At 41.7% G+C, this 144179-nt stretch overlaps 2 protein-coding genes and 1 pseudogene across 3 annotated transcripts; 1 reads left to right on the forward strand and 2 right to left on the reverse strand.

Moving 5' to 3' along the window:
• Window positions 1–4412: 4412 nt before the first annotated feature.
• DDO (D-aspartate oxidase) lies at window positions 4413–23671 on the reverse strand. The gene is made up of 5 exons (XM_081294734.1): window positions 23574–23671; window positions 21553–21728; window positions 17634–17742; window positions 14079–14255; window positions 4413–5836 (listed from the first exon to the last, which is right to left on the reverse strand). The coding sequence occupies exons 2-5, from the start codon at window positions 21722–21724 to the stop codon at window positions 5269–5271; spliced, it is 1026 nt and encodes a 341-aa protein (XP_081150860.1). The 5' UTR covers window positions 21725–21728; window positions 23574–23671; the 3' UTR covers window positions 4413–5268.
• An 8417-nt stretch (window positions 23672–32088) lies between these two features.
• Window positions 32089–33918, forward strand: LOC308649464 (LIM domain-binding protein 1-like; annotated as a pseudogene). Its single transcript has 2 exons — window positions 32089–32109; window positions 32758–33918. The product of its transcript is annotated as an LIM domain-binding protein 1-like (transcript).
• Window positions 33919–35712: 1794 nt separating this feature from the next.
• Window positions 35713–91138, reverse strand: SLC22A16 (solute carrier family 22 member 16; the record flags this gene model as incomplete). Its single annotated transcript, XM_081295009.1, has 8 exons — window positions 35713–35967; window positions 42155–42245; window positions 46155–46273; window positions 49088–49215; window positions 53902–54199; window positions 67936–68053; window positions 84739–85218; window positions 91086–91138. 8 exons carry the CDS (start codon window positions 91136–91138, stop codon window positions 35815–35817), a joined length of 1440 nt encoding a protein of 479 aa, XP_081151135.1. The 3' UTR covers window positions 35713–35814.
• Between the last annotated feature and the right edge of the window lie 53041 nt (window positions 91139–144179).

The following is a 144179-nucleotide window of genomic DNA, read 5'->3' on the forward strand; positions in this document are numbered from 1 at the left end:
TATCTCAATCAGCTTTTCTCAAGTGAATTATATCCTAAGGAAACAGATTTCAAATGTGTCTGCATTCCTCACACCCTCAGGAAGAAAGATGAGAGGAATCAAGAAAAAAAAAATCATCAGGGCTCTGCTCATTTCAAATATTTGACAAGTCGTGAGAGTTCTGGAACTACAACTTCCAGCAGATGTGGGTCCCACTGTCCTTTTCTTCCCTCTCTGTAAAAGTTCTTCGTTGATGGAGAAAAATTGGTTCAAATATCAGTTGATTTGAATGCTTCTATTGCATTTCGAGGAAGAATATGTGTCATTTTAAAAAGTAGCTTTTCTTCTGAATGACCATGTCCAACTGTGCTGTGGCCTTTCTGTTCAGCTTCTTTTCTTCCCAAGGGGGGGGGAATCCTAAAAATCTGTGCATAGCCTTTGTCTGCTGAAGAAGCACCATGCTGGCAATGACAGTGCCTCAAAGCAGACCCTTCCCTCGCGTCACAAGCACAGCAGGAGCAAACTTAACCACAGAGACCACACACTTGAAAGCGGGGGCTTAAGAAGGAGATCAGTTGTTTTCCATGTTCAGAAAAAAATAAAAGATGTTCTGAAATAGAAAATAAGAAAGAAAAATTTTAAAGCACCCCATTCTTGGGCAGTAGCATAGATCACCAAGGAAGACCTTGAGTTAAGTAAACATGGAATCTTTGTGGAAAACTAGGTGTGATGGCTAATTTTATGTATCAACTTGACTGGGCTAAGGGGTGCCCAGATAGCTTCTGACATGTTATTTCTGGGTGTGTTTGTGGGGATGTCTCTAAAAGAGATAAGTACACTGGGTACAGAAGATTGTCCTCATCAATGTGGGGGACAACAGCTAATCTATGAAGGCCTGAATGGAACAAAAAGGTGAGGGAGGGCAGATTTGCTCTCTGCTTGACCTGGGGTATCTATTGCCTCTCTCCCCAGACATCAGCATCCTTGACCTTTGCACTCACACTGGAACTTACTCCCCTGGCTCTTGGGCCTGCAGGGTTGGACTAGAGGCATACCCTGGCTCTCCTCAACCTCCATCTTGTAGTTGGTAGATCACCGACTCCTCGCCTCCAACATCATGTAAGCCAACACTCACAATAAATCTTGTTTTATATGTATATATATATATATATATATATATATATATATATATATATATATACCTCCTATATCCTATTAGTTTTGTTTCTCTGGAGAACCATGACTAAAACACGAGCCAAATTAGAAAAGCAAAGCCTATTTGTTTAGAACCCGATATAGCAGGGCCATTAGCCACATTGCTTGCATTTGGGAGCAACTTGAAGACAGGCAGAGGAGTGGGACAGTTTTGTAGGAGTGAAGAGAGATGGCTTCTAAGATGTTCTGATGGGAAATTTCTGGCATGGGGAAGCTGTAGGCAGGGCATTCCAGCAAGAGGTGCATATTTTGCTATCTCTGGTTGGTCCTATGTGGACAAAAGTTAGGGAAGTTATTGGATATTAATCATGTTCTGGCCATTTGGTGCCAATCATTACATAAGTTATTGTTTAGCTTTCTGAATTGTTGCTAGAGACAGCAATTCAGCTTCCTACAAGTCTGACTTCCTGTATTGTTTACTGTAGGTAAGGGGATGGGTTTCCTGGGCAGTATGCTGCAAGCTGTGGTTAGATCTCTATTTTTATACATAGGGTAGCGTTTTCTGTTTGTATAATCAGTCTCTCACCTTTCAGACAGACAGACAGACAGCTGTCTCTGGGCAGCTGATCTATAGCCATCAAGGTGATCCCCACCATTTCTAGAGAGCCACTTTAGGAGACAGCTAATTCCTTTTCACCACCTTGCCTGAGTGTCAAAGGACGCACCTGCTTAAGCAAGAACATCTCTCTTAGCTCAATGTGCCCAGATGGCGAGGAAGGAAGGAGAGTGGAGCAATGGAGCTCTGTGAGAAGGGGGGAAAGCGGTGCTCAGTGGTTCTCAGCCAGGCTGTCAGAGCCCCGTGGACAGCTCTGAACAAATACAGAAGCTGCAGCTCCCCCCAACACACAACAAGATGCTGATTTAATAAAGCAGGGTTGGGCGTCGGCGTCCCTTCAAACTTCCCAGGTGATTCTAAGGTGCATCCCAAATTGACAGCTAATGATCAAAATGAATAACCTTTGAGAGACACTTGGAGCAAATGTTTAGCAATTAGTGAGAATGAAAGCAGGGCATGCAGCCAGGAAGCCTCCCATCTTTCAGCCTTGTGATGTTGAGCTTTAGGAATATGAAATGCAGACTGAAGCTAACCAGAGGAGCCAACAGGCAAAGGTCACAGCTTGTGTCCCTGCCTTCACCCAAGGAGAATGCTGCAGCATTGAAACCTCCAGCAGGAGGAACAAATGAGCAGTTCTAAAACTGCTATGCATCAGCTGAGATGCTACCTCTTCTGAGCAGTGGCCTTTATTTTTATTTTTAAGCATTAATAAAAAAAACCTCCTTTAAGATGCCAATTTACTATAACATTATTTTTCACTTATCATACATGATATGTACACGTTTTCAATCTATGAAAACTCAGAGATTTCCCACAGAGTTTAAATAGAATAATCTAATTTTGACTGTATAAACTCTAAAACATCAAAAAATTGCACATACACTCCCCACACTTTGTATCTATTTTTTATTTCTAGTTGTTTATAAAATTTCCTATGTACCAGTTTATCTGAACTTAATGCAACACCACCCCCTGGTGGACATCTATAGAAAAGTTCTCATATTTGATTGGAAAATTTTAAAAAAGATTACTGACAACAGAATGCGTTTCAATTCATATTACACATATAGAGCACTGTTTTTCATATCTCTGGTTGTACACAAAATAGAGTCACATCCTTCGTGTCTCCTTACATGTACTTAGGGTAATGATGACCATCACATTCCACCATCTTTCCTCCCCCATACCCCCTCTCTTCCCCTCCCTCCCCTTTTCCCCTTTGCCCTATCTAGAGTTCATTTAATTCTCCCACCCATCCCCCCAGAATATTATGAATCAGCATCCTTAAATCAGAGAAAGCATTCGACATTTTTTTGTTTGTTTGTTTTTGGTATTGGTTAATTTCACTTAGCATCATATTCTCCAACTTCATCCATTTACCTGCAAATGCCATGATTTTATTCTCTTTTAATGCTGAATAATATTCCATTGTGTGTATATATACCACATTTTCTTTATCCATTCATCTACTAAAGGGCATACATGTTGGTTCCACAGTTTAGCTATTGTGAATTGTACTGCTATAAATATTGATGTGGCTGTGTCCCTATAGTATGCTGTTTTTAAGTCCTTTGGGTATAGACCAAGGAGAGGGATAGCTGGGTCAAATGGTGGTTCCATTCCCAGATTTCCAAGAAATCTCCATACCGCTTTCCATATTGGCCGCACCAATTTGCAGCAATGTATGAGTATGCCTTTTCCCCACATCCTGGCCACCACTTATTGTTGTTTGTCTTCATAATAGCTACCATTCTGACTGGAATGAGATGAAATCATAGAGTAGTTTTGATTTGCATTTCTCTAATAGCTAGAGATGTTGAACATTTTTTCATATATTTGGTGATTGATTGTATATCACCTCCTGAGAAGTGCCTGTACAGTTCCTTGGCCCATTTATTGATAGGGTTATTTGTTATTTTGCTATAGATGTTGAACATTCCTCCAATCACACCCTCCCAGACTACATTACCACCCAGTTAATCCCTATGAGTGAGTTAATCCACCAAGTAGGTTATAGCTTTCATATTCTAATCATTTCACTTCTGAATATTCTTCATTATCTCACACATGAACTTTTGGGGAATAACTCATAAATATAATACAAGGTATCCAAATGGGAAATGAAAGAGTTAAATTATCCCTGCTTATCCATGGCCTATTATATGCAGAAAACGCAAAACAACTTACCAAAAATGGTTAAAACTAATAAATGAATTTATTAATCTATAGGATACAAAATCAACTTACAAAAACTTAGTACAATTTCTATATGCCACTAATGACCTTGCTGAAAATAAAATTAAGAAAAAAATAGGTTATTGAATACATGGGCACCTCTGCGCCTCCAGCAAAATGTTCTTTTCAAACAAAGTCAGATGCAAAAGCTCAATGAGCAAAGAAAGTCAAATCGGAAAAATGCTTGGAGCTTTCTCTTTTCCACATTTTCATGGCCAACTCCATGTCTCCCCCAGGATATCTAAAATAGAATTTATTATCACTTAATATAAGACATTGCCCCCAAAGTTAAAAGAAAATTTATTTCTTCTTCTTAATCTTCCTCACCTTGATGACTAGCACCTTCTTTTCCATCCACGAAAGCCAAAAACCCTCCTGAAGATTCATAATACACACAGACACATTAAAGGATCTGAATATACCTGAGTCCAAAAGCCAGGTTAAATTTATTTAACTCAGAAATTCCAAAACTCATTTTATGACACATATTCCCCTCTTCCTCCTTACCTTTTAAAGACTGAAAAATACTTTTTGGCTATATTTCATTCAGAATGATTAGTTTATCTCAATTAGCAAATTAGCTCTTTGGATGCATATATCATTCAATATTCAAAAATGCTGAGGCAAAGTGAACCATTCAGGCTGGCTGCCAATCATGTGTGGTAATGAAGCACACAACCCTTGGGTGATGGGCCCCAGGCAGCTACAGAATTGATGCCACATCCATGGGCAACCGCATCTGTCTTCCACCACCATTACCAGCAGAGGGGAAGGAAAGGTTGCCAAGTCCTAACAGAAACCATGCTTTGTCTTCAGTAAAATGTACCAAGTCTGCAGCGGATGATCACCATGTCATTTTATTTAGAGGAATTATAATGTTCACTTGGCTATAACCTTGGAGGATCGTGAGCAGCTCTGCAATCGACAAGGACTTTTTTCCATACATTATCTCCTCTTGTGGATTTATGAGCCAAAAGATATCAAAATACCTGCAACTTCTGGCTTTCCTATAAATTAGTATAGATCCTTGAATATTAGATCCCAAAATGATCTTAGCCTACAAAACAAGTATTTTTTTTTAAACTGAAATAGTTCTGTGCCCTATGTTGTTAGCACTAGACTTCCTAAGTGTATGGATACATGCTGCATCTTTTCTAATTTTGAAAACAAAGACTGTCTAATTAAGCTTTCATGAAATGGAAAAGTTATTTGAACCTGTTCTGGAACTTAAATTGTGCTTTGATCAATAGCCTCTGGGGTTATTTGCTGTCTTTTCATGTCATCTATAGCTTTGATGTAGGAGACGGGGTCCTGTGGGCCTGGACACACTCGCTGACCAGTCTGGCAGCCTCCATAGCAGAACCCCAGTGCACTGAGATGCCCCCACTCCCGTGGCCATAGTGGTGGACCACAGGCAACCTCTGTCCCCCGTGGGCTAGGAGCTCTTTCTGCAGCCGCACGCCTGGCCTGACGGGCCTCAAGCCCACCTTCTCCTTTGTGATACAGGCTCTGTGGAGGGAGGGCTCCAGCACACAACACCGGGAGAAAATATCTCTGCTAATCTGTGCATCTGGGGACAAATTCCAGTCTCCTTTCTGCCTAGTTCCACCCAGGGTTACATGGGAGGCACCAGGGTAAATATATGTCAGCCCACTCCCATCTCGGATAAAATGCTTCACCCAGGGGGCCTGAACTTGGAGCACTTGGCCCCTTACAGGGGAAATCATTGGGTCTCCTGCAAGCTGTCGGCTTCCCAGGCCTGTGCAGTTGACCACGATGTCAAAGGACGGCTGAAGCTCCCACAGGTTTTCCAGGCGTCTGGTGAGTAGCAGGCCTCTGCTTTCTTTTATCCTAGAGAGAAGAGACCATGGAGTGAGCCTCAGCAGCCCCCTGCTCAGTCACTTCCAGGAAGTGGACAGAGACACAGGAACAAAAGAGATGTGGTGATCTGATGGACAAACACAACAACTTCAAATTTTAGCCATCCACAGCGAGATGCATTACATCTTGGAAACCAGGGATTCCCAAGGTTGATTTTAAGTGAAAACCTATCTCAAAGAATGCACCACAGGGTTGGAGATGTAGTTTAGTTGGTAGAGTGCTTGCCTAGCATACACAAGGCCCTGGGTTCAATCCCCAGCACCCTACACACACACACACACAAAAGCACAACAAAGGAAATGATGTGCCTTGCCATTTTTATATTTTGTAGAGTTCCTATGTCATTCCAGATGCAAAATAAATACCAAGCTGATCTGGTATTTTACATACCCATTTGTTGTTTATACCATTCATTTAACACCTAAATTTACTGTCTTTTTATTATTATTATTAGTTGTTCAAAACATTACATATTTCTTGACATATCATATTTCATACATTTGATTCAAGTGGGTTATGAACTCCCATTTTTACCCCATATACAGATTGCAGAATCACATCGGTTACACATCCACTGATTTACATATTGCCATACTAGTGTCTGTTGTATTCTGCTGCCCTTCCTATCCTCTACTATCCCCCTCCCCTCCCCTCCTCTCCCCTTCCCTCTCATCTTCTCTCTCTACCCCATCTACTGTAATCCATTTCTCCCCCTTGTTTTTTTTACCCTTTCCTCTCACTTCCTCTTATATGTAATTTTGTATAACAATGAGGGTTTCCTTCCATTTCCATGCAATTTCCCTTCTCTCTCCCTTTCCCTCCCACCTCTGGTCCCTGTTTAATGTTAATCTTCTCATGCTCTTCCTCCCTGCTCTGTTCTTAGTTGCTCTCCTTATATCAAAGAAGACATTTGGCATTTGTTTTTTAGGGATTGGCTAGCTTCACTTAGCATAATCTGCTCTAATACCTAAATTTACTATCTTAAACATTATATCTCATATTGTTAACCCTTGCATGCCCATTGGTATCAGTCTGTCCTCCTTCATTACATGGTTGGTCCTGGGGTCACATATACTCTCTCCTCCCCACTTTTATGTCTACAGGGATGTCAGCACAAAAGGAACACAAAATATTTGCAGCTGATGGACTTAATTACAATTGTGGTCAGTAATTTTTTTTTGAGCAATCATATCAATAATGAAAAGAAATGGTTTATCTAGGTTCTAATGATAATTTTTAAATTGTGGTAACATACATAGAACATAAAAAATTGACCATTTTTAAGTGATGATTCAGTGGCATTAAGCACATGCACCTTGCTGTGCTCCTACCACCACCATCCATAACAGAACTCTGTTCACTCTGCAGAATGGAATCTTTGTAGTCATTAAGCAATAACTTCCTATAATCTTGTCATCTTAATCTTAATCCCTCATAATCCTATAATCTTATTCATAGGTCACTTGTAGAATATAGAAGACTTAATATAAAAGACACAGCAGTTCTGTTCAACAGATTCAGGTTGAATATCTAGAAGCGAGGCAATGCTAAGAGGGACAAAAAGTGGGTGAGGCACGGTGTCCTTCCTCAAGGGCTGACAGTGTAAATAACTGGCAGAAGAAAGTTCTAAACACACACACACACACACACACACACACACACACACACACACACCTCCCCATTGGTTCTCTTTCACTGGAGAATCCTAACAAATACAAGGTAATAGGGTATCGTAAAGGCATCCTCTCTCTACAACTGCTACAATTCCAGCACATTCCAGGGAGAATCTGGAAAGAGATACCACCAGCAATGAAGGGCCAGTGCTTATTCTCTCCTCCTGCTCCTGAGAGAGCAGAAGTGGCCATGCCGGCATTTCTGCCTTCAAAGTCAGATAAACAGGTTTCATGAGATGGAAAGCATAAGACAGAGACTTCCGGAGCACAAAGAAGACGTGGGTGAAACCATGGTGAATCATGGCATCGTTTGGCCCCTGGTTTTAACTGAGCCAAAAGGGACTCTTTAAAAGTGATTCTAGTGTTTTGTCCCCACCTCCTGGTTGGAAAGTTCAGCTGAAAATTGTACCAAGAACTGTAGAAAATTGGCCCTCTGACACTGGTTCCCATTTCCAGAAAATGCGGCAAATTGATGAGGGTGGCACATTGCTGCACAAGTGCCCCACAGACCCTGACCCCAACAGCTCAGCTTCCTAATCTGTAAAAACAGCATCTTATGCAGTGGGTTCCAACTTATCTGCAGAGACCCGTCTCCACCCCCTCAGTCCCCACACTCCCTCCCTCACGGAGACCACAGAAGTGTCTCCACGGAGTCATTTGAAGATCATTCGAAAACTCTGGATTAGATTTGTTTATTATTCAACAAATATTTGCAGAGCACTCTGCTAGGCAGGTAGGACAAAAGGCTACCTCTTGCTCTAAGATGATGTGACCCCGTAGTGCACTTCCCATTCAACACAAGTAGTCATCTCCAGCACCAGTGCCCCCAAAAGGCAGAATTTAATTAACTTCTAGTCACTGGCATTTTTACCCTATGCATCCTCATTTGTTATTCTGAAAAATCGGTGACACAGTATGTCCTTGACCTGAGAAAGCCACCTGAGAAAGCTAAAGGAAAGAATCTGGCCAAAACCCACACTTCACAGCCACAGAGAACGAATAAAACCTTTGGTGTGACTAAAGTGGTTAAAAGTGAGAGAATGAGTCCAGGGCTTTGTTTTTAATTTTTTTTTTTTTTTTTTTTAGTTTTTAGTTTAGTTTTGTATTGTTTTAGTAAAAAAAAAAAAAGAGGAAAAAAAATCTCATAGATAAAAAGTATTTAATGCAGAAGATTTTATGGGCACAAGTTTTCAGTTATCTCAGTGGAACAGTTTGGGGGCTTCAACTGTTTTTTAAGTGTTTAATGAGAGGTGAGTATTTTCAAAGGTGAAGTCACTCTGTAAAGCTTTTCACCTCTAACGCTAGGATAGAAAGAAAAGTAAACTGGGATTTTTGTGACGATACTGAACAACACATTGCCATGTGTTTATAAGTCTTTATAAAGCAGATACCAAGAAAAATCTTTAAGGAAGAGTGTGGAGGAGCTCTACCCTTTAGCTTATCAAATTCTCTAAGCTGTAATCCTTCCTCCATAATGTGGGAATAATAATACTTCAGAGGCTCATTGTGAAAATTAAATGAGACACCATCTGGTGAAGGTCTGACACAATGCTCAACACATTGCAGTTGTTCAATAAACCATTTTTATAAGAAAAATAAAGGGCTTAGGGCTTTGTTTTGCCACTGTAAAATATAGGACCTGCTGTGCCATCTTTGAGGATATTGGCCCTTCGCAACTATACAGCATTTAGGTTTAATTATGGCATCACATAAAAAAAAGTTTTATCATTATTTGAATGTTATCTGAATCATCATCTGATCACTTTTTAAATGTTATCTTAGTTTTGCTCTTATTTTAATAGATTATAGGTTCCATGTGTTAATGTTTGGACACGATGTGCTCCAGTCACCCTGGTTAGAATTCAGAATTATTAGCCCAATTTAGGGAAATAAGAGACCTTGTCAGTCTTGAGACCGAAGCAAATTTCTTAAGGTCACTGGATTTGTTTCCTTAGCGATAAACTAGGGGTAAGAATACATTGTTCACAGAGTTGTTATGTTATATAAGAATTCAACAAATGCAAATGTCTTTCTCTTCTGTTTCAATAGTCCCCTGCAGGAAGCTGCTGATGAAAGACCAGTCCCTAACTGGAGATTCCCTGTATGGTCAGATGGATGGGCTATTGGAAGGCCCTGTCAAGCTTTATGTGCGGAGTCCCCTCCTTGTATCTCAGGAAACCTCCTGAATATGCGCAGAGACTGGTCATCTTTACACGGTTGCAATGTGACCACTCAGCAATGACCAGTCATAATTACACATCCCACCAGTACATAGGAGGAAACTATCCTTGAAGCTCAATGCTAACTTTGCTGACCAAGAATCTAAAAAGGTGACTTTCATGACCAGGTGAGGTAGCTATTTGATATGACATGGTTGGGGGTATAAGAAACTAGGTGACTTTCCTCTTGAGGTGTCCTGCAACTAAGCAAGATCTTATCCTAGAGAAAGAAGGAATACTATTGTCCCAACCTCCCACAAGGATATAGGAGCTCAGCTTGTTAAATAGCCCCAACCCAATGTCCTCTGGTCTTTATCCTCAAACATAAAAGTGCCCGTTTTTGCCAAGCCTAACAGTCAGCCTCCGGCTACATAGCATCAGCCTGATCATGATATGGGAGGTGACAGGCAAGGACTCTTCCCTTCACACTCTGAAAGTTTCAGAAAAGCGGGACACTGTGTTGGGTGTGGCTGACCACGATGGGTTTGCTCAGTACTTCTACCTCCCTCCCTCCACCTCCCACCTCCATCCTCTCTGTACTCTTGGAACTAGAGGCAATCCCCACCTCCCACCTTCCATTCCTTGTTCTGATGACAAGGGAACCTGGGGGCGGGGCACTAAGCAGGAGGTGGGGCTCTGCTGTAGAAGCAACCTTGAGGACAGTGGGGACCAGGAGTCACAGCCTAGGCAGAACTAAACCAGCAGAGACAACACAGTGACCTGGAATGCACAGGCTAGGACCCACTGGCTGAAACTTAGAACCCAATTGTTTTGTAACTAAATGAATAGAAAGTGGACAAAAATTGGTTTTGTCACTTAAAATTTCTGAATGGCTTCTAATTTGGCCAAAGGTAGATATTTTAACTCTACTTTGAGACAGACTGCACCCAATTTTGAGAATATTATCCACATAGGCCTCAGGCTTATGCAAATATAAAGTGAAAACTCCCTCCTTTGGATCTAAGCCCAAGCTGGGGAGAGAAGGTTGCTCCTCTGGAGACCAGAGGCTTGGGAAACTCTGCCATGTGGCTCAGCCCAGGAGGAAGGAAGGTGGCATCATGCCCTTCCCCCGCTGGCCTCCCAGGCTGGCTCACATCCTCCCTTAGAGGTTGAGGGCTCCAGAGATTAGAGAACTGGTGAGGCCCCAGCAGGGCTGCTTGGAGCCAGGGCTTCAGAGCTGGAGAGGGACCTTCCTCTCCAATAGCACGTGAAGCCAGCTCCACTCTGACCCCAGGAAGGACTAGCCCCTACCAAGGTGTCTCTAGATCCTCAAGTTAGTTGAAATGAGAAAAAGAGCAAGGTTTCAAGTCACTGTGTGAAGATGGGTTGCAGGGGGGAGGTGAGAACCACTGAGGGACTTGGAAGCCACTGCTGAAGACACAGAAAGATGCCAAGATGGCTGGCACCAGGATCAAGGACCTAGATGGAGGATGGGAAGGGAAGGGCTGACTGTGAATCAGTGACATGTGACAACTGTATTAAATGTAGCCAGGTGGCATGCATTGGACATGTATAATTAGATGTAGTGAATTTTTAAAATTACACCCTGCTTTCCACCTAAAGAATAACACCATATGAATAGTGATCAGATGATTAAAAATGTTAAGTCTAAGTCTATTAGTCCAAAATCAAGAAAACAAGATCTCAGTTTGCGAACAATACTATGCATATAGACTTACAGAAGAAACAGACCCTGTTTCTTTAAGGCAACACTTAATGTAGCTATGTTCAACATAACTTACGATAGTTAGAGTTTTAAAATGTATTTTAATTTCCCAGTGCAACTCAATGTGCATGGTGTCATTTTGACCTGACCAGCTTACCTCATCTAATGACCATAGTCCTCACTGGTCCTCTGCTATGACTTCTCCAACAAAATAAATCGTATTTAATTTCACACTTCTCTGAATACACATCCTGGCCTTGTCAACTCTGTACTCATATCAAACACTTCGAAATCCCATTCAGGCACAGAACAGCCTCTAGCGCCTTCAAGGAAGGGAACATGACTGAGACCAGGGCTTTTACAGCCAGGTTGGTCCTGGAGGGGAGTGGCCATGCACCCCCTGGTCCATCTAGCTGGTGAGGCTGTGGGAACAAATTCACCTCTGCAGCTGCATAGGTTGGGTTAGCTACCTAAGCCCTAGTGGAAGGCCCAAGGGTTACTGCACCTCACACAGCCTCCATCCATTCCCTAGGAACCTCATGGCCATCATGAGAAAAAAAAATAAGCATTGTCCTTTTTCCACCTTCTTGCATAATGCCCTCTCACCCCAGCCTTAGCTAATCAGGGACTGCTCCCATTCCACCCTGTGTCTGGGGCCTTTTGCCTCCAATTCCACTCAGGGATAGTGGGGGAGAGGGGGCAGAGGAGACGGGGAGAAGAGGAAGGAAATCCCTAGGGTGAAAAATGCATAGGGGCGCTGGAATAGTCTGTGCTCTGACCACCTAGTTTATATTGAGCAGGAGGAATGCAGGTGATACGCACTGAAAGAGACTTTCACAAGTCAGATGTATAATGCCGGCACAACCTATCTCAGTGCTGATGTACAGTACAGGTACATACTTCTATAAGCTGTGGAGGAAGTCACAGGAATCAGGGTGGGTGGGAGAGCACAGGGCACAGAAGAAAAAGATGGGAGACAGAGCATCCTCCCAGAGAGAGGCCTTATCAGAGAGTAGGAGGGAGGTGTGGGGGAGTTCAGCCTGGTCAGTACTGTGGTCAGCACAGGCCTTGGGAGGCAGCCTGCCAAGTGGCAAGCTCCCAGGAAAGGGCCACCCTGACTTCTGATTGTCATCAAAGGCAGGATGACTCTGGTCCTTGCAGGATAATTGATTTAGGTCGGCTGCCTAGTGGAAGATACTGCTGCTATGATTCATTTCCTGGACAGAGCAAGTAAAAAACAGCAGAATTCAATGCCACTGTCCAAAGATATAAAATATGACCTGCATGGGTGACTAAACCTCTGAGGATATTTTGTTTGTTGGTTTGTTCTGGAAATTAAAGGCCCTTGTTTGAGCAGCCGATGATCTCTTCTGTTCTTTGAAAAACACTCAAGATCTAAGTAGTAATAAAATAATATACGTTTCCTGGGAGCAGATGTAATTTCAGGAGGAAGGTGCTGAGGTAGAAACCATTGCTGTAGGGCTTGCCAAGTGAAATGCTCATTTTTGAGTCAGAACACTGAAAGCTAAACACTTACATTGTGTGGAAGAGGCGTAGGAGGCAACAAAATACACTCTGAGTGTGAAGAACAGGCAGGGATTGTGTGGCTGCCCATCTGAGTCTGCCTCCGGGAGGCATGTGGGTGGCAGCCCACAGAGTGAGCCCCAGGCACCCACCCCTCACCACCACCTGCCCTGCCTCCCCAGGCTAAAATCCTCACCATAAAATGCTTATCTTGGCCTGAGAGTCCCTTCCCTGCAAAGGCTCCCCTGGGAGCAAATGGGACATGTGGCCTTCTTCCTCCACCATGTTGGCCATCTGGCCAAATGCCAGGCATGTACACATTCCAAAATCCAGAAAAAAAAAATCCAAAATTCAAAATGCTTCTGGTCCCCAAAATTTCAGATAAGGGATATTCAACCTGTACACAGACTTGGGAACCAAAAGAACCTATTTTTCACAGCAATTAATGTGTCTGTAATGTTCAAAATGAATGAAAAAAGAGATTTATTATGTATTTTTTTTAAAAATACATTCTTGATGTATTTTCTAACAAGAAGTCCTGAAAACCAGGCCAAAATGCAAGTTCAAGGTATTAAGGGCTGAACTTAGTCAGTAAGCAATTACATAATTGGATAAACCCTCAATTTTAGAGTTTTTACTCATAACAAAAGAAAATAATGAAGCCTATTTTTTTTACTGCAAATGAGAAAAATTCAAAAATAAGTTCTAATAAACATAAGATATTCTCATCCAAAAAACTAAAGTAAATCATATTCCTTTATAACTGAAAATTAGTCTCCAAATTTCTCCATTTTACAGCACAGGAAACTAAGATACTACTTCAGTAAAGTGGTTTTACCTGGGAGTCAGAAGGACAGGGGACAAATTGGGCATGAGCATCACAGTGCATGCTGTAACCCCATAAAACACATTAATTACTGTGTGCATGGTGTGAACTTGGTCCTTGTGACTGAAACACAGTCTTCAGACTGTTTTACAAAGCTCCAGACATTGGTGAGTGGCAAGACACAATGTAAAAGAGTCGGAGAGGGCCCAGAGAATTTCCAATGTGTGTTTGCTGGATAGCTATGAATTTACTTATGGCTGTGACAGAGGAAGGAAGCAATCTTACAAGAGCCATTTCAACCCACCTTTTCTCCAACCAGGAGAGGTAAGCAGAGGTTTCACATTTCAGGGTTGTAAAAGCCTGACCAAACACATGTTGAGGGAATTTCTTCAGCTCGGCCTCTGTCATCTTTCGAAATCCCAGAACCACATCAGCCCAGAATGGCACTTCTTCCGCAGGAATGCTCCGAAATATCTGCCAACTCAAACACAGTAGACAGAAATTTTTCCTGAAATTCTGCAAAATAATTTATTTCCAGTAAACTCTATGTGACATTCTCTAAAGCACTTAAACCACTTTCTTTCCGTAAACACAAAGAGAAAAGATCTATTCTCTTGGGTTCAGATAACTAAGTAACTAAATTTCAAATGGTCATGGTTGGAAGAATAAAACATTTGAGAAGTAACCTTCTGGGCCAAGAGTTTAACTTAGTGGCAGAGGTCCTGGGTTCAATCCCTAGCACCACAAATAAATCAACGATAAAAAAAAAAAAAATGTCTTTTGAAGACTGAATTTAATTCACTTTTTCTAAAATGCTTTTAAGCCCAGATTTTCTGTCTTCTTATGACCATGATTTTTTGAAGAAAGGTTTTTCTGTTGTGCACAATGCTTTACATAAATATAGTAAGCAAAATGTCAAAAGTTTCAAGGCTAGCTGTGGTTTTGAAAAAAATATCTGAATTGCAATAATTTGCACCCCTGCTTCTGGCACACTATGAGTGCAAATTGTGAGTTAAGTTTTAGGCCATCAAGTTTAGCTCTAGGACTAGAGAGAAATCCAGGTCCTGATTAGGAGTCCTGGTAGGTCACAGAGTGGTTGGGGCTGATAAGCCTGGAATGATATTTGTTGCTAACAAGAAGCTTGAAATAGTGCTACCAATAGCTGTTGCATATACGTTTACATTTATAAATATCGGGTTGTTTCCATCAGTAAATACAACCATCATTGCTCTAAAATACCAAAGAAATATAAACTTAGAGCTGTTGATGTGGTCCTTTTCCTGTGTCATTCTGTATGCTCCCTCTGGACTGGAAAGAGTCCACAGCTCCACTACCATCTGCAGACCAAACACTCAGAGGGCTATACCTCTAATCTTGCTGTCTCTCCCCTGAGCTCCCAAAACACATAGAGACCCATGTTCGTGTTGCTTACTCCTCATTATGTTAATCTACTAGATCGATATCTCTCTCTCTCTCTCTCTCTCTCTCTCTCTCTCTCTCTCTCTCACACACACACACACACACACTCTCTCTCTCTCTCTCTCTCTCTCTCTCTCTTTCCCCATTGTTTCCCAACTCAGAAAATGGCACCTATCTACACAGACATTTATGACATTTATGCCAGAAACCCAGAATCATCCTTGATTTCCTTTCTCCCCTCACCCACCACATGCCATCAAGATCTCACCATATCTCCCAAATTATTCCTAAAATCCATATACTCTCTGTCCCTGTTATCAAACTTAATCTATCCAACCATCATCTATCTTCCCACAAATCCATTATCCATTCTACAGATAAAATACTTTTTTTGGCACCAGGAATTGAACCAGGAGCACTTAACCACTGAGCCACATCCCATCCCACATCCCCACATCCCCACATCCCCAGCTCTTTTTTTTTTTTTTTTTTTTAGACAGGATCTCACTAAGTTTCTTAGGGCCTCACTAAGTTGTTGAGGCTGGCTGGCTTTGAACTTGCCATCATCCTGCCCCAGCCTCCTGAGCCACTGGTATTACAGGCCTGTACCACCATGCCTGGCCAGATGAAATACTTTGAAATGCAAATATGATCGGTTTCTTCAATGTGTAAAATCCCTCAGTGACTCCCCATGGCCCTGGACTTTCTTCAATCCCTCCAACAAACCAGAATTGCCCAGGATTCAGGTCTGTGTGCTGTTCCCTCTACCTGGAATATTCTCTGTCTCCCATCTTGTCTCTGCCTCATTCACCTCTAAATATCACCAGACTAACTTAACACTCATCCTGAGGGCCTCAGACAGAACACTTTCTTTTTGCATTGTTTCTTATACTTTCCCAGAGACTTGTACTCTTACCTTGCCCACTCAGGCCTCATTTGTAACTCATTATATTTAGTATATTCCCTGCTGACCATAAGGGCAGAACTGTATCTGTCTTCCTTAAAAATCTACTTCACACCTATTTATTATGCATCTATGATATGCCAAGAAGAGTTACCAAATTGTTCATTACTATGTCCCCGATTCCTAGGAAAGCACTTGGTGATTGCTGAATAAGTCATTTTGAAGGAAAGCATAAAGCTATATACTTATACCAAAGATGCACAGGACATTTGTAAAGTCTTACCCTTGAAAGGACATAAGAATTGTGGGCGTGGCTGTTTCCAAAAAGTACTGAGAGCCAGAGGTCGTAAATTGGGCTGGTTCATATTAGTTTTGGACAAAAATAAAGTAAGACCATAACTCATGAGGCTAATTGTTCTATGCAGTTCATTGACTGGTCCTGGAGATGGAGAAGAAACAATCCATAGCTTGATAGAGAAGCGAAAGCTGCTATTTTGGGTAGGGGCTTTTGGAAAATTAGTAATGTCGACATCATCCTAGGGTTTCTATGGTGAGAGAAGGCAAGAAGAAGAAAAGGATAGAAATCATCCAGATAGAGGAGTCTACACAGGAGAAAATGTCAGCAAGAAACCTGACATAAGAGAGATGGGCAATTTTTTTCAACAGTCATAATGGTACAAAGATGCAAAGGTTTTGAGAATTAGTAAAAGGTCTTAGCCCTTCTGTAGGCTAGGCTGTAGGGCATGAACTGTGTCTGTCCCACAGGACAACACAGACAACATGTCTTCTGTCACACAATGACATCAAGACAAAATAAAAGGGAGAGAATGCTTTGTGACCTTCATTTAGGAGGATATTGAAAGTCATTGTCATATTTACAATGCTTAGTTTGTGTTAGAAATGTTAAATAGGATTCATTTTTAAACTTTCATTTAAGTATGCATGCCTCCTAAAATCAGATATTCAAAATCAAATAAAGGTGTGCTGACTATTTCAGAAATGCTTTTTTCTTCTCCCAAATAGTACTTGGAATTTCAGTGACTGCAAAACTTGCTCCTTTGGAACATCTCATTCTCCAAGGACACCAAGTAAATAAGATGTCCCTCTATATTTTGCTTCTACACACAGTGTCACACTTGTTGGCTTTCCAGCAGCCATACCATCCCCACATAACCCAAATTTGGGGTTACCTGCTATGTAGACTTTCTTGTTTGTTTCTGGTTTGGGGGGCTTGGTTGTTTGGTGTGGGGAGGGTATATTTCCAAACCACTGCATATTCTCTGAGAAAACTCAAAAAAGCTTTTGTAATGAGAAACTGTTAATAGTCAGTTATGGTTAAAAAAAATCTAATACTATAACTTGTCTTTCTCGCATTTCTTTGAGTGAAGACTAGAATGTTCTTTCTAAATCCTCCCACTCTTTCTAAATCCTCAGCGCTCTGCTCACAGCAAAGATTCGATAAATATTTTATGTTGAACTCTAGTATCTGCCCAGATTATTCTCATTTCTAAAATAACTTCACATTCTTTCTCTTACCCTGACACCAGATGAACACCAGCATCTGCAGCTTCCGCAGAACAGGCAATTGCGTACAGGTGATCAAAGGTGTCTTGAAACCACCGCTTCAGTGTATGGATGGGTGTGTCTGTAGCCATGGAGAAAAGCAATGAGGAACAGAAAAGAAAATGATGATAGCAGCATTGTTCTGATAAGCTCCTTTCTAGAAACTGGGGGAGGGGAAACAGGGAGCCAGGAAGGAGCATTAGTTAAAGTTCCCCATGGTGTTGGAGGATGTGTCAGTGACCAGAGCTTTGGATGCTGACACATGCTATCCAAACCTGCTCACAGAATGATTAATCATCAGAGGAGGAACAAGCCAATCGGCCAAAGCTCAGACATGAGAGCGAGCTGGAATATACCTTGGGCACAAGGTATATTTCCAAGGTCATTGAAGTGTCCATAGCCAGACTGAGCTGAAATGAGTTAATAGCTGAGGAATCCAGCTGGCCAAAGAGTGGAGACAATAGGAGAAAAGACTGAGGCTCTCCTTCCTGGAGGCTAAAAATAAGATGGATAACTGGGCATGTCTGGGGGGCCCAGGTCAACCAGGACAGAAAACGGACTACATGACAATGGGAAGTCCCAAAGGCCTGCCTCATGGAGGTGAACTCCACAGGCCAGATTTCTCTGCCAGTTAACATCCACACCATGGAGTCATGGACCAGCTCAGGTTAGCATTCCCAAGGTCAGCAGGGTGTGGGGGACCACACCATCCCCCAGGCATCCCTGCTAGAGCACAGGAGGTTGCATCTGGGTCCAGCTTCTGGAACAGTGCCAGGCCTATCATAAAAGAAACAAGAGGCATGGTTGAGGCCAACAAAGACTGTGTCCAGTGTAGGTACAGAGAGCCAGCACAATCCAAAGGACAGAAACCTTAACTGTGGTGGAGTGTCAGGACATTTGATTCCTGTGGAAGGGTCATGAGGGAATGTTCAGGATCAGGCCAGAGACCAGGGAACAGTAATTGCAAGGGGCCACTACCAATAGCCACAGAGGACATGTGGAAACTGAGGCAAACAGAATATTGGGTGGGCTCTGCTTAAAGAAGGATCCCTGGAAATCACAGAATAGATGGAAAGGCCCTTGGAGACATCATGCTTCTCAGTAAAAGGTCACGGAGAGCAAATCAGCCACAGGATTTTTAAATAATTCACTTGTTATAGAGCCAATAGATATTTCTTTAATAGTAGATCTACACTGTCTTCATTAAACATGTGCCTATGCCAACTCAACACTGTATTCTAAGATTGTAGGCGAGGGTTGCTGATTTAAAAATAGCAAAGGGGGCTGGGACTGTGGTTCAGTGGTACAGCACTCGCCTAGCATATGTAAGGCACTGAGTTCGAGCCTCAGCACCACATAAAGATAAACAAATAAAGGTATTGTCCATCTACAACTAAAAAATAAATATATTAAAAAAAATAAAAATAGCAAAGAAATAAATGATAAGCTGCAGAGAGAGCTATGGGGGACCTTGTTATGGTTTGGATCTTAAATGTCCCCCAGAGGCTCATTTGTGAAAGTCTTTGTGGGTGATTGGATCACGGGAGTCCTGACCTCATGAACGGATTAATCCATTTATGGATTCATAGGGTTTGGTGGGAGAGGCTTTGTTATAAAAGCAAGTTCTCTCTTCTTTCTGCCCTCCATGAGGTGAGCAGCTCTATCATGTGGCTCCCTGCCAAGATACTTTTTGCTTTGTCACAGGCCCAGAGTGATGGGGCCAAGCAACTGAAACCATGACCTAAAATAAAACTTTCCACATTTAAGTTGATTATGTCAGATATTTTTGTCACAGTGATGGAAATCTTACTAACACTGACCTCCGTTGAAGTATCCCCAATGATCTATGTCAATATAGAGGGCTTCTGTTGAAATGAATCTCCCATTCCCATCCCAAACCTTAAAAAACAAAATAGCGACTGAGATTCACATACTGCAGAAGTTATCCCAAAAGAACAGATAATTCCAAATGAACAGGAGTAAAGCAAATCTGATAATCTGACTCAAATTCAAGTGCTAGTAAAACAAAACTGTAGCTGGAATGGCAGGAATAACAGCAAATGCTGATAGAATCCTGACTGTGGGCCAGACTCTCTTCTGAATACTTTACCTACACACTCACTCATTTCTCATAATAACACTACAGGATAGGTATGGTCCCCATATGGTATTGACATTTACTACTAGGGCTGATGTGAATCATGGGAAGAATCCCAAAGATAAGATCAAAGTTTTTATGTAGCAACACTAGAGAGAGACCCGAGTGCAGATACCCAGACACCCAGCCATGTTATAATAGAAATAAAAAATTCAATAGTAAGGCAAAATTGAGAAAATCTTCTAGAAAATGAGTAAAATAAAAAAAAAGGAACATAGAAACAGGGATGGGGGGAATAAAAGATCTGGAGACCAAGAGCAAGAGGCTCCCTAATAGCAATTCCAAAAAGAGAGGTAAAGTCATCAAAGGGAAGGAAACTAACAACTGAGTAACTCAAAATGTGGACTGAAAAATATGAGCTTCAGGATTAAAAGGACAGGAAGACTTTCATATTCCAAATTGCTGGGTTTTATAATTGTTATGGCTTATGTGTGAGGTGTCCCCCAAACGCTCATGTATAAGACAATGCAAGAAAGTTTAGAGGAGAAATGATTGGGTTTTACTACCCTTAATTAATCAAATGATGGGATTGAGTGATAATTGAAGGCAGGTGGGGTGTGGATAGAGGAGGTGGGACTTTGGGGGCATGGCTTTCAGGTATATATTTGTATTTGGCAAGTGGAGATAATCTCTCTCTCTCTCTCTCTCTCTCTCCCTCCCTCCCCTCCTCCCCGTCTCCCTCTCTTCCTCCCCCTCTCCCTCTCTCTCTCCCTCCTGATCATCATGTGAGCTGCTTCCCTCTGCCCCCTTCTTCCTCCATGTTGCTCTGCCTCACATGGAGACCCAAGGAGCAGAGCCTGCTCTCCTGGGACTGAGCTTGAAACTGTGAGCCCTCAAATGAACTTTTCCTCCTCTACAACTGTTCTTGTCAGGCCTTTGAGTCACAGCCGCAAAAAATCTGACTGAAATAGAAATCAATCTTATATAAACTATTTGACTACTTAAACTATGGGTATGGATAACTTTGATAAAAAATATAAAAGGGAAAAAGAGAAGTGAGGAAAAGGAAACTGAGTATGAACCTCATTAGCTGCAAAGGAATTTGGGTTTCTAATGATCATTCCCCACTCCCATTTCACATGAAGAAAACAAAATGGAAAGGAAACATGGACATGTGCAAAAATTAGTGCATCTTCAAGCCTAAATCCATATTGACTGGTTGCTTTTATACTGGCTTAGAAGGTGGGAGAATTTGAGTCCTGTTACTAGTAGAGTCTGAAATGATGGCTATTACTGGTATCAGTGTCAAGACTTAGAGTCATCAATTATGCAGTTTTTAGTGCTGCTCATTTACTTTTGCTCTCCATCTTCTGGGAACCTTGTAGAATTCCATCTCCTGGTCTCCTGCAGAGGGGTGAGGGCATGTGAATAGCTCTGCCAATGAGCTGCCATCAGAACTGAAAGTCACTTCCTGGCTAGTGTTTGATCACAGAGGTAAGACCCTCTGGAGCTCTCTTGCCCCCAAGTCCTAGGACAATCAGAGTGATGCCTAGGTTATCGGTTTAGGTCCCTGGGATAAACTGAACCCTTATTCAGGCTCAATGGCTGTTCAGTGTGAGCTGCTGATATTCAGAGATTGTTTGGTTCTGCCCATAACTGAGCCCTTCTCAACAGATGAACATATAGGACATTAAAATTGCACGTGACGCTGACACACACAGCTAGCCTTCTTGGTGGACAGAATTCCATTAACCTCCTTCATATCTGAAAGAGGAGCTCAAGTCCCTCTCTCACCTGGATAAATATGAGGAATAAGCATCCCGGCCGCCACATCACTGGTGGTATCTGGAGTAAATTTGTCTGAGATGATGGTGATGGAGCATCCAGGAACCAGTTTGGAAATGCATACGGCAGTGGAAAGCCCTATCACACCTGCTCCAACGACTGCAATCCGTACTGTGTCCATGGGCCTGTGAGGAGGGAAATGTGGGCTGCACACCTATTTGGTAGATTATTCTCTCTAGATGAAGTTTGATCCTAGGTTCTTTCCCTAGTTCAGTAGTCTCTCAGAATAAGACCAATAAACACAATAAATTGTGTTTCTTGTGGGATAAAGTGAAAATACTTGTAAACTCTCTTTCTATTAAATAATAGGTTCTGGACAACAAGGTCTCCTTGGGCATTCAGATACTAGTGTAAAATCAGCCTGGGCTAGCCTTTAGCACACACCAACAGTAAATTAGGCTGTGTCTTGGGGGAAATTTCTGCTCATTCTGCCCTTTTGTGAACCATGGTCCCCTATGGGGAAGACCAGGAAAGGTTGGTGAGGTCGGCGAGGCAAGAAAAGCAACAGGGCTTCAGTCTTTGTTCCTGAATCCAATCTCATCCCCAGGAGCAGTCATGAAAGGGCAAGACTCCAAAGCAATTTAGAACTTAACTTCTGTTCTTTGCAGATATGTTTTGAACAAAAACAACATTGCAGGGAGTTTGAGCACTGAGCTCATTACTTCCTCTCCCATCTTCATTTCTCCTAGAAGCCCACTCTCCCTTGCTCTTCACTGCCAGTGTCCTGCCTACTCCCTACTCCAGCTTGGCCCTCGCCCCTGGGCCTGAACCACCTCCTTGGACAACATGCTTTCAAGATAAGGGAACCTGGGTTCCTGTCTGGACTTGGTCCTGTGCTGGTCCTAGAACCTGGGTAGTGGCCTGTGGCCTCAACTCCCTTATCTATAAAATAGATCAAATTCTCATTGGTTCCCTCAGGTGTTGAATAAGAGAGGCCCACCAAGGCTGTCTTCCAAAGGGGCTTTTGGGAGGATGCGCATGGAAACACAGGAGGCCCACATCCCACAGCCTGAGCTGGGCATCCTGAAGCTGGAGCTAAGAGTGGCTGAGGGTCCAGCGCCTTCTCACCCCTGGCTCTGGGCAGCAGGATCCCATAGCACCATGCTCCCCTATCAGCCTCCCTGCCCACCTTGGCTTCCCTGTTCTTCTAGCCACATCTGCTTCTGCTGTCTAACTCTCTATGTCAGGCTCAAGTTCAAACTCCAGAAAGAGAAAAAAACAATTGTTCCAGTTGATCATTGCCACCCCTGTTGGCAACGTTCTGGCACCAAGCAAGCTGATCAGGCTAAATCAGGCTAAATTTTCCCTTGACATAATCACTTTTCTCGTCCAAAGAGAAATGGCCAGGGTATCCGTCACATGGCACAAACCATGGCTACCTCAGATAGAGGTTCACCTTTGCTCAGGAGGAACTGTGGGCAGAGCAATCTTTGTGGGACCCTGCTGTCAGTGGTCTCGCTGAATTTCCTGGCTCTGAAGGTTTTTCACACTATGACCCTTTAAAGACCTCCAGTGAGGTTAATTTAAAGTCAGTGAGGTTAATTGTGTGTCTACATATGTCCAAGGTCATCAGTCAACTTCATGTGTGGGCTGTCCAAGAAGGAGCAGTACTGCTAGGAACGACAGAGGCAGTGCAGTAGGAAAGGCTGAGGAATGTAGCCCTGTGCACGTCGCCCGGCCTAGAGAAAGAAGGCAGTCGCCAATGCCCTTACTAGCTTTGCTATTTCACACTGGCACCTCCTATCCAGCAACTTTCTCAAAATAGCTCCAACAAATTAAGAGGGAAAAGTCATCAGTGGCTAAGGATAACCAGCTGTCAGAGGGAAGAGGAATGAGCTAGCAAGATAGAACATGTCCTGGTATAGTCACCTTTCAATCCCTGTCCCCTGACCCCCGCTAAGACGCAGCCCCAAATTCCCAGGGTGTGGACAGAACCCACCCCTGAGCCAGAAGCAGGAAGATTCAAGTACCTGTCTCTGAAAAGCAGCCTTTCAGCCCACTGAAGGCTTTGACACCAAAACTTGTTTTCCAGTGACTGCTTGGTCTAGTGCCCTGAGACACTGAGGGAAAGCAAAACTGCTTCTCATTGGGGAATTATTAAGGACATTCCTTCTAATCTTACTTGCCATTGGTCCATGTAACTGTGTGTCACTGATTCCCCACCCAGGAGAAATGAGCAGGTGACCTCATCTTGCAAGCTCTGCAGAGCTGGGTCTCTGCCGAGACCCCAGGGGGATGGTGTGCCCTCAGCCGCCCTCCCTGTTTGGTTCACAAGCTCTCTGTCTCACTGCCAGCCTGAGATTTTGCCAAATGACTGATGTGTGCGGTAAATAACGGTGGTTGTGCAGCCTTCAGCAAGTTCCAGCCAGAAGCAAACACCCGTTATCTCACTGGGCTGCCCAAGGGGTGCCTGGCTCTGCTAGTCAGCCGTGGAGGGTGATGGGAGAAGGGGGTGAGGGGAGTACAACTTTAGTGTGATCACTAAGATGCCAGACAACCCGGTGGCAGCTAGAAAACTGATTCCAAAAAGCATATTGGACAGAACTCAAATATTTAAAGAAGGGAGCCAGTGTACACTGTGTGCTAGGCACTGGGAACTCTGCATTCAGGTTTATTTCCAGGGAGGCAATTTGATGAATCAAAAATTGGATAATAATGTTTTAACTAATATAGAATATTAAGTATTAGCCTTACACTAGACAATACATAAAATAACTTCCTGTGCAGTAGGAACTATTATTACTCTCCCCACTCCACAGACAAGTATATTGAGGGTCCAAGACAAAAAGAAAGGGCCCAGGGTCTCTTAGGTAGTAAATTCCATTCCAAGTATCAGATTCCAAGGTCCAAGCTCTTCATCAGTGCATGCACTTTGGTGTCAGGAATCCTGTCTGTCTTACCTTAAATGAGCCACCTAATTTAAGAATTTGTTTTCCCCTCTGATAATTGGAATTGAACTAAGATTTCCCTTGCAAGAGCATCTGATGAGTTAAGCTATGTAAAATTCTTTATAAGATGGTCTTAAAGATAGAGGGGGAAAACAGTTTATCTTCTTTCACTCTCAATACTTTCACACAGTCACTCAATACAGAACATTGCTGTGATCAGATGTGTGGGGTGGTTTCTCCACACACCACGCAATCAATTCTGCAGATTCTCCAGCAGACACCAGCTGGGTTGTTCCCTAATTCAATTCAATTCAATTTGGATACTTTCTACCTGGAGATAGCCTCAGATTTCACAGGTTGAGGGTTCAGTCCCCAGGACAAGCCCCCCATCACACACACACACACACACACACACACACGCACACATACACACACACGCACACACACACACACACGCACACACACACACACACACACACACACACTTCAGATGCCAATTGCAAATTTCAAGGGTTGCCCTATGACCCTCTGACCATTTATTAGGGTTCCCACAATGCCCTCCTCAAGTTCAAATAATTTGTTCCAGATGTTCAAAGACTCAGGGAAGCACTATTTGTGTTGACTAGTTCATTACAAAGGATGCAGATGAACAGCCAGGTGGTAGAGATACATGGGGAAAGGTTCACAGAGTCTCTTGGCCTTTCTAAGCACAGCATCCTCCAGGAACCCATGTGTTCAGCTATCTAGAAACTTCACCACACTGTCCTTTTGGGGTCTTATGAAGGCTTCTTTACTTAGGCATGGTTGATCACCATTCATGGATAACCATTGGCTATCAGCCCAACCTTTGGCCCCTCTCCCCTCTGTGGAGGTTGAGGGTTGGGGCTTAAAGGGTAGACTCCTAACATGTGTTGGTCTTTTCTGTAACCAGCCCCCAACCTAAAGCTACCTAGGCACCTTTGTCCACCTATCAGCTCATTAGCATACAAAAGACACTCTTATCACTGCAGGGATTGCAAGGGTTTTAGGATCTGTATGTCTAGGACAAAGACCAAATATATATTTCACAATATCACAGGCAGTGTCCTTATTCTATTGAGCACTACTACAAAATCAATCACGAAAATATACAGAGCAGTCCCTCGGCCCAAGGCACACTTCAAGAGCTGTTAGAGATTTAGGGTTTTCTAAGATGGTATTTTCTCCCTCCAGTACAAGGCAGAGCGAGACAGCCCTCTAATTAATAGCTGAGCTGTGCTCTCACAAGGGACAGGAGCCATCCAGGGGGGAGGATGGGAAGTTGGAAGGTCCCAAAGAACTAGTGGCTTGGAGGGACAAAAAAGAGGAGGGAGAAAGATCTCCTGTTACATCTGAGGGTATTCATTCAGCAAAGAATTGAAGAACAGGACACAGAGATAGCAAGCAAAATATAGATTTATTGCAAAGGCAACAGAGATACAGAGAGAGGCTTCTAAGAGAAGGGGCCCCAAAGCTGGGAATCCAATGGGGAGATTTTGGCGTGTTCTTTTTATGGTCTCTGGAATGTCTTCCTCTCCTTATCTCTTCCCCTGTCCACACACTCCTCACTATTCTTGATTGGTGCCCGCTCTGTCCACACAGTTTTTAGTTTTTCTATTGGATCCCCCACTTAGGAACGTGAGTACGGAAGTGTCTGTCTGATTGGGCCTCCCATGTGGGTCCAAGAGCACTTTCATCAAGTAGGAAGTTGACCTCATAAGAAGACCCTCTCTATGCTTCTTTGTTCTGGCCTTGCCCCTGACCCCCTCAATGGGCATCCTGCCCTGGTTGCCTAAGCTGCCTCACTCCAGAGGGGGGATAGTGTGAAGAAATCCACAGGCCAGAAGAACAAAGTAAGCTGAGGAAAGGGTGGGAGGCACCCAGGGAGGTGTGTGCAGGGGCAGTGTGTGGAAGTGCGGGCACTCTGGCTAGGATGGAGGACTGCATTTGGAAAGGAGTGGGAGCCATGGACGATAACTAGAGGGTCCCGCCTTCCTCCTGCAGGTCAGTGCTCTACTTTCCTCTTAAAAGCAAGAAAAGGAGGAACCATTTAGTTAGAAATGAAAACCAGAAAGAAAGTGGTATAAGACTAATGGGTCTTCTATTTTTGTTCATCACTACAGAGCAGTAGCAATGTAACTCGAATGGCAGGTCATTCAGTAAACTAATGGGGGAACCAACTTAAGTATCATTGAGGATAAGAGCTATAAAAGGGACTTTAGAGGCTATACAGAGGGATCTATTTTTTTTTTTTAATAAGTGAGTGGCTGAGATCCAAAGAGTTGAAATATTCTGCTTGAAACTGCAGGGGAGCTCAGCTTTGTATTTTTCTCCAACACTTTTTCAGAAGATTTTTGACCTTGGCCTGCAGAGACCCCCAAAGCCTCACCCCTGCAGTGTAGGTAGGGCCTCCCACCTGCCCAACCTCTTCTCTGCTCCCAGGAGTGTTAATGTGGTGTGTAGACCTTCCCAATATGTCCATTGCCAGTGAATGAAAGGTCTCCAACCAATGGGACTTGTACTCTTCAGAAAGCTATTGAAGAAGCAAGGTTCAGGGACCTTGCCTCAGAAATAGGTTGGAGAGGAGTTTGGGAAGAGGCAGGAAAGGAGTGAGCTGAGGACATCTCACACGGATATGTTGTATAGTAGCCCTTATTCCAGACTCAGAAGTAAAGGGCAGAGCCTATCATTGAACTCTTTCCTCCTTGTGAACTAAGACTTTCAGGACTTACTTATTGGGACATCCATGAAAACCTCTAGGATTGGTACCTGTCAGGGTGGGTGAGCTCAGAGAGAGGAGGAAATGAGTGTTAACAACTAATTGACTCAGATACCTAGACATTCCCTGTAAATTAGTGTTGCATTGTGGATTTGGGAGATAAAAATAACAGCCATTACTTGATTACTGGCAAATTCAAATAAGACAACAAACACCCACAATTCCCAGACACTCCACTGAGGGAAGTTTGCAAAGACTTTGGCTTCCATTTGTAATCTTATATAATAAAATATATCTCTTTGCCATATACAAGAATTTATTAAGTATACCTTGACATACATCATTTTACAGAATGAACCTTTTGCCTTTAGTATGCTCTTTGATAGGAACAACAACAACAACAACAAAAAAAAAAACAGGTAACCCTCTCCAAACTCATCATTGAATTGAACGTAATCTAAGCATATATTGAATATGAACAGTATGCCTTTTTAACAGTTATTCAGGGAAGCAAAGTCAGCATTTGTGAGATATGACATTTATACAGTTTCAAAAGCCCTCTTTAAAAATATATACATATTTAGAATCAAGAAAAGGAAAAAATGCCTAAAGCCACTTGGATGCCATCTGAGAGGTGGGGAAATGTGATAGAAAAAAAAGAGATGGGCAAAGACAGTGGTCTTAGCTGATTACAATGAAAATGTCTTACTTTTGTAAAATTTTATAAAAACTTATGCCCAAATGAACCCACTACTAAGGTCCCTTATAAGAACTGAAGTTAATGCTTCATTAGCCTCATGGTTAGTCTTCCCTGCAGCTTTCATGGGCCCAAAGTAACCATCAGTGCATATATAAATTGCAAAGTCCACAAAGGAGGAATCAATGTACATAAAGGGCAAAGTCAACGCAGGAGAGTGACTGTATGATGGAACTCTGAGCAGAGTAGGCTCCAAATGCTCATTGGCCAAGATCAAGACTAGACAGAGGACACCTATCATACTCTCACTGATAAGGTGGTGGAATAGTGTACAGAGTTTGGAGAATATCTGCTCTGTGCAGAGGCATGTAGTGATGTAGATATGTTATTTCATGTAATCTTCACATAAAAGACATTTTATTAGGATCCTGAATTTTCAAATAAAAAGACTAGAGGTAAAGAGAGGTTGATTTACTTTTGTAGAGGATTAAAAGGAGACTTTTAAAATCCCAGGCCTTCACTGCTTCACATACTTCACTGCTTGTCAAGGTCAAGTTAGTTAACCTCAGTTAAATAGGTCTGAGTAACAAGGTCGTCAACCTGAAGTTTGTCTACTTTTTGTGGTCTAGTCTCTGAAATTTCCAATGCTGGAGCAAAGTACTCCTTGAAATATTTACAGAGACACACCTGATGTGCTATGGCTAAGTTCCAACTATTACAGATTATAGCATCACTATTTTCCAAGTATAAAGTCAAAAGGCTGCACAATCTAAGAAATGCTCTAGCAGAAAATTATGTTTGGCTTCTGCATAATTAATATTTGCTCACTGTTAAAATGAAAAGACATTAAAGAAAAAAATATTTTTCAATTAAAAACACTTTATCAAGTTGCTAGATATAAGATTAACATACAAAAGTGAAGCAAACTTCTTTATGTTAACCATATGTATTTAGAAAATGTTGTTATTAAAAGTTTGGCACCTGTTGAGGAAGTTTATACCTAGGAATAAATCCAACCAAAAATATGCCTGACCTTTGTGGAAACATATTAAAACATATTATTATTATGTTTTATATAATCATTAAAACATATTAAAATACACAATAATCAAGCTATGGAACCAATGTAGGTGTCCTTCAACAGATGAATGGATTAAGAAAATATCATATATACTACTCAGCCATAAAGAAGAATGAAATTATGGCATTTGCCAGTCAATGGATGGAACTGGAGACTATCATGATAAGCCAATCCCAAAAAAACAAAGGGTGAATATTCTGATATGTGGATACTAACTCACAACAAGGGAGGGTGGGGAGGGGAAGAATAGAAGTCCACTGGATTAGACAAAAGGGAACCAAGGGAAGGGAATGGGGAGGGGAATAGGAAGGACAATAGAATGAATCGGACATAACTTTCCTATCCTTGTATTTGATTGAGTACACCACCAGGGTGATGCCACATCATGTACAATCACAAGAATAGGATCCTGATTAGAATAAATTATACTCCATGTATGTATAATATGGCAAAACATTCTACTGTCATGCATATCTAAAGACAACAAATAAAAAATATATTAAAGATGACCCAAGTGAACAAAGATAAACCATAATCGTAGATGGAAGAGTCAATAGCAGAATAAAGGGTAAATTTTCCCTAAGATAATCAAAAAAACTCAATTCGGGCTGAAAGCATGACTTGATGAGTTTCAGTAGTCACCCATCAGTGGGTGAGTGGGCTCAGGGGTTTCTAGTCAGCAGCAGAAATGTGGTTTCAACATGGGCAGTAGAAGCAAAAAGTGCAAGCTTGAGGACTCCCAGTCCAGCTGTGGTAGCAGCTTCCTGAACTCTGGGCAACTTCTCCTGTTCATTTTGTGCCCCCAATCCTCTCTATACTTTTGTACCTGACTCCTATATAAACTTCCTCTATACCTGAAATATTCAGATGATTGCTATTTTTCTGACTGAACAATGACTGATAAGTGGATGATAAGGTCTGTATGTTTACTTCCCCCTCAAAAATACGTGTTAAAGCCTTACCCCCCCCCAACCATATGATGGTATTTGGAGGTGGGGCCTTTCAGAGATAACTGGGGTTAGATGAAATGATGAGAGATCTCAGCGGGGCTGGGATTATGGCTCAGCAGTAGAGCGCTCGCCTCACACTTGTGAGACCCTAGGTTCGATCCTCAGCACCACATAAAAATAAATAAACTAAATAAAGATATTGTGCCCATCTATAACTAAAAAAAATATTTAAAAAAGAATGGGGTGTCATGATGGGATGAGTGTCCTTATAAAAAAGAAACACCAAAGAACTTGCACTTGCTCTTTCTTCTCCCCCCCTCCCCACCCCCCTCCCATGCACACAAAGAAGGGTCCATGTGAATGCACAGGGAGGTGGCAGCCACCTATAAAAAAAGAGAAGGGGTCTCATGAGGAAACCCACCTTACCATACCTTGACCTTGGACTTCTATACCCTCCACAACAGAAATAAATGTCTGTTTTTAAACTATTTATGATATTCTGTATGGCAGAATAAGACAATGCACAGCAAAATGTAAAGAAATGCCCCCAAATCCATATGTTAAAATTCCAATTCTTTGAATGGAGATGAGATCTTTAAAGAGGTGATTAAAGTAAAAATGTAGCCATTAAGGTGAGACCATTATCCAATAAGACTGGTGTCCTTGTTAGAAGAGGGAGAGACTCTGGGGATGTGCATGCATTGAAGGCCAGTCATGAGAAGAGGCAGCAATAGGGTGGCCACCTACAACCAAAGAGAGGCCTCAGAGGAATCCAACCCTGCAGGCACCTTGACCTTGGACTTTTATTCTCTCCATCCTTTAAAACTGTGTGGAAATAAATTTCTGTTTAAGCCACCCAGGCTGTGGTATTTTTACTGTGAGAGCACTGGAAAACAAATGGAAAAAAAAAAAGAAAAAAAACAGGTTCAAGAAAATAACAATTATTTGAGGAAAACAATTAAATGACATTAAAAAAATAGGCTGAGAAAGAAGGAAAAAAAGAAAATGAGACAAAAATAAGAGAAGAGAGAGGCTAGAGAAATGTTGTCCTACTCTCTTCTCACATCCTCTTTTTTTGGTTTGTTTTGTTTTACAAAAAGAGAAAAGGTCTTTTGTTGTTGCTGTTTTTTATTATTTTGAGATGGAGAGACCAAGTAAAGAACTAGAGCAATTACCCAGGGAATGGAATTAATATAAACAGTCTAAATAATTCAGATCAAATGCCTCCTTTATTTCTCTTAGCAATGCTTTTTAAATTCACAACATCTATATAATTGCCCTCTTATACTTGCCTCTGCACATAATCCCTATACTTCATCAGCACAAGACACAAGATAATATCCAAGAGCAAAATTTCAAGAGCAAAGGAGAAAAAAAAAAAAACATGAACTTAAAACAATAGTAAGGAAAAACCCAATGCCTACAGGAAACTTGTAAATCTGAAACACATGCTTCTAATAGACACAATTTGCAGTTGAAATAACTGAGATATTAAACTGTTTTTGAGAGACTGTGGTTTTTAAGTGAAGTTGGGAAAACAAAATTATTTTAAAAAGACAAAAATCCTTACTACACATTTGAGATCGGCAACAATTTGAGATCCAGACAGAATTTCAAGTCAGTTTCCAAGATGATCTGCTAACTGGGAAAGTTTACAATGCACTAAAATCCCTCAGCTTCTCTGTCTGAAGGAGGCTTATAGATAGAATTGAGTAAATTTGGAAAAAATAAGGTCAGACTAAAAAACTAACCCCTGGCCCCTGGCAGGTGTGTGTCCATTAACTGAGCCAAAGACTAGCACACTGGTCTGCACTTCTCACCTCTTGGCTCAGGGGGCTGGAAAGCAAGACATCTTTTTCATAGCTCTAGTTTTTTAGGGTTAATCATGAAGATAAACATCTTTTGACAGGGCTTTTCTAAATAGGACTTGTTGAGAGTCATCTGTGGGCTGTGTGTGAACTGTGTTGCGCATCTTAGCGTAGTAAGGGGATACCTCTGGCACTGGGAACGGCTGGTGGCATCCCTACAGGAATAGACTGCCTGAACTTCCCTCTCAGCTCTGCCAAAGATCCCCCACAGATGGGTGGCCTGCTGTAGCTGCAGAGCACCTGAGATGGGTGTGACCTGTCAAGATGCCAATTAACCTGTTGACAGTAAGACATCAGGAAGCAAGACTCCACCCTTGAAACTTTATCCCTGCCTTTGATGTACCCCTTTAAATAAACCACTGGAGCCATCTTTCCTTTGACTAGTTCCAGCTCTTGTGTGGACTGGATGTATCCGGTCTCCACTTTCATAAATATATTTCTGACTCTTTGTCTTTTGTTCTTCACTAAATTATCTTAGACTTTAAGTTCTCAGGTAGCTTAAACCGCCCTCTGCAGGAAGAAGAACCCCCCAGTGAGATGCTGGCCATGGTTAGCATGCTGGCCATGAGATGCTTGTGTTTAGGGTTATGGACCTCAAAAGAGGGAAAAGATTATTATCAGAAATAGAAACTTCAAAGGGCTTTGGAAAAAGAAACACTCTCCCAAGTCCCCTTCCCAAATGACAGTCCCTGGGAAGATGGGGAGGAGGGGGGCACTAGTGCCAATGGGAATATGAATATGTGGTATCTTTCCGGCTTGCATGGGTGCATGGCATGGGGGGTGAGGGTTCTCATGACACAGAAAAACAAATATGGGAAAATATTTGCAGCAATAAGAAAGCAGTTTTAGGAGGACACACACCGGGCACGCACACACGCAGAGGCAGCTCGCCTTCCTGCCTGGCTTCCTTCGGGTCTGCTCTGCGCCTGACAGGGCAGAGGCCAGGCAGGGCCGGCTGCGAGGGCAGTGGAGGCCGTGAGCGATGGCCAGCCTGTCCCTGCGAGGGGCGGGTACCGTGACTCAGCTGGGCCCCCAGCGCCCGGCGATGTGAAGAGTCAGTGGGCTGTGGCGGTTCTGGTTGCTCCCTTTCATCCCGGTCGGTGCCGGGTCTGGATGTGGGTCCAGCTCCCACAGACCCACCTACGTACCTGCAGCCTGGGATCGGGAGGCACGCACCATCTGGTAACCAAACTGACTACAGAATATTCGAGCTTCACCAACAGCTTCAGATCTGGACAGAGGAGTGTGATGCTCGTCCCGCCCTCTGGTGGGATGCTTTCTCAACCGAGTTCTTTGAGGATGGTGCCATGTTGACCATCACTTTCTGCCTGGAGGGTGGACCAAAGAGATACAGTGGGTGTGGAGGGCCGGTGGTACCTGGAATTCATGTTTGATGACATGACGCGGATAAAGACATGGCACTTCAACATCTGGCAGCACCGAGAGCTCATCCCCCGAAACATCCTTGCCATGCATGCCCAGGACCCCAAAGGTTGGATCAGCTCTCTAAAAATATCACCCGGCATAGGATGTGTGACACTTGAGCTCATGCAGGAGCTCAGGTCGTGCCACAAGATCTACAGCCTCAGCTCCCGACACTGCCTCAAGACCTGCAGTGGCAGAAGTGGCAGCGCTTGGTAGCACCCCCGCGGGGCCTGCACGGCAGCAGCCAGCAAACGGGCGGAAACGGAAGATGTCAGGGGACAGCACCCTGAGTTCGGGTGGGGGTGGCAACACCAACAGCAGCAACAGTGAGAAGAGCCCAGCCAGCAACTTCGCCCTCTCCAGCCAGGATGTGATGGTGATGGGGGAACCCACTCTGATGGGCAGGGAGTTCGGGGACAAGGACTCAATACCCAGCTGGAGAACACCTAGTGTGACGCGGCCAACGGCAAAAAAAAAAAAAAAAAAAAAAAAGCACCTGACGAGGACAGCTTTAACAACCCTCCTGCCCTGGGCACCAACAGCCCTTGGAACAGCAAGCCTTCCTCCAGCCAAGAAAGCAAATGGAGAACCCTGCACACAGGTTTCCCAGTAAAGGCCCTGCCAGGGCCACTCAGCGCTCTGCCTACCTGCCTGCCCCGCCCCTTGTAGCCCCAGGGAGCAGAAGGCAGAAGAGACTGAGCATCTAAAATGGGCAGCCTTCATCCACCCACTTCATGGAGGAACTGAACTTGCTGGGAGAAGGTGCCAGGATGTGTCCCCCAGTGGCCCTGGGCTGGGCATGGCTCCTGAAGAGCTTCTTGGGGGAAGGGGTTACTCATGTGAATGCCTATTGTGGACCCTGGACCTCTGAGAACTGACTTGACCATCCCCCCCAGGGCATTTGCCTCCATCTTCACCCCCCAATTCTGGGTTCCCCATTCTCCTAGCTTATCTCCTTTAAGCCTGGGGTTGTCCTATCCATACCCCTTAAGGGTTAAGGTCATGGGGCTTGGTTGAACGCCCTTCCCCTAAGTGGCTGGTATTAGAAGGGCAAAGCTCTGGGCTTCTTGTCCTTTCTGCCACTTATCCCAGCTCCAAGGTTTTTAAAACATAATATTATTAAAAATGCAAGTTTTTTTTTTTTAAATCACCCATGTTCTCCCTCTTCCCCTTATTAAAGTCCAGTGACCTCCCTCCTATTGGTAGATGGGAGAGCCTAGGGCCTCAGTGGGGGTGAGAGTAGGGGTGGAGGTAAGCATACCACTTTTCTACAGAGCTTCAGACCAAGGAGACACTTTGCCATCTCTCTTCCCTCTTCCTCTGGGTGACTGGAGTTGGGGAGGGCACGCCATGGGTGGGAGTGGGGTATATAGCCACATATTTTGTGACAACACCCTCTGTTGTCTCTGTGTCCCCATCCTCCAGGACTCTAGCCTGCCCTACGGTGATGGTGACTACCTCTATCCCGCCCCATCCTCATCCCATGGTGGGTATGTTCTTTACCAGTCCTTCACTAAAGCAGCTGATTTTGATGGAGGGAGGGGAAGCTCCCTCTCTCAGGGAGTATGAGGCTCTTTGTCACTTTTTTTTTTTTTTTTTTTTTTGGTTTCTGTTGGGCAGGCATGGGATGGGAGAGGGGCTCATCCACTCTCTACCAGAACCCTCTTCTCTTCCCATGATCCCTCAGACTGCATATCTCATCCTAGCCTCCCCTCAGAGGGGAAGGAGCCATTAAGACTCTCCCAGCTCTAGGCCCACCAAGGAGAAATAGGCCTCTGTCCACCAGCTGGGGTAGAGGGCCTTCATCTCCCAACACCTCCTCCTCCTCCTCTTTCCTCATAGAAGGGAAGAGAGGGCAGCCAGGATCCTCAGCTCCAATTCACACTTGGACATGTGGAGGATTAGGGCAAGGGTCCCATGAGGCTAGACCCAGCTCCTGGCTTTGCTGCCTTTTCCTGTGGCCAGTCCCAGGAAGTTTCAGGGCCACCTCTCCCCTCACTCTTCCCTCTGGATTAGGGAGTTTTCATGCCCTGTTTCTCCACTCCAACTGCCACTTCGGGGAGGGTGCTGTCGGGAGCTGAGGGAAGGGGTGAGGAAGGTGGATGTCCCACCCCAACTGTAATGCCTTTTGAGGGGTTGCCATTTGAGTCATGTATGGTATCAATCAATAAACTGACTTTTTTGGTTTGAGAAAAAAAAAGAAAGCAGTTTTTATCTGGGCTCAGTGGTGATGCCTGTAATCCTAGCAACCAGGGAGGCCAAGACAAGAGGATCATAGGTTCAAGGCTAGCCTCTGTAACTTAGCAAGGCACTTGGCAACTCAGTGAGACCCTGTCTCAGAATCTCCATTACCAAAAAAGAAAGAAAGAAAACAGTTTTTAAAAATGAGAATTCTCATCTTGGTTTTTATTCCATTTACTTTTACAAAACAATTGTTTAAATCTTTCTTACAAAATTTTTAGAAAGACACATAAATAGCATGCAGGAGACGAGAATAACCGTCCTATAATACAAAGGCATTCACATAAAAAATGTGTCAGGTGCTACATAGCACAGAGGGCACATTTATTCAGCAGCAGCAGCAGAACCCTCAAGGTCAATTGCTTCCTTTTTTTCCAGCTCTTTTCCTTTAGTTTTGTGATATGATTTCTCTTTTGCCTCCAGTTGTTCAAATTCCTCCCAAGTAGTTGCCAATGGCTTCCCAGTGGTTTCTGGAAGCTGTATGGATAGTAGTACACTCAGAAGGGCCAAAATCGCAAGGGATAACTTCGGAATTAAAAATAATTATATTAAGTGACATGCCAAGAAAGAAATATGCCCTTCACAATTTTAAAAAATACAAGCAATAATAAATGTTGGCGAAGATGTGGGGAAAAGGTACACTCATATATTGCTGGTGAGACTGCAAATTGGTGCAACCACTATGGAAAGCAGTATAGCGATTCCTCAGAAAACTTGGAATTGAACCACCATCTGACCCAGCTATCCCACTCCTCAGTTTAAACCAAAAGGACTTAAAATCAGCCTACTGCAGTGATGCAGCCACATCAATGTTTATAGCAGCTCAATTTACAATAGCTAAACTATGGAACCCAACCAGATGCCCTTCAACAGATGAATAAACTGTGATCTATATACACAATGGAATATTACTCAGTCTTAAAGGAATGAAATTATGGCATTTGCAAGTAAATGGGTGAAGTGGAGAGTTCTCATGCTAAGTGAAATAAGCCAATCCCCCAAATACCAAAGGCTGAATGTTTTCTCTGATATGCATATGCTAATTCACAATAAGGGCCATGGCTAGGGAAGAACAGAGTTACTTTGGATTAGGCAGGGGGGAGTGAAGAGAGGGGAGAGGATATGGGGATAGTAGAATGAATCAAATGTTACCCTATGTGTATATGTGATAACATGACCAGTGTGATTCTACATCGTGTACAACTAGGAGAGTGAGAAGTTGTAATCCATTTATGTATGATATGTCAACATGCATTCTATTTTCATGTATAATAAATTAGAACAAATTTTAAAAAACAATAAATGTGCCCTTTAGAGAATAATAATTTCTGAAACTTTTCAAAGGGCAACAGAATTGAATTTCACAGAAAAGATATTCTTATTCCCTGGCAAGACCTTGGGTTACTTGTGCTAGACTGGGAGTTCTTCAACTCATCAACTAGGTTTAATTTAGTCACTCATTCATGAACAACTGCAGGCCAACTACTCAACAAATGCCAGCTACTCTTATATTATTGTAGGCACTCTTACAGTGGGGAGACCTGCACCATTTTTCTAGAATCTTCAGAACTGACCCCTGAGCTGGAACTTGGCAATCGGGAATTGTCTTAGTCAACTGTATCCCTGCCCCAATAAATTATATACTACCAGCATTCAGTAAATGATGGAGAACAAATGAATAAACAAATAAGTAAATGTAAGTTTCAGTGAATCAGAACCTACAGAATTTATGGAGAAACAAAACAAAAGTAATAGAAACTAAAGCTACTTGGCACAGGGGTAGGAAGTATTGGGGGTGTTCATTTGATTTCCTATAAGAGTTCAGTATGATTTCTTTGTAGATTTTTGACACATAAAAGGCAGGCTTTCAGCCTATGTCAAGGCTGAAATTCAAATCACATTGAAAATTAAAGTCTGCCTAACTATTCTGTCAACCATTATGAAGATGTTGGGGGGGGGTTAAGAACTAAACTTGCATATGTAGCCGTATAAAATATGGTTCTTCCTTACACAATTTAAACTCCTTTAGAAAAAAGAAAAATTTGCTGTAAAGACCCCATAAAAATAAATTATGGCATGGATTTTCTGATAAATCTACATATGTGGTATTTTTAGAGTTCTGGGAATGAAAATCATAAGATACATAGTGCAACTGTGAAGCAGTGCAAGACCTCATCCATACAGATGAGACCTGGGAAGGCAGTTTCTTATTTTATTTTGCAGAACATTGATGGCCTAATTCTTAGAAATACATGAGAAAGCTTCACCTAGGAGCAAGAGCAGAATTTAAAGTGACATTCCAAAAGATTCTTAAAAGCTTTTGCTGGTGTCTCAAGACATAGGAGGTATATTCATTGATCTAGAATTGTCTTACAACAGGGTCTGAAAAACACTGTGAGTATGTCTAAATGCAAAATGGAGTCAAATGGAAGATTCAAGATGGAACTGAATTTTTCTCCTTGGCTTGGTAGCCAAGCAGTATACAAGCCTAAGACTCCCCAGCTCCTACTTAATCCTGCTATCCTGGCTAGCTCCCCAAACCCCAAACCAAATATCCCAACAGGCCGCACCCTCCCCCACCTCTCAGCCCTCCTAGCCAGGCTGATCCCTTCATTTGGCCAGACCCCAAGGCCTCTCACCCACTCCTCAGAGCTCTCCCTGCCTCCTTCCACCAAAGGTCTCCCTCCTTCTCACAGACTCTTGAACTTTTCCTTTCTGATGGCTACTTCCCTTCAATAAAAACAAAAGTTCTTGGGCTGGGGGTGTGGCTTAGTGGTAGAATGCGTGCCTAGCATGTGTGAGGCCCAGAGTTTTATCCTTAGCACCACATAAAAATAAATAAATAAAGGTATTGCGTCCAACTATAACTTAAAAAAATAAATATTAAAAAAAAAAAAGGTCTTGAGCTCAGATAATCTCCAGAACCATTCTGCCTGGGTTGCTACCTGGTGACCTCAGGCAAGTTACTTAACATCTCAACTCAGTGGAAATTGCTGGCACCTGCCTCAAAGGACTATTGAGAAGCTGAAATTAAATAATAGTTTTAAGCTTAGAACAGTGCCTACCCTATGATAAGTAACCAATAAACACTAGCTATCATTATTGCTAACTTGCCTTAAAAAGCAAGATACTTTTAATATTCTATCATTACTGCTGTGATGTTTGATTTTTTTAAAACATGATGCTTGAATCTCCCTACCCACCTGTCCCCAACTTTCCCTGGATCCCCATTTTCAAATCTCTCTGGCTGCCCTTCTTCAGCTTGACCCCCCTCTCTTACCTCTGCAGAAACTGCTCTCCTAGGCATAGATCTCCAGTCAAGGGACAGTTTCCTGTCCTGCTCTTTCCTGGCCACTGTCCTCTCCTGACTCTTTCACCTCCTCTTCTCCCTGAGGGTCCTGGTCATCCATCTCCCTGGCTGCTCCTAAGTCTCTGCAAAGACCCCTCCTCCCTCCACCACACCTTAGTGCCATTGCTCTAGGGTTCTGTTCCTCAGTCTCCCAGATCTGCACCTCCTGGCCCCGCTGCACTCTGAGTCCAGACCTGGGGGAGTACTACCTCCTCTATCCATCCTACCTGTCCAGTGGCCACCTCCCACTCATCCCTCACCACCCCGATGCCAACCTTCCTTTCCTCCAACCTGTTCTTCCTCCTAGGATCCCCTTTGCCCCCCAGAATGACTCTCCCCTCTGTGCCACACCTAACAGGTCAACCAGGGCCTGTGAATATGACTTCCCCATTCTATCCTCTCCAACCCACCTGTATCTTGTTCTATCCTGACCTCCTCAGATCCTTGCCCATCTCTCCAGACTCCCCACAAGGAATGTCAGCCATACTGCCAACAAGCCCTAGCTAGACATGTTCTCTCCCCCTTGGAGCCTTTGCTTTTCTGCCTGAAGTTCCTTGCCTTCTTCCTGGAGTTCTCTTCTCTCCTTCCCCACTCAGCTCTTACTGGTCCCCAGATACAGAGGAAGGACTCCCTCCTCCAGAAAGCTGCCCTCTGAACCTAGTCTGGGTGAGTAGCCCTCTCCTGGGTCTCATAACCCCAGTCCTATCCAGGGCTTGTGATGTTTGCTCCTCTGGCTGCCCCTCCAGAATGAGTCGTCTCTCAGGACGGAAGCTGTTCCTTTCATCTGGGTTTCCTTAGCACTAGCAAGGGGATTAGTTCAAAATCAACACTCAAAAATCTTTGCAGGGATGGGGATATAGCTCAATGGTACAGCACTTGCCTAGCATGCTGGAGGCCCCAGGTTCCATCTCCAGCACTTTAAAATATGTTTTTAAAAATCTTTGCCAAATGAGTTCATGAACACAGAAAAATGAATTCTTGTCTACCTTTTTTTTTCATTTAGATTATAAAAATGGTTGATAATGAAAGCATCAGAACAAGTGATTTTCATGGGCTTCTTTTCAAAAAAGAAGATAGAAAATTCTAGAATATGTTTCCATCCCTCAAAATGAAAACACTGGTTCCTTGGGTACTATGGCATTCACATACAAACTATATGGGAAAATTAATCTTTGCTTATTTATTTTTCTTTATTAAAAACGACAAGGAACATCTGTTGCATCCAAAGGAAGTACATTCACAGACTATTTCTGCAAATATACGCAAGACCCTGGGGCTAGAGGTTGTCCTGGAGACGGGGCCTGGACCACTGTGGGCAGAGAGGAGGAGCTGACTGCTCTGCATTCCCTACAGCACTGTCCAGCTTCTTTATCTGCTTAATCTGGTGTAAAAGGAGCTCTGTCATCTTTAAGTTGCAAGATCTTGGGCTAATAATTACTTTCTGTACATCTGTCTCCTCATCCGTAAGTTGGGGAAGCAATAGTGTCTGCATTACATGAAAACTAATTTCTGCAAAGCACTTAAAATAGAGCCTATTGAAGTATCTGTTAAATAAAACAAATGATCTCTTTTCACTCCATAGAGCTTAGTGGGCCCTTACAGATACCCTTTAAAACATGTTTTGTTTTGTTTTTAAATTTGGCTTTGCACAAGGCCCTGCGTTTGATCCCCAGCACCACAAAAAAGAAAAAAAAATGATTTTAGTCAATTTATAGCAGTTTGCTTTTTATGGGTACATCTGTTTTCTTTTAGTGAGTGTCAGTTTCTTGTTTTAAAGAACATCCGTCCATTTGTAGCCTTTTTTAATTTTTTATGAGAAACACAAAGTTCTAGAGCACAAGAAAGATGCTTCTAGAAAACCCCATGCCCTAAAAAGGGTGATAGACTTGCCCCAAATACTTGCTGTATAGACCAGACAGCCCATATTACTCCCTCACCCCCACTCCCTGCCCCCTTACCCCAACACACACCTTTTTAAAACAAGCCTTAGAAAGTCTGATTGGAGAAAAATATTGCATGGCTTTCTTTTTCTCCAGTCTGCTCCAGCCTACTTCTAATAAATAAAATAAATCAACTGGTTTAGTAGCAGCCAGGGTATATACTCCATAGTATTTTCTGCACACTGTGCCCAATTCGATATCATTGCCATTGTCATGATGGACACCAGCTCTGGCCAAAACGGCAAATAGTAGTCTATTCCGAACATCCTCAAAGGCTGGGCAGTTACTAGCAAGGATGACCAATTTCATTTTGCCTCATCTGATTTTCTGCAGAGTCTATTTTGAACACTAACATGTACTTTCTTCCTTTCATAACAAGTTAGAGCCTAGAGTATACTGACTGACAACTTCTCCATCTTTTTGGTGACCACAACCCTCTTCCTGTCTCAGGCACAGGATGGCCTCCAATCAGGAGCTGCTGCCAAGATGGCTAGAGAGCGAGACAAGCTACACAGACCAATAATGTTCTCAACTTGAGTCAGCCTGTGAAAGAGACTGGGGCCCTAATGCCACAAAGAAGTAGACTTTGTTAAGCACCTGCTACTGGCCACTCTGCTAGGACAGTGATTTCCAAGAGCAATTTGCATGCCACTCATGTGGAACAAGACCACTCAAGCCAGGACCAAATGCTTTGTTTCCTTCTCTGTGAGGTTATGATAGTGTATTTTACAAAAATATATAACTAGCATGACACTCACAAATTCACTGATGCTATTGTTTAGGACAAAGCAAATTTCAAAAGACCAACCTGACTGATTTAAGATACTAAGGAAACAAGAGTGTGAATGCCACACAAAATGAGGGCATGTCCTACTCCACAGCAGCTCCACAGAGGAGACAAAGAAACATGCAAATAATAAAGCCAGATTGTGTTGTCCCTTGAAAGAGATGCATGCTGCACAGACGCGCAGGGGAATGAAGAGGCTGGGTCATGGGATCCGAGGGGACTTCTTAGAAGGAGGACAGTAGGAAGATAAGGGGCAGTTTGGCCAGGGAGGTGGGAGAAATGAGAATTGTCTTTGGGAGCAGCTATTTAGGCAGAGGCATGGAAGGGGTGTGCTAAGGGTGGGAGAGGCCCCTTTCTGGCAGCTAGGATCAAAATGAACTCAGCAGTGATGGAAGGCAAGGGGCGAGGGGGGGGATAAAACAGTTGCCTTCGCCCCACCTGCTGACTGGTGAGCGCCTTTTTTTTCTCTAACCCCCCTCTATTAAATGGCAAATTGGCCTCCAACAAATAAATATAGAGAAGGCAGTTGGCTACCCTGCCTCTCTGATAGCCCAGTAAGTTCTATGAACTGATGAAGACCTGTGGTACGACGATCCAAGTTTTGGCGATTTCCTTGGTGAGCGGAGACACGATGCTTACCAGGCGGCCCGCCATGCTGCTACTGCCCACCGCCGTCGACCTGGAAACACCAAGAGGGTAAGACAGCAGCAAGAACAGGAGCCTGCAGAGGGTGATTGGAGCTACTCTCTAGCGCCCCCTTTCTGCCCTCCCAGAACGAGGACGAATGATCAAATTTAATGGCAGAACTAATGTTAATTTTTCAAGAATCGCCCATGATTTATATCTACAGCGTGTGGAACAGTGGTGTATACAAGCATGCAGAGATAATTCCAGACAAAAAGGTGTGTGTGGGGGGGTGTAAACCATTTTTCTTTCAGTAGGTAGGTGAAGCCAAGTGCCTCCTGATCCAACTTAACATTGAGGATAAGCTGAGTCTCCCAGACCAGGAATTTCTTTAGGGTTGGGAGTGGGATGTTGAAAGAACAAAATATTTGCACATTTGTGCACTATGTCAATTTTTTAAAAGTCAGCCAATGTCTTCATGTATTTTTCTTTAAAGGTTATTGAAGACTACTTCAAGTATGCTTGTTAGTAAGGGAAGACTGCTATTTGTATGCAACTCTGTAAATGGGGCTTCATTTTTTTTCTGGGTCAAATACATTTATAGGAAACTGATAAAATGTATGACATTCTTTTGAGAAAGAAGTTACATGTTGTAAAGTTTTCTATGCAATGTCACTATGTTGTCCAGGAAAACCATAGACTTTGTTAAATATTTGTATGTTGGATTTTTTGAAGACATATATCTGTGATTATAAATCAAGAACCAAACACCAAACAAACAAAAATGTCCTTAAAATTCCATCATATCCATAATTACAATGCACATTGACATTGTTTGGTTGGGTTGCCACCTTTTTGCATACAACATACATTGATGGATTCAGCATCTATGTGTTAAATCTAATATGTCCCAGGCATTGAGAAACCTGCAGCTTCTCCAGACTGAGCACAAATCCACCTAAGAGCCCAGCAGGGTCCCACCAGCTATGGTAAAGCTATTTGTCCTGATTTACAGGATGTTTCTTGCCTGGGTATTAACAAGGGATCCCAGAGCCACAGCCTGAATTAGCCAATACACAACTTCCCACACTGTCGTGCTAATCTAGTCTCCCCTGTTGTCACACTTTAAGTGCTGTCTGCTAGTGTACATTTACACAAGGCTGCCACTTTCACAGTATGAGTCCAAAAACCCCTCATCCAAAATACCTCTTCTACTTCTAAAGTTCTACTCCTAGTAACTCATCTCTTGCTGGTGTTAAGCACTGACTCCATGAAAATATGTGTGTATTTCACTGAATGACAGAAAGGGCCAAAACATGTGGATCTGAATTCTGATCTGACACTGACTAACCACGTGCCTTTGGCCAAGACCCTAATTCTATCAGAGACTCAGATAACAATCTGCAATAATCTCAACAGAACTGTTTTGGTGATTAAGGAAGATATATTTATTATTAGACTACTGACCTTTCTAAGGACTCTGGGTGACCAGGAGGAGAAATAGGGAAAAGAGAAAAATCCACTTGTACCCTCAGACAATTGGGCTGACAATGACATGGGCAGATATCATCAGTTCTGCTATTTTATATTCCTGGGTACACACTAATCTGGAACATTTTTCTTAGATTTCTTCTGTCTTCATCCATATATCTATCCATCCATCTATCTATCCATCTATCTATCTACCTCCCTCCCTGCCTATCTTACCTGTCTATACAGGCAGCTAGCCATCTATCTATCTATAGTCCACACAAAAGTATTTACCCATCCTTGAGGCACAGGGCTACTCTGCCCAGGCAGGTGTGGGGGCATGGCTAATTCCTAGAAAAAGTCTTAAGCTTTCACTTGACTAATGGATTTTCCCAGCCCTATATCCATCCTGTTTATAGAGACAAGAAGAAACAACTATGGGCTGGTATTACATGGACTTATCTCTACAGAAAGTTATTTGCCTTTCACATCTGTAATAGATAACAAATAACAGACTCCTTAAATGGTGTACACCACTAGATGAGCAATTAGGTATTTAAAAACCAGCTCTTGCTGGGTGAGGTGGCACACACCTGTATTCCCAGCAACTCAGGGGGCTGAGGCAGGAGGATCATGAGTTCAAAGTCAGCCTCAGCAATGGCAAGGTGCTAAGCAACTCAGTGAGATCCTGTCTCTAAAAAAAAAAAAAAATACAAAATAGGACTAGGGATTTGGCTCCATGGTTGAGTGCCCCAAAGTTCAATCCCCAGTACAAAAAAAAAAAAAAAACAGCTCTTGTGCAAAAAGCTTGATACCAGGTTCCTATTTATTTGTTGCCATCAAGTTTGGCTCTTTCATAGGCTAAGAAATTATTCAGCCTCACTAACTAAAAATTTTTCTCCTTAGAGAATAAGAACTGCTATTGGATTAAGTAGGTAGTAGGAAAGGACAACTTGGAGGATTTGGGGAAGGAGGCTGTCAAGAGGAAACTATTATAGAACTTCACAGAGGGAAATCTGGGACACAAAACATTTGTGGCACTAGTGTGACACTAATCACTATTTAAACTTTAAAATATAAGGTCATTTTGTAAACAAAGAGCTAAAAAGTTGGACATAACACAGGAAAAAGAACCCCTATTATTCATGGGGTCACAGCAGTGCATCTTGTACTGAGTGCTTGATCTCCCTGGTTCCAGCAATATTGTCCACACATGAGGAGCTGCAGAGAGAAATGCAGTTTCAAAGGATGCTCTTCTGGGCCTGGAAGTTCTGCTGCGGTGAGAAGGAGAAAGGGAAACTCCAGATCTCCTAACAGAGTTTCCAAAATACTTCTGTCCTCTTCACCACATAAAGGATTTTCAAGTGAAATGTGTTTGAAAAGGCTTTTAAAAAGCTTGAAGCTCCCAGATCAGTGAGATTCACATTAGACATTCCCAAAGATGGCAGGTGACAACTCAGAATCACATGTTACAAATCCTGACTCTCGTTCTTAGAGTGACCCACCAGGTCTGTCGGGGGAAGGAAGACTATTATTATGTACCATATGCCTCAGGGATTCTGAGGAGCTTCTAGCTCTGGGACCTCTGGATGAGGTGAGCTTCTCAGGGAATTAATGACTACAGATGTTATGGGCTTAATTGTGTGCCCTCAAAATGTGGGTGTTGAAGTCCCTACCCCCAATATCTTAAAATGGAACAGCATTTGAAGATATAGTCTTTAAAGAGGTCATTTAGTTAAAATGAGGCTATTAATGAAAGACCCTAATCCAATAGGACTTGTGTCCTCATCAGGAGGAACACCAGGGATGCACACAGACCTAAAAGGGCACAGCCTGAAGACTCCATCTGCAAGCCAAAGAGAGAGGCCTCCTGAGAAACCAAACCTATTGACCCTTTGATTTGGGACTTCTAGCCTCCAAAACTGTGAGTTCCCGTCCCCGCCCCCCACCAGAGGCACTCTACCACTGAGTTACATGCCCACCCCTTTTTGTTTTTCAGTTTGAGATAGAGTCCCACCAAGTTGCTTAGGGCCTCACTAAATTGCTGAGGCTGTAGTTCCAAGCCACTGGGATTACAGATGTGCACCAACTCAGCTGGCAAAATTTCTGTTGTTTAAGCCACCCAATCTGTGCTCTTTTATAACAGCAGCCCTAGGAAATGCATATAGGTGACATCAGAGCATTAAAAGACACCTTCTGAGAAAATTAGCCTTGAATCATACAAAAAGCCAGTGGAAGTCTATTGTATTTGAGATTTTAAATGGTGTTAGGATAATAGGGTGTTATTTCAAAATCATTTCTTTAATATCCTTGCTAAGGAGATAGAAAGAAAGCCTCAGACTCAGAATCAGCATCATTAGTCCATTTTCCCATATCTCCAAGATCCAGATAACTTCTATGGGAAGAAAGTATTTGTATTTAGAGGTCAAATATAATATACTGACATGAAAGTGACAATAACAAGAAAACAGCAGGAAAAAATATTAACCCTTACCTTATAAAGGTTGGATACAGCTCTGCTGTATAAATGTAAATGAGGTCAAAAGCTGACCCTATTGCAAGTTTCCCGATAATAACTATCACTAATTTCCAGATAGTGGCATCCTGGCTTTTCTGGGGAAGGGGGTGGGAGGAAAACAGTAAAATAGACCATATAAGTAATATTTTTAAAGGAAAATATAAAGTCATTAAAGTTGTTATTTAAAACTTTCTAATTCCTTCAGTATTTTTCAGAACAATGAAGACTTTTATTTCTATGTTCGAGCTTAGTTTGCAAACTACTCATGGTCTACAGAAGCTTTCCATCTTCATGAAATTTAAGGGGAAATTTTCTTGTATCTCCCACCCACCCAAAGGGTTTGAACTGTGGAATAAGAAAAGCCCACTGGGGAGAGGACTTTGGGAAGAGACTTTCACCAGGAATTGATCCGCTCCTTCTGGAATAGACCCAGCAAGTGTGAAACAAGGAGCCATAAAACAAATGTGCCCGTGATGGCAGTAATCCCTGACTTGTAAATTATATTCAGAAAATAATTTGAAAGTCATAACTAACAATAGAGTGTTTGTTTGTTTGTTTTGTTGTTGGTGGTGTTTTTTCTGCAGATACTTTCCTCAACCTCAAAACCTCACAGTTTCTCCAATTCAGTTTCTGCTCTCTCTCACTTCCAGCAGTGACAAATAAAGAACTTCCATATTCTGAAATTTTCTCTCTCCTCCCACATCTGCCAGCTGGATGCACAAACCCTGACCTTGGGGTTCATGGGTTAAGAAGATAGTGTTCGGTCAGCCTGCAGCCCTGGGTAACTCCACCGGGCCAGACACCCCCTCACCACCCTCACTGCAGCCAACCAGCTCCACCCACAAGAACATTCTATGAGCAAGAAATAAATGTCTGTTAAGTTACTAAGACATTGGGGTGCCTCTACTAAGCCCATCCCCTTATTTCCTACTGCAGACAATATTTGTTGCATGAATTAGTGTGTGCTTGTTGCTGTTGTTTTGTTGAGCTGTTTGTTGTTTGCAGTACTGAGGATCAAAGCTAGGGCCTCATACATGGTAGGCAAGTGCTTTATCACTGAGCTACACCCCCAGTACCAATTACTGTGATTTTAAAAAAACAACACAAATTTGTATATTGTTGACATTATCATTAGAGAAGAGAGACTTTTGGCTGTAAGTTAGTGCTCTATTTTTAGAATAGAATGGAATAGAATAGAAGTCTCTATCAGCCATTCTCCTGTCTTCCCCATTACTGTGAAATGTGAAGGTTCTGGGGTTCCCCTAAATCTCAAAGACAGCTGACGTTGAGTCAATTAATATAACTGCAAACTACCTGTCTGTCTTGTTTTTTAACTGTGATTTTGTTTATCTGTATTTCTTATTGGTGCATTATAGTTGTACATAATGGTGAAATTCACTGTTGTATATTCATACACACACACAACATGACAATTTTTTTTCCAGAAGAGAGAAAGTACTTCCGGTGTTCCAGGTGGTGTAGTTTGCCAAAATGTAGGGACAGAAAAGTCGCTTCAGTATTCATATTCACTACAATGTTCTAAGAAACTGCATTAATGGCCAACATCTTCCCAAGTGTTTCCCCTTTCTCTCTCCCCTTTCCCCTACTCTACTCCTCTCCCTTCATAAGACACCCCCCCACACACACCCCTTTCTTTTGTAAACTAATAAAGGAATGGATGCAGTCCTTTCAAATTGGCCGAGTATGTCAAATTGACAGAGTCCGAGTCCTGAGTAGTTTTATACATACTAGTTTTATATGGATCACCTGGAAATTTCAGTGACATAACACATTTGGTTCACCAACCCTTGATACTTAAGTGAAGTGTGACTGTAAAATAACGCCACTTATGAGCATAAATTAAATTTTGAACAATCTGCAAAACTTAAAATGTTTTGCTCTAAACATTGATCCACTGTTGCTTAATAACTATACAGTCCCTGGAGAAAATCACATAGGATATTTTAAAGTATAAACTATATTTTTCAAATTGAAAATTAAAACACAGCCTCTGCTAACATTTTTTTCTCCGGAAGAGAGAAAGTACTTCCGTTGTTCTGGGTGGTATAGTTTGCCAAAATGTAGGAATGGAAAAGTCTCTTCAGTATTCACTATAATGTTTCTAAGAAACTGCATTTAAAAAAAGCCCCTTGGGGGATTTATGTATACTAGGTCCAGAAACTAATAATCAACAGTAAGGAAAAGCAAGTATCTAAGTTGAAACAAACTGAATATTTGACTCATGACTTCAGATGCCCCATGGCTCCCTCCCTCATCCATATTCTGATGCTGTCTCCTTCTCTGAGAGGCGCATCATCTTTGACCACACAAAATGAAACAGTACACAAGCAAAGCCCACTCTTTCTAGTTCATACCCTCCACCCACATACCAAAGTCATCTCCCTTCCTTATCCTGCTTTGTTTTTCTTCCTTACGCTTATAGAAACTTGATGCTCGGTGTGTCTTCAACACCTGGCACATAACAGATGTGGATATATCCTTGTTGAATGAATCCATGAATGAGTGAATGTTCAGTAAGACGATAATCACTGGAAGGTGTGACCAATTTCCCTCACACAAGATTACTGTGTTTACAAAATACAACAAGACCATTTTTAGGAAGTAGAATTATGGTCTCTGTCTCTTCTCTCTCTCTCTCTCTCTCTCTCTCTCTCTCTCTCTCTCTCTCTCTCTTACACTTTTTTCTTAACTTTTCTACAAAGAAGATGCATTGCTTACACAATAGAGAAATGATTTTTTTAAGAAAACATGTTTTAAAATATTACCTATGTACTTTATCCATACATCCTAATTGGTCTTCATACTTACTGTAAGTGGCATAAAGTCTTCCTGTCAAACTGTTATGGTATAACTAGCTATTCCCTAAATACAACATAAAAGTAACTCACCTGGGGGATCACCATCAACGTACCGCAGATCAGCACAGTGCAGAGAAGGGAACAGATTAGAACTTTTCTTCTCCCCACTCTGTCTAGCACAACGGACAAAAAGGAGCTGGCAGCAATTTCCAATGAACCTGTCAGTGAGTAAAGGGGCCCTCCATGAGGCTTGTGCCTAATTGCACAGGCACCCTACTTTTAAACCCAAATCCAAAAGGAATGATCATCTCTCTCCATGCTTCTAGGGGCTGTAAAATGCTGTCTAAAGACTGCCCGAGAGGCAGTGAGCCCTACCATTTTTTTTACTGGAGTGAGGACAAACCTTTCCTGTGAAATACACTACAGTTTACATAATGGGCCCTTGCACCTGTCTTAGGAGCAGCTCTCCCCAGACAGGCCTCGAGAATGCATAAATAAGGAAACTAAGAGAGAACATTATTTATGATCTTTGATTTCTTATGCTTGGTAGAACTAGGGGAAATTTGGGTATCCAAAACTTTGAACTTAGAAACTGGTCAAGACCCATAAAAATGGAGACCACAGTTAAGGTGGACAAGGCCAACCATCCATGACCAAGTCACCAAAGCTTAAGCCATCCTGATCTCCCTGGTCTATCTCCAATCATAAATGAAACATAAGAGGACAGCTTTACTTAAATTCTTGTTAGCATGATTCAGTAAAATTAAACCAATCAGCTAAAGACAAATCAGACTTAAATAGCTCTGCTTGCCCTAAAGAGAAGGTTGGTATTTAATAGCCAATCACAAAAAAAGGTTGAGATGCTTCCTCTTTTATGCTTTACAAATGATGCTGCAAGGTGAGTTTCTGACCACTTGTTCTGAGGTCTCCCAGTTCATGAACTGTCCTTTTATATGCCCAATAAGCTGTAATTTTTTTTAAAAATTTGATATCATTTCATTTTTGACAAAACTGAAATGTAGAAAAATAGAAAAACGTAGAAATGTAGAAAAATGTAGAAATGTAGAAAACTAATGTAGAAAGTTCCATATCAGTTAGGCACATTAACTAGTGATAACTACTTAATAGACTGTAGGACTAAAGTAAAACATTTTGTTATGAGCCAGGCTATATGGGCAATGACCAAACAGACTCCATTTTACCCTGAGACTCCATATCATGTAAGAAATGCTTCTCCCATGAGAAAGCCCCACTCTGTATGCATTAATAGTTACCTAGCAGAACATACTTGGCAACACAAAATAGCAATTCTTACACAATGTAAAATTGTTCTCTCTTTGGTTCCCATTTTTCTTGGGCAATGTACCCTGGAAGAGATTGATTGTTTAGATGTTACTAACCATTCTCTAACTTGCACTCAACTAGAGTCATTTTGACCCACCCCTCAAGCTTGCTTGCTGATATGCCAACCTGGAAAGTTCCATGGGAAATACCAATGTACACATCACATTGTCTTGCTAACTGCCCAGTTCAGCTTCTGTACCTGCTTGCTTGCAGCTACGTCAACTCAGATGTGGTTTTTTCCTTTAAATAACCTAAAATGTTAAAGCTCAAGGCTGTTCCTTGCAGAAACAGTTATGGGTCCTGTGGGGAGAAGTTGCCGGCCAGCTGGCTAAATACAGACTCTTCAATTTGGACAAAACTGGGACTTGGTATCTTTTCTGATCAACCTGACCCATAACAATTTTTAAATCTAATTCAGATCCCCTAGAACAGGGACTTTGTCTTGAACCTCTTTTTAGCTCCTCCAAAAGAAGAAAAAAAGGAGCTGAATTCATAAATCTGTAAATTCACTAACATAAAAACCCTTCCCTTGTAGAATCAAAGTTTGACTCTTAGATCTAGAACAAAAAGATCTTATAGCTATCAACCAGAACCAAATAGGGGACAAGCTGGAAGATCTTCCAGCAGCACTGAGCAAAACCAGCAATCTCCTTTGGGAAATTTTCACTATTTTCAATATTTCACTATTTTCCAATGCAGATATTGGCCGTCATTCACAGTTCTGTAATGTTATAAGCTCAAGAGAGACAGGTCTCTCTATATATCACAGCTTCTGGAACAGATCATAGGAGGGTAGACATATTTTTCTGAGTAAACAACTCAATAAAAATAGCTTAGGAAAAGGCAAGAATTAACACTAGGAACCCCATTTGAAAGAAGGTTTCTCCTGCTCTTGATTAACAGAAAAACTAACTCTGGAGGAAATACCTCCCTATTATAGGTCCTGCTGCCATGTCTACACTTGCAGTCCAAGACAGAATGTACATCCATTACTCTATTCAAAGAGTTTATCAAGCATTTTTCAAGATTAAATAATATAGTTGCTTCAAAAGAACTTTCTCAATACAACTAAGAATAAATGATTCAAGCCACATGAGTAATGACAGCTTGGAGTCTGGAAGTGAGGTCTTTGGATGTCCAAGTGCAGTTCCCTCCATGTCTGGCTCCAGGCTTTTCCTCAAACAGGACTGTGTACAGGGCCATCAATCAACTTCCTAGAGTCTTGCAAATCCGGGCCACAATTTGAGACATTTAAAGTGTACAACACTGGTTTTCTTGATTTGGTGTTTCTATACTAACCGATACTACATCCGTATTTAGCTTGAATATACCTGGATATAAATGGTGCAAACAAGGAGGCCCAACTCTTCTGGAATTGGGACAGTGTGCCATTACTTCCTTCATTTTACGATATATCATGTGTAACTTAGGCCCCATTCTACTGCCCTTATCACCACACAATCCCAAAAATGTCTTGAAGCTACTGATCACCTGCAAATGGCAGAATAGCCACAGCTGAAATTTCCACCAGTCCCAATCTATCTCAGAAGATGGAAACTTGTTCAAAAAAATTCACAGCAGAGAAATATTAACTATAAGAACCTGTTAGCAAGAGTACTAACACAGAGGGTAATGATATGAAAAACTGAAAGCAGTAGATAATGTAAAAGATGTAGATTTTGTCTTTGGAAACATTTCTACACTTATGAGATCCTCCAGTTAGTTGGTGGTTAAATTTTGTTTTGTTTTGTTTTAAGACAGGGTCTCACTACGTTGTCCAGGACGGTCTAAAACTTGTGAACCAAATGGTCCTCAGCCTCCCAAGGAGCTGGAACTACAGGCATGTACCACAGTGCACACCCAGATCAGTTTCTTGAGAATTTAAATTTCCAAGAAATTAAATCTCCAAGCTATAGCTTCAAGGTTAAATGTCCCCCAAAGGCTTGATCCCCCGTTGCTGCATGGTGCTGGAATCTTTAGAAGGTAGGGCCTCCTAGGAGAAAGTTAGGTGTGTTAGGGGTGTGCCCTTGAAGAAGACTGTGGGTTTCCAGCCCCTTGACTCTCTCTTATTTGCTTCCTGGCCATGAAGTAAGTGGTTTTGTTCTTCTCCACCCTCCCACCATGCTATGCTTTGTCATAGGCCCAAAGCAATGAAGCCAACAGATCAAGGACTAAAACCTCAAAACAGTGAACCAGAATAAATATTTTCTCTTTATAAGTTGATTATTTCAAGTATTTTGTTATAGTGATAGAAAGCTGACTTACACGCCATCAAAATGTACCACAAAGATCTAGACCTCCGGCTTTCCTAAGCTTCCCCATACACACTCCATTCCACTTGCTTCTCCTACCATTTGCTGCTCTATTCTAGGAAATCTGCATCATTTCTCAAACTGATACATGAAAGATGTTTGAAGTTAAGATGGGCTCTTTCTATATGTTATTTTACTCCCGAAAAGAGGTTTTTTTTTTTTATTAAAACAACTTTTCCCATTATTCTTCCTGAGCTATAATAAATAAAAACAGACATGTCATCTGAACACTTTGATAAGAAGGGATGATGTCTATGTACAAAATATAAAAGCAAGATTTTTGAGCATAATATGAAATACAGGCAGCCTACACAAAATTTACCAGGAGTTCAGAAAGGTGGACAAATGCAGATTTCTAACACTTCTTTTAGGTTTAGTTCACATTGGTTCACACGGTAAGTTATAGTTTAAGCTATCTAAAGCCACTTTAACCTGCTCCGAAAGTTAAAGAAGTGTGTCAGCATAAATTATAATTGCTTGTATTGAAGCTATTTTACCACTCAAAATTTTTAAATTAAGGACATTTGAAGGTAAAAAGATTGCAGACCTCCAAAACATATTAAATTGTAAAAGAAAAGCAACTTACAAAGAACAATATGTAGTGAATGATTTCATTCATGCTAAAATATAGAACAATTAATATGCACAAATATATGAAAATGCATCGAAAGAGAGTTGAAAGGGTATAAGCCAAACATTCTAGAAGTTATCCCTGGGAAGGATTCTAGGGTAGGAAGGAAGCAAGGAGAGAAGAGATAAGGGAAGAAACTAATTCTTCTAACTCTTGGCCTTTTCCTCAAAATGATGTGTGTGTGTGTGTGTGTGTGTGTGTGTGTGTGAGAGAGAGAGAGAGAGAGAGAGAGAGAGAGAGAGAGAGAGAGAGAGAGATACTAAAAGATATCATAATAATATATCTAGCAATATTGTTCCTGGTATAAAAAGACAATAAAAACACACTAAAAAACTTGGCAGAAATTTCACTTTACTGCCACATTTAAATATATCTTAATTACTTACCCACTAGGATGAGCCGTAAGTATTCATCATTTATTACATTAAATCTATCCATGTTGAAAAAGGAGAATCCCAAAGAACATGTAAGCCAAATGATCCAAAGCATAAATATCCTTGATGCAATATTCCAGTCAAGAAACAGCTCTGTTACGTTGTGATTATTAGCTACAGAAGTATCATTGACAGGACCATTTTGATCCAGTGAAAAAAGTTCTGACAGGTCACAGGGCGTACCATGATTACCCTCAGCTATAATGTCAACTAGAACTTGTGCTTCTTTGTATTTTCCTTTTGAGACAAGCCAAAAAGGTGTCTCTGGGAGCATCCAACAGCAAAGGATAAAGGGGACAGTCACAGTGGAAAGAATCATTTGGTAAATCCACATGGTTTTGACTATTTGGCTCATCAAAGCCACTGCTATTATCCCAATTGCAAAGAAGGTATGTAAATGGATGGACATACACGTTCGAAACTTCATACCAATGAATTCCATGATATAGGTGAACACTACCACATGATAGCCACTTGCAGCCTGAAAGACAAAGAACGGGGGGGTTCCATAGTTAAGGTCACATTTCCATCCACTGAGAGGTCCCATCTCTATGCAAATCACGTTTAGGTAAGAAAGAAAATGCCATTGGCTTTCTGTAAACCATTTCACATTTGTAAAATGGCATTCAATCTGATCATATTTCTTCTTTAAATGGCTCCTTTTATCTTTCCCCACCCTTCCTACCCCAAATGGCACACTTCAGACAGTATTCATGATATCACTGCCAACACTGCTTCTTGTTTCATTTAAATAGTCCATTATAATGTTCCTTCGAGATGCGTGGATCTGTTTATTTAATATCACTAAACAGTACATTTTAAATGGTTAAGATGGTAAATTTTATGTTATGTGTATTTTACCTCAACAACAACAACAAAAAAAAAAACAAGGGGGAAATTTGTAGTTTAAAAATATGCTTATTGGGTTGGGGCTATAGCTGGGTGGTAGAGTGCTTGCCTAGCACGTGAGAGGCACTGGGTTCGATCCTTGGTACCACATAAAAAAAATAAATGAATAAAATAAAGGCATTGTGTCCATTTACAACTAAAATTATTTTTTAAAAAATGCCTATCATGCCAGATGCATGCCTATAATCCCAGCACCTTGGGAAGCTGAGACAGGAGGATCACAGGTTCAAAGCCAGCCTCAGCAATTTAGCAAGATTTTTGTCTCAAAATAAAATATTTTTAAAAGTGGGGGGGGTGCTGTGGTTGTGGCTTAGTGGTAGAGTGCTTATCTAGCTTATGCAAGGCACTGGGTTTAATCCTCAGCACCACATAAAAATGAATAAATAAAATAAAGGTATAAAAATGTTGTATCTGGTTTTTTTTTTAAAGGAGGGGGAGCTGGGGATGTGGTTCAGTAGTTAAGTGCCCCTGAGTTCAATCCTAGATAGATAGATAGATAGATAGATAGATAGATAGATAGATAGATCTTTAGTACAATTTCAATTATAATAACCATATCTGATCCCTCTTGGGATAAACAAAGAACAAATCAAAAATAGGTATTTGGGGGAAGGCAAGGTTAAAGGGATTGAAATTTTTCCTACAAAATCATTTCACATTTGACTTTCACTGCACAAATCACAGGGTTTTTTTGTTTTGTTTTGTCTTCTGTTTTTTGCAAAATTATCCTAGAGTACCATTGATGTGCCCAAAGACCTCCTTTAATCCTCTGATACTTGAATCACACTTTTTTGAAGACTCATTATGTCATTATCTTCACAAGTATTTACTTTTGAAGAGAAACCATGTTAACTCGTCTCTCTCTGCCAGATCCAGAATTGTTCAAGGTTTGGGCGTAGGTTCAGGCAGTTTTGCCATTGTGTAAGGATGGCCTTAGGCCTTAGCCTAAGCAACTCCAGTTTTAAAACTCCACTGTGAAACCTGCAGTCGCACCAGGCATAGCATACGGAGAGCTCCAATATGATCATCAGGCATAGCCCTGACATAATCAGATCACTTCTCCCCACCCTGACAAGCTCAGAGTGAAGTCTCTGTCAAGTTGCCCTCCTCAGATAAGGGAAAGAGGCCAGAAAATCAGGGTGGGGACCACCAGACCAGATGCTTTAACCCCAGGGCAAATGATGTCACTGAGAAATCCAGTTGCAGCTGATAGGGATTGAAAGAGTGGTCAGAAGCCTCAAAATTTAGTATAAATGATGGAGCAGATGAACAGACATTCAGCCAGTCGACACTCATGCGCTCATGCCGGAGAGCCTGATGAGGACTTGGACTAACATCCCAACTCTTCTAAACATTTGCCTGATCCTCTGCATCTTCCTCACAGCTCTCAAACTCTACAGCTACATCTTGGCCCTGATGAGAACTGCAACTTCTCCCTATGACCCTCTCTTCAACCGGCCGTCAGCTCCACCCCAGGAGAAGCCTACCTTGGTCCCTGATCTGACCACTGAGGTCTGTGTGAGTGTGCATCTGCCAGACTTAGAGCCTAAGGCTTGAGACTTTAGACCTTGCACTTGAGCTTAGCATGCAGAGGGAATATATGAGCCTGTCATGTTTAAGATTGTTTACAGTGTTTAGAATTAATCTAGAAGTGTTTGCTGTGGCTTGAGTGTGTCTATTGCAGTGCTTAGCATTAAAATACTATTTTCTTGATTAAGAACATATAGAGTGAAATTGTATTGAGTGATTTGGGTGAATAAAAGGTAGAAGCCCGTAGACATTCTTTATTTCTCCCCCTCGACTGCATAAGTCGCACTTTTGCCCATCGTGACACATTGCTTCTGAAGACTTTTTCTTACGCATGCCTAGTTAGAGCTGCGTGTTCACCTGAGCTCAGTCCCACAGGGAAGTTCCTATGATGACAGAGAACTGAATTACTAGGAGGCAGGCACGTTCTTCCTGGGAACTACTATATCAATGGCCAGTTGAATACTTTCAGGACAACTTTAATTTCCCCACACAACCTTGTAATGACAAGACTCAGAGAATAAACCTTGATCATCAGGCCCCCTGTATCCAAGAACCTAGAAGTTGCTTGGTAAGTGTTTGCTGCTGTAACAGCAAACAAAGGTTGTGATCGCTGCAAATACTACAAATCACCCAGCTAAATTAAGCTGTGACATCAGTCTCCATCGGGTTTTTCAATAATAACTATTTCTCAGGAGTCTATTCCTACTTCCTTCCTGGTTGCTTCTGTCACTGGATTCACATGATCCACACACAAGTGTCTAAATAATTTCAAGGTACTCCTTGAATCCATTCGTACCATCACCTCCACCGACAACACTATTCCTCACATTTACTCTGACTCTATCTCCCCAAAGAAGCTAGGATGACAACTTCACCCCCATTTTCACCCCCTCAGTGGATTCCCATTGCCTTTAAGAGATAGAGCAAAATCTTTACCATCCTACCAAGTCTTGCCTTAGGTAGCTCATGCCCGTGTCCCTCACCCCCTCTCCATTCTCCAGATATTCCACCTTTTTTTTTTATTGGTTGTTCACAACATTACAAAGCTCTTGACATATCATATTTCATACATTAGATTCAAGTGGGTTATGAACTCCCAGTTTTACACAAAATACAGATTGCAGAATCACATCGGTTACACAACCACAATTTTACATAATGCCCTATTAGTAATTGTTGTATTCTGCTACCTTTCCTATCCCCTACTATCCCCCCTCCCCTCCACTCCCATCATCTCTCTCTTCCCCATCTACTGTAATTCATTTCTCTCCTTGTTTATTTTCCCATTCCCCTCACAACCTCTTATGTGTAATTTTGTATAACAATGAGGGTCTCCCTCCATTACCATGCAATTTCCCTTTTCTCCCCCTTTTGCTCCCACCTAATGTATCTGTTAAATGTTGATTTTTTTCTTCCTGCTCTTCCTCCCTGCTCTTTTCTTAGTTGTTCTCATTATATCAAAGAAGACATTTGGTGTTTGTTTTTTAGGGATTGGCTAGCTTCACTAAGCATAATCTGCTCTAGTGCAATCCATTTCCCTGCAAATTCCATGATTTTGTCATTTTTTAGTGCTGCGTAATATTCCATAGTGTATAAATGCCACATTTTTTTTATCCATTCATCTATTGAAGGGCATCTGGGTTGGTTCCACAGTCTAGCTATTGTGAATTGTGCTGCTATGAACATCGATGTGGCATTATCCCTGTAGTACGCTCTTTTAAGGTCTTCAGGGAATAGTCCGAGAAGGGCAATATCAGGGTCAAATGGTGGTTCCATTCCCATCTTTCCCAGGAATCTCCAAACTGCTTTCCAAATTGGCCGCACCAGTTTGCAGCCCCACCAGCAATGTGCAAGAGTACCCTTTTCCCCACATCCTCGCCAGCACTTGTTGTTGTTTGACTTCATAATGGCTGCCAATCTTACTGGAGTGAGATGGTATCTTAGGGTGGTTTTGATTTGCATTTCTCTGACTGCTAGAGATGGTGAGCATTTTTTCATGTACTTGTTGATTGATTGTATATCCTCCTCTGAGAAGTGTCTGTTCAGGTCTTTGGCCCATTTGTTGATTGGGTTATTTGTTTTCTTAATGTTTAATTTTTTGAGTTCTTTATATACTCTGGATATTAGGGCTCTATCTGAAGTGTGAGGAGTAAAAATTTGTTCCCATGATGTAGGCTCCCTATTTATCTCTCTTATTGTTTCTCTTGCTGAGAAAAAACTTTTCAGTTTAAGTAAGTCCCATTTGTTGATTCTTGTTATTAACTCTTGTGCTATGGGTGTCCTATTAAGGAATTTGGAGCCCGACTCCACAATATGTAGGTCGGAGCCAACTTTTTCTTCTATCAGACGCAGAGTCTCTGATTTGATATCTAGCTCCTTGATCCACTTTGAGTTAACTTTTGTTGCATATGGATTTCCAGTTTTCCCAACACCATTTGTTGAAGATGCTATCCTTCCTCCATTGCATGCTTTTAGCCCCTTTATCAAATATAAGAAAGTTGTAGTTTTGTGGATTAGTCTATCTGTCCTCTATTCTATACCATTGGTCCATCTGCCTGTTTTGGTACCAGTACCATGCTGTTTTTGATACTATTGCTCTGTAATATAGTTTGAAATCTGGTATCGCTATACCGCCTGATTCACACTTCCTGCTTAGAATTGCTTTTCCTATTCTGGGTCTTATTTTTCCATATGAATTTCATGATTGCTTTATTTATTTCTACAAGAAATGCTGTTGGGATTTTGATTGACATTGCATTAAACCTATAGAGAACTTTTGGTAATATCACCATTTTGATGATGTTAGTTCTGCCTATCCATGAACAGTTTATATTTTTCCATCTTCTAAGATCTTCTTCTACTTCTCTTTTTAGGGTTTTGTAGTTTTCATTGTATAAATCTTTCACCTCTTTTGTTAGGTTGATTCCCAAGTATTTTATTTTTTTTTTTGAGGATATTGTGAATGGAGTGTTTTTCCTCATTTCCATTTCAGAAGTTTTGTTGCTGATATACAGAAATGCCTTTGATTTATGCGTGTTGATTTTATATCCTGCCACTTTGCTGAATTCATTTATTAGTTCTAATAGTTTTTTTGTAGACCCTTTTGGGTCTTCTAGGTATAAAATCATGTCATCCGCAAATAGTGATAATTTAAGTTCTTCTTTTCCTATTTTTATGCCTTTAATTACTTTCGTCTGTCTAATTGCTCTGGCCAGTGTTTCGAGAATTATATTGAATAGAAGTGGTGATAGAGGGCATCCCTGTCTTGTTCCAGATTTTAGGAGGAATGCCTTCAATTTTTCCCCATTGAGAATGATGCTAGCCTGAGGCTTGGCATAGATAGCTTTTACAATGTCAAGGTAAGTTCCTGTTATCCCTAGTTTTTCTAGTGTTTTGAACATAAAGGGATGCTGTACTTTGTCGAATGCTTTTTCTGCATCTATTGAGATGATCATATGGTTCTTATCTTTAAGTCTATTGATGTGGTGAATAACATTTATTGATTTCCGTATATTGAACCATCCTTGCATCCCAGGAATGAATCCTACTTGATCATGGTGCACAATTTTTTTGATGTGTTTTTGTATTCAATTCGTCAGAATTTTATTGAGGATTTTTGCATCTAGGTTCATTAGAGATATTGGTCTGTAGTTTTCTTTCTTTGAGGTGTCTTTGTCTGGTTTTGGAATCAGGGTGATGTTGGCCTCATAGAATGAATTTGGAAGAGCTCCCTCTTTTTCTATTTCCTGAAATAACTTGAAAAGTATTGGTATTAATTCTTCTTTAAAGGTTTTGTAAAACTCCGCTGTATACCCATCCGGTCCTGGGCTTTTCTTGGTTGGAAGTCTTTTGATTGCTTCTTCTATTTCATCTATTGATATTGGTCTGTTTAAGTTGTTTGTATCCTCCTGACTCAGTCTGGGCAAATCATATGACTTAAGGAATTTATCGATGTCTTCACTATCTTCTATTTTATTGGAATATAGGTTTTCAAAATAATTTCTAATTGTCTTCTGTATATCTGTAGCATCTGTTGTGATATTGCCTTTTTCATCCCGTATGTTAGTAATTTGAGTTCTCTCTCTTCTTCTCTTCATTAGCATGGCTAGGGGTCTGTCGATCTTATTTATTTTTTCAAAGAACCAACTTTTAGTTTTGTTAATTTTTTCAATAGTTTCTTTTGTTTCAATTTCGTTGATTTCCGCTCTGATTTTAATTATTTCTTGCCTTCTGCTACATTTGCTGTTGTTTTTCTCTTCCTTTTCTGATTTTAATTATTTCTTGCCTTCTGCTACATTTGCTGTTGTTTTGCTCTTCCTTTTCTAGGGCTTTGAGATGGAGTGTGAGCTCATTTATTTGTTGGTTTTTCCTTTTTTTGAGGAATGACCTCCAGGCGATGAATTTCCCTCTTAAAACTGCTTTCATTGTGTTTCATAGATTCCAATATGTTGTGTCTGTATTTTCATTTATCTGTAAGAATTTTTTGATTTCCTCCTTTATGTCTTCTGTAACCCATTGATCATTCAGTAACATATTGTTCATTTTCCATGTGATGTAGGATTTTTCCTTCCTTCTTTTATCATTGATTTCCAGTTTCATTCCATTATGATCTGATAAAATGAAAGGTATTATCTCCACCCCTGTATATTTACTGAGGGTTGCCCTATGGCATAATATATGGTCTATTTTTGAGAAGGATCCATGTGCTGCTGAGAAAAAAGTATATCCATTTGATGATGGTTGATATATTCTATATATGTCAGTTAAGTCTAGGTTGTTGAATGTGATATTGAGTTCTATAGTTTCTTTATTCAAATTTTGTTTGGAAGATCTGTCCAATGGTGAGAGAGGTGTGTTGAAGTCATCCATAATTATTGTGTTGTGGTCTATTTGATTCTTGAACTTGAGGAGAATTTGTTTTATGAACGTCGCAGCACCATTATTTGCTGCATAAATATTGATAATTGTCATATCTTGTTGTTGAATGGTTCCTTTTAACAGTATATAATGTCCTTCCTTATCCCTTTTGATTAATTTAGTCTTGAAGTCGATTTTATTCGATATGAGGATGGCCACCCCTGCTTGCTTACGAGGACCGTGTGCATGGTATATTTTTTCCCAAACCTTTCACCTTCAGCCTGTGTATGTCTTTTCCAATCAGATGTGTCTCCTGGAGGCAGCATATTGTTGGATTTGTTTTTTTAATCCATGTTACCAGCCTATGTCGCTTTATTGGAGAGTTTAAGCCATTAACGTTTAGAGTTACTATTGATGTATGGTTTGTACTTCCATCCATGTTTGATTATTTATCTTCTTTTAGTTTGTTTCTCCAAGGTTAGCCTTCCCCCCGCCCTCTGACTTTATAGAGGCACTTCCCACTGATGGTTTTGGTTATTGTTTTTCATTTCTTCCTCATGTAGTGTTTTGCTCAAGATGCTTTGCAATGCTGGTTTTCTGGCTGCAAATTCTTTTAACTTTTGTTTATCATGAAAGATTTTTATTTCGTTGTCGTACCTGAAGCTTAATTTTGCTGGATACAGAATTCTTGGTTGGCATCCATTGTCTTTCAGTGTTTGAAATACGTTGTTCCAGGATCTTCTCGCTTTCAGCGTCTGTGATGAAAAATCCGTTGTTAACCTTATTGGTTTACCCCTGAATGTGATCTGCCTCCTTTCTCTTGTAGCTTTTAATATTTTCTCTTTGTTCTGTATATTGGTTATCTTCATAACAATGTGTCTTGGCATTGGTCTACTGTGATTTTGTGTGCTCGGTGTCCTGTATGCATCTACAATTTGTATATCCGTTTCCTTTTTTATTTCTGGAAAGTTTTCTGTAATTATTTCATTCAGCATGTTACTCATTCCCTTGGTTTGAATCTCTGTACCTTCCTCTATCCCAATGATTCGTAAGTTTGGTTTTTTTATGTTATCCCATATCTCTTGGATGTTTTTTCGTTATTTTTTATCAGCCTTTCTGAGTTGGCTAGACTCTTTTCAAGATGATATATTTTGTCTTCATTATCTGACGTTCTGGCTTCTACTTGCTCCACTCTGTTAGTGATACTCTCAATTGAGTTTTTAATTTGGTTTATCGTTTCCTTCATTTCTAGAATTATTGATTATTTTTTATAATCTCTATCTCCTGATAAAGATGCTTAACTTCTTCTTTTATCTGTTTATGTAATTCATTCTCAATGTGTTCTTTCCCTGCTTGAATTTGCTGTCTCGTATCCTCTTTAAGTTTCCATTCCATCTGTCTAAGGTATTCCTTGAATTCTTTATGTGACCATTTTTCTGATGACTCTAGGTCCTCCTGAATATTTAGGCTGTCCTGCATTGTTTGTACTCCTTTTCTTCCTTGCTTTTTGAAGCTGCTCATGTTACTTCTTGTTCTGTTTGACTGCTGAGTTACTGTTTACTCCTATAAATTTATTTGATGCTTGGGAGGAAAGATATTAGAGAGCAGGGAAGAAGTCACTAAAGAGAATGAGAGTAGGCAGGTAGAGTTCAAGGAAGGGGGAATAAGAAAATTGAAAAGAAATGAAAAGACAAAAGAAACAAAAACAAGCAAACAAACAAAAAAATTAGAAAATAAAGAAAGAAAAGAAAAAAATTTTTTCTTACAAAAATAATAATGATAATAAAAAAATGAAAATTAAAATTAAAAAATTATAATAAAATAAAAAAATTAAAACAAAAAAATTAAAAACATTAAAAAAAAGTTAAAGAACAACAGCAACAACAATAATTGAAAATGAAAGAAAAAGAAAAAAAAAAGAAAAAGAGAAAAAAATGATAATATTAATAATAATAAATGCAGTCATAGAGTTCGATTAACTTCTCTTCCAGTAGGTGGAGCTGTGCCCACTGGGCCCAGCTTCTCCTCTCAATAGGTGGGAACCAATCACTGTGCAGCAGCTCTTCCTCCCAGACTGGGCGGGTCTCCAATCCTGAGTGCCTAGGGCCTTCTCTTGTGGTTCCTCAATCCATGCCATGCTCACCTGTGACGCTCACCACAATACTGGCTACACACCAGGTCTGCTGTTCCTGGGAGCCCTGTTTTCATGGACGCCTGGGCTCACTCTCCCTATTTGCCTCCCTCAGACCCTATGTTTGTAGAGCTTGGGGCTGAGAACCCCCAGTGAATTTGCTTGCCCTCAGGTAGCCACACCCCCGGTAGCTGGTGCAAGAGACCTCAGCTGTCAGCACTAGTGGGAGTGGTAGCCGGGAGTTCCGCACCGCGAGTCCCGCACCACTCCTGATTCCCTCGGTCTGGCTATCGCGCTCACAGGAGAGCTGGGGGGGGGCCCTTAAGTTTTCCCCCGCTGTGTGGAGAGAGATGACTAGGGGATTACACACCTGTCTCGCTGGTTTAAATGCATTTATCTCCTCCGCCCGTGACGTCAGTTCTCTGCCAAGGTGGTATCCCATGCAAATGGTGACCGTTCGTTCCCTATGCCGGGTGACCAATGCAACGGGTGGGTCCTGACTATCTCTCCCAATCCCCGTTTCAGTCCTGTGGCCACTGCCTATGAAGGCTCGGTTGGCTTTTACCTCTGTGAGATCAGGTGGGCCGACTAGTTATTTCAGCGGGATCGTTAGTGCTGAGTCATGAGAAGCAGGCGAACCGGAGCTTGAATGTAGCCGATCCGTGCTCAGTGTGTGTTTTCTGAGAGGCGCAAACTGTTCACCCCAGATCCACGTTAGCTCAGCATTGCCTAGTGATCCTGAGCAAACAGCCTTTAGATAATTTACAGCTCCCTATGCCCGCGCAGTTGAAGAGGTCAGAGACTTGATCTCTCCGCGCCTGCCACCATGTTACATCTCCTCAATGATATTCATGTTACCCTTACAGTTTCCTGGCATAAGCAAGATCTTGGGATTATACAAACTGCTGCTTCTGTTTCCAGTCCAGATTTCTAGAAATGAAACCCTGTCGCCGTCGCCTCCACCTCTGGGCCGCACTCATGGGCGCCGCGCTCATCCGTGACCTTAGCGGCGCCGCCATGGCCTCTGCCGCTCCTCGGCCCAGTGCCCGGCTCCCGTGGCCCAAGCGGCTGTCGCCATGACTCTCCGTCCCCCTCCTCCGGAGCAAGGGTCCCCTCGCAGGGGGATGCCGAACGACCCCAGAGCAGGCTCTGCCCGAAGGTGCAGCGGCGAACAGGCGACCGAGGCGCCTGAGGCCGTGGTCCAGCCTTCGGAGGACAGGGCTCGGCACGCAGCCCAGTTCCAACCCCTAGTTGTGGCTGCTGGACAATGTAGACAGAGCCATCAAGACAGCAAGCAGAAAGCAAATGGCGGCTCCCGCGGAGTGGATTTTCGGCCCCGAGACCACAGCCAGCCAACAATCCCAATCCACAAACTCTCCCTGTATAGAAAATATTAAAAAAGAAAAAAAAAGGCGGGGCGCACTGAGCTTTCTTTGCCTCAGGTACTTACAATCCACTGCTGATTACACATTCAGCTTCTCTTCCGGGAGCGAAGTGAAAGAGGAAGCAGATGGGCGCAAAGCGCCCGCGGCTCTGAGCAGCAAAGTGTCCAGGAGCCAAGCATCTCTTTTTTCAATCTCTTTGTTCTTTCTGCTGCTTGGCAAAGTGGTCCGCTAAAGATTAATGGTGAAAGGAGCTCTTACAAGCTGCGCGAAATCTCGATTAAAGCCGCTGCTCCGAGCACCACGCTCAGCACTTCAGCAACCCCCGTACGCAGCAGCCATCTTTTTCAGATATTCCACCTTTAATTCTTTCTCATCCCAGGCACAGAAAGACAAGTACCACCTTCTCACCTGCTGCTACCTCTACTGAAATATTCTTCTTTTACCCCCCCTCAGAACTAAAAATCCCCTGATCGTCTGGACCCCAATGGGACCCCTCGCCATTAATGTTGTAAGTATATATTCAGGTATGTATGTTCTGTTGGTTACATAGTATATTTTGTGGGAAGCCATCGATTATTATTTATTATTTGCAATTTGTGTACATTTTGTTTATTTAATTTATTGACAAAAAAATTCATATGCATGGGATACATTAAGGCCACATTTCACATTGTACAACATGTATACATGTTCATATCAGGCTACACATATTTATCTCCTCAAACATTTATCATTTTTTTTTTTTTTTTGGAGAGGGGGTACCAGGGATTGAACTCAGGAGCACTCGACCACTGAGCCACATCCCCAGTCCTATTTTGTTTTTTATTTAGAGATAGAGATTAATTCTAAACACTGTAAACACTCTTAATCATGACAGGCTCGTGACAGACATTCACTCTGCATGCTAAGCTCAAGTGCCAGGTCTAAAGTCTCACTTTTGCTGAGGCTGGCTTTGAACTCAGAATCCTCCTGCCTCAGCCTCCCAAGCTGCTAGGATTATAGACATGTGCCATTGCTCCCAGCTAACATTTATCATTTCTTTGTGGTGAAAACATTAAAAATCCCCTCCAGATTTTTTTGAAGTATTCAGGACGTTATTGCTATCTAGACGTTATGACCATCTATTGTCACCTGACTGTGCAACAGCACACCAGAACCTCTCATTTTTAACTCTAACTTAAAGCCTGTTGACCAACCCTTTCCCATCTCCACTTCCCCCTTACCCTCTTTAGCTTCTGGTAACCACCATTCTATTCTCAACTTCTATGGGATCTACTGTTTTAGATTCCACACATGAATGAGGTCATGTGGTACTTGTCTTTCTGTGCCTGGTTTATTTCACTTAACATAATGGTGCTCCATCCATGTTGTCATGTATGATAGGATTTCTGTATTTTAAAGATGGATGATCAACATCCTTGTTTTCCTCTAGACTGTAGAATGATTGAAATAGTCGGGTCTGGTTTATTTAGCACTGCACTCCACAGACAGATCAATAAATATCTGAGTAAATGAATCTGTCTGCATCTCCACCATACTTGGAATCCTACCACAAATTTATTTCCCTTGAAAATCAAAGGAAAGAGTTCCAAAAATTAAATACCACATTTCACAGATGTGTTCAACAGGTACAGCCTCGTGTTCTTGGCTCTGTGAACAAATTCAGGGTATTTTGCAAGACTGAAACAGATATCTTTAGAATTATCCTTATAAGTCTTCCAAAAAGGACCTTCAGACTTTCTCAGTACATATGCCTCTGTGGAGCCATTAGTCCCTCCAAAAGGTCTCTCTCAACAAATCTGACCCTGGAATTACAGAGCCATGTCTTCAGTTGAAACAGAACTATTGGTTGCTATCTTTCATATGAAAAAACTCTTTAACATTCCTAAATATGTGTGTTTACTTTTATTTTGGGTGCAACACCTTTAATTTTCTTTTTTTTTAATATTTTATTTATTTAGTTGTAGTTGGACACACAACATTTATTTTTATTTTTATGTGGTGCTGAGGATCGAACCCAGGGCCTCGCTCACCTAGGCAAGTGCTCTCCTGCTGAGCCACAACTCCAGCCCAACACCTTTAATTTTCTATACTTTAAAACATGTCTCTTCAGGGCTGGGGCTGTAGCTCAGTGGCAGGGTGTTCGCGTAGCATATGTGAAGCACTGGGTTTGATCCCCAACACCACATAAAAATAAATAAATAAAATAAAGGCATTCTATCTATCTACAACTACAATGATTGTTTTTTTTTTAAAAAAAAAATATATCTCTTCAACTTTGACCATCCTTTTTCATCCACCAAAACCAAACACACCACCTTGTTCCCGAAGGGTCCTGGGGATCTCTTCTGAGCTTGAAGTCCCTGTCTTGACTCTGGACCCTCATCATCCACCCTGCCTCGAGGTGGGGTTTTTATGCATACCCTGCTCTGATTTTATTAAGATCACAAATTCTTCCCCCCCAGATACAAACTTTACTCCATTAGTCTTCATCAACAACCTCTAATCAAAAAAAAAAAAAAAATCACTGCTGTGTTGTTTGATAGTTTAGAAGCTTGTCTGGAAAGCTTCATTGATCCTGGAAACAGCTTCCTTGCCTGCTGCCCACTTCCGGTAACAGTTGCCATTGTCAGAAGTGTGCCTGCTCTGTGCCAGGGGTTGCAACATTGGGTGTTTACATTGAGTCTCACTGAATCCTGATAACAACCCAGGAAACAGGTATTATTTTTCATAGTTTATAGAATAGAAACCACAGCTCTAAGAGAATACCATATTTGTATAAGGTCATATGGCTGTCAATATATGACAAAAATGGTTTTCAAATTCCTGATCTGTCCACTGGACTCCCCCAATCCTCATAAAGATTCAATGCCTCAGGCTGTGGTTGTGGCTCAGTGGCAGAGCACTTGCCTCGAATCCAGTGTGAGGCACTGGGCTGGATTCTCAGCACCATAAATAAATAAATAAAAATAATAAAATTAAGGTCCGTCGACAACTTCAAAAATATTTTTTTTAAAAAATTCAAAGAGTCATTTATATTCTTTTTTACATTATACAAACCACTTTGACAATACCTTTTGTCTGTTTGGTTTGGGTATACAGGTCCTGACTAGACCAGAATAATTGCTCAGAAATAAAACAATGCCTTTATCATTTTAGGGTGGGGGCATAGTTGAGCAAAAAAAAAAATTTTCTGCCCAATAAGTGGCAATTTTTCATGTAAATGAGTTCCATTCTAAACATAAGTCATTAATATGCCCCAGAAAGACTCCCGCAGGAGAGTGAACAAAGATTAGTCAGTCCTTGATGTCTCTCACCAGATTCTAAATGAGCAAAACTAAAAAGAGTTAAGGTAAAAATGGAAATATCGTAGCAGAACTAAAGTGGTAAGAGAAAACAACTCACCGCAGCAAGAAGAAAGCGTGCAATCACGAAGCTGTAATAATCAAACGTAAATACTGACATTATTCCGAACAAAAATATGCCAGTGCTTGTGCACCACAGGACCATTCGCCTTCCTAGTCTGCAAAATAAGAATCACACAGTGGAAGAAGCAAAGTCAGCTTGTAACAGTTTAAGCATCCATTCCAGTTCATGAGAGACGAGTTACCTGTGTTTTTAATAGCTTAGTGCAGTTATTCCTATGTTTATTTTGGGCAAATCATGAGTTAACACATGATTGATTCAAGAGACCAGCATTCAGTAAGGAAGCCTTGAGCTAAGCTGCTAGTGCACACAGTCACTCTGGGTCATCTCACACAAATCTGCATCTGCATTCAGCCTCTCTGTTTCACGCCTCTCTGGAGATACAAACTCCTTTCCCTCCAAAACACCATTTTGCAAAATGGAGGCAGCCTGGTTTTCTTGGCTCTGTAAGGCTCTCAGATCATGCCTCTTCCCACCTCCTCTGAGACCTTAACTGTCGCATTATTTCTTTTCCCTCTATCTTTCCCTTTTCTCTAAAACTCCTTCTTTTCAGTTTAAGTCTCTTTTACCCAAAAGATGACCCCATGGCTCCTTTAGCCACCTCACATTTCCTCCCAGTAGACTCATCAGAAGGGAATACCTACTTCCTCAATTTCTATTCCTCAGCTGATGGTGGCCAAGGGCAACCAACTTTCCTGTGCCTACTTTGCTGTCACCAGAGACTCCAAATTGCCCACCTTGGTCCTCTTCTGCCTGTCATTTCTGGTGGCACTGACCCTGCCTACTCATCAGGGCTCTGCTGTCCCATGGCTTACAGAACATCACTCCCAATTGTGCTTACCTCTCTCTGATGGCCCCTGTCTCAAGGCCAACCTCTCCTAAGGTCCTCTACTGGCCACACTGCCCTTGTGGTTTCACCTACTTCCCCTGCTTGGATTCCTGAGCATGTGCTATTATTAACTCTCTCTAATGTCCTGCAGAGCCGCCATCTTTCCTTGATGTTGTAGTTGGTATTAATTTTGAATATATCCCTTCTTTTCCCCCCATGATCCATAGGTAGTACAAACTTACTGAAAAATATCCAGACATACTCCACTCTCTTCTGGAGCTGCTCTCTCCCTGCCATCCTTACCCTTATCATATACCTCTCCTGACGGCCACTCACCCCCTTGCATATTGGTCACCAAATATATCACATCAGAAATACTTTCCATATAGGTCTTTGTCTTTCTCTCCCTACTTTTCTGGCTTTGGCTCTAGCCTTCACCATTTCTTCAATGGTCTTCCACCAGTTTTTCCAACCTCCCACTTCCTAGAAATGAAATATCCTTGTCATGGCTTTGTCTCTTGTCATTTCCTTTATCCATCCTACACTTCTGCCACCCTATCCTGCCCTGTCCTGCCAGGCTTCTATGTACTTGCATTTCCTCTGATGCACCAGAGGAAATGGGCTGAGTTTTTTTTTTCTTCTTTGCCTGAAGGGTGCCAAGCTCTCTCAAGAGAGTTGCCCCTTCACCTTTAAAAAGTCATCTCCATCTGACAACTTTCATGGAGCTTTGCAAACTCAAGTCAAATAGGAAGTCTTTCCTCTTCATCCCCTGGGGGTTCTTGTCAGAAATTAAGACACAGACATTCCAACATGGCGGCGGGCACAGAGAGATCAAGTCTCTGACCTCTTCAGCTGTGCAGGCATAGGGAGTCGTAAACAACCTAAATCTGTTTGCCCAGGATCACTAGGCAATGCTGAGCTGACGTGGATCTGGGGCGAACAGTCTGGGCCTCTCAGAACACACTTTGAGCCCGGATCGGCTGAATTCAAGCTCCCGTTCGCCTGCTTCCTGCAGACAAACAGCTGTGACTCAGCACTAATCCATCCAGCTGAAACAACTGGTCAGCCCTTCTGATCCTACGGAAGTAAATGCCTACCGAGCCTTCATAGGTAGTGGCCACAGGTTTGAAACAGGGCTTGGGAGAGACAGTAAGGACCCACCCTTGCATTGGTCGCCCGGCAAAGGGAAACGAACTGTCGCCATTTGCAAGAGACACCACCATGGCAGAGAACTGACGTCATCAGACTGCGGCGGAGGAGATAACTTCATTGAAACCTGCGGCTACAGGTGTGTAATTCCCTAGCCTTCCCTCTCCACACATCGCGGAAACCTTAAAGGCCCCTCCCAGCTCTCCCGTAAGGGCCCCTCCCAGCTCTCCCGTAAGGGCCCCTCCCAGCTCTCCCGTGAGCACAATAGCCAGACCCAGGGAATCAGAGGTGGCGCGGGACCCGCGGCGCGGAACTTCCGCTCCCACCAGTGCTGACAGCTGAGGTCTCTTGCACCAGGTACTGGGGAAGTGGCTACCGGAGGGCAAGTGAAATTCGCTGAGGATTCTCAGCCCCAAGCTCTACAAACTTAGGGTCTGAGGGAATGGCAAACTGGAAGAGTGTGCCCAGTCGTTCATGAAAATAGGGCTCCCGGGAGCAGCAGACCTGGCGTGTAGCCAGTATTGTGGTGAGCGGCACCCGTGAGACGGGCCTGGCTAGAGGAAAAGTGGGAAGTGACTAGACACAAGAGGAGGCCCTAGGCACTCAGGATTGGAAACTCGCCCAGTCTGGGAGGAGGAGCTGCACAGTGATTGGTTCCCGCGTATTGACAGGAGAAACTTGGCCTGGTGGGCACAGCACCACCTACTGGAAGAGAAGTTAATCAAACTCTAAGACTGCATTTATTAGTTTTTTTTTCTTTTTTTCATTTCTCTTTTTTTTTTTATTTGGGTTTTTCTTTCATTTTCATTTTTCTTTCTTGTTGTTTTTTAAAATTTTTTTTTACAATTTTTTTAAATTTTTTTTCTTCTAATTTTAATTTTAATTTTTCAAATTATTTTTTTTACTTTTTTTCTTTTTTATTTCCTATTTTTTTCTTCTTTTGTCTTTTCATTTCTTTTCAATTATCTTATCCCCCCTTCCTTGAATTCTACCTGCTTACTCTCATTCTCTTTAGTGACTTCTTCCCTTCCTTTCTAATACCTTTCCTCCCAAGCATCTAATAAATTTATAGGAGTAAACAGTAACTCATCAGTCAAACAGAACAAGAAGTAACATGAGCAGCTTCAAAAAGCAAGGAAGAAAAGGAGTACAAACAATGCAGGACAGCCTAAGTATTCAGGAGGACCTAGAGTCATCAGAAAAATGGTCATATAAATAACTCAAGGAACTCCTTAGACAGATGGAATGGAACCTTAAAGAGGATACGAAACAGCAAATTCAAGCAGGGAAAGAACACATTGAGAATGAATTACATAAACAGATAAAAGAAGAAGTTAAGCATCTTTATCAGGAGATAGAGATTATAAAAAATAATCAAACAATAATTCTAGAAATGAAGGAAACGATAAACCAAATTAAAAACTCAATTGAGAGTATCACTAACAGAATGTAGCAAGTAGAAGCCAGAACGTCAGATAATGAAGACAAAATATATCATCTTGAAAAGAGTCTAGCCAACTCAGAAAGGCTGGTAAAAAATCCGAGAAAAACATCCAAGAGTTATGGGATAACATCAAAAAACCAAATTTACGAGTCATCGGGATAGAAGAAGGTACAGAGATTCAAACCAAGGGAATGAGTGACCTGCTGAATGAAATAATTACAGAAAACTTTCCAGAAATAAAAAAGGAAACAGATATACAAATTGTAGATGCATACAGGACACCGAGCACACAAAATCACAGTAGACCAACGCCAAGACACATTGTTATGAAGATATCCAATATACAGAACAAAGAGAAAATATTAAAAGCTACAAGAGAAAGGAGACAGATCACATTCAGGGGTAAACCAATAAGGTTAACAACGGATTTTTCATCACAGACACTGAAAGCAAGAAGGTCATGGAACAATGTATTTAAAACACTGAAAGACAATGGATGCCAACCAAGAATTCTGTATCCAGCAAAATTAAGCTTCAGGTATGACAGCGAAATAAAAATCTTTCATGATAAACAAAAGTTAAAAGAATTTGCAGCCAGAAAACCAGCATTGCAAAGCATTTTGAGCAAAACACTACACAAGGAAGAAATGAAAAACAATAAACAAAACCATCAGTAGGAAGTGCCTCGGTAAAGACAGAGGGCGAGGGGAAAGATAATCATGGAGAAACAAACTAATTTTTTTTAAAAAAGAATAAATAATCAAACATGGATGGAAGTACAAACCATATATCAATAGTAACTCTGAATGTTAATGGCTTAAACTCTCCAATAAAGCGACACAGGCTGGTATCATGGATTAAAAAAGCAAATCCAACAATATGCTGCCTCCAGGAGACACATCTGATTGGAAAAGACATACACAGGCTGAAGGTGAAAGGATGGGAAAAAATATACCATGCACACGGTCCTCGTAAGCAAGCAGGGGTGGCCATCCTCATATCGAATAAAATCGACTTCAAGACTAAGTTAATCAAAAGGGATAAAGAAGGACATTATATACTGTTAAAAGGAACCATTCACCAACAAGACATAACAATTATCAATATTTATGCACCAAATAATGGTGCTGCGACCTTCATAAAACAAATTCTCCTCAAGTTCAAGAGTCAAATAGACCACAACACAAAAATTATGGGTGACTTCAACACACCTCTCTCACCATTGGACAGATCCTCCAAACAAATTTGAATAAAGAAACTATAGAACTCAATATCACAATCAATAACCTAGACTTAACTGGCATATATAGAATATATCAACCAACATCAAATGGATATACTTTTTTTCTCAGCAGCACATGGATCCTTCTCAAAAATAGACCATATATTATGCCATAGGGCAACCCTCAGTAAATATAAAGGGGTGGAGATAATACCTTGCATTTTATCTGATCATGATGGAATGAAACTGGAAATCAATGATAAAAGAAGGAAGGAAAAATCCTACATCACATGGAAAATGAACAATATGTTACTGAATGATCAATGGGTTACACAAGACATAAAGGAGGAAATCAAAAAATTCTTAGAGATAAATGAAAATACAGACACAACATATTGGAATCTATGGGACACAATGAAAGCAGTTTTAAGAGGGAAATTCATCGCCTGGTGGTCATTCCTCAAAAAAAGAAAAAAACAACAAATAAATGAGCTCACACTTCATCTCAAAGCCCTAGAAAAGGAAGAGCAAAACAACAGCAAATGTAGCAGAAGGCAAGAAATAATTAAAATCAGAGAGTAAATCAATGAAATTGAAACAAAAGAAACTATTGAAAAAATTAACAAAACTAAAAGTTGGTTCTTCGAAAAAATAAATAAGATCGACAGACCTTTAGCCATGCTAACAAAGAGAAGAAGAGAGAGAACTCAAATTACTAACATATGGGATGAAAAAGGCAATATCACAACAGATGCTACAGAAATACAGAAGACAACTAGAAATTATTTTGAAAACCTATATTCCAATAAAATAGAAGATAGTGAAGACATCGATAAATTTCTTAAGTCATATGATTTTCCCAGACTGAGTCAGGAAGATACACACAATTTGAACAGACCAATATCAATGGATGAAATTGAAGAAGCCATCAAAAGACTACCAACCAAGAAAAGCCCAGGACCGGATGGGTATACAGCGGAGTTTTACAAAACCTTTAAAGAAGAATTAATACCAATACTTTTCAAGTTATTTCAGGAAATAGAAAAAGAGGGAGAACTTCCAAATTAATTCTATGAGGCCAACATCACCCTGATTCCAAAACCAGACAAAGACACCTCAAAGAAAGAAAACTACAGACCAATATCTCTGATGAACCTAGATGCAAAAATCCTCAATAAAATTCTGGCGAATCGGATACAAAGGCACATCAAAAAAATTGTGCACCATGATCAAGTAGGATTCATTCCTGAGATGCAAGGATGGTTCAATATACGGAAATCAATAAATGTTATTCACCACATCAATAGACTTAAAGATAAGAACCATATGATCATCTCAATAGACGCAGAAAAAGCATTCGACTAAGTACAGCATCCCTTTATGTTCAAAACACTAGAAAAACTAGGGATAACAGGAACTTACCTCGACATTGTAAAAGCTATCTATGCCAAGCCTCAGGCTAGCATCATTCTCAATGGAGAATGATGTTAGTTCTGCCTATCCATGAACAGGGTATATTTTTCCATCTTCTAAGATCTTCTTCTATTTCTCTTTAGGGTTCTGTAGTTTTCATTGTATAAGTCTTTCACCTCTTTTGTTAGGTTGATTCCCAAGTATTTTATTTTTTTTTTGAGGATATTGTGAATGGAGTGTTTTTCCTCATTTCTATTTCAGAGGATTTGTCGCTGATATACAGGACTGCATTTGATTTATGCGTGTTGATTTTATATCCTGCCACTTTGCTAAATTCATTTATTAGCTCTAATAGTTTCTTTGTAGACCCTTCTGGGTCTGCTAGGTATAGAATTATGTCATCTGCAAATAGTGATAATTTAAGTTCTTCTTTTCCTATTTTTATGACTTTAATTTCTTTCATCTGTCTAATTGTTCTGGCCAGTGTTTCCAGAACTATGTTGAACAGAAGCGGTGATAGAGGGCATCCCTGTCTTGTTCCAGATTTTAGAGGGAATGCCTTCAATTTTTCTCCATTCAGAATGATGGTAGCCTGAGGCTTAGCATAGATTGCTTTTACAATGTTGAGGTATGTTCCTGTTATCCCTAGTTTTTCTAGAGTTTTGAACATAAAGGATGCTGTACTTTGTCGAATGCTTTTTCTGCATCTATCGAGATGATCATATGGTTCTTATTTTTCAGTCTATTGATGTGGTGAATAACATTTATTGATTTCCGTATATTGAAGCAGCCTTGCATCCCAGGGATGAATCCTACTTGATCATGATGCACCATCTTTTTGATATGTTTTTGAATCCAATTCGCCAGAATTTTACTGAGGATTTTTGCATCTATGTTCATTAGAGATATTGGTCTGTAGTTTTCTTTCTTTGAAGTGTCTTTGTCTGGTTTAGGAATCAGGGTGTTGTTGGCCTCATAGAATGAATTTGGAAGTTCTCCCTCTTTTTCTATTTCCTGAAATAGCTTGAAAAGTATTGGTATTAGTTCCTCTTTATAGGTTTTGTAAAACTCTGCTGTATACCCATTCGGTCCTGGGCTTTTCTTAGTTGGTAGTCTTTTGATGGTTTCTTCTATTTCTTCAATTGATATTGGTCTGTTTAGGTCGTCTATATCCTCCTGACTCAATCTGGGCAGATCATATGACTTAAGAAATTTATCAATGCCTTCACTATCTTCTATTTTATTGGAGTATAAGCATTCAAAATAATTTCTGATTATCTTCTGTATTTCTGAAGTGTCTGTTGTGATGTTGCCATTTTCATCCCTTATGCTAGTAATTTGAGTTCTCTCTCTTCTTCTCTTTGTTAGCATGGATAAGGGTCCGTCAATTTTATTTATTTTTTCAAAGAACCAACTTTTAGTTTTGTCAATTTTTTCAATTGTTTCTTTTGTTTCGATTTCATTAATTTCAGCTCTGATTTTAATTTTTCTTGCCTTCTACTTCTTTTGCTGTTGTTTTGCTCTTCTTTTTCTAGGATTTTGAGATGAAGTATGAGATCATTTATTTGTTGGTTTTTTTCTTTTTTTAAGGAATGAACTCCAAGCAATGAATTTTCCGCTTAGAACTGCTTTCAATGTGTCCCATAGATTCCGATATGTTGTGTCTGTTTTCATTTATCTCTAAGAATTTTTTAATTCCCTCCTTGATGTCTTCTATAACCCATTGATCATACAGTAACCTATTGTTCATTCTCCAAGTGATGCATGATTTTTCCTTCCTTCTTTTATCATTCATTTTCAGTTTCATTCCATTATGATCAGATAAGATGCATGGTATTATCTCTACTCCTTTATATTGTCTAAGAGTTGCCCTGTGACATAATATATGATCTATTTTTGAGAAGAATCCATGTGCTGCTGAGAAAAAAGTGTAACTGCTTGATGTTGGGTGGTATATTCTATATATGTCAATTAAGTCTAGGTTGTTAATTGTGTTATTGAGTTCTATAGTTTCCTTATTCAACTTTTGTTTGGAGGATCTGTCCAGTGGTGAGAGAGGTGTGTTGAAGTCTCCCATGATTATTGTATGGTGGTCTATTAGACTCTTGAACTTGAGAAGAGTTTGTTTGATGAACATAGCTGCACCATTGTTTGGGGCATATATATTTATGATTGTTATGTCTTGTTGGTGTATGGTTCCCTTGAGCAGTATGTAGTGTCCCTCTTTATCCCTTTTGATTAACTTTGGCTTGAAATCTATTTTATTTGATATGAATATGGACACTCCTGCTTGTTTCCGAAGTCCATATGAGTGATATGATTTTTCCCAACCTTTCACCTTCAGTCTATGTATATCTTTTCCTATCAAATGCATCTCCTGTAGGCAGCATATTGTTGGGTCTTGTTTTGTGATCCATTCTACTAGTCTGTGTCTCTTAATTGGTGAGTTTAAGCCATTAACATTTAGGGTTATTATTGAGATATGGTTTGTTCTTCCAGCCATATTTGTTTATTTATGTTACTAAACATGGTTTGTTTTCCTCTTTGATTATTTTCCCCCCTTTACTCTCCTACCTCCCACTGTTGGTTTTCATTGTTGTTTTCCATTTCCTCTTCCTGTAATGTTTTGCCAAGGATTTTTTGGAGAGATGGTTTTCTAGCTGCAAATTCTTTTAACTTTTGTTTATCGTGGAAGGTTTTAATTTCATCTTCCATCCTGAAGCTTAATTTCGCTGGATACACGATTCTTGGTTGGAACCCATTTTCTTTCAGTGTTTAAAATATGTTATTCCAGGATCTTCTAGCTTTCAGAGTCTGTTGAAAGATCAGCTGTTATCCTGATTGGTTTACCCCTAAATGTAATCTGCTTCCTTTCTCTTGTAGCTTTTAAAATTCTCTCCTTATTCTGTATGCTGGGCATCTTCATTATAATGTGTCTAGGTGTGGATCTCTTATGATTTTGCACATTCAGTGTCCTGTAGGCTTCTAGGATTTGGGATTCTGTCTCATTCTTCAAGTCTGGGAAGTTTTCTCGTATTATTTCATTGAATAGATTGCTTATTCCTTTGGTTTGGACCTCTATGCCTTCCTGTATCCCAATGACTCTTAAGTTTGGTCTCTTTATGTTGTCCCATATTTCTTGAATGTTCTGCTCATGGTTCCTTAACAGTCTTGCTGAGCTGTCTATGTTCTTTTCAAGTTGAAATACTTTGTCTTCATTGTCTGATGTTCTATCTTCTAAGTGTTCTACTCTGCTGGTAGTATTCTCAATTGAGTTTTTAAGTTGGTTTATTGCTTCCTGCATTTCTAGGATTTCTGTTTGTTTTTTATTACCGCTATCTCCCTATATAGTTGATCTTTTGCTTCTTGGATTTGTTTATGTAATTCATTGTCGAAGTGATCTTTCATTGTCTAATTTTGCTGTCTAATGTCTTCCTTGAGACTCCAGATCATCTGAAGCGTGTTTATCCTGAATTCTTTATCTGACATTCCATCTGCTGCAGCTATTACCTCTTCTAAAGTTGAGTTGACCTGCATTGCTTGTGGTCCTTTCTTTCCTTGTCGTTTCATACTGCTCGCGTTTCTTTCTGCTTGGTGAAACTGTTGTGTTTTTGAAATTTTCCCCCTATATATTTATATTACTCTTGTATCGTTGAAAAGTCTCCCTTGCAGGGCGGGCAGTGGCTGTGCTCCTCCTCCAGTTGGTGTGACGTGTCTACCACACCCACGGACCCCTGGGGCTGTTCTGCCGGTCGGTCGCACGTCTGCCTACCTTGCAGGCGCAGGTGGCGGCTCTGCTCTGCCCTTACACCAATTGGGGTGACGTGTCTACAACGCCGGGGGGTCGCTGGGCCTGTTCCGGGCGTGGGAGGCGGCTCTGCTCTGCCCCTACTCCAATTGGGGTGATGTGACTTCCACTCTGGCGGCCCTCTGGGCCTGTCCCGGGCGCGGGCGGCGGCTCTCCTCTGCCCCTCCTCCAATTGGTGTGACATGTCTACCACACCTGCGGACCGCTGGGCCTGTTGTGCCGGTTGGTCGCAGGTCTGCCTACCTTGCGGGCGCGGGTGGCGGCTCTGCCATGCCCCTTTTCCAATTGGGGTGACGTGACTACCACGCCCGCGGGTCGTTGGGTCTGTTCCGGTTGCGGGTGGCAGGTCTGCTCTGCCCCTACTCCAATTGGTGTGACGTATCTACCACGCCGGCAGGCCGCTGGGCCTGTTCCGCCGGTCAGTCGCAGGTCTGCCTACCTTGCAGGCTCGGGCGGCGGCTCTGCTTGGCCCCTACTGCAGTTGGGTTGAAGTGATACCACACTGGCGGGTTGCTAGGCCTGTTCCGGGCACGGGTGGCGGCCCTGCTCTGCCCCTACTCCAATTGGTATGACGTGTCTACCACGCCAGCAGGCCGCTGGGCCTGTCCCGCTGGTCGGTCACAGGTCTGCCTACCTTGCGGGCTCGGGCGGCAGCTCTGCTCAGCCCCCACTGCAGTTGGGGTGAAGCGATACCATGCCAGCGGGTCACTAGGCCCACTCCGGGCATGGGCGGTGGCCCTGCTCTGCCCCTACTCCCATTGGTATGACGTGTCTACCACGCTGGCAGGCCGCTGGGCCCGTTCCGCCGATCGGCCGGTGGTCTGCCTACCTTGTGGGCTCGGGCAGCAGCTCTGCTCAGCCCCCACCGCAGTTGGGGTGAAGTGATACCACGCCGGCAGGTCGCTGGGGCTGTTCCGGACGCGGGCTGCAGCTCTGCTCTGCCCCTCTGGCCCCCACAGCACTCAGCAGGATCTGGACTGAGAAGCAGTCTCTGCGGGTTCCTCAGCCCTGGGTCAGAGCAGCTCCGGGAGCCAGAACTTGGCCGCTCCGGGCTCAGTGCATGCCCCGACAGGAGCAGGCCCCAAGAAGCAGTTTCCGCGGGTTCTTCAGCCCTGGGTCAGAGCAGTTCCGGGAGCCAGAACCCGGCCGCTCTGGGCTCCGTGCATGCTCTGATAGGAGCAGGCTCCAAGAAGCAGCCTCCGCAGGCTCCTTAGCCCTGGGCCAGAGCAGTTCCGGGAGCCAGAATTCGGCCGCCCCGGGCTCCGTGTATGTTCTGATGGGAGCAGGCCCCAAGAAGCAGTTTCCACAGGTTCTTTAGCACTGCGCCTAAGTAATTTGTCTGCAAGACGCAGGCGAATGGCAGCCTGAAATTACCTGTTCTATGGTTGAATGAGCTGCGATCAGTCGAAAACAGAGATGATGACGTCAACTCTCCAAGATGGTGGCCGCTGGCTTCCTCTGTGGTCTGACCGTTGGAGAACCGAACTGGACCGCTTCCTTCCCCCGTCTCAAACCCAGAATTCAGCACTGTGTACAGTGATTGCACAGCTGGCAGGAGCCCACAGAATCCACAGCGCTGTATCTTTGCGTTGCTATCTCTTGCTTCCCAGCGCGTGCCGCAGATTCTAGCCACGGGGCGATTTGCTGAATAAGCGGCGTGACCCTCCGTGTGGACAAATCGCTCGCGTTTGAGCCCCTGTAGCTGATCCTCGTGTGATGAAAATCCTTCCACTAGGTTTTGGAACACCCCCGTTTTGCTAGAAATTCCTAACAAGATAGTTTTTAGCTGTTCTAACTCATCATTCTCCCGAACAGTGACGCGGTACACAGGATTGATGCACTCCCTTCGCCGCCATCTTCCCCCTGTTATGTCATTTTTAATACAACTTCCAGTTTTTAATTGATATTTTCAAGTTTATCTTTTATTTCTTTAAAGATGCTCAATATATGTTTTATTATTTGTGCATGATAATTCCAGTAAAGTCTTTGTATAGAAGTTCATTTCTGATAGCTATTGCTTCTGCTGATTCTTACTCATAGTACCTTTAATTACGTGTTCTGGTTTAGACTAAACTATTTATATACCACGAAAAATAGTTCCTAAGAATCCTCTCAGGCTGAGGACTTATAAGCAAAGAGTCTCAAATTTGATTTTGCTCTACTAAGTTAATAAGTTAACCTTTTGCTATTTAATGGAGCTGACAGAAAACCTCTGGGTCAGAGAAAAAAAGATCTTTATTGCTTACAACATCTCAGAAAGCAATCAAGCATTTGCATGTTCCTAACAGTTCCCCTGACCTATAAGTCATGCAGAGGTGACACCCACACCTCCCACACATGTATTAGGTTGCAATAAAGAGGAACACTGGATTTGAGGAATTCACTGCTTTTACAGCAAGCAGTTAGCAGCCTAGTCTTTATGACAGAGAGAACATAATCTCATATTTTAAGGTTACCGACTGCATGAACAACTCTTAAGAATTGGTTGTGAAAAAGAGTGGTCATAGACTTGCAGTCTTGGTATACCCAGCAAGATATAGAAGTGGAGAAGTCAGAGGTGGTTGGCTGTCCCTCTCAAGAAGTTTTCCTGGGAGTACATTAATTTCCTTCTTCCACAGGTCTTAAGACACTGCCAATCTGGGACCACATTAAGTGATTTTTTTTAGTCTGAGGGGTTTTTTGGAGTTCCCAAGTGATGTTAATTTGAGCTACACAAACAAATGGGAATTGACTTGTGGTTACAACTTCTCAAGGACTTTTAAAATATAAAGCCCTGCATCTAGCAAAATTAACTGGTGCACAGTAGGCACTCAACATGTTTCTATAACTATCCTAGGTTTAAATATGAAGGAACTCAATTTTCTTTCAGTTGACATATTTTGTGCTGAGTTCTTTTTTTTATTTAGTTGTAGATGGACACAATACCTTTATTTTATTTATTTATTTTTATGTGGTGCTGAGGATTGAATCAGGACTTCACCTGTGCTAGGCAAGTGCTCTAACACTGAGCCACAACCCCAGCCCTGAGTTCTTTTTTTAAACTGTTTGTTATATCTCACTTTTTATTAAAGAATTATATTTATACATAGTAGTTGGGTTCATTTTGGCAGAATCATTCATGCAAAGAATTTAATTTCAACCCTCATTTCCCCCACCACCCACTTTTCCTCCCCTCCTTTACTGATCTTCCTTTTGCCCCTTTATTTTTTGATTGATACTTTCTTCATATATGGAAAGGTGAAATTCCCTTTGGTACATTTATATATGCATATAACATGATTTTGTTAAACTCATTCCATATTTCTTCCTGTGGAGAGCCACTCTGAATGACCATGCCTTCCAGTCCTGAAGCCCGAGGCTCTGACCAATCACAACATTCATGGTGACTTGGGTGTTGTCCCAGCTCAGATAGCAAGGTGGGTCTTCAGGTATAGGTGTACCTGCTGGGGTTGAGTTACACTCACCTGGTCCCTTGTAATCTTACCCCTTCTGCCCTTTTATGGATAGAACTTTCTAAGTAAGAACAGTATGTGTCACACACCCCCAGCAACTCCCAGCACCCCCGAAAAAAGGCTCACTTCCAAACGTGCTCTCTCTCTCATCAGCCTCTAGTGACTTTCTCTTGCCCTCCCTTTGGGGGATCCTGAGGCTGAGAGCCGGGGAAAGCTGTCCTGAAGCTTGTGTAAAGGTAAATTGTGACACGAGCGACCTTAGTTCAGCGGGTCAGATTGGCATCTTCCCATGTCCGTTCCTTCCTCTCTCCCTCCCATTCTCCTTTTTCTATCACTGCTTCTACTTCCAAATGTATTTGTGTATACAATCCTCCCCCACTGCCTTCTTTTCCTTATTTTGCTTTAGCTTCCACATAGAGAGAAAACATTCGACCTTTAATTTTCTGAGCCTGGCTTATTTCACTTAGCATGGTATTCTCCATTTCCATCCATTTGCTGGCAAATGCCATTATTTCATTCTTCTTTTATGACTGAGTAAAACCCCAATATGTCTATATGCCACATTTTCTTGGTCCATTCATCTACTGATGGGCACCTGAGTTGATTCTATAATTTGGCTATTGTGAATTGTGCTGCTATAAATATTGACATGGCTGCATCACTGAAGGTGCTGATTTTAGATCTTTTGGACATACACCAAGGGGTGGGAGAGCTGGGTCTTATGGTGGTTTAATTCCTAGTTTCATCAGGAATCTCCACACTGCTTTCCAGAGTGGTTGTACTAATTTGCAGTCCTACCAACAATGTATCTATGTGCCTTTTTCTCCACATCCTCTTCAGAATTTATTATTATTAGTGTTCTTGATAACTGCCATTCTGACTGGAGTAAGATAAAATATTAGTGTACTTTTGCATTTCCCTGATTGCTAAAAGATGCTGAGCATTTTGTCATATATTTGTTGGCCATTTGTGTTTATTCTTTTGAGAAATTCGTTTCTTTCATCCAATTATTGACTGGGTTATTTGGGTTTTTGGCATTGAGTTTTTTGAGTTCTTTATATATTCTGGATATTAATCCTCTATCAGAGGAGTAGCTGGTAAAAAGTTTTTACCCCATTCTGGAGGCTCTCTTTACATTCTTTTTTTATTTTAGTATTTTTATTACTTGTTGATAAATTTTTAAATTTGATTTATTTGGTATGTGGTGCTGAGAATCGAATCCAGTGCCTCACACATGCTCGGCAAGCACTCTACCACTAAGCCACAATCCCAGCCCACTCTTCACATTCTTAATTGTTTCCTTTTCTAAGCAGAAGCTTTTAATTTCATGGCATACCACTTATTTTTGGTTTCATTTCTTGAACTTTAGGGATCTTGTTAGGAAAGTTGATTCTTGCACCTCTATAATGGAGTATTGACCCTATGTTTTCTTCTAGCAGTTGCAAGGTTTCTGATCTAATTCCTAAGTCTTTTTTTTAATATTTATTTTTTAGTTTTCGGTGGACACAACATCTTTACTTTATTTTTATGTGGTGCTGAGGATCGAACCCAGTGCCCCACACATGCCGGGTGAGTGCGCTACCGCTTGAGCCACATCCCCAGCCCCCCTAAGTCTTTGATTCATTTTGACTTGAATTTTGTGCAGGATCTAATTTCATTCTTATACATATCATAGGGATATCCAGTTTTCCCAGCACCATTTGTTTAAAAGGCTATCTTTTCTCCAACATGTATTTTTGTCATCTTTGTCAAGTATCAGATGGCTCTAAGTGTGTGGGTTCAACTCTGCTCCATTGATCTTCATGTCTATTTTGATGTCAATACCATGCTGTTTTTGCTACAGTAAAATACTGTAGTGTTCTTCAGGTTCAGATACGTGATGTCTTCAAAATCACTCTTTTTGCTCAGAATTGCATTGGCTATTCTAGGTCTCTTTTTCTTCTAAATAAAATTAAGGACTATATGTCCCACTGTTGTCATATAGTAAATGTACATTTATTCAGTACACTTAATACATGTGTCTGAAATATTTTTTAGTTTCACGTGTTAGGCATTGAACATATTTCAACAGAAAAACCCCAAGAAATTATTTGTACAGTAGCCTACAAAATGAAAACAGTAATGCATAACACCTATGAGCATTCTATAAGACGCACGGCTCTGATCACAACAAAGCCTACAATTTTTCTCTGGACATGTTTGTTAAACTGGTATACCCCAAAGGCAAGAATTTCTGACCTAAGCTATTGTCTTTTGGTCCCCAGTGCCTAGCACATGTCTATAAAATTCACAACTGTAGAGACCATATAGATTAATCTCAGTAATTTAGATACTTGAAGTATGGTCCATGTGTATACAGAGATAAACTTTGCTTTAAGATTTATATGTTTATTTTAATGAGAATGTTTTTAAAATATGGTCATATGGTTTGCCTGATGGTGTCTCCTCCAAAATTCATGGAGGAGAATCCCCAATTTAACAGTAATAAGAGGTATGACCTTTGGGAGGTAAGTCATGAGGGATCTCCTCTCATTGATGGAATTAGCATCCTTATTAAAGGGCTCAAAATTGAATGGAGCTCTCTCTTGTCTTTCCATCGCTTCTGCCATATAAGGACACTGCATTTGTCTCCTCTGGAAAGTACAGCAACAAGACATCTTGGAAGAAGAGAACAGCACTCACCAGACACCACTCTTCCTGATACCTTAATCTTGGACTCCTTAGCATCAAGAACTTTGAGAGATCAATTTCTGTTTTTTAAAATATTTTTTAAAAATATTTATTTTTTAGTTGTAGTTGAACACAATACCTTTATTTTATTTATTTATTTTCATGTGGTGCTGAGGATCAAACTCAGGGCCCCACACATGCTAGGCAAGCGCTCTACCACTGAGCCAAAACCCCAGCCCAATCAATTTCTATTTTTTATAAATTACCTGGTCTATAGTATTTTGTTATAGCAGCATAAAGAGACTAAGATAAGATAATATATTATATCTTCAGTTTTGTAGATATTATTTGGACCAGGCTACTCTTCTTTAAAAACAAGTCTACTTAAAGAAATTAATTCAAAATAACAACTGGTGTCTATTAAGTAATTATATGTTCCAGGAAACTTTCTTCTATATCAATTTTGCAATAACCCTTTAAGGTGAGTGATTTTCTTTTCATCACAAGCTTATACATACACTAAGATTCTGAAACACAGATGAGTAAGGCAATTTTTCTAGGGCCACAGTTAATAAGCAGTAGAACCATGATATATACTATCTACAGAACCCTTAATACTATATTATTCTGTATCCCTAAATACATAATAATCAGCAAATAATGGATCAGCAAAGTATTTAGACAGAAAGTATGAAAATGACTGAAGTGTTGAACATAATAATTCTCAGTCCCCTAAAAAATCATAGAAAAAATAAACCCCACACTGATGCAAAAATCCTAGGTATTTCCATTTACCTGTCAGAAAGGTAGGCAAAAATGATTGCTCCCAGCAGGACTCCAAGCATAATGAGGGGCTGGATCATATCCGCATACCATTTCTGGTCACAGACCAGATCCCACATGGTCACCGCAGTGTTTTCCCACTTGCTCCGGTCATAAACGTAGCCATCAGAGCAAGAAATATTATGTTCATAGCCATCGTATTCATAGTCCAAATGTGACATGTTCTCCCTCCAGAACCTGCTACATCTTGTGAGCTCCCAGATCTCACCATCCTGCAGCTCCACTGAAATGTGATCTTTCTGCCCTGGGGACAACAGGGTCAAGATTTCTTCCAACCTCCAATGAGAGACATTCTGAAATACAGCCCGTTTCACTTCTCCTGGTGGCTTGCAGGTATACTCTGGGGTAATCAACATGAATATAGTAGACACATAGTGGATGCCACAAGAGACATTCTGGTAGGCACATATAAAATACAGGAATATCTGTAATCTGTAAAGGGAAGAAAAGCTAGTTATTCTGTCTGCCTAAGGGCTGAAAGCAGGGCTGGGGTTGTGGCTCAGTGGTAGAGCACTCGCCTAGCATGCATGAGGCACTGGTTTCGATCCTCAGCACCACGTAAAAATAAAGATGTTGTGTCCACCTAAAGAAAACTAAAAAATAAATATTTTTTTTAAAAAAAAAAGAATACAAGCAAATACAAAGGATCTCCATCAGGTTGACCTTAAGATATATTTTTTGGGGGCAAATATATAAATAATTGTAGGTATGTTTGTATGTATGGGTCAGTAAATATATTTCTTAGATCTGTCTACAGAGAAAGCAGAGAAGCAATGACAAGCCAACAGAAACAAAATATCATTCTTCAAAGAAAGGAAACATAAAAAAAAGGATGATCTAAAACCAAGACAGGGGACAAGCCCAGAGTATCTTACACTATCAGAAAATAATGAAATAAATACTCAAAAAACAAAAGGATGAGGACATGTGAAAGAGACAAAGGAACCAACCTGAAGAAAACTCTCAAGGGTCAAAGCTGAAACAATCTGAGCAACAAAAGAAACAGGGTAGTATATACCAAAGTAAAAAATAAGTATGTGTGAATCCATATTGTGATAGCTAATTTTATTTGTCAACAAGGTTAAGGGAGGCCCTTAACATTACTGATAGATGTCTCTATAAGGGCGTTACCAGAAGAATTAATATTTCAGTCAGTGGAGTGAATATGAAGGTGGACATAATCCCATCACTTGAGGACCTGAATAGACCAAACAAGCAAGACAAAAAAAGGGCAAATTCACTCTCCCTACCTATGCTGGGTCATTCATCTACTCCTGCCCTGAGATAGCAGCACTCCTAGTTCTTGGGTTTTTTAACCCAAACCCAGATTTATATCATCAGCCCACCAATCTTCAGACCTTTGATCTGGAATTGATTTATAGCATTGGTTTTCCAAGCTTGCCATGGTTCCCCAGCTTGCCCACAGCCTAGGAGTTTGGGCCTCCATAACCATGTGAACCAATTTCTATAATAAATCCCAGAGATAGTTATATAAATAGATAGGTAGGTGGGTAGGTAGGTAAGTAGGTAGGTAGGTAGGTAGGTAGGTAGGTAGACAGGTAGGCAAGCCAGCAGGCAGACAGGCAGATGGATGGATGGATAGATGGATGGATGGATGAACAGATGGATAGACAGAAAGATGATAGACAGACAATAGATAGACTATCTCCATATCCATAGGTACTACACATGAATTCAATCAACTGTGGGTTGATAATATTCAGGGGAGGAAACCTGCATCTGTACCTGACATATACATATTTTTGTCATTATTCCTAAACAATGCAGTATAACAACTATTTGCTTAGTATTAAGTATAATAAGTATAGAAGATTTAAAGCGTATAGGAGGCTATATGTAGATTATATGCAAAGTCTACACTATTTTATTTAAGGGACTTAAGTATCCACAGATTTTGTATCCTCAGCAATTCCTGGAACCAACCCCCATAAAAACTGAGCAACAATAGACATAAATAGAGCTACCTATCTATCTATCCATCTATTTATATCTATTATCTATATATAGATATCACATTGGCTTTGTTTCTCTGGATAACCCTGACAAATATACCACAGTAGTATAAAGAAATGATTAAAAAGATAAATAAAATGGGAAAAGAGACCAATCTTTCTTACAGTAGAATTCCAATTATTATCTGTAGATATTTCTCCTCTCTAGGAAGTACTCCCTGAGGGTGAGCTAGACATTGTGATTCATTTCCAAAGAATAGAGTAGGAAAAAGAAGGAAACGGTGGCTTTACATGGAAAACATGATCTTCACTAAGTGATGATAGTTAACATCCCAGTGACATTATGGGAATAGAATGGTCCCTGGCTCCCCAAAGACTATGTGCTTTTCTTTCCAAAAACTGTAAGCCTAGTTTAATCATGAGAAAATGACTCTATATTGAAGGTCATTCTATGGGTTCCCTGGCCAATATGCCTAAAGACTGTCAAGGTCATTTAAAAAAAATACAAAGAAACTGCCAAAGAGCCAAGAGATGAAGATAAAATGACAACTAAATGCAACACACATGCAGTGGTACTCTGGACAGGATCCTGGAACAGGAAGAGAACATTCATGAAAAAACTAGTGAAATTCAAATAAAATTTGTATGCCATTAATAGTAAACTGTTAAATATGTTTGACGAATTGCCAACTACGTAAAGATGCTAACAATGGGATAAACTTGGTGATGGGCATACAAGAACTCTCCACAGTATCTCTGCAACATTTCTGTAATGTCTAAAATTATCCTAAAATAGAAGGTTGATTTTAAAATTTTTTTAAATCAAAGTAAAGTCTCCAAATTTACAGACTCCATCCAACAATGACATATTTTCTGAAATAAAAATTATCTCGCAAGGACAACTGTGACCACAGGACAGAAGGGTAGAATATATAAAATTGGAATTGTCCTACAAAATTCAAATCCCTGGAATTGAGTCAGACAAGTCCTATGAGCAGACAACTGAATTATTAGATTGAAAACCATGCTGGGTATGTAGCTCAGTGATAAACAGCTTGCCTTGCATGAAGAGGCCTTGGGTTCATTCCCTAGCACCCCCAAAAAAGACAACAGAACCATTTCAGATAATGATCACTATTATCATAAAACCACTGTAACAGGAAGTAGAAAATACTTCCTGTCAGATCAAACTGAAGCAAAACTGCACAGTTAAAACATGTGGTCTGTATCACCCTTCCTGTGCGGCAGACCTGCCCACTCCACCAGATCTCAATGCTCCCTCTCAATGGAAGGTTCTTTTGAGCATCCTTCAGTCCAACAGTTGCCAATCTATTTTTTTTTTTTTTTGTCTGAGGAAGCTTTATATTTTTAGAAATTTTGAGGACACTAAGGGGCTTTTCTTTACACAGGTCATATCTACCAATATTTATGTATTAGAGGGCTGGGGATGTGGCTCAGAGGGTACAGCACTTGCTTAGCTGGAGGCCCTAGATTCCATTCCAAGCACCACAAAAATACGTGTGTGTATTAGAAACAAAACACGAGAAATTTTAACATTTATTAATCGATTTAAATGTAACAATAATAAATTCATTGCATGTAACATTAACTAACATATAGCTATAATTGTCAAAACAAAATGAAACTCCCTAGATTAAAATAGAAGAAATTGGTTTCTCTATCTGCACCTACATTCAATATGATGTTTTATTGAATGTCAACTGACTTACGGAAAACTACTGTACATTCTCAGAAGAATGAGAACAAAGAAGGGAGCTCATGTCTTGGTATCACTGGGAAAAGACTATGCACCCCAGAGACCTGCTGATCTAGCCTGTTCTTTTTTTTTTTTTAAGAGAGAGAAGAGAGAAAGAGAGAGAGAGAGAGAGAGAGAGAGAGAGAGAATTTTTTAATATTTATCTTTCAGTGGACACAACATCCTTATTTTATGTGGTGATGAAGATCAAATCCAGCGCCCCGCTCATGCCAGGCGAGCGCATTACCACTTGAGCCACATCCCTAGCCCTAGCCTGTTCTTTCTGTGCTCTTTTCTCTTCACTTTTCTCCCTTCACACTCATCACCTACTTTCAGCACCTCTATCTTTCACCACGTGCTTCTCAGTCCTATCTTTCCTATATGCTCTCTGCTTTTCCTTTCTCATTTGCTCATTTCCTCTCCTTGTTGTTTCCTTCTCTTCTAGAACCACAATATGTAACTGGAGTTGACTTTTTAAAAAATAGCATGTGAATGCTTCCTATTTCTCAACCAAACCAAAAAGCAAAAGAATCCCATAAAAGGTTGACGTGAAATTCCATCAGGGTAGAAACTGCCGTCAGTCACAAAGCTGTCATCCATACAGCTCTACTTCCACCAGGAAGATTCTAGATGGGCCTGTCATCTCCCACCCCTCACCAGTTCACACATTCTACTAATGATTTACATTGTTGTTTTAAAGTGTAAGCACTTCACAGTTGTTATCTCATTTAATCTTCAACATATTTTAATGTTTGTAGGCCAGCCAAAGTATACTCACCAGTCTTTGCTTAACCAGTCTTGTAAGTAAAACGGAAAGTTAATCTAACTTAACAGAACTTTCATAGTTTCTTTTTTTAATTTTATTTATTTATTTATTTATTTGTAAATAGAGCACCTGAGTGTCTCTACTTTGCTACAAAATATCAGAACCATCTGCCCTTGAAGTTAGTGAAACTTGAATTCCCTAAAAGTTACCAGTAGTTAGTACCAATGTTCCCAAATGTAATTTGTAAGTTACTTTTTAATGCTGTTGTAACTGCAAAACTTCGGGAACTTAAGTGCCCATCAACAGGAAACTGGTTAAAAAAATTGTGGTAAAAGCATGTATATAGCCTGGGAGATGCCAGAGTGGCATGGAGTCTTCATTGCTAGGGTCTAAAACATATTGAGAGCCCTGATGCCAATCATCACTGAAGGTGGTAGACCAGTTAATATATTAACTATATAGTTAATGTATGGTAGGTACAGGCAGGATAGGAACTCAGACATTCAACCTTAGAGCTGATGTCTTCATCTCCATACTATTCCCAGGATAGCACTGTGGTTTAGACTGTGGGCTATGAAAGACAATGGACTAGCCTCCAACTCTGCTCTGCAATTATTAGATGACTGAGGCAGAAGCCCTAGTTTTCTCATCTCTAAAATGAGGGTGTGCCAAACTCATAGGGCTGTAGTGAGGATTAAAGAAGAAGCCTTCAATAAGGTAACTATCAGGAGGGAGCAGGGAAGAACTGGGGCCTCCTCCCTCTGCCCCCAGGCTTCCGTTGTGCAGATGCTGGGAATCATAACCAATTCTAGGCAACCTTCTACCCTGAAGAACAGCACACACATCTTTTCACAAAGCCTGAGAGGAAAGGAAATCAGGAATCAGATGATTCCAGCTTTACAGACAGGAAATGGAGAAACAAAGTGTTCCCAAAATCACATTCGAAATAAGTGTCAGGCCAGGCTTTGGAGTCAACCCCAAACCTTTAGCCATCAAGTTATGGGGCCCTTCACCAGCTGCCTCTCCTGTCAAAACATTCTGGGTCAAAGAGGAGCATTTTCCTTTAAGTGAATGCATACATACATTCATATAAATATTTAATTTTTAAAAATCAACTTAACAAATGAAAAGATTACAAGTGAGAGTTAAAACTGAAGTTCCACCACACATATCTGCAGTATGTGATCACCACCAGCCTGTCTGATGATCAGTAAACTAAGGATCCCAACATTTCTTGTGCAGAGACCCTATGGGCATCAAATGAAGAAGTATCTGTAAAAGTATCCTGCACGTTGCACCTGGCACAGGTTAGGTTTCTCCAAATGGCAACGAATAACCGTTGTTCCTGGGATATACCTACCTGCCAGGCACAGAGGGGACCCTAATCTACCCAGTAGAATGGGGAAGGCAGTCACAGGAGAAAGTGGAGGAGACGGTTGGGCCAATTAAAGACATGTGTGTCCTGGAACAAGCACTACTTCTGTGACCTCCCGTCTGCTGGGACCTGTCCCACCTGTTCCGCAGCAGGCAAGCAGGCACACCTGGCGGCCCCTCACCCACCACGCCCCAGGGGAGCCCCAAAGCTTCTTTGTTCTCTACAGGAAGGTAAGGCCGCCAGAGACCCAGAGGACAAGCCCTGCACTGGGCCAGGCTTAGGGTCACTGGTCTTGCGACTTCCCTGCGGGAAAAGGGAGTGGAGAAGTTTTAGGTACTGGAGCACAGAACGCAGCTGCAACGGAAAGAAACAGACCCCACCAGCGCCTCCACCCACGTGGCTCCAGCTCCCCCAGCCCCTCCTCCCTACCTGCCGAAGTGCCCCATATAGTCAAAAATCAGCTCCAAGTTGCGGACCCCCATGTTGCAACCTTTCCCGGACTCGCGTGGGGCCAGATTCTGGTCCTCACTGCGTTGCTCAGTCGCCAGGTCCCTCTGAGCACCTCTGGCTTCTCCCCTCCGCCCCCGCCTCCTGAGCAGCGCCCTGGTCACACTCTTGCCCTCCACCCAGCTCCTCCGCTTCCCACGCCCTCCCCGCTGCCGCGTGCGACCCTTGATACTCAGTATCCACGTGGCCTCTACACTCCAGGGAGGCTCAGGAGCCTAGCAAAAGGTTGTCAACCCGGCCTGTCGCCCAGGCTGGGAATGCAGAGACCCTGGGTGGGTCTTAGAACTGCAAAAACATAGCTGTTCTCAGCAGGACACAACTTACAACTTTGGCTCTCAAACTTTCATGCTTAATCCAGTAAATCCAAAGTTTTCAATTCGGTGAGTTTTTCAGCGAAATTAACAAAGGTGCATTAAAATAGGTTGAAAATAATAATCTAGAATTTATTATATTGTGTAATTTATAATCAATAATATTAATTTCATTAATATTAATGAATGTTATCACTAATCCTTAACCTATTTTCTCAAAAGAATAGAAATCTAAAAGTATAAATATTTGTTTCAAAGTTATGAAGACCCGGTGTTGCGATGTGATGTGGTAGAAGAGGGATGGCCACTGACAAAGTTCCTGCTGGAAGAGTCCTACAGAGATTGTCGTGGACTCTGTTCTTCCTGGGGCCAGAGTATCTGCTACAGTCACCAAGTCTAAGACCTTCCTCGGGAAAGTGCAATCAGAGTCTGTCTGGGGAAATTCTAGAGTAAAGTGTTTTAATACATTCCACTCCCCCTAGGATCCTCCTGTCCCATCCCCTCTGTCATGCCCCTGCTTCCATGCTGAAGCAATTGCCCCCCCCAACACACACACACACTCCTAGCACTGTGTCCTACCCACTTGAACGCTCCCAGCTCCAAATGACCTCCTCTTTCTCTCTCAAAAGCCCTACTTCCCAAGACCAGAGAATCTGGATAGAATTTATGCTAGTATTAATTACCCATAGAAAAATACCTAGATACCTCTCCACTAACTTCAAATGATAATGTCCCCAGCATTTTGTATCTGGGGCCTTTTCTTCTCTTCTTCCCCCTATATGCACTGTCTTAATTGAACATGTATATTCTCCTGGACTAGAAACCAGAAAATATCAGCAAAAATACTTGATAAAGCTAAGCCCTGTGTAGGAAGAGTGAGCTGTTCCCTGCTCAGAGGGGGGAGGGCAAAGACAGATGAGCCTGGTTTCAGAAGTCATTCAATGGAGAGACTTGATTGGGATTCAATAAGGATGACGATCTAAGAGTTTAGGACTGTTTAGGACACAGCAAAGGGTGGATTTTGAGGCAAGGGGTTTACAAAGGTCCCGGGGAGTAAACTGGTTTCACACTTTCAAGTGAAAAGTTGAACAGTTTGATGTTCATTGAAATTACTTGGGGATGTTCCTGAAATGGACAGCAAGGTATTTATAACCTCTTTCTTCATGGGCAAGAGTTCCCTGGATAGTAAAGTCATATTAATGAAGACCTTGGAATAGGAAAATGATGTCAAGGTAGACAGTCAACCAAGTGAAGGTAGATGGTTTCTGTTCTTGCCACACACCTATAGGTCTCTCCAGCCTGCCCGTCTCTCATTGTCTTAGACCTTTATTCCCAACTCTACTGGACATCATCTGTTCATGCCTCTGGTTACTAGAGGGCTTTCTCTAAAATACTTGGCTTTCAGAGTGAAGTTTCATCTCCTCACCATGTCCTCCAAGGCCTCCTGGGGCTGGATTACTGTTTACTCTCAGGTCTCAGCTTGGGTCATGCTCTCTCGCAGCCCCTTTGCTCCAGAATTGCAGGACCCATCAGTCTCCATGAAGGATGGCACTCACTCATACCACCACACCTTTGCCCACATCATGATCTCAGCCTGGAAATCCCTCTCCCATGGCACTTCTGGTTAAGTCCTACTAATCCTACAGGATCCTAGTCAGTTGTCATTTGATGTTTGATCCATGATGCCAACTAATTGAAATTCCAACTCTTTTCCCCAGTGTAAAAAGTGGGCTCTGGAGTCAGAACCACCACTTACCACCTATGGGGTATGTGATCTTATGTGAGTCATTTAATTCTCCAAGTGTTCTCTTGAAGGTAATGATAGTGCCTCCTTGATGTGAGTATTGAAGGAGACCATGTCTCCCAAGTTTCATCATCCAGCTTTTAGTGACATCCTTGTGATAATTATCATACCTCTATATGTTATGGTTTAGAAATGAGATGTCCCCCCAAATTTTTGTATTAATGCAGGAATATTCAGAGGTGAAATGATTAGATTATGAGAACTATAATGGTCCATCCTAGTTTGAATGGAATAACCAGATGGTAATTGCAGGCAGGTGGGACATGGCTGAAGGAGGTGCATTGGGGGTGTGCCTTCCCTGCTGCCCTTTGTCCCCTCTTTCTTTGCTTCTTGGCCTCCATGAGATAAGTAGTGCTTCTCCACCACCCTTCCACCTGATGTTCTGCCTCACTTGAGCCCATAACAATAGAATCAACTGACCATGAACCTCTGAAACCATGGACCCCACATAAGCTTTTCCTCCTCAAAGTTATTCTTGTCTAGTATTTTGCTCACAGCAACAAAAAGCTGACTAACATAGAAATCTTATAATTTTCTGAATATATTTTTGATGAAATAAATTTACTTCACTGTAAAACCATTTTTTAATATGCTTGCTTTATATATTCTATATGTATTAGAGTTAAGCACTGGAAATGGAAATTTTTCCAGATATGTCAAGCAGAAAGGGATATAAGCAAGGAAATTATTTATTTTCAATATTGTTGGAAGAGCTAGAAGAGAAATCAGGGCCCATAACCTGAGTAAGGTCACACCACCCAAGTTTCAACCCAGAGGCCAGGAAGCTGCAGGGAGCTGCTGTTGCCACCATTGTCTCAGACCCTCTGATAGGAGGAGCACTGAATGGGGAATGCTGCACAAGTTCAAAAGGAACCACAGCCTGCCTCACTGACCGTGTCAGCTAGGTTACACCAAGAGAAACAAAGTGAAGGATGAAGGGTGGATCAGCTGAGGGGCAAAGCTCATCCTGGGTTTTGTCTTCTCCAAATGCCATCACTGCTCTTGTGATAGCCTTTCTTTAAAAAGGGCTTCATTTCCTGACCCCATCTTGCCCCCACCTGCCTTCCACCCTGCAGCTTCCAGTTCTCTGTAGCTCCCTCAAGCAACTGCAATTGGTCACTTGCTGTGGAAGCCTACAAGAAAATTTCAGGAAGTGGATTTTTGTAAGATTTGGTTCTTCATTTAATAAATACGTTAAGTTGCTTGTGTCTACTCTGTGTGAATGGGCAAAAATTAGTTTAAGATATCATCCCATACATATATTTTTTTCTAGAGAGTGAGAGAGAGAGAGAATTTTTTTTAATATTTATTTTTTAGTTCTCGGCGGACACAACATCTTTGTTGGTATGTGGTGCTGAGGATCGAACCCGGGCCGCACGCATGCCAGGCGAGCGCGCTACCGCTTGAGCCACATCTCCAGCCCCCCATACATATATTTACATCTGTATTTATCTCTCTGTGTGTGTTTGTGTGTGTGTGTGGAGAGAGAGAGAGAGAGAAGGGGGGACACAGAGAAGAATCTGTGACGGGGGAGAGAGCGAGCACAACTTTGCCAAGCCTTTAACAAACAAATGTTACCTCATTTACTTCTCATGACTAAAATCAATACTGTACTCATCGTCATATTCAGATAAGAAAAATTAGTCTCAGAGAAACTTAGTAATCTATTTCAGGTTGTCCAAGATTGAGAGTTGTAGAGCCAGGTTAAAACTCAGTCTCATCTTACCTTAAGTCCACAACTAATAACCATGATGCTGACACTACTTATATAAAAAGTGCTGTTTTACAGAGATACCATTGAAATGACTGGAACCCAAATCTGGTGACTTCAAACCATTAGTTTCCCAACCTCCCTAAAAAATTTCTACAAGTTCCTGGTGTGTTTTACTTTCACACCTGCTGAGGGTTCTACCTGGTGCAGCTTTGAAAGGACTGTTTTCTCAAAGCAGGTGGTATGGCAAGGTGGATTTGAGTGAATGGAGTGTTTCCCTCTTTTGATAAAGTCTGGAGGACCCACCTTCAAATATAAAACCTACAATTCTCAGACCCTCTAAGGTCATGAAAGCAGTAAACATCTTCAAAGAAATGAGAGGGTAATCATAGCCCACGGGAAAGAACTTTAAAGAAGAAATGAAATCTGAGGCCCAGCAAATTATGTCAAACGCAGGTAAGTCTTTCTAAGAACTGCCCCACCAGCAGTATTTTAATGTGTGTGTGTGTGAGTGTGTGTGTGTGTGCTGTCAACTTAAAAGGCAAGTTGATGCACATTGAGTATGAGAACAAAGAGTTTATTAGAGAAAATGAAGAAGGCAGAAGCCACCCAGGGGAGAAAACATGAATTGTAGCAGCCCAGAATAAGCACCCCCAAAATGGCATCTGAAGGGGTCTGAGTGTTTACAGATTTTTGAAAAGAACAGTAGGAGTTTATAGCAGACTGGTTGTTACAATTGTATTGGTTGTGGGGCGCACGCCTGTAATCCCAGCAGCTTAGGAGGTGGAAAGCTGGAGGATCGAGAGTTCAAAGCCAGCCTCAGCAATTTAGTAAAGTGCTAAGCAACTCAGTGAGACCCTGTCTCTAGTAAAATACAAAATAGGGCTAGGGATATGGCTTAGTGGTCGAGCAGCCCTGAGTTCAATCCCTGGTACACCCTGGCACCCCCCACACACACACCCAAATAAAGATGTGGGGGGAAAAATCGCATTGATTGACAAGGACAGCATGGGATGTTGGTTTTGAGTCACTTATGTAACACAGTTTATGTAAGAATTTTAGTAAGAAGGAAAAGGGTTCACTGGGATTTTTATCTTTATGACTTCAGGGAGTTTGAAGAAGCCATGCCAGGTCAGAATGATCAGGGAGGAGAAGTTTAAGGAAAAGGAAGATTGGGGAAAAAAAACATGTAAGTTTCAAAGCCACAGGGATATAGTCAAAGCATCAAGTGAACCCCTGTTACATTTCTGCTCTTGGTCCCTTCCAGAACTTGCCCTGTGTACCTTCATCTGTATCTTTTAAAATAAACCAGTATAAGTGAAGTGTTTTCCTGAGCTCTGTGAGCCACCTTAGCAAATCATTGAGGAAGGTTTCTGGAACCACCAGTTTATAGCTGGCTAGTGGGAAGCTCGGGTGATCCAAAACCCATGTGGGAATGGTCTTCTAGAATAAACCCCAACCCTGTGATAACCAATGCTCATTTCAGGTATATAGTATCAAATTTGAATTGTTAGACACTCATTTGGTGTGGGAGAATTGGAGAATTACAGACAGAGGTACTGTCTGTCGAAAACTATAGCATTCACATAGATCAGACGCATTTGAGTCTTTCCACAATGTCAGAATTCATTGAATTGGAATAATTCAGAAGGCTCATCAATTTGATTGGGTTTAAATTCATTGGTTTTTCTTGGTTTCACTTATTGGTTGTAACTATGGCAATTGCAAGTTCTTTTGTAACCATGATTCACTTTGTACTTAAAATACAGCCATTGCTGCTCTGCTACAGCAAATGTTTTGTTTTGTTTTGTTTTAATGAGCAGGTTTCTTTCTCTTCCTCTCACCCTGCTCCTCCCTAATTTCTGCCACTCCCAAATCTCAGGGGAAACAGAATAACCTTTCTTCCCCATTTTAGGCAGATTTATCTGTCCTTGAGTACATACCCACCAGATGAAAGAAGTAGTCCAGACTTTGGGGATCATAGCTGAAGATCTCAGAAATGACTATCTCCCAACTTAACAAGTGAAATTCAACTCCGACAGAGAACACAAGAATGTAGCCTTTGAATCACCTCTTTAAAAGCTCCCTGTTCCTGCTGATGTGCAGAATCACAGCTTCTGGGTCCCTTGTGTTTGTCCTTTGCTAGCAAAGCAATAAAGTTTCTTTTTCCTTTTTCTCAAAACTGTGTCCTCATTATCGGATTGGCATCAGGGACAAGGATCAAGCTTTTGGCAACACTTTTATGCCATTCTAATCTTTTTTGAGGGTTGGGAAGTATTGGGGATTGAATCCAGAGGCACTTTACCACTGAGCTACATCTCCCGCCCTTTTTATTTTTTATTTTGAGACAAGATCTTGCTAAATTGCTTAGGGCAATTGCTAAATTGTTGAGGCTGGTCTCAAACTTGCAATCCTCCTGTCTTAGCTTCCTAAACTACTGGGAGTTAAAGCAGCCACTGATTATAAAGAGGCCATATCACCAGCAAAGTCACTATAGGTAGTCAAATGAGGGTTTAAAAGCTGAACCAAGTCCAGTACCAGAGCTGTCAAAGAGCAGAGCTGTCAAGGCAAGGGCCCAGACCATAAGCAGTTTCAAAGTGTCAGCTTGGGAAGTGAGCCAGGCTAAGGACAGGAGAAACCTCACTGAGCTGAAGCCCAGGGACAGAAAAGCAGTTCATTGCTATAGTGATTTTCCTGGGATAGACTCATGACAAGTAACCAAGTGACAGGTCAGCCTTCTGCTGTGCCATAGTTTTCTAACAATGGCCCACTTTAATGCCTTTTTTTCTTTTCTTTTTTGGTCAAACCGACCTAACAGTACTGTCAAATGAACTCAGGGGCTTTTGACCACTGAGCCACATCCCTAGCCCTATTTTTTATTTTATTTAGAGACAGGTCTTACTGAGTGCTTAGCATCTCACCATTGCAGAGGCTGGCTTTGAACTTGTGATTTTCCTGTTTCAGCCTCCCAAGCCACTGGGATTACAGGCATGCTCCACAGTGCCCAGCTCACTTTATGCTTTAAATACAGACCTTGCTGCTCTGCCACTGCAATTTATTTAAAAAATGGACATGTTTCTTTCTTTTCCTCTCTCCCTGCTCCTCCCTAATCTCCCCCCCCTCTCTAATCTGATGGGAAACAGGATTATCTTTCTTCTCCATTTTAGGCAGATTTATCTGTCCTTGAGTATACACCCACCAGAGGAAAAAAGTAATCCAGATTTGGGGGATGGTACCAGAAGATCTCAGAAATGACTATATCTCAAATTAACAAGTGAATGACAACTTTGACAGAGAACACTAGGAATATAGCCTTTGAATCACATCTTTAAAAGCCGCCTGTTCCTGCTGATGGGCAAAATCACAGCCTTTAGGACAGGAGTCACCTGTGTTTGTCCTTTACTGCAAAGCAATGAAGTTTCTTTTTCCTTTTTCTCAAAACTGCTTGCTTGTTATTGGATTAACAACAGTGACAAGGACCGAGCTTTCAGCAACAGTTTGAAGCACTCCTCCTTTTAAGTGGGGTTGATAAATTCATGTGTCTAATGTTTTTGATGTGATTTGACATGCCCAATTGTACATGTTCTCCTGATTTAATTTTATAAGTTCACAAATAGTGATTTTTATGAACACAAATTATTTATCAGTTTATACCTTATGGCTGTGCTGGGTAGATGGTGGTTGTCTGCTAGTACAAACAAGCTACAGAGTCATTCTACCTTGGCACGTGTACTCAAAATGCAGTAACTCATGACAAGCTTCTACTTTATAATGTTGCAGGGGACAAAAAAGGCAAGACACCAAATAGGAACATAAGCAGTTTTATTTGCTCAGAGGGCAAATCTTTCACTATACTCAATCAATCCCCCACAACCCCCAACCCCAAGTTCAGGTAGTTTCAGAACTTTATACCCAGTGTGTAAGGGGAGAGGCTCAGAAGTTCACAGTCTGCAGAAGTTCGCACAAAAGCAGCTTTTCCTTTTACTGTTCTGGGCAAGTTAATCCTTCAAGGACAGCACCTGAGAAGGGGAGAGCTTCTGCTCCCCTTTCTTTTTTCCCCCTGACAGCTGTTACCAAGGAGCCCAATTAGTAACATCTTCTCTTATCTTTGAAATATAAACATTTCTGTGAAGCTGCAGCCCAAGGCCAGAGGCCTAGTTAAAAGAATCTGTTTTTCTTATCACACTCTGCATTTGCAAGCACACTTCTACAAACCATTATATATGTTATTATATATAATGTTTGTGAAAAACTAGTAAAGGGGCATTCAGCATCTGGATTGCTGATCTCTTCCAGGCCAAGCAAGCTAAAGCAACAGGAAATAAGAAGTTTAATTACATTGAACACTTTGTAGAGATTCTTGTGCTGATAGTCCTAAAATCGATTATGGTGAAGATTTCTGGAGAAGCTTAATTACGATTTTCTGGGGAGGAGGGGGTGTCACTACAATAAGATGGAGTAAGTTAGTCTAGGCACACCCTAAAACTGCTGTCCTACACAACACAGAGTAACCCAACAGAGCACAGCCTGCTCTCCACAAGTGCAAAGAGCAGGGGGAAATGACCTTTCCTATTCCATCTGCCATATCCTGGTTCACTGCCTTGGGCCCAGCAGTAACTTCCATTATCAATTACTTGGTGCTATGGCTCCCCAGATTCATGTGTTAAAAGTGCTAATCCACAAGGTGATGATATTTGAAAATGGGGCCTTAGGTGGTAATTAGGTTTAGATGAGTTCATGAGGGTTACAACATTGCTTTTTCTTTCTTTCTTTTTTTTTTAATTGCACGGTATTTTTCCTTTATATGAATGTACCACAATTCATTATCCAAACTTGTATGGCTAAATATTTGGTTGTTTCCAAACGTTTATGATTACAAATAATGCTGTGATGAATATCTTTGCTATAAAAACACATGGTACTTGCACCTACGAGAGCGATTTGTTGGCTAAATTCCTAGAAGTTTCTGGGTAACAATGTGTTGATATCTTTAATGTTAATAGATATTGCCAAATTACCCTTCCTCATCATTGTGCCAGTTTACACTCCATTCCATATCTATGATCATGATTATTTTCCCCTTTCCATCCGTATAGTATGTTAGTGAACTTCTGAGATTTATGGAATAAACATGTAAAAATGTTTTTTCTTTATAGTTTTTTTCCATTTTCTGTGCCTGATATTGAGAAATCTTTCACATGTTTAAGAACCTTTTGTTTTATCTTCTATACTTCACATCTTTTTCTCATTTTTATTGGTTGATATTTTTCTTAATGATTTGTGGGAGCCCTTTATGTAGCAGGAAAACAAAACCTTTATGGATGATAAGAATTGTATGCTTTCCCTTGGTTTATTGCTTGAATTTTTATTTTCCTTATGATGATGTTTGTCATGGTGAATGTCCTCAGCTTTTATAATAGTTCAATTTATCAAACTTTTCTTTTAAGTCTTCTAAGTTTCCTAACATATTTAGAAATTCATTCTCCATTCTAAGAAGAAAATATCTCCATGCTTTCTTCCTCTCTTTACTTCTTAAATGTATTTGCTGAAAATATATTTTGTATAAAGTATGAAATATAAATCCAACTTAATTGATTTCCAGAGAATCACCCAAACTGTCCCAATTTTGGTAAGAATCCATTTTTTCCCACTTCTGACTTGAAATGCATCCTTACTGTTTACCAGAACAACAGGAATGACCATGTACCATGACACATAATTACGTTTGGGGATTTTATATTCTGTTGCATTGATCTGCCTATTATATGCCAGCACTGGAAGGTTTGAATCATTATGGATTTGTCATATGTTCTAATATCTCATGGCCTTTTCCATAATTTTCCTGGCTGGTCTTGCCCATTTATTTTTCATATTAACTTAGAGGCATTTTAATTGCTGTCAAAAAAATATGGCTTATAATATTTTTATTGAGATTGCTCTAAAGTAAGGAAAGTTGAAATGAGTCTGATGTTGAGTCTCTGCTCAAAGGCAGGACTTGCTTTTTCGTTTGTTCACACTTGCTTTTATCTCCCTCAGTAGAGTTTTAAAAGTTTTCTTTTGAACTTTCATATTCTTTGAAAAAATTTAATCTCCTTTTTTTAGTTGCAGTGTCAGTAGGGTCTTCTATTACATCTTCTAACTGATTATTGGTTTTCTATTTAAAAGGCTATTTCTGTATATTTATATTTTTTACCAAGCCAAATTACTATCCACATTGTTTGACATCATTTCTCAGATGATGCTTTTAAATTTTCCAGATATGTCCTCTGCAAGTCGTGATCAAGTTTCCTCTGCTTTTTTATGTCTCTCATTGCTTTTACCTGATTGAATTAGCTAGTGTCTGTAGAATCATGTTAATTTTAATGGTACTAGACATCTTTGCCTTTTTCTGATTTTAATGGAAATATATTGTTTCTCCATTGTGCTCAGTGCTGGCTTTTAGATTGAGATAAATATATTTACTCATATTATAAAACTTTCCACCTATTGCTAGATGACAATTTTTACCAGAACAGCTATTAGATTTTTATCATTTGCCATCAACTACCTAGAGAAAAGACAATGTTAGTAGATTTCCTGATTTTTAATAACCTTTGTATTCTTGGAATAATTCCTAATTGTTAATGTTATTATTTCTTTAATGTGCTGCTGAAGTCAAGTTGCTAACATCTCATGTTGGATTGTTGCACTGATATTCAAAAATGAGATTAGTCTATGATTATTTGTTCAATCATTGTTGCATATAGTTTTCAATGTTGTATTGGTTTCATATAAAATAATATGGGTAGCTTTTTCCCTTTTATGCTATGGAACAGTTTAAGTAGCATTGGTGTCAACTACATAAACTTCCTCTTTTTTTTACAGTTCTTTGCTTTACCAACTTTTTCAGTTAATCAATCATCCACTAGCCCCATTGTCTCAGATAAAGATATTTTATTAATTCAACTTTTTTCTATAATAAATATGGGTTACCGTTGTAATAATAAGAATATCAAAATATTGTGAAAATGAAGGAATAACCAAAGAAATGTACAAATGTATTTGCATGCAAAAAAATATTTTCCTCTAGGGGCAACCGCACCCTCTCTTTAGCAGGGATAGACACTTTATTTTTTATTTATTTATTTTTTTTTATAATGATGAGTTTTTTTTTAAGAGAGAGTGAGAGAGGAGAGAGAGAGAGAGAGAGAGAGAGAGAGAGAGAGAGAGAGAGAGAGAGAGAGAATTTTTTAATATTTTTTTTTTAGTTCTCGGCGGACACAACATCTTTGTTGGTATGTGGTGCTGAGGATCGAACCCGGGCCGCACGCATGCCAGGCGAGCGCGCTACCGCTTGAGCCACACCCCCAGCCCCAGGGATAGACACTTTAAAGACACAAAATTATAAATGCAAAGTTATAAATACATAAAATATGTGTACACTATGGAATGGCTAAAATGAATGAATTAACATATGAATTGTTTTACATATGTTCACATTTTTCAGCATACACAGAGCCCTAAAAGCCTTACAAAATCTCAAAAACTAACCTAGTATTTTTGTTAATTTATATTCTGATACCCTCTATGATATTTTTATCCTAGATGACATTGTTTGCTGGATCAGACCTTACCCGAGGCCAACTATCACCTGATTAGCCAATATTTTTGTTTATTCTTTAAGCTCCTTTGAGTTATTTACAACATAGTATCCTAATTCATACAAAGATATCTGGTAATCTCATAATAAGCTTTAACAACAGGTGGACCTAAGGTCATGAAGAAAAGCACTTCTGCATTTATCCCAGTTCGAAAAACCCAGAATGTATGTGCATTCACATGGCAGTTCCCTCCAATAGTAGAAAGAACCTAGAATCAATTAATTTTATCACTGTGTGATGAATATAATTGAACCACATGAGGATATATGGGAAAATAAAAACATTTCTAAGGCCAGAACAAGAAAAGAAAAACATTATTATTGACTTTACCAAACATTTAGTAGATAACCATTAAAGAGAGATGATTATATGGATCCTTTGATGTGATTGTCTAGAAATAATTTTTGCCAAGTGTTGCTTATGTTTCCAGTGGAGTGAAGAAATAATCTATTGTGTAAAGATGAAATAAGGTAGAAAAAGTTTAATTGACTAAAAACTGTATTTCTTAAAATCCATTAAAGAATGACATCTTAAATAAGTAAATGGATATCATAACCTACAACAAACATTAGGTGATGAAGCTTTGAGACATAAATGTGCCATGGGAAAACAACAACTCTTAGAAAATTCTGTACAACTTTCCACATTAATGGGAAACAGAGTCACTTTGCAAGCATGTGGGCTTGGTATGGTTCTGCTTGGACTAATGAAAGAAAAGAGCCCAAACAATAATTGCAGATATGATTTAGAACAGACTCTTGCTAGGACTTGTGTTTTATTACTGCAGCTAAAGAGCAGAGGTGGCCAAGCACATCAAGTTTTAGTCTGTCTTTTCTAAGTGCCGTTTATTTTATTTATTTATTTATTTTTATTTTGATACTGGGGATTGAACTCGGGACACTCAACCACCGAGCCACATCCCCAGTCGTATTTTGTATTTTATTTAGAGTCAGGGTCTCACTGAATTGCTTAGCGCCTCGCCATTGCTGAGGCTGGCTTTGAATTCATGATCCTCCTGCCTCAACCTCCCGAGCCACTAGGATTACAGGCCTGCACCACCATGCCCTGCAGTGCCATTTATTTAACAGTGACCTTCTTGGATGTACTTGGAACCATTGAAGAGAAAAGGGACAGGATGCTTTACAAAAACAGTTAATACATGGGATGAATTTTCTTTACAGCCATTTGAAAAACCAACATTTTCAGTTATTACTCATAATGAAAAACTAGGTCTCCTGGCAGAATCATGGCCCCATGGGGTGGAGCCTCAGAGAACATCTCATCCAGGACACACTCTGCACATTACGTAACTTATCAAAGACCACCCAGCGGCATGCAGCAGCCAGATCTGCATATTAAGTAAAAAGGAGAGTTGAACCTAAGGAGGAATGTTTGTGTCCATTCCAAAGTTGTAAAATCACACTCTCCATCCCCTACAAGTTATTCTTCAGTTTTCCCAAACTTCCTTCCTTCTACCCACTTTCACCGTATCCTGAGAATATCCTTGTTTCCCCCATTACTTCAATGACAAAAATGAGATTTATTCGTACAGAAAAATATACCTCCATAGGCCACACAATCCACGAGGGAGTGAACCCACCTGTCTTGTCCACGATCACATCTCACCCTCCTAGCCTAGTGTGCTTAGCCAATTGCTCAGTAAAGTCTCCCCTACCAGCTGGCTTGACATGACTGTGGTTCACCAAGACAACTTATCAACCTGCCTTCAGTTCTATTTTGTGGCAAATCTTTGATCATTCATCATCAGCTAAATTTCTCATTCACCCTTGCACATGGCCTTCAGCCAACCAGCCCCTCAGACTCAGCTGACCCTCATTTCTTAGTGCACCAAGAGTACATCAACTAGCAGAGAACATCTGCACACTCCCGGCAGCACATCTGTCTCCTCGCCTGTCCATGCCTAAGTGTTATGTTTGGACAAGCTCTTTGTGCTCCTAAGCCCTGCAGCTGTGCACTGGGTGCCACTCCTCCTATGTGCTGAAGGACTTCAGTGTCAATGGTGCTCTTAACTCCTCTCTTCCTGAATTCTCCCCATCTCCACTTGGGAGACTACAAGGTTTCGATATCTTGATCCTCCCTGGAGTCCACATCATTTCAAACCACCATCCCTTTTTCTCCTGTTCCCTTTAAAGCAAAATTCCTGGAAAGAGCTGTCATTATGATCTTTGTCTCTCTTGAGCCAACTCCAGTCACGTTTTTGCCCATATCCATGAGTTCCTGTTTGTCAAATCCCACAGGCAACTGTGAGTCTTTATCTTATCTCTCAGAAGCTTGACAAACTAGAGCACTTCCTTTTCCTGGACACCAGGACTCACCCTCCCCTGGTTTCTTGTGACTCATTGCCTGCTCCTTCTCAGTGCCCTTGCTGGATCTTTCCCCTTTTTCTAGGTTGTTGCTGATTGTTTCGCTTTGCTTTTTTCAGTACTAGGGATCAAACCCAGGGCCTCGCATGGCCTAGGCAAGCGCTCTACCCCTGAGCTACACCCCAAGCCCTCTTTTCCCTCTTTCTGGTCTATAAATGTTTTCATACTCTCAAAGTCCTCAGCTTTTTCTCTCTTCACTTTTCTCATGGGTCTTGCAGTTTTAAATGCCATCCTTACACCAATGACTCTCAAATTGGTATCTCCAGCCAGAGCTTTGCCCAGAATGCCAATGTCTTGATACCTCCCTGGGAAGTCTGATGGGCACTCAACCTCAATATGTGCCAAAGAGATTTGGTGACATTGAACTCCCCAAATGTGCTCATCCCCCCATGTCCTGTAATAATGTAAAAATTGGTAATTAGTGTCTTCATTCTCCTGGTTGTTTAGGTCCCGACTTTGGAATCATCTTTGATAATGTTTTTGTTTTTTGTACCAGGGATTGAACTCAGGAGCACTAGACCACTGAGCCACATCTCCAGCCCTTTTTTGTATTTTATTTAGAGACAGGGTCTCACTGAGTTGCTTAGCACCTCGCTAAGTTGCTGAGGCTGGCTTTGAAATGGTGGTCCTCTTGTCTCAGCCTCCCATGCCACTGGGATTATAGGCGTGCGCCACCATGCACAGTTTTGATGCTTTTTTTCCACTCACCTTCTACATCTAAGCATCAATAAATCATGTCACTTTTCTCTCCAAAGTGTACCCCATTCTAATGACTTGTCACTACATACTTGCCACCATTCTTTAGTACTAGCCATTAATTTGGACTTCTGCAATGGCCATGTCTCTGTTTCAACTCTTGCCCCCAGATCCCAAGTCTATTTTGTGCATAATACCCAAGGGTATCCTTTGGACATATGAGATTTGTGCTTACAAGAGGATAAGTACAAGAAATTCTATTGTTAGTCACAAAGGAAAATTTGAAACAATCTGTCAATTAATTAATATTGTGGTATATTTTTACAGTAGAATTACTATCTAACAAGGGGAAACAAGGTAGATTTAAATGGGAGATATGAGAAGGCCTAGAAAATATTGCTGTATGAGAAAAATAATTTAAGAAAGTGGTTAAATAAATTATGCTGCATCTATACAATGAAATGATAGACAATCATTAGTAATGTGTAGGTGGAATACTATGTACTAATTGGAAAATGTTCAAGATATTTTGTGAAAATCCTTTTAATTAAAAGTATACATGTATATGCTTAAGTATATTCAGATTGTCCCTGGAAAGATGCATAAGAAACTGACAAATTGGCTTCTTCTGGGGATGGGATATGAGGCTCAGGTGACGAAGGGGATAGTTATTTTTACATTATGTCCTTGGATGCTACAAAAATTTTATCATGAGTATGTATATGTATATGTGAGCACACACAAGTATGTATACTGATACATACATTTTTATGGTATTTTAAGGTCGATTTGTTTGTAGTTTTGTTTTACATGTACAATTTCACTTGAAATGTATTGATATAAAGAGTAAGGTAAGAATATATTCTTGCAGCGGGGCACAGTGGCCCATGCCTGTAATCCCAGCGACTTGGGAGGCTGAGGCAGGAGGATCTCAGGTTCAAAGCCAGCCTTAGCAACTTAGCAAGGCACTAAGCAACCACTAAAAAAATTTTAAAAAGAGCTGGGATGTTTTTCAGTGGTCGAGTGCCCCTAAGTAGTTCAATCCCTGGTACAAAAAAAAAAAAAAAAAAAAAGGACATTCTTGAAGTAACTGACAGTTATCCCAATGTTAATCCATTTTTTCTCAACCGAGTCAAATGCCACTCTCACTAAACACTATGTTTCTATTGCTACTTTTTTTTTTTTTTTTAGATGATGCTGTGGATTGAACCCAGGACCTCACACACTCTAAGCGCTTACTGTACCACTGAGCTATACTCCCAGCCCTACGATTTTAATTATCATCCTCATCAACAGATTTCTAAACTCAAGTAAAAAAAACAATCAAAAAAATTCCCTTGGATTTGTGCTGCAAAGTTATAAAAAAATTGATACCAAGGTACCTATGTATATGCTCTGCAATTATGTACTAATTCACTTTAATACAAATGTGTCCTGAATTGTAGAGACATTTGAGTTTCAATATTTCCCTTTTCTTTAAAAATAGGTAAATAAATAAAAGCAAGGCAAAGCCTGTATTTCCTTCATAGCTATATTATTAACCCCGAGAAACTGTGCTTACTGCCTGCCAACATGCTTCTGGTCCCCTCTGTGGGTGAGTAATTGTGTGTTTTACAAGCACTCACCTGGATTTATATAGCCATTCTGTAGGAAACTGCCACAGAACCAGCATGTGGTTAAGACTGTTCATCTCTCACTTAAATGCTGCTGCCTAAAACTTCCCAGCTGGAAGGTGGGCTTAGTGCTCACAAGAGCTACATTTAACTATTGGAAGGACTTGGAAAATTCCAGGTTTTATTAGGTTCTGAGCCCTTGTTGGCTCAGTATTGTTCTATTTCTACTCCCTTTCCAAATTAGATAGTTCCATGTTCTGCTTGAGATTGCACTGCAGAGGGACAATTTATACATTCTGTAGAATCGTTCTATGTCTACAGTGGTAACAGGAAGAAGAGAGCAACAATAATGGGTTAGAAAATAATGGCCAATTTGTTTCTGGTAGCATTGCAGACTATATCCCTGGGCATCCCTCCCTCTGCAAAGCAACTAAAAATTCTAGATGAAATTATTTAAAGGCGTAATATTTAGATTTAAGTGTATAACAAAACATTAAATTGGGAGTTTTGAATGAGACATCAAGATATGATAAATATCAGACACAAAATAAGTTTTGAGACAGACCAAGATGATGTTCAACACAGGTGACCAAGAATACAACCCAGGCTGAAGACACGGTCTTGTGGCTTTGCCCTGGAGCTCCACTGGGAGGGCTTCTGGAAAGAATTCCTTTTGAGAGCTCCTGCTACCCTACATGGGGTGGCCATGGAGAAAGAGACTCTAGCAACATGGGTGGTATTATCTTAGGTAATATGACCACAATCACACCTCATCACAGGCATCCATCTGCTTTGCCATATTCTACTGCCTAGAAGTAAGCCTCAAGTCCTGCCCATACTCAGAGCCAAAAGCAATAATTGAAAAAGGTACTGTCAGCCTATCGTCTCCAAGGATTCTGCATCTGTGGATTCAACCAACCTCAGATCAAAAATACACAGAAAACAGGGGGTTGAGAAAGGGAAGAAGCAGAAGTACTTGGGTTCTAATTAAAATAAGATATATTTCATATTGTTTAGTTATATCAAAATGGATTCAATTGTCATGTATACTTAAAAGGAACCAATACATTTTTTTAAATGTATGGAAAAATCCCAGAAGGGAATACAGCATGTATTAAGTGCTTTGGTCAAAGATAATTCTCAAATACAACTCTTCACTGTTACACATACACACATATACACATGTGCGAGCGCAGGAAAGAGAAAACTTCATCTCTACAGACTTTTTTCTCTTGTCATTCATTATTTTCTAAGCAATACAAAGAATGCCTATTAGCATAGTACTCACATTGTATTTTGGGTTAGGTATGACAAGTAGCCTAGAGATGATTTAAACTATACAGGAGTCTATGCATAGGTTATATGCAAACACTACACCACTATATAAGGCATTTGAGCATCCCCTGGGGTTCTGGAATCAGTCCTCATGGATATCAAAGAACCACAATGTATGGAGGGCTTTTCTGCATTGATGGAGAAAAAATGCATTTGACCCAAAGGATTTTTTGTTCTTTTATTTGTTTGTTTGTTTTGTATAAAACAAATATACAAAAGCTACAAGGTCTGCAAACATACTCCTTGGATACTGTCTCACCTGGTAGTTTCTTTTCACACTTGTTTTTATTTCCCTACTTGCTTTTAGTTCCCTACTTGAGCCATAAGTTTCTGAAAGATTGGAGGGTGTTTTACACTGTGAGTCCCAGGAACCCCGTAGCAGTGTCACATACGTACTTGGTACTCAAGCAATATTTGGCTGGAATCAACTTGGCACAGGGGAAAGTGCACAGGGTTATAGAACCCAGGAAAGATGCATTTATACCCCAGCTCTTCCATTTACTCAGTGGATAAACTACAGCAGTTACTAAACAATCCTCCTTCCTTAATTTCCTTATTTAACCCCATATTTTTGAGATAAAACGAGCTAATGTGTATAAATTGCCTGATTGCTAAATTGTAGCAATTGCTGATATTTATAGCAACAAACACTAGTAATAAAGTGTTGAAAATGAACACATTTAACATTCAACAAAAAATTAAAACAGCTTTCTGTGATGGATATTTTTTTGCATGTATTAAAGTATCATAATTGCTTTTGATTGATGCTGCCCTGAGTAAGTTTGGCCTAGCCAGATGTCCATCCTCTAGAGTGCTCCATCACCTTCTCTTTGCCAACTACCTTCTTCAAATCATCATTTCACTTGCATGTACCTCCCCCAAACGAATCTGATTACCAACTACATACGACACACACTGAAGAGTTGTCTTCTAATTGTAGTAATGTTTCTGCCACGAGAGGGCACAATGTGCCTGTATATACTAGGTTAAAAAAATACAATCATAAAAGTTAATAAAACATTACAGGATACACTGTGCTCCTATCATTTTTATTTGACTTACTTTTTTTTTTTTTACATATTTGACTTAATTGTATTCTTTAAGGCAAGAATAATTGAAAGTAGGCTATTTCCACAATTTTCTTCTGAAAAATATTTGTCTCAGACTATAACTGGTTAACTTGGCATTATTATTTTCTGTTTAAACTGCTATGATTCATCTGTTTGGGGGAGTCATTTCCTGCTGGGCCTGAAGAGGTCTTCTAGTTCCAAATTACTCTACGTTCCTAGTTCTTGTTATGTTTCCTGCAGGGCATCAAGTTCATGGGTTTTATTAGAGCCTTGCAAATTAGTAGAAAAAATTTACTAGCCCATAAACATTTTTATCAGCTTCATCTTGCTCCTGGGGGCAGATTGGTAATGAAATGCTGAAAGCACGATTATTCATAACTTGCTCAACTATAAAACTAATGATTGTTATGCAACCAGTCTCTAGCTCTCCCTCCCCTCCTCATGAAGAGCATGCATGTCAAATGGAAGTGAGCATAACAGCAGTCAAGTAAGTCTGCAGCTGAACACCAAGGGCAGCCCGTGTGTGTGTGGCAAGACTGTGCCTGGTGTCAAGAGTAGCAAGAGTGAGACATGCAGTCCGATTACGTCGACAGATGAAAGTCACCTTCTGCTATGGTCTGAATATTTGTGTTCCCTCAAAATTCATATATTGAAATCATAATCCTCAAGATGATAGTGTTAGGAAATGGGGCCTCTGGGAGGTGATTAGTTCATGAAGGTTGAATCTGATCAATGTCTTATAAAAAGAGATCCCAGGGAGATCCCTCCCCCTTCTGCCATATGAGGCACAGTGAGAATTTGGCTGTCTCGTGAAGAAATGGGACCTAACCAGACACTGAATCTGCCAGGGCCTTGACCTTGGACTCTCCAGCCTCCAGTACTGTGAGGAATCAATTTCTTTTGTTTATAAGCTATCTTGTCCTTGGGGTTTTGCAAAGCTGCCCTAACTACACTCTCCTTTGAGAAATCCTGCTGGCAACAATGTACAGTCCCTGATGAAGGGAATTATTGACCAGAATGTAACTGTACCCTTCTGCTTGTCCTTGTCCTTGTCCCTTCACACCCCACACACACCCAGATACCCAGTGGGAAATGGGGAAAACCTTGGCATACTGTTGACTAAGGTTTCTGACCTTGGGACTGACTGGGATGCTTCCTGCACAGGAAGCTGGCACTTTCTGGTGTGACCCAGTTGTTCACGTCATGGTCCACTCATCTTCACTGTGAAGTCACAGGTGCTCCTTTGTGGTTGCCACATTCATTTCAACTTAGACTTCATATTTCATTTTAATCTTAATATGGCTAAGGTAAATGCAGTCCGCCGGATATTCAGGAGTGCCTGTCCCTTTCTGGAAAAGTGGCTGTGGTATACTGTCCTTTAAACCATTATAGCTCATATAGCCCTACTGGTTCACCCAGGACGAATGAATTACATAGTCATTAATAATGAAAGCAAATGCACGTCAAAGCAAAGAAGCCTCCTGAAGGCAAGAGGTGATGGTTGGAGGGACAACAGCAAAGGAAGATTTTTTTTTTCCCTCCACCATCAGCACTTCTCTCTCTTCATTCAAAGGCTCCATGGAACTGACCCCATGATTGGCAGTGGCTCCTGATGTGAACCCTGCCCATAAACAGAGCCCAGGAGGATTGATGAGGACTAGTGAAGACATGGCCCAATAAGGGTGCGTTGGCTGCAACCAGGATCCTCGGTGGTTCCCAGGACTGGGCTGCCAGGACAAATGTGCCCGAGGATGCTGCCAGCCTAAACTGCAAGACAGATTTCAGGACTGGTCTTTGCCTGTGGCTGTACTGAGAGGTTAACAGATGCCCTGTGAAATCCCACTAAGTTCCTTTGCTCCAGGACTTCTAGGAACCTGTAAGAAGCCAAAACTCTTATCTCCCAAAGGAAGATATTATTTTACAACAAATCCATTTTTTTGAAATAATGTCATACAAACCTGCTGTTTTGAGTTACTATGGGAACTATTTTTCTAATTATCTAATTTGGGTTAATTATTCCAAAAGAAAAAAAAATCATAATGTGTTGTTCACTTATTAAGTAAGAGCAAGATGTGTTTAATCATGTGTGACAAAACAATAAGATTGAGAAGTACCTCAGGGGATTATTAGGGGATCAGAAGTGGTATTATCACTATGATACATCATTATCACTCAGTACGGCAAATACCCTGGGTCCCAGAGAAAGGTACAAATGTTGTCTTTCATCCAGGTGTATCTGTATTTCAACAAGCTTGCAGTGTTTCTCAAATGTCACTTTGTAATTATTCCCATGTTCTAGAAACTGGTTTGACAGTATCCTGGCATATGGTATGATGAATGAATGAATGTGAAGGGACTCAGTGTTCATTAGGCAGGATTTGAATGCCTGTTACCACAAGAAGATACTGTTTCCAAATCTAGTAATGCTCTAGATTATTCCCCCTACACATAAGTAAATCAAATGCAGGTCGACGACTTGAAGACTGGGGTTGTGGCTAAGTGGTATAACACTTGCCTACCATGAGCAAGTCACTGGGTTCAGTCCCCAGCACCACAAAAAAAAAAAAAGAAAAAAAATTAAATATATACCTTCTTCCAAGCTCATGACCTAGAAGAAGAGAAGTTGGTTAAAAGAAGGCATTTGTGAAAAAAATAAATTTTGAGGAAATTTGAAATAATATATGTTTGTTGTTGTTATCATTGTCTTGTGTAGTAAGCACCTCTGTGATAACATAAGGCAAAAAGGTGCCAGAAAAATTTTTGGTGGTTCCTTTTCAAGGCTAGGAGTATGTTTTACTCACCTACAAGACTTCCCTACGTCCTGCTGATCTTGCTGAAGACTAAAATGTTTTTCTATTATCTATTATGCGGTTTCCATGTGCTCAGTATGACTAACGCATTAGTCACAGGTTACAATAGGGGAGATTGAAGAAAAGATAGTCCTCATCTCTAGACCATGAGAGTAATAGTGAATTAGAATCCTCAGAGCATGCCCAAGGACAGTGAGACTGGCAAGAATTATCTTCTGAATTCCAAAGAGAAGAAACCAAACCATCAATGTTCTGGGCTCAAGATAGATGGCACTAACCAAGTTCATACTTCATTCTGCTTGTGCAATGTAGCCAAAACCCACCAACACTTGCACCTTTAGGAGCTTCCTCGAGAGTGCCTCACATGAATATCTGTGTCAAGTTGGCCCAAGAGGTGATCCTCAGGGTTCTGACCCAGAAGCAAATTCAGCCATCTATTCTGAGACACCAAAGTCTGACTTTAAGACCAAAAAAACAGAAATTGAAAAAGAAGGAAAAAAAAATCTGAGTCTCCTCCAGAAGCCTAGTAGAGAGAGGGAAGCGGCACATCTAATATTCCTGGCCACATGGACAGATTTTAATGACCCTAGAAAAAAAATGTGCTGTTATAAGTGGAGAAGAAAACAGCTATTGTCTAACACTTAAATAAAAAAATACTGTATAAACAACTAACAGCTGTTTTTCAACCTTTGGTCTTCAGAGGAAAAAAAATCAATAAAAGAAAAGACTCTTTCAAGTGTGGCTTTGGTCAACTAATTTCCAACCCAGAATTAAGCCCTGTTTCAGATAGTTTTATTTTGAAGACTAGAGAAAACTACAGAGTCAAATAAGCCACCAAAGGTCTAGATGGAGGCTGAGCCATACAGGCTTTACTGTACCAAGAGAAAGGTACACCTACGTCCCTACGTCCCAGTGATCTTGGAGTTGAAAGCAGAAACCAGCACTCTTGAACCCTGAAATTGGAAAGTGGATATTAAAACGAAAAAATATTGACATGCAGAAGAAGGCAAGGAGGTGTATCTCTTTGTTTGATTTCAGCTCCATGACCACAACGACCTTCAAAAGGAGTAAATGACAGTCCATCTTGTCCATGTATAAACACTACCTGACAAGGCGGAGAGGACTCTAATTAGTGCCCATTTTGTAAATAGGGAAATTATAGGGGACTTTCCAAAGGGATATTCACATGAAAAATGACTAGCTAAGTCCTATAATTATGAAGCCAGAGGGATAAACTAACAGGAACTTTTCATAAACAGAGACTCAGGATGATCCCTGACTTATTCCCTCCGGGTCCTCTGCTAATGCTGTTTTCTCCATGCTGAATACCAGCTTTGTCTCCTTAGGTGCATTATCTTACATGTACTTTAGATATGGACTTTTTGCCCATCTCTCATTTTTTCATTATATATTAAGGTATAGATACAACTATATGTAATAGAGAGAGAAACAAAACTTTGAAATGTTCTGTTTCCTATATCATTGCTTTATCTTTCTTAAACTTATGAACTTCAATTACAGCTCCTCCTGCCTATGTATATCTTGTTGCTGTGTCTCTATTGATTAAATATTATGAGCTCATGACATTCATTCCCACTATTATGGCAGAGGCAACCCTCTGAAAGCAGGAGCTACGATTTTCTAAGATCCTGGGTACAATACGGTTTTTAATGTGCTGCTGGGCTCACAGAGAGCAAAGAAACCCTCCAAAGTCCAAAGAAACAAGCATCTAGCTGAAATCCAGGTAGGAGGTCATAGAGTCGGGCAAAGTCCAACATTTACCACCCCTGACCCCTTCCACCCCACCCCCCATGCCAATTGGAATTTAATATGAGGTTAACATTTACTGAGGTGTGAAACCAAAGTCACATCTCCTACCTTAACCCCTGACTATTGAAGAGGGTTAATTCAGTCCTCTGGATTCTGGAAGAAACAAACAAAAATCTCTTCTGGAGTAAATAGCTTCAGGATTTTCACAAATCAAACAAAATTTAGAATCAAAGATCACCAAACCACAAAAGAATAAGCCACCATATGTAAGAGAAAACGGAAACAATAAATTTATATTTCCAGGACTTTAGTACTGAATTATCAAATGCAAAATGTGAAATATATGGAATGTTTTTAAAAATCCAAGATGGGATTATAACTGTGCAGATATACCAAGAGATTGCAAAATATGATTAAGCAGATTTGGGAAAGAGGCAAGTAAAACACTTAAAAATGAAAAATATAATTGTTGAAATTAAACACTCTGTGGTAGAATTAAATACTAAATCAGACACAGTAGAGGGCTTGTGGCGGGGAGCTGTATAGCTCAGTGGTAAAGTACTTGCCTGGCATGTGCAAGACCCTGGGTTCAATCTCCAACAACATGAAAAAGAAGGAGGAGGAGGAAGAGGAGAAACACAGTTTAAAAGAGAATTTTTTAACTAATATGCCTGAAGAAATTATCCAGAATCGGGCTGGAGTTGTGGCTTCGTGGTAGAGTGCTCACCTAGCATGTGTGGAGGCCCTGGGTTCGATCCTCAGCACCACATATAAATAAATAAAACAAAGGTATGTGTCCACCTAAAACTTAACAAAATATTTTTAAAAAGAAAGAAAGTTTCCAGAATATAGCACAGAGAAACAGAAAGATAGAAAATATGAAATAGGGATTAAGACAATGGAGGACAGAATGAGAAGGCTTAATGCACTTTACAACAGGAGTTCCAGAAAAGGCTAGAGAGAATAAATGAAAGGCAGTATTCAAATGAATAAGAATAATAAGAGTTTCTATAACTGATGAGAAATATTAGTCCCCAAATACAGGAAGTACCACCTACGCCACACAAGATAAGTTTTAGAAATCTACTCCCAGACACATTGCAACAAAAATGCAGAATGCAAAACTCAAAAAGAAGCTCTTAAAGGAAACAAAAAGCCCATAATCTACAAAGAATCAACAGGTAGATTGTAACAGACATCTTTATACAGAACCCAGAGTACTATAGAATATCTTCAAAGTGAAAGAGAAAAAACCGGAGAACTGCATGTGATGCAACATTACTTTTGAGAATGAGTGGGAAGCAGATTTTTCAAATAAGCATCATTATGTATGAACAAGAAAATGAGCAATACGAGGGGTGCGACGCTTAAGCTTCTTTATGAGCACACCCCAGGAATCCTTTCATGTGAAAAACAGATTTAATATGAGGTTAACATTTACTGAGTTGAGTGACAAGGAGACTTTTTCATGTTCCTTCACTCTGGGAATTCAAGAAACAATTGAGTTATTGGTGGTTTAAAATGTCAGAGAGCAGTAATCACAATGTGCTTCCCACTCTCAATTACTTCAAGTATTCTCTGATTTTGAGGCTATTCTTGAGAACTAAAATGTTTTTCTAGGATATATTGTGTAGTTTCCACGTGCTCAGCCTGACTAATGCATTAGTCACAGGCTCCATGAGAGACTAAGCAAAGTCAGTCTGTATCTCTGGAACAACCTTGCTTCCCAACTAAGAGTTCTCCACTCCCACCAATTATCTCCCCTGCTGCCATCTCTGAAACTGCTTCTCTCCCTGACAGGAGACACTTTTTGAGTAGGGACTTGCTGCTTCTTGAAGCCTTTTAGTTTGGTAAAAAAATCTCCATCCTCCCTCTTATGCAGAATTTCTCCCTGGATTTCTCACTCCTTAATACTTAAAACATCTCTTGTCTATTGGTAGGAAAATGTGTGCACCCACTGTTAAGAGAACTGAGAACAAGAAACCCAGAAGAAAACTTAGGTGAAGTTGATGCCACTTGAACAAAGATATTTTTATTTATATAATTAATTTTTTTGTAGTTGTAGATGAACAGAATGCCTTTATTTTATTTGTTTATTTTTATGTGGTGCTAAGGATGGAACCCTGTGTCTCACGCATGCTAGGCAATCACTCTCTCACTGAGCTACAGCCCCAGCCCTGAACAAAGATATTTTAAGCCATGCTTTTTGTAACATGGGACAGTGTGAGCCAGCCCAAGACCCAACCATCAGGAACTAGCTTAGCAAATTTTGGCAAAATAAGAAAATAAATTGATGATAAATAAAGGGAATGTGGGAGTAGTGGCTTCAGGGAGACTATGAAGCTATCAAGCTGTTTATATGAACTTATGTCAACTAATAAACATGCAGACTCAATTATGCACAAGGGTTACAACTCTGTAATAATCAGGCAGATACAGAGCTAAGAATTAGATATAGAATCTTCTAACTTAGTAAACTTATGAATGAAACTCTTTTATATTGTTTTGCTGCCCCCATGATTCTTGAATGTTTTTCCATACAGAGGGGGCTGCTACATTTTTATTTAGAATGGTGGACTGAAAAACATATGATGATAGAAATGAAGAAAATCACGAAGAATGCTTAACTGTTTCAGATCACTGAACTTGGACAAATTCCAGTCATCTTTGTCCTGGCTAAATTATGTCTGTAGAGGGCTGGGAAGGGCGCTAGAGAAGGAGCTCACGGTGATCATGTTCAATCATTGGTATCCTGACTCCATGTTTCCACTGCAGTGGAGGGAGAGCATGATGTCCTTGTGCGTCCACAGGCAAGGCACTCCACTACACAAGGCTAGAGTCCAAATGCTTGGAGTACCCCAGTTGTGTTTAAGTTTTGTTATTGTTTTTTTTTTTGTTTGTTTGTTTGTTTGGAATCAGAGTCTCACTGTGTTGTCCAGACTGGCCTCCAACTTCTAGACTCAAGTGATCCTTCTATTCCAAATTCCCAAAGAGCTGGGACCACAGGCACACACTACCATGTCCAGCTCCTGCTTAAAGATTGGTTCAAATGCTTAATTTATCTTTTCACAATTATGTTCTATGTTGGGCATCCTATTATAAAACAAGGTCATGGAAGGAAAAAATTATATAATTCTCTCTCTCTCTCTCTCTCTCTCTCTCTCTATATATATATATATATATATATATATATATATATATATGTAATAAGTTTAGATAAATATAATTATATATATTATAAATTATATATATATAGTAGAGTCCCAACAGGAGATAGGAACTACACAGTAACTTCTACAAGAAAAGTTAACTTTAATAAGAGTTATTACCAGGGAGACTGGAGTTATAATTGATGGGCTAATGAGAGGCAAAGAGAGCCCTAAAAATATATAGGAATAGCAGAGATAGGGAGTAGTTACCATCATCTGCCCTAGAGCTAAAATAGAGCATTAAAGAAAAGGCCACCTAATCCCAAGGCTGAGTGCCAGGACTCAAGGGAGTGGGTCAGAATAAGGCTCTTTGGAAGGTGGAAAATTCATAAAGGACCTTACTAGTGAGACTTACCTGCTCTCCGGAGTGCTGAAGAAGCCATCTGCCGCAAAAGTGCTCAAGGTGGGGTTGAGAATGTCGCTCAGTGGTAGAGTGCTTGTCTAGCATGTATGAGGCCCTGTGTTCAATTCCCAGTACTGCAAAAAATAAAAAAGTAAAAATAAAACTGCCCAAGGTGGTGCTAGGGAAGCCCTCCAAGGGGGTCTTTAAGCTCTCTCCTGCTAAGCTGAAGCGAAGAGGCAACAAACTGATAACTGTCGCAGTAAATCAAACTGTTGGAAGGAGCTTGGGCCATACAAATGTTCCTTACAGGGTGGGAGCCCTAGATTTTCCTATCAGAGAGCTACACTAGTTCCGCACTTCCTTCCTTCTGTACAACACCTGTTGGCTCTCCATCTTAGTCATTAGGATTACACATCAGGCCCTAGAATATATATTTATTTTTGTCTGCCACCAGGCAGCCTGGACTTTCAGACATAGTAAGGAAAATAATGAGCTATGAATACTGCAAAAAAATGTGTAGTAGTTAAATAAATGCCGATATCATGGTTCTCAAGTTTCTGTAACATACGGTTCCACCATGTTGTGATTAAGAGCATGGTCTCTCAACCACGTGTTAATTGCATAACCTTGGACGAATTACCTCACCTCTCAGTGCCTCAATTTCCTCATCTGTAATGTGGGAAAAATAGTAATATTTTCTTCGGAGGATAATTGAGAGCATGAAATGAATTGATATCAGGCTTGTAGGACAGAGCCTAGCATCTAGTAAGCACTGCATGTCACATTGTATTAGTATCTGAGAATAGCAATACCCTCTCCCATGTGCACCTACACCTCATGAGTCCCCTACGATCTCTCCCATGTTCCTTTCCTAGAATGTTAATCTTCCTCACACACATGGCTCCTAAGGGTCACCTGGGCACAGCACACCCACAGAATCACGCTGTGAGTCCATCACTACCACCCGTCATGCAGGACACCCAGCTCACTCTTCTGTCATCAATGCTAGACAAAAAGCTGAAAGCCAAAACAAGTCCTGGCCCTCACATCCCTGATCCAAACAGCCCGGGGCCTGGCAGTGCCAGTAGAAGAGCCTGAAAAGAAAAACAACCCCAAACAGTGCACAGGCTTGTCTTTGTCACGGCTGACCCCGCTCACAGCCCGGCACGGAAACAGAGCCGCTTTATGAGAAAATGCCTTTCTTTCCACTTGGTAATTGAATCCAGTTGTGGATTGAGGTTGCACGTTAATGGGGTTTAAGAAAGGTTTGCCTCTCAGACACATCCACTCGGACTGAGCCACATTTCTTAATTAAATTCTTATTAAGCAAGGTCCTAAAATGTCCATGGACAATATCATCCTTCAGGATGGGACCCACACCCTCACCCAAGAAATATGCTGGGAATCCTTTAGGCTAACCTCCTGGGGGAGTCCAACACAACCCCTCTGATACTGAATTGGGCTCTTCTGCAAATAGCAAAGGGACCGCTTCACAGAACAGCCGAATTTTCAGAACACATCAGTTGACTTTGACATAATTCCCCTTGGAGGGGGCTCTCGGTATCTGATGAACATATTTCTCCTGGAGATCCCTAATGGGAAAGAGTTTCACTGTGGCCAGGACAGGATGTTTCAGGGTCAGATTTGGTTGCATCTTGTCCCGTGGCTATTGCTGCCTGCTGACAGCATGAGACCCTCTGTTGATCAAACGAAGCAGTCCCTGTTCTAGCCACTGCCACCCACGTCAGGACAGCAAGTCTTACACCACCCAGCTGGAATCCTGCCCTGGAGCCCTCAGGGGCACAGATTCAAAAGTCTTTGTCAGAAATTCTTCAGTAGAGCAGGCTTAAAAAAAATTTTTTTAAGTTTTTTTTAAGTTTTTAATTTTTTTTAACAGTTCATCTTGCAATGATGAATGTTCCACATGGGAAGTACAGTGGGATATGGGTTCAATTAGAAAGAGTAAAGTTTCTTTTATAGACATAAAGCAAAGTGAGTCCTTGGGCATCCACTCTGTGCCCAGGACTCTGGTTGGGTAGAAGCTACAAAGTGTGTGATGGTCCTTCCTGTTCTCAGGCACCTCTTGTGCCCCCCTCCAGCCTCTCCCTGGAAGGCTTTTCCATCTGTGTCAGTTAGGGTGCTGGGCAAGAAACAAACAGCACATGGAAACACATGGCAGAGCTCAGCAAGGGGACTGTTTGCAAAGGTGTGGGAAGGGTGTGGGGAAGCCATAGGATGGGTCTGTGCTGTTAGTAACTGGGGCAGTTACCACCCCAGCCTGAGTGTGAAGGGGAAGGATCAGGTCCTAGATCCAAAGAGAAAGAAAAGTGTAGAAAGCACCTCCTAACTAGACCAGGGACACAGCCACTGGAACAACCCCACAGCAAGCAGCAGCAAATAAATTTCCACCCCTAGAACCCATGATGTCAGTTCTCCTGCAGGGGTTCCCCACTGGGGTTGCATATCAGAAGCCAGAGGGCAATGGGACTGTGGATGGCGCCATGCGGGTCAGCCTGGTCATTGTTCACCGGCTCCTGGTATCTTCCCAGGTATATGTACAAACACATTCATTCCTTCTTTCTTGTATTTCTTCAGGAAGAAAAAAAAAGTACATCATATACCTATTATGTGCCAGGCCTTAAAGTATAAAGGGGAGTAAGACCTAGTTCCTGCTTTCTAGAAGCTTCCAGGAACAGTATGTTCTAGGTGCCTCCCACCAGCTCTTTCAGATCCATCCTCTGCCCTGCTCATGTCCCAAGAGGCTGACTGTACAGTGCCATCCACAGGTCCCGTTGCCCTCTGGCTGTTAGTGGGCTCCTCCAGTGGGGGGACTCCTCCAGTAGGGAACCCCTACAGGAGAACAGAGGTCAGGGTGAGAGGGGTGGGATTTGCCTGCTCCTTATTGTGTGCTTGCTCCAGTGGCTGTGTCACAAGTGACTGTGCTACTTAGCAAAACATTCACAGCAAAGAGGGTTCGGCAGCCTGGAGTAAGTGGTGGTGGGGGGGGGGGGGGGCTGAGTCTTAAAGGAGTCCATGGCTAGGTCCATGGGGAAGGCATTTCAGGAGAAGGAAACAGCGTGAGGAAGAGCCTGGAGCCAGGAATGAGTACCCTGAATCCATGAAACAAGAGCCCAGTGTGTCGCCTCTGGGGTGGGAGGTTTGTGCAGAGAGCAGGAGACATCAGGGGAATCGGAGCAGAGTATGCACTGGGTGGTGGCGGCCAAGGAGTCTGGGCTGGACCTGCATGCAGTGGACAGGCACGGAGACCTGGGCAACTCAACAGCAGTGGAAAGTTTGGGAAGGACAAAGACCAGAGGTTCCAGATAAGGATGCCTGGACTAACCAGGAGAAGAAAGGACAGAGGTGTGACATGAGGAAAAAAAGCAAAGGATTTGGTGACTTGCTGGCGCTAGCAGGGAAGATGAATAAGAAAAGAGGCCATTGTCACTGCAAGAGGCTGAGGCTGAGGCTGGAAAATTACAGCATTGGTGGCGCACAGCTTTGCTGAGTGTGACCTTGGTCTCTCCCGGGACCAACCTGGTCTGTGGTCACCCCTGCGGTGCTAAACACTGTCTCCACAGGAGGACTGGGCTCCTGGAGGTCTTCGGACCTCCACAGACTGAGTGAGCACCCCCAACTCTCTTTAGTCCTCAAAACAGAACCTCAGCCTTGGCCTGGGGGAGTCCCACCTAAGCACCCTTCTCCACTCCTGCAGCCCAACTGGGTCAGGGTGAAAAACCTCACCCTGAGATCCTCTGACCAGCCCTGTCTCTCTGATTTGGGGAAGTGACACCTGGTGACCCTCAGAGAGAAACCAGGCCTTCTCTGTCATTGGAACCAGCAGCTCATGTGCACAACATGTAATGGGAGTCGGGGGAGCTCCAGGCCTCCCTGAGCGCTTCCCTTTGTCATTGCTGCACAGCTAAGTCACAGATCCCCTTGTCACCTGGCCTGTGTGCCAAAGTGGGAGGATTTTCCCTGGAGCCCTTGGGACCACATTGCCTCTACTGGAACAGCTTGAAGGATGGAAGGTAGAAGAGAAAGGCAGGCATCAGCACTGAAATCTCCGTTGATTTTCCAAAATCAGGTGGTGTGTTAGCTTTTCCTCATTGTGACAAAATACCCAAGGGAAAAAAGAAAGATTTCAGCTCACAGTTTCAGAGGGTTCAGTCCATGGTCACTTGGCCCTTTGCTTTGGGCCTTTGGCAAGGCCAAATGTCATGGTGGAGAGTGCATGGAGCAATGCTGCTTGCCTCCTGGTGCCAGGAAGCAAGAGGAAGAGCCAGGGTCCCACTATCCTCTTTGAGGGCACACCCCCAGGGAACTAACTCCCTTCTAGTAGGCCCCATCTCTCCAGTAAAGCCATCATCTGAGGACCAAGACTTTAACACATGAGCCTTCAGAGTACATTTAGATCCAAACCTTAGCACATGGGGATGAGCAAGGAAGAAATGAAGACAAAAATTCTTTGAGTGAAGCTCTACCTAGACTATTGGAGCCCAGAGTTTCTAAATTTGTAATAACTGAGGGCTGAGGCTGGATGGACTGTGGAGAGCTAAAATGCTGAGACACAACACTCAGTGCTTCAGGGCCTCCAGCTAGGGTACAGTACCCCTGAACCCCATATTCCCTAGGATGCCATAGCAAATAACCATAACAAACATGGTGGCTTAAGACAACGGAAACTAATTCTCTCAGAGTTCTAGAAGGCAGAAGTCTGAGATCAGGATGATGCTGTGACGCCCACCCCACAAAGGCCCTAGGGGAAAAATCTTCCTTGCCCTTCCAGGAATTCCTTGGCTGGCAACTACATCACTTCCATCTCTGCCTTTGTCTTCCCATAGCCTTCTCCTAGTCTGTCTTCTCCTCTGCCATCTCTTACAAGGATCATTTTCTTTGGATTCAGGGCCCACATGGATAATCCAGATGATCTCAAGATCTTTAATTAATTATTTATGCAAAGACCCTCTTTCTATCTAAGGTCACATGCAAAGGTCTAGGGGCTGGGACATGAACATATCTTTTGGGGGCCAACATTCCATCCGTTACTGATCACCTCCTTCTTCATTCTCTCCTTCCCTTGGGTCTCTCACTCTACCAAGAAACATGTTTGAGCTTTCTCATCAAAAATAAATAGATAAAGTGTTTCTACCCTGCCACTTTCCCAGGCTGCTCTTCACTTGTTTCCCAGGCTGTTCTTCACCTGTTCTTCACTTAAACCATCAAGTTGCTCCAAGGAGTGGTCTGCATGGCTACTTTAATTTCTGGAATACCACTTCCTCTTTTCCCCACTTACATTTCTTGGGGAGCAGCAGGGTGGTACTAGGAATTCAACCCAGGGACACTTGACCACGGAGCCACATCCCCAGTCCTATTTTGTATTTTATTTAGAGACAGAGTTTCACAGAGTTGCTTAGTGCCTTGCTTTTGCTGAGGCTGGCTTTGAACTCACAATCCTCCTGCCTCAGTCTCTGGAGCCACTGGGATTACAAACATGTGCCACTGTGCCTGGCTTCCCCACTTACTTTTTATTATGATAATGTTTCAAGCTTAGAGAACAATGTAAAGAACAGTATGATTTTTTTTTAAAGAGAGAGTGAGAGAGAGAGGGAGAGAATTTTTTAATATTTATTTTTTAGTTTTCGGCAGACACAACATCTTTGTTTGTATGTGGTGCTGAGGATCGAACTTAGGCCACACGCATGCCAGTCGAGCGCGCTACTGCTTGAGCCACATCCCCAGCCCCAGAACAGTATGATTTTTAGTTCACATTTTTCTCCCATTTAATTTCTTGTGGTAAAACATAACATAAAATTTATCATTGCAACCATTTTGAAGAGTGTGATAAATCATAGGCATTAATTACTCCCATTTGCTTTTTTTTTTTTTTTTTTAGTGGCTGGGAATCAAGCTCAGGGCCTTGTGCATGCAGGCAAGCACCCATTTACTCTTGAAGGCTTTGTGACTTGGCTTTGACCTTCACCATGTCCATTAAGCTCTCTCAAAGATTACCAGCTTCCATTTCAACCTTCATAACCTCCTACCAAATTGGGAACTGCCAACCATGACAACCCCTTTCCTAAAGCTCCTCCCTCAGCTTCCCAGACCCCTGTTCTCTTGTTCTCTACTATTACTGTGACCCTTCCCACCACCATCCCTGTTTTCTAAATTAGGATTTCTTCAAGGACCTGTTCTGGTTCCCCCTGGCTTTCATTGCTTCCTTGGAAACCTCTTCTAGTCTTATCCAGTGTGAGGGCTTCATCTAACTCCTCAATGCAGACCACTCTGTTTGGGTGGCAGGGTGTTTTGTTGTTGTTTATGTTTTGGTACCAGGGATGGAACCTGGGGGGCCCCGGGGGGAGGGGGGCTTAACCACTGAGCCACATCCCAAGGCCTTCCCCAATTTTTTTTTTTTTTTTTGTATTTTGTTTAAAGATAAGTTCTCCCTAAATTGCTTAGGGCCTCTTTGAGTTACTGGGGCTGGCTCAGACCTTTCCATCCTCTTGCCTCAGCCTCCTGAGCCACTGGGAATACAGGTGTGCACTACTGCACCTGGCCAGATCACTCTGTTTGACCGTGAAGACTACACTTGTCTTGGAGTCCTAGGTCCATATTTCCAGTTGATTTCTGCCTACAGCTCAATGTCCCACTGAGACTCAGGATGTCCACAAAGGGACCCATAATCTCTTTCACAAGCATATTTCCTCCACATTGGCCCCATTCTGAATGGGGCACCACTCCCCTCCCTCCAGCCCAGTGCAGAAATCTTGGTGCCATGTTTGCCTTCAAAATCCACTCTGACCCATAACTCCATCTCTCCAGTAGCTTCTCTCTCCTGAAATCTTTTCCAATCTGAAGCTCCCGAGGCTAATGCCTGTCCTCCCTTCAGCCAGGGAGACTGCGGTGGACTTTGAACGGGCCACTGGCCTCCACCCTTTGTTTCTGTTTGATTTTCCAAATTTCTCCATTGATTTTCCAAAATCAGGTGGTGTGTTAGCTTTTGGTGTTTGGTGTCATATATTGCTAATGGATTGTTCTCCCTAAAACCTGGTTCTGATTCATCTGGTCAAATATCTTCATTAACTTCAACTACTTTGAGAATTAAATCTGTTCTCTGTAGCTGAGCATTCACTGCTCTCCCTGGGCTGGCCCTGACCCACCCTCCACCACCGTGTACCCTTTGCTCCAGTCCAACAGACCAACGGGAGGTGTCCTCTCTACACATGACGCAGTTCCCTCCTTACCTTTGCCCATTCAAAATATGGGTTTCATGGTCTTCTAAAAGTTCTCTTTTCTTTCAGTTAAAATATGTGTAAAAAATAAGAGACACGGACTAAAGAGAAGACTGCCAATATTACATAAATTGGAATCACCCAACTCTTATTTCCTGTACCAAGAAAAAAAAATGCCCCAGAACATTCTTATCTAACTGGGTTACAAACAGAGCTTTGTTTGCTCATGGAATTCACCTGGAGTGGAACCATCACCGTTTGAAGACTTGCACATTTTCTTGATGATTCACCTGTGGGGGAAGGCATTGATTTTCCTGCTCCTAATTTCTGTAACAGAAAAGAGGCTTTGTTTGCAGACAAGAGGATAACAAACGCTACTGCTTCAACCTTGCGTCCTTGCACATGAGGTTTCCAGGAAGTCAAACAGCGCCAAACACGTGAGGCACAGATCAAATAATGCCCTGCCGAAATAATGACAGAAACAGAGATTAGACTGTAGGTGCTTCAGTAAGTGCTTGTTTCTTGTGCATTTCAGTTCCCAAGTCCTTGGTCTGACCAGGAGGTGGCATCAGAATGCTTTTAAGAAGCCCCTCACACCTCACCCCATCCAGCTACAGCAAAAAGACAATTTTTTTTTTTCTGGAAAAACTTAGGTGTGGCATCCTTTGACCCAACTCCAAGGACCCTGTAGTCTTTCTTTATGTTGTCCAATATCTGAATTTCAGATCCTTCTTTTGCTTCTTGGCTTTTCTTAGTGCTATCCTGTCCCCACAGCCATTGAGATGTTCAAAGGCAGACAAAGCTGTAGCTTCTGAAGCAGCCAGAGCACTATGAGCACTAACAGACCTCAGGAACAGCCAATATTCCTGTAGAAAATACTCTGTTTTCTTCAAGACAAAGGCGTTTGGGTATACACAGCCTGAGGTTGAACATTTGGCAGGAGCTACCAGGTCCATCCTCTGGAAAAGTTAGGCAACCTCTCTCTGCCTGTTTCCTCACCTGTAAAATAAGAGTTCTAAGATCACCTTGCAAGTATTGTAAGGGTTAACAATCAAAACATGGGGCTGGGATTGTGGCTCAGCAGTAGAGGCTCACCTAGCACAGGTGAGGCTCTGGGTTCAATCCTCAGCACCACATAAGGATAAATAAATAAAAATAAATATTTTTTAAAAATCAAAACATGCAAAGGACCTAGCTCAGGGCTTGGTACTGAGAAGATTCTTGCCTCCTGAGTCACTGGGATTATAGGCATGCATCACAGCACCTGGTTGTAAAATTACTTTTAATGCCCTAGATTAGTGTTAAAAAAAAAAAAGATTAAGAATTTAAAATCCTTTTGATGGGGTTGAGGGAATTGCTCATTGGTACAGCACTTGCCTGGTGCACCTGAGACCCTGTGTTCAAGCCTTCAATCCTCTCAAATCCCATCACCACCACCCAAACTCCTTTATTGTGTTTACAAAACACACACACAAAAGAAGAATGAGAAGGAGAATAAGCAGAAAAAAGAGAAGAGATTTGAGACAGACTTTTCAAGGATATTCCCACTACTCCCAGAACAGAGATCTATTTTTATTTCAGGGTCCACCTCTCCCCTTCTCTTAGTCCCTGTGGGCTGGGTAGAGTCTGCCCAAGACTGCAGAGCTCCAGCAACTGGCCCAGAGGAGGTCAATCAGTCACAGTCATTGGTTCAGAGATGAGCACGTGACCTACACTAAGCCAATCAGAGAGTCCCTAGGGAACTGTGGAAGCCACTAGAAAAGATCATCTTTTCTGGGGTACACACCACTGAGGTGTGACAGCTGCTGTGACCACGTTGTTACCACACAGTGTCCAGGGTAGCTACCCAAAGGCTGTTGGCGGGGGGGGGGGGGTGGGGGGGGGTGGGGACCAAGGGAAGTTTCAAAGCCCTGAAACAGAACAAGATTTGGGCAGAGGAGAGAAACAATCTGGAGTCAAAAGGGCAGAAGGGGCAAAGAATGAAAAAGGGGAAAGAAAAAGGGGGAACCTGAGAGGCAAGGGGTGGATGCAGCAGTAAGCAGAAAGAGGCACGGGGAGAGAGCATCTTCTCCAGCCTCCCTGAGGTCCAGCTCCTCCTGCTCCCCAGGTCCTGCTCCACCACTAGATGGGAATTCAGCTGCTAGACCTTAGGAGTTGGCATCCTGTTGGGAACTTGTTCCACGGAAATTATAAAGAATATGCACAAAGAGTTATGTGCAAGGGTGTTCACTGTCCTTATTTATGATAATAGGAAGTTGTAAACAATACAAATGTGCATGATAAGTGTACGTGACATTTATCATTTATCCATTGTATATACATGCATAATCACAAAAATGTATATGTGTATGTATATATGGTCCCGGGCCCTCATTAACTGTAAGGACACCCCAGGTCCCCACTTTCCCCTTTCAGGACTGTCCTCTAGTGTACTGGGCTGAGAGGAGGACAGGAAGGGAGTCATATAGCAGACCATTGCTGCAGACTTTTCTCTATTGGCAGCCACCTTGGACAGGCTGCTGACGTCCTCTGAAAGGCAAGTATCCAGGTGCTGCCTTTCTGAGGGTGGGGATATATGTTAGAAGGACATGCAGGGCAGGCTCAGCCCCTTCCATGCCCTCAGCTCCTGTCACTGAATGTGCTCAAGCTCATTGGAAAATGGTGGAGAGAGCCATCTCAGCTGGGGATGGAACAAATTCAGCTACTTTCTAAGTAGCATCCACTTGAACCACAGGGAACAAATGTCCTGGCTCTAATAAATTGGGTGGGTTCACCCTGCCCCCTGCCTTCCTTTCTTCTTTCTCCAAGATCCTTTGCTTCCTAATGAGGTACTAGAAACCCATATGTCCTTTTCCTAATCAAATGCTCAAATGGGGGAACTAATTTACACCCCAATATTTATTGTTGATTTTCTTAGAATCCCCACACGGGGGACAAAGTACAGCTGCCTTCATTGCGCTTCACCTCAGGAGGGAGAAGGAGTCACCTCTCACACCCACTGCATTCCAGTGACTCACGCTCTCTGCTCACTCCCCTTCCCAGGCTTACAAGGTAGAAGGTGGTGTTGGTGCTAATAGAGTCACATAAGTCATCTCTTAAGAATCTCTGGCTCCTGGGCATGTTGGCTCAGATGTGGAGAACTTTGTTGGCCTCACTATGGGCTTCAAATAGCCAACAGCAACAGGAAAAGTCCCTCTCCAGAGCTTGTTACATGTTTCAAGTAGTTGAAGTACCTCGTCCAGAGCTCTTCTTTCCTTTTTGCGGAGTCAAGTTTTTATCTGGTATCATTTTCCTTCTGCCTGAAGGACTTTCTTTTAGTACATTTCTTCTAATACAGGATCATTTTTTTTTTTTCAGGATGAGAATGTCTGAAAACATCTTTCTTTTGCACTTGTTTTTGAAAAACATTTTTGCTGAGTAGAGAATTCTGGGTTGACAATAGTTTTTCTTCAGTGTTTTAAAGATTATTGTTCCTCTGTCTTGTCACCGCCCTGTTTCTGACAAGACCTCCACTGTCATCCTTATCTTTACTTTTCTGTTCACAATCTAACATTTTTTTCCTTTAGCTGATTTCCAGCCTTTATCACTGGTTTTGAGCAACTTGGATATGATGTGCTTTTGGTATCAGTTTCTTCATGTTTCTTTTGATTGAATTTTTTCCTTGCTAAGCACTAGGTATACTTTTATGTTAAAAAATATCCTAAATGTTGTTCTGGAACACAGTTTAGTTACTTGGAAATATTCTGACCCTCTCACAGTGTACTTTTAAGCCTTTCGGGGAGGGGCTGGGACTGCCTCTAGTCTAATAGCCTACATACTAGTTTGAGGTAATTAAGCCCCAATACCCAGATACCCTTCCCAGTACCTTACCCATAAGTACCTTGTGGATTGTAAGCCTTTCAACTCTGAGTGGTGGTAACAGGGACTACCCCCGTCCTGAGTGAGCTCTAGGGATACTTCCCTCAAATCCTTTTAGGGGATTCTAATGCAGCCTTGTGCTCTTCCCTCACACACACATGCTGATGAGTACCCAGCTGAAGAGGACACTGTAGAACTCGAGTTCTCCTGGGTGCAGTTGTCTCTACGGTGTTGTGTCCTGAGGATTCCAGGTGTGTGGTCTCCCTGGGATTCCAACCCTATCTCCTCTACTCAGGAACCAAGTCCTCTCAATTCAGATGGAAGTTGTTTTGGGGAAAAAAACAAAGAGCTCAGGGAACCTCAAGTCAAGGCTTCTGTATGCCAGAGAGGAAGTAGCATTGTTTGATATGGAAAAAGACAAACCCCCAAACAATGTGGCCCAGGGAGAAGGTATGAGGGAGTCACTGTGTTTCACAGGGACAAGACAGGCCCCTGGGTGGAGATATCCATCAAGTCTGAAATGAAAATTTCTAGGAAGAGGCCAAAGCATTGATGCCATCCTAAGCAAATTCTTTCCCAGATACTGACCTCACACCTACTAACCCCACATCTTCCATCTGGCCCAGTAAAGAAAGCCCAAACTGACCTGCTCATTCATTGAGTCACCTCTCAATGTAACCTAATAAGCCTAAACCCCCTCCCTTTGGTTGGTGGCTCATTTTCCACCAGGAAAATGGGTCCATCAGAAGCTTCTTTCTGTTCCTGAATAATAAAAGCTATGCTGAGCTGATTCCATGAAGTTTGCATCGGCCTGGTCCTTTTGCACTAACAAGGGTCATTTGCTCACTGGGTCTCACTGTCTTCTTCATTTCAACATCTGCCCTGTTGTGCCTTCAGAGATGTCAGCCTCACACCACAACTTCTGCATTGTTAATGTAGAGGCCTCCATTTGCTCTGGATCCCTTCTACCAAATCAGTCCTAGAATAATTGAAGGATATTATGGAATCGCAGCACCAGGAAGAGGCAGACAGCAAAGCTGGGATTTGAACTGAGCCCCCAAGGGAATCTGGGGTTCACTGAAGCCTAACTATCATTTTATAGACTAGAAAACTCTAACCAGGCAGGTGCTCTGGTGTACCCAGCCAGGGTTAAGATCTGGTGCTGCACCCAAATATCCATCTCTGAAAGATCAATTGCCTTAGCATTAAACAGCTCTTAATTGGTTTGTATATTTAATGAACATTCAGCTCACTACATCATTTGCCCAAAAGCACATTTCAAACCAGCCAGAACTCTGAATCCTAAGCATTTCCATGTCTTTGTCTGTGTGATCTGAATACTTTGAATGATCTGCTTGTTTGTCCACATGGTGGAGGGAGAATTCCCAGCAGTCGCCTGGATCACTAGGAGAGGAGGTTTTAGAAGAGAGGACAAATGTCAGTGAGAAGGAGGAAAAAGAAGAAGGAAAAAAACAATGAAAGCAATAAGCCCATTTCTCAGGTCGTTTTAAAAGCTTCTAGTCGGAGACAATGAGCAGATAAGTATCTCCTTTTCTTTACTGGGGTATTTTTAACGGAACTGCCTCCTTCCCATTTACTTTAATACAATACTAAGCGCCCACTTCTCAGCACGTAAAAAGCGGGGAGGTTCCCGGTTGTGATGCCCAGAATGGACTTAGATCTGCCTTGTTGACCAGTCATCACAATAGGGCCTTTCATTGCAGGGCCACAGGATCCCCTGCAACGTGACTGAGAGCTGGCAAATGTTCTGGGACAGCACAAAGGAACGGAACTCGTCTTTGTACTGTGGGTGTACAAACCAGTGGACAGTGTTTGGGGTCACCCGAACTTAGTTCAGAGCTCAGTGAATGGACAGGCCGCTTAGCTGCCCTCTGGACCTGTCTCCTGCACCCTGCAGGTCACGGATGGACAGAGCTGGGCTGGGCTGTCTAGACAGGAGGAGGCCTGGCCCAGGTGAAATCCACTTGGGCAACACACCGTGTGTTCTGTGGTATTGTAACTTCTTCAACAAACTTGTACATTTCAGAAAGAGATCTCTTACACAGAGTGTGGAAAAGTAAGGACATGAAATTGGGACATTAGGAAAAGTCTGCTGGGAAAATACTCTTTGTATCAAACTGAAGGGAGAAAGACTTCAAACATTTACCTTAAAGACAAACTTACTGGGTATTATGTAACCTCCACACTGACCCTACAGCGTGAAGTGTCTCCTACAGACTTTTTATCTGGATCCACAGGAAAAGGCTTCAACTGGGGTGAGAAAGTTGGAGTGATGTTCTGCCCATTGATTTGTCTTTATTTCTTCCAATGGTATTCCGATGGGCAGTAAAATGGTAAAAAGGGCCTTTTCAAAACAAAAGCCCCAAAACACTGGAGGATCCTGATGTGCTTTCCAAACCAGCACTGATTCTTATGTTCAGCACAGTTTGGGGGCCAGTTGAAATGATACCTATAGAGCCGGGCATGGTGGAGCAAACCTGAAATCCCAGCAATTTAGGAGGTTGAGGCAGAAAGATTGCAAATTCAAGGCCAGACCTAGCAACTTAGTGAGACACTCTCCCAAAATAAAAAGGTCTGGGGATGTAGCTCAGTGGTAAAGTGTCTCTGGATTCAATCCCCAGTACCCGCCCCCCCCAAATGACACTTGCATGGAGTTTATTGAACATACGCTATGTATACTATATAGACTTTGCTATCCTTCATTGTCACAATTTTACTATGGACCAATTACCAAGAAAAGATAAAAAGCCATGAGAATACTGGTGACAATAAAAAAAACATTGTTCCACAAATTCTTGCTGTATATGAGAGTCTTCATGTCCAGAGCTCATTTCACGCTTATGACAACTTCATGAAGAAGGAACTAGCAAATCCTTTATCTCCCAGGGGAGAAAACAGGCTCAGAGAGGTTATGGAACTGGTGCAACATCACACAACCAGAGTCAGGATTCAGACTCAAGCAATATGTTGACTACAACCATCCACAGCTATTATTGGTACCCAGGGGAACAGGAGCAGGAAGGCAGAAAAGAGAAAGCAGCATGGGTGGGTGGGGTTCTAATGCAGTATGGGGGTCTGTCCAAGATGCAGCAAAGAGGGAAAAAAATAATCCTTCTGCAGATGAGGAGAGAGAAGAGGCGGAGTGTTAATGGCTGAGTATCGGTGCCACGTGGTGGGTGCTCTTTGTCTTCTCTGGCTCTCCTGGCAACAGTTAATAGTAATGTTCATGTAGTGAGGCGCAGACAGGACGGTTCCACCAGGCACGGCATGGCTGATAAACATGCTCATCTCTGCTCCGTTCAGCAAGAGAAACATCATTAGGGTCTGTCCAGCAGAAAAGACAAAAAAAAAAAAAAAAACACAGACGGAAAGATGCTTAAATTCCAAGGTTATGTGAGAACTGAGAAGCAAGAACAGGTGGTAAAATTTTTTTAAAAAATGTATCTTCTGAAATATTAAGCTCCTAACAAAATCCTAACATTCACCAAGACAGGCAACAGGAGAGGTAAAAATGTGAGGAAGAAGACTCACGATTGAGGCTGTTTTGCCACAACGTATTATTGCTACTGCCACATTTTTCTAGAATGTCTGAAAATATCCGGCTTTACAACACATATGTATTATCTTTGAGAGGTGCGTGTCTATAACCTCGGGGTTGAAAAACAAACAACTGAATTGCCATGAGCTGGTGCTGGAGGCTGTGGAAATTGTTTCCCCTCCTTGTGTATCAGGATTCTAATTAGGACTATTATGGAAAATGAGCTTTGTGAACTATTGAATGGGCTCTTTGTGCAAATTGCAAATCTAGGGCTCTGCGTTCTTTTTGCCTCACTAGAAGGGGAGAGTGACCCCCCAACCCCGCTTGGCGAAGTCTGCAATCAGGGCATACTCTCTCATGCTGGAATGGTCCCTCTCCACACCTGTCATAAAAATAAGACATTCTTCCACAATGGATGGATGGATAGATGACTGGCTTCCAGTTTCCCCTTTGGCTCCCATCATAACTTCAACAAACAGAAGTCCATTTGGAAATCGTTCCCCTAAGACAGAACTAGTGACCTAAAAGGAGTAGGGTGCACAATAAACCTGACCCCTCCTCCCTCTGCCTTGAGAATGTTAGAAATGTTCCACTTTTCTAATATTGTCTCTTAGTTGAAAGGGGAAGCAGGATGCTGCTCCCCTGAAACCCTAAGGCCTCAGAGAAAGGAGGTAATCCAGAGGGCCAGAGTCTCCCTAGCTTGAGAATCAGCATCAACAGGTAATTCCATTCACAGGTAAAACCTCAGGTATTCTTTTAAGAAGTTTTGTTTTTCTTTCCCTCTGGGGGTGGGAGGTCTTGCTATGTTGCCCAGCCTGGCCTCCAACTCCTGGACTCAAAGAATCCTCCTGCCTCAGCCTCCCAAGAAGGATCCTCTTAATGTCAAGCACTGTGCCTCTCCTGGGGTAGCTGTGGGCAATGCATACAAATGGTGTTGGCTCTACCAGAGGTCTCCAGATACATGGTTTCAGGGGAACAAGTAAAGGTTGAAAAACCACCCATCTGAGGGAAGCAGGAGACTGATGACCCTGGCTTAGTAGGGTCTTCCCACTGTAGGACCTGGAGGCTCCACAGTGCCAGAGAAAAGCCAGCTTTTCAAGGAAGGTGGAGCCTGGTGCTGCAGATTTTCCCCAGTGGTTCTGATAAACTCAGGTGGGTGATGGCAGTGGTGTTGGGCAGGCTTCCCAGTGCATCAGACTAGTTATATCACTGAGTCTTGTCCAGGCCTGCAGAGTCAGAATAGTCTATCCCACAGAGCAGCAGCCACATTGGATGAAGTCCGAGCCAACCCTGCCAGAAAAGAGCCCATCCTGGTGGTACCAGGGGAAAACTATGGATAACAGGAAGATCCGTCTGCATAGGAGCCTGTTGACTGTGCCCTGGGGGCAGGAACTGAGCAGGAGGTAACCCTCCAAGGCCAGCAGGACTTGGGGTGCATGAGCAAAGCAGGGGACTACTGATCTGGACCACAGAGGTACTCATGTTATTTACTTGGTGGTTTCTTAAGGGACCCCCCCCATCCATGGAGGGAAATAAGTACAGCATAGTGAGATTTTCATTAAGCTAAATTTGTTAAATTCAAAGAACTGCTATTTGTTCTAGAAATATGTCCATTCTACTTTTTTGGTAGGAAAAAAAGCACTTACTTTTAAAAAGATGTGATAATGTGACAGTAGGTGGCGACATTTTGGGGTATCATTTTTTAAAAAACATTTTTAGTTGTAGATGGACATAATACCTTTATTTTATTTATCTATATGGTGCTGAGGATCAAACCCAGTGCCTCACATGTGCTAGGCCATGCACTGAGCTACAATCCCAGCCCCTAGGGTATCATTTTTCAAATATTTCTATTTGTCAGAATAAAACATGGTAACACTCTATTAGTCTTCCGTTTTGTTTGCTTGTGTGTGTGTGTGTGTGTGTGTGTGTGTGTGTGTGTGTGGCAGATTAAAGATAGCTACAAATTCTCAGGTATTTCTCCCATTAAGAGGTACATCTAATTTGTCTCCTCGTGAGTCTGGGTAAGACACAGTGACTTACTTGACTAATAAATTGGGGTGGACATGACCATCTAGGACTTCTGAAACTAGATCATAGGAAGTCAGTGGCCTCTGCCTAATCCTGTTGAGATCCAACTGCCATGCTGTTAGGAAGCACAAGCAGCCATGAGTAGAAGCCCAAAGCCCTTGGCCAATAGCCCAAGACAAGTCCCTAACTGACCTCCAGCATTAATTCATCTGTCAAAACTCAATTCTTCTGGCCAAGCCTGGCCAGAACCCCAGATTTGTGAGAAAATTAAATATTTTGATTTTCTTTTTTTTTTATTTGTTTGGTTTTGTCTTAAACTACCACATTTGAGGATGACTTGTAATACATATATAAATCACAAAAACAGTTTAAATGGTCAGTGAATTTCTAAAGCCAAAGAACCACTGCTTTATTGTGTCAACTCAATATCTTGTTAGGCAAAATAGCAAACCCCCAAAGAGGACCATGTCTTAATTCCTAAAATCTGTGAAAATGTCATATCACATAGCAAACGGTGATTAAGATTACAGATAGTACCGAGCCTGGTGGAATGCACCTGCATTTGGATCTCTTGAGCCCAAGAGTTGAGACCAGCCTGGACGACATATTGACCCCATCTCAAAAAACAAAAATACAGGTAGAGTTAAGATTACCAATTAACTGGCTTTAAAATGGGGAGATTGGCCAGGTGTAGTGGTGCATACCTATAATCCCAGTGACTCAGGAGTCTAAGGCAAAGGGATTGCAACTTCAACAATTTAGCAAGACCCTCACAATTTATCAAGACTCTGCCTCAAAATAAAAAAGGACTGAGTATTAGCTCCACAGTAAAGTGCTCCTAGGTTCAATCTCCAGTACCAAAAATAAAGAGAGGGGTGGAGATTGATGATCCTGGACTATCTAAGAGTTACCAATGTTGTCATGAGGGCCCTTAAGTGTAGCAGAGAGAGGCAGAAGAGGTCAGCATGGTGCAATGCTAGGAGAACTTGACTTACTGACTCTGGTTTTGAAAATTGAAAGAAGGAGCTGCCATAGTCTGAATATTTGTGTCTCCACAAAATGTTGAAACCTGATCCCCGACATGATGGTATTTAGAGATGGAGCCATTGGAAAGTGATTAGATTAAGAGGCCTCATGGCAGAGAACAGGATCAGTGCCCTGGTGAAAGGGAGCCAGAGAACCCAGGGAGAAGACAACAAATATGAATCAGAAAGCGTGCCATTGCCAGACACCACATCTGCCATCCCCTGCATCTTAGATTCCCCAGCGTCCAGAACTGTGAGAAATAAACTTCTGTTATTTATAAGCCATCCTACTTATGGTATTTGGTTATAGCAGCCCAAACTCACTAAGACAGAGGTCACCAGCCAAAGAATGACAGAGGTCATTCAAGACTAGAAAGGGCAAGAAAACAGATTCTTCTATAAAACATCCAGAAAGAAATGAAGCTTTGCCAGCACCTGGATTTCAGTCCATTGACATCCAAGCCAGACTTCTCATCTCCAGTTATAAAATAATTTGTGATAGTTTAAGCCACTAAATTGGGGATGATTAGCTACACAGCCCTAGAAAACCAATACAGTGCCCAACCTGTGTACAACGTATTCTATCTTTCAGAAGTAGAATAGAGGGTTAGAATTATCTAAGATCTTGTACAGCCCCTATTTTAGAGATGGAAGTTTTCTAAGGTCCAACAGCTAGATTGTGACGTACCCAGGGCTACAACTTCAGACTTCTAAACTCTAGGAGGAAAGGAAATTTGGGGGAGGAAGTTTCTGATTTGTTCTTCGTTGTATCCCCAGTATCTAGGATGGCGCCTGGCCCAGTGTAGTATTTGTCAAGTGAAAAAATAAAAGCTGATTTCTAAATGGTCTAATTTGGTCACTTACTGCAATAAATTTACTAAAAATGAAAATCCAATTTTTTTAAAGACAAAAACAACATTGCCTCTTCTATTTTACAACAGATTATGAAGCTTTTAATAATGTTCTATTTTAAATCTCATCACTTGCTTTATTTTAGTCATCAATAATTACATTTTTAAAATTTTTTTAGTTGTATTTAGACAAGATACCTTTAATTAATTTATTTATTTTTATGAGGTACTGAGGATAGAACCCAGTACCTCGCAACGTGCTAGGCGAGCAGTCTACCGCTGAGCCATAACCCCAACCCAGATAATTACATTTTATATAGGTATTTGGTACAAAATTCAAAAGGCACTAAAAAATAAGAGGGTTTTTTTTGTCCCAACCATGCAAAAAAGCAATCTCAGTAACCAGATTCTTTTTTAAAAAAAATATTTCTAGTTGTAGATGGACACATACCTTTATTTTTATGTGGTGCTGAGCACATATTTTAGAGCACATTCAAGGCAAGTGCTCTACCCCAGCCCCAGTAATCAGATTCTTATGCATTCTTCCAACTATATTGAATCATACAAAAGCACATAAACATTTTTTTTTTTATGAAGACCAGTCTCTAGACTTGACTGAACAATAGTGCTACTCTGTGACTCCTCTCTAGGAACAGCCAACCTAGCTGTCAGTCAGGAATGAGTATTTTTTCTTGAATGATATCTTGTTTATGGAAATGGAAACATACCATACAGATGGTTCTACAAATGGTTCACATTTGGGGGGATAGAGGTGTGCAAGGGATTGAACTCAGGGGTGCTCAACCACTGAGCCACATGCCAGCCCTATTTTGTATTTTATTTAGAGACAGGGTCTCACTGAGTTGCTTCGCACCTCACTTTTCTGAGGCTGGCTTTGAACTCGCAATCTCCCTGCCTCAGCTTTCTGAGCTGATAGGATAAGAGGGGTGCACCACCACCACACCAGACATGTTTCACATTTTTTAACCTACAAAATTTTACCAATTTTTTTACCAAAATTTGGGAGATAAATAACCTGCCATCTCTATATTCACAACCATATTCCCTAGCACAACATCCTCTACATACAACAGGGGCTCAATAAATGCTTAATGAGTTTCCTGTGAGAATTCTAAGTAAAATATGGATATGTAAAATATGGATATGGAAGAAATCAGCAGTGTTCTGTGGACCTGCTATGGAATGGGAGGGGTCCAGTATTCATCAGAATTTCTATTTTAAGAGCCGAACCCAAACCAAAGTGTCCACCTTTTTCCCTGGGTTCTAGGCTCAGCAAAGCAAGCTTCTCAGTCTGGAAGATGCCACTTGAACAAACAGGAGCCAGAGGCGAACCCCCTGTTATGTCAGACCTTTAAAGTTGCAGAAAAGTTGAAATGTGGGAAAGAAAAGGATCTGGAGAGCCTGACTTGTTTACTCCAGAGGAGAGGCTGCAGAATCACTCACAGCCATTCCTGAGAGAGCTTCAGGCAGGAAGAACGGGACTAAAAGGCTACAGGAAGAGTGGAGCAAATATCAGAAAGGCTCGGGATAGTACCATGGCCTGCAGCCTCCACCCTGATATCTTTTTGGGAGACCCTGCCTCGTCCAGCATATACAGCAGCACTGAGGAAGAGGTGCCCCTCTGCACAGACCCAGCTGAAGGGACACAGGTGTTCAAGTGGAAGAAGCCTTTGCCCCACAATGTGACCACAAGGCAGAGTGCCAGCTAGATTGCAGCCTCAGTCACCTCTGCTCTGTGCAAAGTGCAAACTCCCAACCCAAGGCAGAGAGGCACCTGCTTCCCCTGGTGTTCACTCATTTGTTGGACAAATATGTACTGGAACCTACTGCTGGGTAGGTGAAAGGTCCTTGCTTAGCATCTAGATGGCCATCCTAAGTGACAGCCACCATTTAAAAATAATTTCACTTTCCTGCCCAAGGGCATTTCTGAGAAAGGCTCATCACTCCCTCATACCAACCCCACTCTTAACCTCTTGCATTAGGACCCACCTGGCTCTAATCCCTGATCCTGTCCCATAAAAGTCCCGAACCCTAAGCTTGTGTTGCCTCTCTCCATCTATGGAGAGATGTGCCTTTATTTGTCAGCTCTGACAAATAAACTCTCTTATGTATTTCTGCCTGGTCTCCGTCTTTCATTTCTCACTCACCCATCTCCCTGTTGCTCACTTTCCTTTCACTAGGCACATGAGTGACCCTGGAAGCAGATTTCACAGCTCTGAGTCAAGCCTTCAGATAACTGTAGCCCCAACTAATATTGTGACTCCAACCTCATGAGAGACCCTGAGAGAGGACCTCCCAATTAGGCTGCTCCCAAATTCTTGATCCACAGAAATTGTGAGAGAATAAGCATTTGTTGTTTTAAGCCACTGAGTTTTGGGGTCTTATTACACGGTGATGGATACCTTATACACCATAGCTAACCCTTGCAGGTCCATCTCACCCTGCAGTCCAGACCTCCCTGCCTCCTCCACCCACCCTAACATCCTGTCTGTTCAGTTCCCCCACAGTGACATTCCCATGCTACTGTCTCAACTATGACCTTATCCCAGTCAGCTCATAGACCCTTTAAGGCACTTCAATCACTTGCAGGATAAAGATCAAATCAACCTGGCTTTCAAATCTGTCTGTAAATCCAATTCTGCAAGCATTAATTGAGCATTTGTGATGTACTCGGCAGGGTGCGGCAGGGAACACAAGAACATCTGTTGCAATCTGTGTTCCTTGGCTTTCTGTTGCTGTGACAAAATACCTAAGAAAAGCAAAGGAGAAAGATTTATTCTGGCTCCCAATTTCAGAGGTTCCGGTCCATAGTCACTTGGCTTCATTTGGACGGGTGGCGAGGCAGAGCAGGAGGGGTGGCAAAGCCAACTGTTCATCTCTCGGCAACATGAAAGCAGAGAGACAGAGAGCAAAGGGCAAAGGACAAAAAAATACCTTCAAAGGCAAAGCCCACTTTTTCCAACTAGGCCCCCCCCCAAACTTTCCACCACCTCCCAACAGTACCATTAGCTGGGGACGTTTAAGATGCAAACCACTAACAGTCCCTGCCCTCGGTGTTATTGGTGAGACGGACTGAAGTCTCTGGAACAATCAGAAGACAGTGCAGGCTGGAGTTCAAGGTTTGTGGGGTTGGCAGAAAGTGTTGAATGAGAAAGTCACATGGGCTGGAAGTGGGGAGGAGGGGAGGCTGGGCCTGATTCAGTTCAGCACCAGAAAGGGAAGAAGGGGAGGTGAACAGAGGAACTGAGCTCTGACCTGAGCAGAGGAAACAAAGCCAGGGCCAGCTGAGGACAGGCAGGGCCTGGAACGCCTGGTAGAAGAATTCAGACTTAACCCAACAGGCAATGAGAAGTGCTGAGAACCTATTTAGGTTGATGAGATTAAAGGGAGGGTAAGATGGAAAGAAGATGAATGATGGATAGGAGGGCAAAGAGATTGGAGCCAGGGATAAGATGACTTTGAATGGTTTGTCACCACTGAGATTTGGGGACCTAGAACCAGGCACCAGAAAGGAAAAGGAGCATCACTTTGATACGAGGGTCCACATTCCCCCAAGCCCACCCCAGCCTGACACCCACCTCCTGCCCAGGTGAGCACAGATCCTGTGAGACTGGAGTGAAAAATAGGTGAAGTTCCCACCTAGTCTGTAGCCCAGGAGTTTAGCCCTGTGTGTTAGGATCGCCCGGGAGCTCAGTCTGAAGCCATTTAGTAGAATGATCAAATGCAGAATCTGACAGACTCCCTGGGTCACAGACTGGGGAACCTCATTCATTCACTTAATTCTCCAGAGCCCTAAAGTTATCAAAACAAGAGGATAATAAGAGTACCTACCATGTGGGTTGCTATGGAGATTGAATAAAATGAAAAGCAATTAGAATAATAAGGTGTGTATGTGTGCGCGCGCATACACGTGCTTTTTTTGTGTGGACGCTTTTGTTAAAGAGAGTGCTCTTTAATTGACCTGGGGTGCAATCTGGGTATCTGTATATTTTAGTTTCCTGAGTGGAGCCAAGATTAAGAATCACAAATGTATAGCCTCAAGAACACTCTCCACCATCTTCCCTTTCAGACTACCTACTTACAGAAGAAGTTAAAACCGTCTCTGAAAACATATTCCTTGATTCAGATGAAGGAGAGAACAGAATAGATTATGGCCTTGGCTCATGGAGAAAGTTCAGGATTTGGGAGGATTATAGCAGCAAGCTTGAGGATGTTCAGAAGTTTCAGCTGAATTTGGCCCCAAGTCTTTGAAATCCCTAAACTCAAGGAGAAGGACTGTGCAGTGTTGGTCTCCAAACCCTGGCACCCAGCAGGGCACCCACCACTTGCTTGTTCACCGGAGGATAAGGCAGGCCTCACTGAGGTCAGTGCTCACAGCTGACTAGTCTAATGGGCAAATTTGGTGAAGTGATGGCAGTCATAATGGAAATAGGCTGTGTACCTATTCGGGAATGCAAATTAGATTTTTCTTCTTGGCTGGAAAATCTCACTGTTAAGCCCAAAATATTCAGATAACTACTTTCCAGTATATAGTATTCTTACATTAACTGAACTTGGAGGGAGATGACTGTTGTCCTGAAAGTTGATACAATGTAGATGAAGGTATCATATTCAGAGTGCTCCTCAAGAGGTAGAAAGCCTTCCTACACCCACCAGACCAGTGCTTCTCAAATTTGATGCATTTACCACTCACATTGTTCAAATGCAGATTCTAATTCATAGGTCCAAGTGGGGCCCAAGGCTGTGCATGTCTATCAGGCTCCCAGGATGTTGATGTCTGCTGCTCTTGGAAGCAACCACTCTTCAGAAGGTGAAGCATCAGTCCATTTTTGGTAGGAAGTCTGCTCAGGTTTGGAGAATCATGTTACTTTGGTTTCAATAATTTGTTTCCACCAAAACTTATGTTGAGACTTGGTCCCAAATTTGTCAATTGGAAAGAGGGGCCTAGTAGGAGGTGTTTGAGTCATGGGGACAAACCCATGATGGATTAATGCCTTTCTCCTGTGAGTGAATTCTTGTTCTTGTTGGACTAATTCATTTCCATGACAGCAGGTTGTTATCAAGTGAGGCTGCCCTAGGTTTGTCTCTTTCTCACCAGCCTGCTTTCCCTTCCACTTTCCAACATGAGTTGAAGCAGCATATGATTCTCACCAGAAGCTGAGCAGACGAAGCCACCCAATCTTGGACTTCCTGGCCTCCAGAACCATGAGCTAAAATGAAACCTCTTTCTTTACACATTACCTAGTCTCAATATTCTGTTTAAGAAATAGACAATGGACTAAGACACATGTAGATAGTAGTCCTGGATTGAGCTTAAAAGAATGAACAAGTCTCTGCCCATGGATTACATATTAAGTAATTTTTCTACCTTTAAAAAAATCACCAAAACAAAATTGATCACATAACTATGTTATATGCATGTACGAATATACCAAATGAAACCCACTATTCTGTATAATTATTTTGCACTGGTTTAAAAAGATGAAGAATATTGAAATATAATTCCCAAAACAAATTTAGAGAGTCTGGACAGCTTTAATTATGTCTAATGGGGTCATTGGATTTTTAAAATTTCCTTGGCATCTCTGATCTAATTTGGCATTTGGGGATTTCTGGTTCCAAAATACTCTGAAATGTTCTCTGTAGGTAGACAGAATCAACCCACCGACGCTGCAGAAACAGAGGTCTCCTCCACCTCTAGGACTTGGACAGACCTCTGGGAATCGTGTTGATTATTTAACTCCAGGGCTGGTTCATTGAGGCTCAGCCAAGTTTGGGGCTTTGCCACATGTCCCACTGCTGGTAGAAGATTCAAGAAGATCTCAGTGTGTCTTCCTGGCAGGTTGTTTGGTGATTGATATTTATAATATCCTGTTTCCATCACAGGGCCCTTACTTAGTTCAAGGACCTGACTCCTTTCCAAGGATCATAGTACAGAGGCCAGCCAGTGTTTATCTCAAGGTCCTTCTTTGGGCATTTCAGCCCGCCCTGGGGGAGACCTTTCTATTACACTCTCTGGTGCTGTACTCAGCTCTTCTGTAGCAGTGTTGCTGTGGCCTGAATATAGTTTGTGCCCATCAAAACCCATCTCAAGACTTGATTCCTCAATGCAACTATGTTGGGAAGTAGGGACTAGTGGGAGGTGTTTGGGACTTGAGGACAGAGCCCTAGTATATGAATTAATGCCATCTCATGGGAGAGAGTGAGTATTTACCCTCTGGGGACTGGATTAGTTACTGCGGGTTGTTAAAAAGCAAGGCTTTCTCTTGCTTTCTCTCCCATCATGGGATCCCTTTGTACACACCTATTGGCCCTTCTACTTCTTGCCATGAGGCTTTCACCAGAAGCCAAGCAGATGCCAGCACCATATTCTTGGACTTCCAGAACCATAAGTCAAATAACCTCTTTTCTTTAGAGATTACCCAGTCTCATGTGTTCTATTAGAGTAATAGGAAACAGACTAAGACTTTACTGTTATGTACAATGTAATTACTGATCAAAGTCTAAACGTCTCTCATTTAGCCTAGGATGAGGTTGGTGCTTCTTAGTATTCGATATTTTATGTCTGTCACCTAGCATAGCATGTGACAAGTAGCTGCTCAAAAAAGAAGTCTGGAATGAATAAAAGTCAACTTTTGTGCCCTGTGCCAGCCATTATTCAATTTTTTACACATATTTACCCTTTCGATTCTTAAGACTTTATGAAAACAAGTTGTACTATTATCCCCTTTCACACAGAGAGAAACTAAAACAGAAAGAACTTAAATAACTGGCCACAATTACACAGCCTCTAGAAGTCTGTGCTTAAGCACTGCAACACAATGCCTTTCAATAAAATTCCACTGAGTGCCTGCAGAGTGAGGTTTAGATGCCAAGTAAAGTAACAAGAGCTTGCAGAGCCAGAAGACAGAAGCACAGAATGTGGGAGACCAGGATCCTGGGAAGCAGACTAAAACAGGCAGACCAGGCTGTGAACAGTGGCCCAGGGGCTGCACATCCCAAGGGACCACAGATAGTCAGTCTTCAAGCATGAAGGGTTTCAGCTCAGATTCTTCATGTGTGTCCTGACTGCGGCCCAACCCAAGGAGGTAACAAGGGATGGAGATAGTATGTAGGGTTCACAGGGAGGCACCAGAAGGAAGAATTAGGCAACACCAAGGTATTCAGGGCTTCTCCACCAGTACAGTTAGCAGCCTCAGGGAAACAGCTGGGCTGCAAGCACCACCACACCTGCTCTGCAAGGCATCCATGGCCTTCTCCAGGGCCCTCTGAGAGCAGCTCTCTCTACACACTTTGCCCAGCCTCTGTCTTTGGTCCTGTAAGTGGACTATAGCTCTCAATTTCCATCTCCTGTCCTCTTGCCAGTGAACCTCCAGGGAAGCCCAGCATCGGTGTCTTTCACATTGCTGTACCTCCCCATAAATCAGGTCTGACACTTTCTCATTTTTTTTTTAATATTTAAATATTTTTAAGCTGTGCTTGGACACAACACCTTTATTTTATTTATTAATTTTTATGTGATGCTGAGGATGGAACCCAGCGCCTCGCACATGCTAGGCGAGCGCTCTACCGCTGAGCCATCACCCCAGCCCCTACTTTTTCATTTTTTATTAGAGATGTTACCATTCTTCTAATGATTCTTGTCATTTTTAGAAATTTCTTTGAGTGAGTACTGCAGTTTGCATTTTATTTAGAAGCCCCAACTAAGGTTTTTCTCTCCTATACTTGGCATTGTAGACTTCT

This window comes from Spermophilus citellus (assembly GCF_964194105.1).
Source record: "Spermophilus citellus genome assembly, chromosome: 5".
Lineage (NCBI taxonomy): Eukaryota > Metazoa > Chordata > Mammalia > Rodentia > Sciuridae > Spermophilus > Spermophilus citellus.

Excerpts from the sequence above, each read along its gene's own strand:
- DDO (XM_081294734.1), bottom strand. The coding sequence starts at position 21,724 with ATGGACACAGTACGGATTGCAGTCGTTGGAGCAGGTGTGATAGGGCTT. Across the intron at positions 17,743-21,552 it reads TATTCCTCATATTTATCCAG|ACACACCCATCCATACACTG; the intron begins GTGAGAGAGGGA and ends CCATGGCTACAG. Across the intron at positions 14,256-17,633 it reads GGTGTTCATCTGGTGTCAGG|TTGGCAGATATTTCGGAGCA; the intron begins GTAAGAGAAAGA and ends ACTGTGTTTGAG.